The sequence below is a fragment of the Nomia melanderi genome, chromosome 1 (genome assembly GCF_051020985.1).
Source record: "Nomia melanderi isolate GNS246 chromosome 1, iyNomMela1, whole genome shotgun sequence".
NCBI lineage: Eukaryota > Metazoa > Arthropoda > Insecta > Hymenoptera > Halictidae > Nomia > Nomia melanderi.
The window spans coordinates 856,132-992,200 of NC_134999.1; the positions used below are offsets into that span (position 1 = coordinate 856,132).

Sequence of the window (136,069 nt, forward strand, 5' to 3'; positions counted from 1 at the left end):
TAGCTTTTGGCCATGCTTCCCTGCAACGGACGTGTTATCGCGGACATGCGAGTTTCTAAACTGGAATATTATTTCTATGTTTAATAGAATGTCAAGAATGTTTGGATGGCATCGGTACGTTGGTTTTTAAGATATATACCATAGAGAAAAACTGAGTATGCCAATACCCTTTTCGATACATTGCGTGGGAGCGTAGGAACGTAGAGGGCGAGGTTCAGCGGAAATTGAGCGCTGTTATTAAACCTGATCCTATTTATACATTATTCATCAATGGTACTTTCACGATGGGAATTCGAAAGACAATAGAAACTATACGATCTTTCATATGTCGTTGAAAGCATCGCTGCGAAATGCAATAAGAGAGTGCAGCGAAGAAATTTACCTCTGTTCGATGCATTTTTTCCTCCCTTCATCTGTGACCATAACAGAGCAAAACACTACCCCACCCCTCGTGGAACGGTTTGCGAGTAACGTACACCATTGGTGTCCGAGCGTAGCCGAGGAGAGACGACCTTTAACACGACCATGGAGAGTGGATTCTACACGCAATAGTTTGAGCTTGCGCAATGCTTTCGAAAGGCGCGTCCTGGCTCCGTCGCTTTCGAGCTCGGGCTTTTACTCGTCGACGAGCTTTCGTGCTGGAGCGTGTGTGTCTTTCTTCGCGTATCCGAGAAACGAACAAGAAATAATAGGAGAGTAAAGGGGTTTCTCGCGTTCCTTGCGTTCTCCTGGACAAATATTTCCGCATCTTGAACAGAACACGTTACGTTAGTTCCACCCACCGAGTGTAAATCGAGTCGGTTCGCCCGCGAAAATGTAACAACCGAGTGGATAGGTTCCTCAGAAATTGCTTTCGATCGAGAGGTCAAGTTGGAAGATCGGTCCCCGCGCTGTAGATCGCCAGTGAATCATCTCGACGAGAAGCTCCATGGCGTGAGGCATCGGAACGGTGAACCGCCTACCCCTTTGTGAAAGTCTGAAGCTTGACAAAAGTCAGGTATGTCCAGACGCATTTTCTTTTCCTAGAGTCGGTCTTCTTGGACGTTCGCGCAGGCTGGCGAATTTACCCTCGATACGCTTACATAGCTTCCTTGGACCGCTACCGGCTTTGTCTAGTCGCTTTTTCACTCGCTGTTGCAGTCAAGTGGACATGAAATTGTTCATCGAGTCGTATGAGGGTGTGATATCTTTATATGTATATACTGTATTTATATGTCGTATCTTTTGAGGATAATATAATTCGATATCGGCTTTTTACTGTTACTTCACCGGCGAAAATAGACCCGAAGACAAATTAAAATGATTCGCGTTTTCGCGACTTACGTTAAAACACCGTAATGTTACATTAATGTTAAATGTTTTGTGGAAAATTCTAGTCGGCTACGCGCGGCGCAGTACTTCGCCGACCCCTCCTATCACCTTCCATTAACCAGCGAGAACTCGAAGAGAAATTTTGCTACGTTGGAAACCTTTTAGTAGCTTTTTTCACACACTATTTACCTTCCATTCCGTAAAAGTCGAGAACGCGATCAGTGGTAACCCATTTATACGATAGGGCGTGGAGAACCGAAAGTACTTTTAATAACGAATCAATTGATTCTAAGTGGAAGATCTGAAATTACAAGGAGTCCGAGTTGCAGGAATTTTCAGACTCGAACTAGAAATAACGGTTGTTGTGTTCCTTTCCGACAACCGACAGCCCACTGGCGACAGTCGACAACTGAATACAGGTCAATTTGGCCTGTAACTTACCGTTCATATGTAATGACATTCCTGGCTTCTTGCAACAGGTTAGCGAACATTATTTCGGAGTCTGAACGAATATGGAGACGTATTAAAGAATTTTACGTAAACTCGCGATTCCTTTTATTTCTCAGAACAGTGGAAAATTATTGGAGTACACGCAAAAGATATGATTTTCACATACCAAGAAGTGTTCATCTGTACATCGATGCACGGTGCGCGTAAAAAACGTTCGTGTAACCATTAATTTTGAAAGAATGTCGTAGGAAATAAATTCCAATTATTGTTGGATAAAAATAATAAATATGGATAGTTATTATACTATCCTGTGTACTTCTTGCAATCAATACAACGACACCTAAACTCAACATGTTTAACCCCTTCGGACTTGAAATTTGTTCAATCCAATTTAAAATACGAGTATGCTTTCACTATTTTCGTTACATTTTTGTTTTTGTTTTGTTACGGCTGAAGCTTAAATCTCTACAGAGTAAATATACAAGATGAAGCTGCTAGTGTTAACAATCGGTAAAACAGGTATCTATTTGTGTATTTTAAATTTAAAACTTGGGCTAACGTCAGCACTTTGAATTTCTTTACAGCAATGAGAGTAATGCTTATTACAATGAACCACAAGTCTGGAGAGGTTAAGTGCATTCAACGTCATTAATGGATATAGTACATTTTACGTAAAAGTTGCTAAAACTGTGATAGAGGAGTAAACACATTGTCAGTTTGCATAATCGTTACGGCTCTAAATTTCCTCGCGACATTATGAAATTTTGAATGTTGTGAATGGAACGCGGTTCACGATTTACAAGACAATTAACGAGTAGACTTCGCGCAGTATATAGTAATCTGGGTTAGGTGCAAGTCGTATTTTAATTTTTAACTTCTCTATATTCTCCTGAGAAGTTCACGTAAGTAGCGAAATTATATTTTCATAAAGTTAAGACTTGCAATTAGTATTATAAAAAAAAAAATAAGAAGAAAGGTTATTGTTTATTCTGGGAATTCAATTAATTTACGAACATTTTACGTAAAATAATAACTTTAACGGTGGATAATTACTTTCGTATACGTATAATAAAAATTATTTATTTAATATATTATTATTTATTTATTGTAAAATCGTTGATTTGTTAATATGTACTGACGCAACTTCGTTGTCATGACACTTTCTCTATTACGCTTTGCAATTTTTCTGTATTTTTCGGTTTCTGCTCCACATAATATTTCGATGGGGATTAAGGTCGGGACACTTTAGACATTAATATGTATTTCGGTCGTATAAAAATGTTTTAACGATACTTACAGTGCGCTCCGGATCGTTATCTACTCGGTTTACCATAAATATTTCTGCAGATGGTAATAATATCTTATGTCTGTTCTATATTGTGTATAAATTCACCACCTTTCTTTAACATCGCCGTAATACAATTTCATTATTGTTCTTAATATAATTATAATTTAAACGATTTTTCGCGAGAACAATTTTTTTTCTCCAGAATAAATGGCCTTTTCCTTGCAATTTTGCCTTTTATATGAAATACATCCAACTATAGCCGAACAATTCCGACACTTATTTTACAACGGCGTTTTTACATCATTTTCCGAGAAACATTACTCATACGTACATTAATGGCGCTTAATATATCATATAAATAGTTGTTCCGAAATTTTTAGAAATAGAGACAGTTCCTCTCGATGTTGTTATGGGAGGGTGATTTTCATTCCTTCGCATATCTTGATTCTTATATACGTCTATTTTATTATTTCAATTGTTTCATAGATATAAACAAATAGCTGTTGCCAAATCAAAACAAGTATTGTACAATTAACGTACGGAACCCAGGATGTTTACGGTGAAATAATTCTCGTTGGATCTGATTTCTTCGTTTCATTTTCATGTAAAACATTTCTATTAAATCAACTAGAAACTAAGTTATTTACATACTTGATTTTGTGACGGACAAGGTATTGCGAAATTATACGATCGAACAGGTTATTTTATATGGAGAAATAAATTGGAAGAAACGAGTAACACGTTGTCACTTGAGTTTAGTTCTTTAGAACATCAAGTTCGAAAATATCATATGTCATGTTATATGTATACGTGCACATTAATAGTATTTGGCGACAGTAGTAATTAAATTTATCTTCAATATTATGAATTTCCGATAATGTTACAGAATTATCTTTTGCTTGTATTCACTCGACGACATTTTGTGTATCTTTGATATTGATTGTTCCCGGATATGCTAGTGAAAATCGTTAAAGTTTTTCAGAATGTGGAATATCGAAGTGTGATTAAAATCGCTTACTATCGAATCGAGAAATTTGTCTCCGGCTTGCTATTGAAAAACCATGACTCTATTTCAAGGTATGAACGTCAAAAAGAAATTTATGAGCTAAAGGTTTAGAAGTCGACATTGAATTTCTTGTGTGAGGCCATTCTTTGTTACTGCTCTAATTTCCTGAAAGGATGGAAATACTTGTTCACCAACTGTTGGAAGACAAATTACAGTCTCTAGATTTCATATCGTTTATATTTCAACGTATCATATTGTTAGTTTTTTAAATAAATGAACAATTTACCATCAATTTCTAACGAAAAGTTTTGTAGATTAATTTCTTAATGAAACAAATTTAATGAAAATATGGTTCCAGTAGATATGTCGTAATCTTAAGGGAACATGTACAATTTAAGAATTAACCGGTTGAGCGCGGAACGGTTTTCTTCGACATGTGTAAAAAATGCAAATCATATAATTTTCCGTAAGGGAAAATAGGATAGTTTAGACCGGCTTCTAAATTGGAAGTATCATAGTTATATTCCATATGTAGTAAACACATTTATCTAATAGTATAAATTAATTTATAGTTTCTATGCCATTGAAAAAAAGCACTAAAATAAAAAGCTCTACAATAAGTAATAATTTTAGTCTGATGCAGTTTGTAACGTTACCTGTGGTTTAGACAAGCCATAACTTTTTACTGCTAAGTAAATTATTCATTGTGATCGATGTAATGGCAAAGAAAGATGATATTTTTAATGTTATTACATTATTTTTCTGAAACTTGCAATAGTTTTTGTTTATTACACCTGGACGTAGGTTAGTTTTGAAAATTGGACCACCTAATGATTAAATTGGAGCGGTTCGAATTAAGCGAAGCTTTATTTTCTTGAAGCTAAAATTACCTAAATCTAGAAACTATGGGAAGTGGGGTGGGAAAGTATGAGAAGGGCTATGATCGCATACAAAAATAATAGAAATAAAATTCCGAGGGGTATAATGTATCAAAAAGTATGTACCTTAAAATACAAAATTGAGGGATCACTTGTAATGATTCAAGTAAAGTCGGGAATAATTCGAGTTATTTTTATTTTCATATATTGCAGTTTGTTCTTATAGTTTCAAATACAAATTTTATTTAGGTTTCTACAGTATGCTATTCAATCAGAATTTCTATCATCAGAGTTGTTTTTATTCTTTTTATATAGTATGTAAGTATGTTGCTTCTATTTGACCTTGTATATAATAATTATCTGTAGTGTGCATTTTATACATTTCTTAATCAAAATAACTTAGACCGTTGCTGTGTTAAACGCATTTTTTTATAATCAGTCACATTATATTTCAGTCAGTTCTTTAGATTCATGTACCAACCACAGTACTACGATTCTTATTTCTTATTTCTTTCTGTTCAAAGATATCAACACGTATTCACTTTATGGAAGTATTCGCTGAAGTGGTCTAAGATAGGAAACTTTTCCCTACATGTATACTTGTAGGGAATTAATATAAATGTTTGTTTGCCAAAATTGTATTGATAAATAAATAGCGCGTGGTTCCGTATTCAAACGGGTAGAATACAACTTGTATACATATATATGTTCACCGCTCTCTGACTATCTAACTGAAATTTCAATCATTTTTTATGGGAATAAAGTTAGTATAGTGTAATTTCATCTTATTTTGGCAGTTTAATAAATAATAAATAACTCAAATAAATATCTATCTTGATCGTGGAAATATAAACCATATTAGTGGTATAAAATTGCTAAATAGATTACTAACTGTTGATAATTTAATAAATTCATGTATAATGTTATATGATGAGAGAGATCTGTAACGGAGGAATAAACAGAGGAGGAACTGAACAGTACACAGGGTGCAGTTACGAAAATTGTTTATCTTTCTTTTTTAAGTACATGAGAAAACTTACATATCAGTCTAATGCATAAATATGGGATAGAAATGTTCCATGCTTCCTAGCGTATATTAGGAATGTAGGAAAATTGGGAAATGCTCGTTGCAGCAGTGGTATGGCGCTAAAATGATTAGCTAGTTAATGAATTTCAAGATTATTACTTGAAATTCCTTTTACATGATTACGTTTCTAGAATATTAGATAAATATAATATGTAATATTCAATGTTGAAAAGAAGTCTGAATTTCAGCACACTATTTTTTTTTAAATTTTGTTTAGATACCTACATCGACAGTATTTGACGAATAAAGACTAAATTTCAAATTTCAGGTTTGGAAATTCATCGGTTTAGTAGTTTTGCATATATAAAGTTCATTAACAAATATGTATATAAAATGGGATTGGTAGCTCCGATTTTGATGATTTTGAAATATATTGTCAAGATCATCATTTTAAACAACTTTTTCTTTGAAAAAAACCAGCATTTTTCTAGTTTTCGAAATAATTGCAAAAAACTTCTTCCACTACTGCGTGAAAATGTGTCTGGAACGCAGCACGGGTATAGCCGCACGTTCACGACGATTCAGCCGTTAATCTTCTCGAGATAAGTTGCAGTAGTTCGGTACGATGTTTCGATGTTAACGTTACGATGTTAAAAGTAAGATTAACTTAAATAACAGAAATTTGTATGAGTAGGTCTGTATTTTATGGGGTGGAAGTACAGTTCACCGTCCACGTTATCACTTTATAATTCGTAAAAATCCTATATTCTCGTAAAGTCGGTTTAATTGTAATTTCAAGACAATGACTTACAAGAATCTTGAACTCAAAATTCTTAGAGGAATCTTTTAAAATATCGAAGGTACGTTCATGTATACATATTGAATTTAATGTAGTGGTAGAAGAAGTTTTTTGCGATTATTTTGAAAACTAAAAAAAGAAACCGCTGGTTTTCTTCAAGGAAAAATTTGTTTGAAATGATCACCATGAAAACACATTTAAATACAGTCAAAATCGATGCCGCCTATACCATTATATATGCATATTTATTAATTAATTTTATATAAGGATAATTTGTAAACCAATGAATTCCCAAATCTTAATCTTAAAATTTTGTCCTTTTCATCGAGTACCATCGATATATGTAAAAAATGTTAAAAAAAAAATGTTGCCTCAAAGTAAAGTGCAACCGAATAAGATATTAAGAACTATTAATAAAGTTATTAATATATTATAAGTATGTGTTTACATATTTATATTGCTACCAATTTTCCTTGACAATATATTTATTATATATATATATATATATATATATATATATATATATAGCATTTAGTTAGTTGAAAATTGGATACTTATATAAGTCGGAATGTTTATTAAAAGTTGTATACTGTTTAAGAATAGTTTGATGTAAATGTATTCCAAATAACTGTTCTTCTAAACGTAAAAAGTTTTTATGTGTATATTTAATGTGCAGCATAAATGTAGTAGCTTTAGGAGTTAAAATTTTTCAATTACTGAATAAACCAATAGGCTGTACGTGCCTTTATTAATGTGTTATTTTATTTTTCAAAATAATACTTTGCTTTATTTTCCACTGGTACAATTTACTCAAAAGTCTGTAATTGAATTCTCAAAATAATCGTATATTTTTTTAAAGGCAAATCTTTCTATATTTTCTCGAAAGATCATAGTCTTATGATCTTTGTTCAATAATTGTTTATTACAAAGTTATGCACCTTTAAGTGGAATCTCTTTTTTTCATAACTTCCCCTCGATTTTGAATTTTTATTGTAAAGTGATATGAAGATTTGGCTAAAGTGTCATCTGTACAATAAATAGGGACTATAATAAATATTTTAGAATTTTTTTTTCAGATTTTTACAGAACTCACAACAATGATAAATTAGGTCTGACCATTAAAGGTCCATATTACCGACCATGTGAGTGAAAAAGCATTTTGTTGGCGCAGCGAAGGGTTAATATCCATAAAATAGTGAAAATATGCGCATAACAATTATTCGTACATTTACAGTAAAAAAAAAATAATAAGACTGATTTAATCGAACCTTTTCAAGGATATTGGCATATATGTGTACATTTGATTTTAGTTTAACATGAAAGTCCATCGAACAGGGACTTGCTTTATTTTTGTATAATTTACATAACCAACATCCTCCGTCTTTGTATTGCTTAATTTGTATCAATTTGAACAAAATAAACTGCAGTCAACTTTAAAATTATAATCATCTTTGCCGTAAAAAAAACTTCAGCTCTGAAGAGATGAAAGAGCAGAATATCACTAAGTTGTAATATTTTAATATTTAGTGGGATTCCCTTTTGGATTATGAGTTCATTGTTACAAACAACCCCTTTTTAAAACACTTCGTAATTAAATTCGGTTTGACCATATTTTTATTTTAGAAGGTCCCAAATGTACTGAACAATATTTCTATCTGAAAACCGTGGAGGTATGTTCAAATATTTTCGAACATTATTTAAGACTCATGTTTGTGTATCGGTAGTTCAATGCTTTGGTTAGCTTGAATATATTAAGATGAAGTATTTCAATCGAATTGAACAGCATGGTAAAGTAAAGATGTGCCTTTATCATTTATATTCAAATTCATCAAAATTGAAAAAAAAATTCCTCTTAGATAGTTAGTTTAAGATAAGCTGTTTGGTAAAATGTCGCTGTACATATGGCTGTAATCCATAATTGACGAAACTGACAATCGAGTAAAATCATATTAAAATAAAGGGGATTGTTTCTTCTCTAAATTATTAGTTGTCCGATTTTTTCGCCTATTTTCCTTGTGGATCTATCTTTCGTATTATTTTTGTCTATTAATGATTTCTTGTATAGTACATCTTGATTATTATGAAAATTTATAATAATTTGTCGTTCTCCTGGTGCTGTGTTTTCCTCTTTTTGAGTAATTAGTAATTAAAGTTAACAGTAATTTCTAATGGCGAAGTGCAACATTAAATTTTGAACCTAACAATATTATGTGATCGTTTCCAGGCAACTAATACCTCCAATATTTACATTTAATGTTCTCTATTATAAACAAGGTACATATCAAACTACGAATGAAATAGTAAAAGTGTATGAATACTTATTATTACGCACATATTTTTACTATTTTATGAATATTAATTAATACTTCAACACAGTTCAAGGATTCGCGTCAATTCTGTTTTCAAGTTATTCTAAAGACTTCAAAGAATATGAATGTGTATAGTTTTTGTTCTATAACAATTTTCCTAATGAACGATGTTCTACAATATATTTGTTAAAATTATTCACTGTACAAATAGTTTTTACTTTGTGTATTTTGTTTTTTACAGTTGATGAAATGAGGCTCAATACTTCACAATCAACTGTTCAACGCCCATATATTTATACTTTAAAACACGTGAAACAGAATCACATGGGTATTTACCTTAATTAAACATTTGAGGGATTGAGTTCTAGATTCATCCACTGTACGTGTAATGTGTATTTACTTAGAGGCGTATACATCTCTATAAAATAGGAATTTCTCATTCAAGACTAATATCCTTACACATACAGCGTAAATTGATTCATTTTCTCTTTATGAAAACAAAATTCATCCCAACCACTCCCTATCCATAAGGGTTTTTTTGCGATTTTGTAATTTTTACATCGTTATACAGTGTTTATCATTGGATATGTATTCGAAACGCATCAGTAAGCTACATATACGTCTTTTCATTGTGCGATTACTCTCACATAAATACTGTCCATTTGTAATTTATTGATGCAACTGAAATATGGATAAGGTAGGCTTCCCTATAACCTCGTTAAAAAATTCTGCGTTGAACGGAATTCACATTTACAGATTTTCCATTAAGTTCCACCGACGAAGCACAGTGGGCCAGAATTGTAAAAATGCGCGTAAAAGTCAAATGTTCTACTTTGCTAGAAATGAATGAAAGAGCTATTAATACTTCAACGTACAGCGTAACTATTGGTGTAAAAATAAATTGCCATAGTTCACTAAAAACTGTTTAAAAGAGTTTTGATATTGAGAAAAATGTCCGTCTCAAAAAGATCACACGATTTTCGGGAAACACCGTACATTGAAACATATTTTCATATAGGTAACAGTTTTGTCTGATTTAATCATACATTGTTAAAGGACATTTTTTTACCTATAAGTGTATGTAAAATTGATGGAAATATTCTTATTTCTACCTTATGTTAAATACCTTTTCGCAAAGGTCTATTTTCTCCTATTTTCTGATTTATGGATGTCTACAAAGCGCAGTTCACGATGAAATTTGCATGTGTGTATTCGGTGAAGTATACTTCGGATAAACGTGTACAGATTTTTTGCTGATACTTGCTAATTGCGGAGTAGTAACAATAACAGTATATTTAATGCGTAATCTGCTGACGCCACGGCGCGTCGTACGAGGCAAAACATTTGATTGAGATGTTTCAGTGTGCAAAACTAAAACGAAAACGTATATTTGAGAAATACTAAGTGCGCGGTAATCATTTTTTTCATTTAAAATCTTTGCAATTTTACAAGCCTCCTTTCATTAAAAACATGTTCGAAATGCCTTGCTACGTTAAATCAGCAGAAATCGAAACTTTTGTTAACAATAGCTCTTTAGTTATTGAGTTTTAAGGCTATATTTATATAACATTTTTTACTTAAAATTACATTTTGAATCAATTGGCAAAGTTTCTTACGGTGAAACACCTTCATACGGGTAGTGTTATAAGGGCAGTTTCTCATCTTACTAAAAAAACAATATCAGAATCGGACTCTGAAACCCCGAAAATCCCAAAAACATGTTACTTTGTAGCTATTGATATAAAAGTAACAGAAATATGAGTTTTGTGTTAGTTTTTATGATTTTGGCCCACTGTGCAGTGTCGCCTTTTAGATATTGATTCACCTTCTTCCTGTGCTTGTATTATTTTTCCATTTTTTCATTTTTATAGATGCTTTTCAACATCTTTTTAACCGCGGTATAAGGGAGCCTACTGTGCAAAGTTAATTTAGCGATGAAGTCATGAAAATCTGAAGCAAGGAATTTGCGACATAGCAACTATTTTCGGATCTATTAACGTTACCGAAAGTGCGTTGTAATGTCTTGTTTCCAGAAGATTAAGATCGTCAATTTAGTGTCCTTTCTTTATATGTGTAACTTGGAATTTTGAACAACATATAATTGAAAAGTAGTTGGAGTATCTACTACATAAGACAAGAAAATTATATTAATTTGATAAAATACGTCAACAGAAGAATGAACATTATTGATCAAAATTTAAATATGGGCTAGTAGTTTCATTTCAAAAATTACTGTCGAACCTATTGAAGATTTTTAAAATGTGTCACTTCAATGTGAGTATATATCTATAATATATCTATAATATATTTGTTTTATGATATAGAGTTAAAAATGTCGATTAAAAGTGATGTTTGCGTCAAAATTATAATGTTTGAAATAATACGAATGCACGTTTTTAATAATTCAAAATGTTATTTTAGGATTTCACTCATATGATTATGACCTTTCGAAGAAATATGAAGATTTGTCAGCCCTTAAACAAGTATAACTATTTTGTGACTTCAATCTGTGAGATTTTCAAATGGATTATATTAGTGGAAAATAAAATAATAATGTGCTCGCCAATTGAATTTCCTGATCTGTTATCAATCGATTTCTTTCTGTGAGGCATGATTAAAGATATTGTACATAAAGACGTTCCGACAACAGTAGTGGACATGGGAACGCATACATATTTCCATTAACTGTGCAAATATATCTTCTGATACGATACTGAGAAATAGACACATTCGTGTTGCGCGCGATAAGTGTATTGAGCTTGGCAGATAACATTTCGAATACACATTAAAATAACAATTTATTATTAGTATATGAAGCAATGAAGATGTATATTTTATGTTTGCAATTAATTTTTCTTGGATTTTAACCTTTTATCGTTTTACTTGACAAGATTTTCGACCAATGGTCAGTAGAAGGATATTTTAAGGTGCTGATAGTCGGATGTATTTTAATCTTACTTATTTAATGGTAAAAAAACAAGTTACCCTGTTAAAAAAGTACTCCTATTAGTGAAATCTCGGAAGATGTGACTTCGAGATGACTTTCACTCCTGTAGTTTAAACAAATAATGTTATATTGTATTTTCTACGTAAGGAATTTAAATGAAAAGCGTTATCTATGAAAACTATCATTAACACTCGCACGGAATAAAAATTTTATATTTCACTTTTTTTAACAGTTTGAAAGAAAACTAGATTTTTTAGTATTCTTCAAGAATTTTATAACGTCTTATATACCACGATTATTTCCCATTTATTAGTTACGGTATTATTGATGACTCTAGTTCATCTCCGCGTAATGTACACATAGAACGTATTTACATACACACCTGTAGAGTAACGTATCGGTATGTACACTTATATAGTCTTCTTTGTTCGAAACCTATTTAATATTTTATCCTACATCTAACGAAGGAACCGTTTCAATCTCCACATGCTGTTTTTGACGATACTTATGTGAGATGTAGTTCGTATAAAAATATTTGACACGCATTTTTTCTTATTGGCTAATATCCACATTGAGGGAGTGAAAATACCCTCTAAAGTTGAAGGTTGAGAATATACTTTTTAAATTATATGTGACACTAAGGGGTGTAGGAAAGAAATTTTTGTTGTTCGTCTTTGAACAGAGACTTTAATTGCATAAGAAACGTTTTTTAAATGTCATTTGTATGCACTTTTTATTCATTCTTCTTGTTAAATAGTTTTCTATTATCATGTACTTAAATCTGTTTATGAAAACTTGGCATCAAAATAGAGGACACGTGTTTTTGGAGTTTTTCGTTTTTTAACATTTAAATATAATTATTGAACGCATAATTTTGTTCGCTCTCGTGGAAAAAAGTGTTTGTAGATAGTATCGAGAATCTTTTGTAGATAGTATTATGTGTTAAATTTCACAATGATTTTGGTAAACAAAGTTTATTATAAAGGATAATATTGTGTTTCATAGTATTAACTGATTTGTTAATAACTGGATTTGGTGCCGGAGCTATACGTAAAAATAACGAAGATCTATTTTGTATTTTCTATTGACATAGAAAAAAGTTTATTCAACTTATCAACTAACTTTATTAGTTGCAAAGGAACTTATAAATAATACAGAAATATTATATTTGTTTTATATTATTTGACATATCATACGCTCATACTATTTTATATAAGATAATTAGTATGAAATTTTATATGAAATAATTATTCATTTGAATAATTACGCCTTACTATTAATTTTAATAATGGAGGTTTCGCAATAATTTCTTTATTGGGGAGGAACTCTATTCTTTTTTACATGGAGAAAAAATGCATATCAATGACTGGAGCACTTCCTTTTAGTAAACTAAAAACGTCATTAATTTTTGTAAATATAAACATATCTCCATGCAACAAATGCGTAGAAATCTGCAGTTCAGTAATTAATACTTGTGACAAAACGAATGTTCCTTAAAACCCATTCAATTATATGCAAATATCTGCGAAAACATTATACATACCAGCGTAACGAAGGCAATGTTTAACAAAGAATATTTTTCTATTTTTAATATTTTGAAATACAAAGAATAATTGATTGTTTCAAGCTTTGCTGTTAAACACGACACTAAAGGCATGTTATGAAGGAAACACGAACATGTAAATTTGGAAATAAGAATATCTCAGAGAAGGTTAATGTGTTTTTAAATACTCTTTACAAGAAAGAAGGTGAAATTTGAACTCTTTAAGATTAAGAATCTTTTTAATTTTCAGGTTTTACGTAATTGTTACAACTGATATTCTATTATTCACTAACAGAATTGAATGATTTTTTTATATACTTATGTTTCATAACTATTAGAGGGGATTCTCGGTTAACAACTGTAAGCGACTTTTATGAATCTTTTTTAAACTCGGCATTGATAGTGCGGGATTAAACCTTTCTGCGTTGTTAACAGAAGGTTTTGAAGTATTAACATATTTTTATATTAAGTTCTTTGTATCATTAACGAAGTATTGTGCAGGACTTGCGATGCCTTTCGACGATGTAACCGTTGCTGTGCAGTGTAACAGCTGTCACAGTTATTAGAACAGAAAAAATAAGACTAATCTTAAAGTTAGATAATTTATGTTGGCATAGAACCTAGTTTTGAAAAGAAAACATGGAAAGTAAAAAAGCTGTTTTTTTTCGTATATATTTTGGGGCTATATCGTTAAAAAAATATTAAAAACGAAAAATGAAATAATGATTGTTCTGATGCACAGTGAGGTATTTGCACGATCCAGGCTGCCATAAGTCAATTTTACAGATTTTACCCAAACTATATAATTTTTACTGTTTGAAATAGCTGAATATGTAATGAATAATGTCCTAATTATTTTTTTTATCCTTGGAACATGCGAAAAGTGCTGAGTTTTCTCAAAAGTAGTCATTTTTCGACTACGCGTTTTACTTTTGAAATTACTCGTAACACTTTATACATATTTTGGGCACATACGAATTTTTCTTTTCTTTTCTTTAGTATGGAAGAAAGTATCTTCTCAAGTGAGTATATGCTATGCCTTTAATAGTTCATTATCTTTTTACCATGTATTTTTATGTAAATATTCACATTTTAATATAACCAATACATTATCGATGTTTCTTAGCGCTGCACTACTTCGGGATTGATTTTTTTACAAATCTAGGTGCCTCCAAGCATTCCTTCAAGCAAAATTGTATTCATTACGGTTTTGAAATTGCGATCCGAAAATAAAATGTTCCGCATACGTCCGCCATTCGTTCTAAAGTATTTTGTTAATATTTACAGCTATCGGCAATGTTACAGAAATTCATTTTCTAAAATAGTTAAGTTTAATATTTCGAAACTGCTTCTTATACATTTATATCACTTTCAAGTTTAACAATTTTTCAAGGGAAATTTTCTGATTCTTTAATTTTGCTAGCTAGTATAGAAAATTTACAAAAAGTCAATAAATTAAACAATGTATCATGTAAATCATGTAATATATCATATATAAATATATAACTTTTTATATAAATATATGAAATTATATGTAATTTATATTAATACATTTATTGTTATTCGTCATATAATTGTATATTATTATATATTATTATATTACATTTATTATATTTACATTGTTGTAAAAACTCGATATAAACCTGTTTTTCATTTTCGCCGTTCAGACAGAAATCCCGGTTCAACAGTCAACCGGCAACACGTTACGTTACATAAATTCATTTATATCACCAAGTTTATTTACTTTGGTTTTTTACTTCAACATCCTTTGCACGCGTTCCGCCGACATTAAGTTATCGAATGAGTTAAGGAAGGATCGATTGGTAAAAAATGAATTTTTTAGTTATCGTGCACACCAGTTTCAAAACCATAGTTTCGCGATACAGTTTAAAGTTACCTGAAAAGAATTTGGAATGTTTCAAGATGCTTGCAACATAAAAATGAATGTAGGAATTTATTATGCAAAATCTGAGCCGTAGAAAATATTTCTTTCGTTCTGTCCAGATTACGAAGCTCTGTATACGATAAACGTTTCTCGTCACATAAGCTTACGAATGTTGTAGCTTATTTTCCACTTAAAATTTCCAAGAGTTTTATTTTTTCAAGAATGGGATGATAGACTTTATTAAATATTGCAGCCTATTTGCTAAATAGGCCGCAAATTTTAATGGCGTTTAACACGTAAATAAGATGTTTCGGACTCAATTGCAAAATTCTCCCATTTAGTTTTTATTGGAAATCTGTGTAAATCCATGCAAATGTCTTTCTAATAAGCTTAATAACCTGAAAATATTTATTGTCTTTTATGATTCTCTCATACATAACTACTAAACATGTTGTAACTTTTTCATCTTTTAAAGTTTGGCTTTAAAAATTTGAGAAAATATTGCCGAAGTACTATATTAGTGATTTATGTAAAAGTATCGATTCTTTCAACCTGTTACAAGAGAATCCCCTCTTACAGTATTTGGAAAAATCATTTTATCATGTTTCATCAAGAAAATATTGTATATTAAGCATTCAAATTATTTACAGTCTTAAATCTCCAGATAGAACGTAATTGAACCAGTTTAATGTCACTGGAAAATACAGTTTATCATTCTTTTTTGCGAATTTGAAGGTGAATGCGGTTTGTACGTAATGACATTATTATCTTTTCACTTACTAAACGATGATAAGTATTCATTTATTGATTTTGTGTGTGAGGAACGACCAAGTATTAGGAGAGATTTCAAAAATAAGTTTTCTTTTACGTTTCGTGAGTATTTTATATGGTTAAAATCTGTAATTACATTAATTAGTTGTGAATATAATTACAGTGCAATAATAGTGGATTAATAATACTACAAAAGTAAGAATGAAAGATTATTCATTTATCATTGTTATAAATTATGAAAATGTTGGGGGCAATTGCAAGCCTACAACTGAAAATGTTTGCGAAAAATTCTAATTATAAATGTATAAATGTCATTAAACTTTGAAGAGACGAAAGAATTTACATACCTATAGATATACGACCCAGGAGTAGCAGATTAGTTAGTAATTTATTAATATCAATTCACTAGCTGTTACTGAAGATATATCAAAAGTATTATCCCAGAAGAACAAACTTCTAATGTTTTGAAATTGTTTAAAACCTGATTTTTTCGTAGTGTTGAAAGAAAAGAAAAGTAGAGGAAATGAATGTTCAATTTCAAGTTTTGTTGTTTCACCGATAATATGTTTGTTTGTAATTTTTAAAATTTAACCTTTTGCGAACTTTCGTATCTTTTATATAATAATTTACTGTTGGCTTTTATATCTCACAATATCTTCAAGTCAATGGTTTTGTACCTAACTTCTTTGAGGTTCCGAATTCAACAATCTTTCAGTATCATTTGCAATATAAAATTTACATTTAAGTTAGTTACATTACTTAAAACATTACATATGTATATGTATTGTAATATCATATATAATAAATGAAATATACAGATTTATAAAAAAAATTAAAAAATCACAAAAATACCCATTACATTATCTATTGTAATTTTTGTGTTTCTTACTTTTTAAGAATGACCTCAGTACTTTTGACGGATGAAAACGGGAATGCATTTTTGATCTAGAAGATATATCGTCTTCTACGATGTATCCTATACGATTATTGCAGCGAGCGATTGTAAATCTAGCTCTTATTAGGGTAAAACAAAAGGGTTTGCGGTGTCGAAACTCAAGTGTTCGGTACACATGTTCCACTTGTACCTAAAGCTTACCCATGATTTGGTATCTTCGATGCTTTTAACTGCTATGTATACAAGGAAGTGTACATATACATGCATACATATGTGCGTATAAGGCTTCCGCACATGTTTAATTCGTTGCTGTACTCTATGCTAACAGAGATCTACAGTGAGTAACTTTAATATCCGGACATTGTACAATTTTTATTTTGTAGCATTCTAATTTTGTTCATAACGAAAAAAACATATGCTCACGTACTTATACGCAAACGTACGAAGTCCGAAGAACAACAGTATTTACATAGGTATAAGTTTTATCTATATCATTTGCAATATTTCAGTGTTTGAACACTTTTATAAATTAATATACTTTTTGCTCATTGGCATAATTAAAACGTGATCTAGCACCTTGTAGGATAACCTTATTGTCGAATGACTTCTTTAAGCGAATATTCTAGTGCGATAGATGTTTCTTTACGCATCTTTACGAATTATTTATGAAAATTTTGTAAAAGTTATTAACACAAACTTTATGTTACAATATCTAAGTAAGTTTGAAGAAAGATTACAAATGTTTTTGTTGAATAATATTTAAAATATCTGCCATAAAACAGGTCAAAGTTGGGTATGGAAGATAAAGTATGGAAGATAAAGTGCTGATTGCTATGATTTGAGCTGTTCTGCTTATCGCGAACTAAAGAACGAATTAATTCTGAAATAGCCTGAATGTGGCTATCGCAAGTAGTAGAAGGGAGAAATATATTGAAAATTCAAAAAATAACAACACTTTGAATTTAAACTTTTGAAAAAATATATATTGACATGATTCGAGTATCAATGACAACCATACGTGTAACGATAACGCATGCGAAATTTCAGCTGAATCGATACAATAACTTTTGAGATACCAAAACTTAACCAATTCGAAAGATGTAGTTTCAAGAAAAATGCGTTCAAAGTTTTGAAATTCTGTGGTCAGACTATAACAGCGCCATACGAAAGGATTCTTGACTTTATTATTTTTTCGAATATCACTACAAACTTTTAGAAGCACATTTTTAGAGAGTTATACTTTTAATATATTAAATAAAAAAAGGCGATCTTTTTCCCCGGTCACATTAGAATATCCCCTCAAGTGTTAAAACGTATTGTAAATTACTTTTTTCAAATATTTTCTGTTTATACTATTTCATTATTTTTTTAGTCATTTCAACATTTGTTGAAATCGTCGAAATTTGACGATTTACATGGCGGCTATAATAACTTCGAGGAATTATGTGATAAATATTCCTTCACAATAACTGCCCTACGTTTCAAGATCCTTATTTCCAAGAAATATAGAATACATATGTAAAGTATATAGGGTGTGAATTTTATCGGCTCTAACGATTGTTCCTGTACTGCTGGTCATTGTGGAAGAAAATGGTCTAATCAAAAGTTAATCGGTTTCAAATGAGTTATAACTTACAATAAAAAAGATTTCCAAAAAATGGATTTTTCAATAAAATTTCAAAGTGACTTTGTTTCTTTTAAATTACACGGTATATTGTGGATCGTATGTAACTGCTTTTAAGATGAACTTAACGATTTACTATGTTATGATCTTGCGATGACCTTTACTTTCGAAATTTTTAATTAAACAAGGAGACCATTATGTTGAAATATTATTTTATTTCGATGAAATTATATAAAACTGAAAGGAAGGGCACACCACGCATTTAGGTAATCAACTTCACCGTATAATTTGATCGAAATAAAATAATCTTTCAGGTTAATATTTTCCTTGTTTAAGAAAAAATTTTGAAATGGTCATCGCATGAGAAGGTAGGTTGTTGAATTCGTCTTATCCCTCCGCCGACAATATGGTTTTTTTTTTATCAATGTTGTAGGCAATATGGACCATTCATCATCAGACTTGATTATTTATTCCTGTGATTTCTGTAAAGATCTGAAAAAATTCTAAGATATTCACTATCGCCTCTAATTTCATACACAAATGACACTTTAGCCAAATCTTCACATGAGTTTGTAATCAAAATTAGTCAGAGTGGAGTCATGAAAAAATAAGATTTTACTTAAAGGTGCATAACTTTGTAATAAACAAATATTGAAGAAAGATATTGTGGAATTTTGCTTATGAGATTATGGCCTTTCGAAAAAATATGAAAAGTTTGTTAGTCTTTAAAAAAGCATAATTATTTTGGGACTTCGAATTACGAGATTTTCGAGTGGGTTACATTAGTGGAAAATAAAGTAAGACCCTATTTTGGACAATAAAATTCTACAGTAAAAATTATGTATAATTATAAATTATGAACAAATTACGAAATATATATAGTAAAAGGAAGAACAACTTTTTCAATAATCTAGTATTTGGTGGTCCTCGCATACTACTGCTCTGCATTGAATACTTCGAAAACACTAACGCGGACGACTGTATGTACCATTAAAAAGGACAGAAATTATTTTATTCTCTTAGAATTCAGAATTGAACTAATCATGCGAAACAGTATTTGGAGAGTCTAACCGTTATGGGTAAATACAAGTTTCGTTAGGTGGAAGACTTAGGCAATTCTTACCATATTCTTACTATAAGGGGACGTATTTGCCTTATAACGCTGTGTTTTCTTTAATGTTGTTTTATTATAGTATGTATTCTATATGTGAGTTTAGAGCCTAGCTTGACTCTTAAATATTTTATTATAGCAACTGGCACGGTTTGGATTATTATTGACTTTTATTGGTTAGATGTTGCGAGTATCCTTGATTTTTCTTGAATGCACCATCATTCCTGTTTTATTTGCATTCAGTGTGATTTTCCACTTGTTGAAGTATCTTTGCAGTATATCTACATGTATTTGTACTTGTTTTGTTGCTATTATTGCACTGAGCGAGTGAGCATCTATTATAGTGTCATCTGCGGAGAATTTCATTTTAGGGAATTATATAAAATATATATATATATATAAAATATATTTTTTATAATATATAATTAGCGCCATAGCGCCATACAATGACGAGTGAGACTCGTGATGAAGATTTCCAGATTAATTTAACAAAACTCAATGTTGTTCATTGCCCACGGATCAGAGCGAAAAACTATTTTGCTGTTATCAATGTATTATTTTCAAATGACATTTCGACCTAAAGTAAAATAGAACATTTTGTTACATTTCTTTCAAATTGCCGATAGCAAAATGCTACACGAGCTCAGTAGCGAAAGTAAATAATACGGCAAGGGGTTAATTCGTACACGAAGGGGCCTATTGCTAAATGGGTGTATAGTACAGTAATAGTTGTACTTGGATAGTTGTTTTTTTGTTATTTTATATATTAGACCATCAATTTATACTTTATAAATCAAGTTGTTGTCTTCAAGTTGTTTCTGTTGGACTATTGTGTTTTATTTCATGTTTTCTTATACTTTATAATTTCATCCTTTCTGCTATTCTGCTGATGCAGGATAGGGGAGGTTTATCAGCCTGTAGCTGGTTAATTTTGTTGAATCTTCATTTAGTTTTAGCCTGGAAGTACCAAAGCAGTTTTTTAGGATTGTGGGTAGTAGCAGATTTTGATCATCATGTTTATTACATATGTTAATTGTACGAGGGCTTTTCTTGTGATTATTTTAAGTGCTATGTTCTTGATTTTATCCTCCCCAGGAGTTTTTGACGATGACGTGTTTTGTATTATCTTTCTTATTTCAACAGATGAGGTAATCGTACTTTTGTATTCTTCCTTGCGTCTCTCTCTGTTATTGTGTTTCAGATATGATTTGACTGTTCGTATATTTTCTTCTTGTTCGGTAGTGTTGGTGTCCAAATTGATATTATCCATGTTTTTAAAATGTTCAGCTATCATTTCTGTCGTTTTTTCGTTAGCAATAGTTTCCTGCTCCTTTTCTTCAGGTGTTGCCACGAATTGGTTTTTCATTTTGAATACATTTGTGGCTCTTCGCAGTCATTTATTATGAACCTTTAATTTCGTTACCTTTCTTGTTCAATCTGATAAATGAGTATTTATAATCTCCAACGTCCTGTTTTTGTTACAATTACAATACGACCTACAGTTATATAAGTAATCATCTGACCGCTTATATTTGTCACTGCGACATCCGTCGTTGCAGTAACTGAAATTACGTTAATTACATCTTGTGAGCATTTAATTAAGTAAGGCATGGGAAACATTTTTCAGATATATTCTTTTCTAAAACAATATTTTTGAAAAACATTTTCTCAAAATTTCATGAATGATAAAGAATTTGCAAAAATGATGATATTATAAGCGTAAAAGTTGACAACTAATAATTTGGTCGAACCATGTTATTATAATATCAAAACAAAAAGAGATCGTCAGGTTTAAAATAACGAAGTAATCCTTTTACTCGTCCATTTTACAATTATACAAATCTGTGTGTAATTTATAATTTTTTGATCAAATTGAAATGCAAAAGATATGTAGAAAATTAAATTGTTTTTAACAGAGTTATCATATTTGATAAAACTGTAGAAAAACTACCTCCTCTCCAAGCTAAATAATTTTGGAATATATCGCAGAAATCGAAATTTGGAATAACTTTTTTCTATACATGTAAGCGGTGGTCGCGCTTAATTTTCTATATATTTGCTAGAAAACTTTTACAATTAGTAACGCTGAAATGAATTCTGTTTTCGCGTTAATAGGGTATTGGAACCCAGCTGTCTCAGAGCAGCCGCAGAATAAAATGTAAACAAACCCCAACTCGATTCTTGGCTGATGTCACTGTTTATTTCCTTTTACATGTGTTCAGGAAAGTCAGTTCGCTTATTGACAATTGGATAATAGAAATTGGTATGATTAGCCTATATTTATTCTCAAAAAGCCTATTTAATTTTAATATAAACAAATAACTCCCAGAAATCTCAAATTCTTTTAATTTTCATAAAAGACTGTCGGATTAGAACTAAAAGGATGATTAGCAATTATAAAGTAGATATCTTACACTCGTATCAATCTCTATTATCTACTTGTCAGTAAGCAAACTGTAGAAGAAACTAAACAGTGACATAAGGTAAAAATTGATATCAGTATGTATGTTATCATGAACGCATAGACAGAATTCATTGCAAGAACACTGACAACTTTTGCAAAAATCTCGGAAGCTAAATCCGATCGTTGCATTTGTGTATAGGAAAAAGTTGTTCGGGATGTCGATTTCTACAACATATTCAAACATCATCGAAATCGGAGAAGTTCTTACCGTTTGATCTCATACTTTTTTAGTTTAACAAATGAAAATAATAACTACAAACTTTTTAAAAATAGAAATAATTTTAGATCAAATTTCAAAAAGAATGAACTAAGATATTCCAAAATGTTGTTCTTCTTTAGTAAAAGATAATTTATGAAATACTGTAAAAAACACATTTATATCATTTTTTCAAAGTCAAGAGTGGATAGTTTGTATTACCTCTTACTAGGGTTTTCCCCGACAATTATTTAGGTTAAAATTTTATTCGGTTTGTACAGAATACTGAGAGTTCTGATGTTAATGAGACATCTGCAAATACATAATTACTGACAGTCTAATTATTTGCTTGAAATTTATACAGTTTACTTATAATTACCATAAATTGGTTAAAACCACATATTCTATAATCAATTGGGAATACTAAATATAATAAAACTTGATAATTCTTTGGAATAAGAAATTCAATTACATAAAAAGTAATCAATAATTTATTTGAGAATTAATTTGTTCGCAATAGAAATTATTGATGTATGTTTTACGCCTAAAAAATATATGTATTGGATTTATGAGGTTTAGATGCAGAATGGGTAAAGAAAGTACAATACTGGTGCAATAATTACACTACCAATAGTATTGAATCAAAAATTGCATACAAGAATCGTGCATTTCATAAATCGAACGAGCACCTTAATAGCTATAAAATCGGTTATAATCTATATGAAATAATGCACCTACTACTTGATTTGTCACTTTTAAATAATTGTTCCCGGTATAGGAGTTCAGTGGAAATTTTGTACATAGTGTTAATAAGAAAGCGTTGAATTATTTTTAAAATTATTGTGAAAAATCGTTATTAGGCAAACTCTTTAGTACAAAAATGCTTATTTAATCATGATACGAATTGTTTTATTTAAAACAGAAATTGTTTGTAATAGTGTATTTTATATTATCTGTACGGTAAAAAATTTATTTCATTTGCCTATAATATTAAAAAGTAATGTTACATATAAAAGTATTTCTCAAAGTATGCATCATAAATAAGGAGGTCTTGGTTAGGTACAAATAAAGTACTTGGCTTCGTGTTTTATCAAGATTGGGTTACAGTATAAATAAATTACGGTAATTTCAAAAATATTATATGAATTAAATGTAAGTAAAAGTTAGTCTCTTACTCCTAAGGATAAAAGAAAGTTGTTCAAAATATTCTTTTTAAATTAAAATACTACTCACTACTAACAGTGATAGGAACGAACTATGAAATATGATTTTTACGGTTTACATTTTTAGTCAATACATAGTCATATGGACTATTGTGTAACTAGGTATGTATATAGTTACTTCCAAAATTAAAAAATAGGACGAATGCAAAGATTAAAATCACTATTCCATGTTGTGGACAATTATTGGTGATTATGATATGAAGACACTAAATGACTTGTGATACAATAAAAAAAACAATTTAAGGATGTTTCTGGAATATAGACATATTCGTTAAAAAATTGTTACTATTCAATATTGCTAACAAATTTGATGTACGTCATCATAACTTCTAGCTACAAATTGTGTAAATACTTTTAAACTGAAATAAAAAGACTATTAAAAATATACCTCATTAAAGTAATTATAATTGAAAATTTAGAAAAACATTACTCCATTCTAAGAGAACTGCACGAGACTATAAAAATAAATACATATAAAGTTTTATTTGAAAGTATTCAAAAGAAACATATTCATGAAGCCAATGATTATCGTATCATACTTTGAACATTTTTTCGCAGCATAGAATAATATTCTACTTTGTTGAATTATTCCATTTTTTGTTTGTTGAACTGTTAATAAATGAATATAAGTAATTTTTAAAATAAAACATAAATATTATTTATTTACTAGATTTTCTGTTGAAATTATGCGATGTTAAATGAATCTTATCCAAAAGGAATTATAGTGCATCTTTTTATTAAGCGACATATTAGAAAATACAACGAATTGACAGATTGCCAGTCTAGAAATAAACGAAAAACAAATAACTTGGCTAATAAAAGTACTAAAATTTTTTATGACGAACAGAACGTGTTTAAAACAATCATCGTTTTCATAGGTTCATTTGTATCTTCGAGAAATGTGAACAGAAAGCTAAAAGCTACGTGTAGGAAAACACGTAATTCCCGCGAGAAAATAGACAAGTCTGTTTGCGTCAAACGCAAACGATCACGGTTTGTTATCTGCGCTAAAAACGGATTCCCTTCAGCAACTTGTTACATATAGGACTTCCCGTAGAGCTCGATTTTTTACGAGCAACGCACATTTTATAACAATCATGACGAAACGCCCGAAAGAAGAAATCTAATGACTTTGGAGTCATCGAATTTGTGCAGAATTATGTATGCAATTGATTAAAAACAATTTTCACACATCTATCGGTGTTTTACTATGTAGTTTACAAAATTAATGATAATTTATACTCTTATTGATTGAAACTTTAGTGCAATACGAAAAATCTATCGTAGGAAACACTTCCCTCGAAATCCATCAAACCCATTTTAAAATCAACAGAGTTTATCCGATGCAATTTCGGTTTCTGAGTTACAAGAGGTATGACATAAAGTTGTTTATAATTAATACTTGATGAAGGCTCTCCTAAATGATATTTTCTATTTAGAATTTCGTTACCTGTGATTACAAAGTAATACAGTTTGAATGCGAACCATCAGTCGTACATATATTATATTAGGTCTTGTTTATTTAATCAAATCTAAACAGATTTTCTCGTTTCAGGTAAAACTATAAAATGCTTTCTACGGTAAATACTGGATTAATAAAAGAATATATTTCTGCAATTTCCCCAATGAACAGACATTATATTTAGCATTCATTTTTATTTGCCAGAACTTCTTGATTATGAAGAAAGCATAACAAAAAATAACAGAACATGTGTTAAGCTTTATGAAAATTACAGCTTTCAATGATTTTGTAAGAATATGTTATGTAACACACAGTAGATGGTCCATATATTTATACTGCGTTTATGCGTCACTCCTTTATAAAGAAGATGCAAAATTATTTACTTTCTGCACGAGCATACTCGAAAAGCTTGCGCAGTCGCACACCGCAGATGTTCATTGAAACATACACATTTACAGTTATGTAAGTCAGACCAGGTTCATGATACACGCGTGACTTCTTTACTATTCTTGAGATTGAGAGTACAGGAATTTTACACATTCGGTACTTCCAGTTACCGCCATAACCTTCTAACCCTTACCCAGAAATAGAAATTCGTAGCTTTTTCTATGTTTTAATTACTTTTTTCTCTTAATTCTTTGTTACGTGTGAGATAAGTGTATCTAATGAACTTAGAAGATCATCTAATACGGAATATTCATTATTTTGACAAATAAATAACATATCGGTTACCATAGGAAACGCTTTGTTAGTAATTTAAAGCCACTACATTTATAATTAATTAATTATTGAAAATCTGTTATTTAAATGGAAGCATTAGTGTTTTTGGTAGTCTATAAGACTTTTTGAGAAACCCGTTTATTAATTAAATGTTTCAGTAAAGACAATTTAATAAATATTATTTCATATAATTTATCGTTTATTATGTTTCTTTTTAAATATCCAAAAGTAATTTCAAAAAAATTTATGAATTTATACATACGGATATTAAAAAGTGGGAGATTTGTTTATTTATTTTTCTTAATTCAATAAATATTCACGTTTCGTGATAAAAACGAGTTTGTTGAAGATTTCTCTATTTCTTTAAGTTCCTCGGTGTTCTACATTTAGGTACGTACTATTTTCTCAACTTGCTGTTTTTAATTTCTTTTACATTTTTTTATCATGATTTCAAAACATTAAAATGTTTACGTAGTAAATTATTAACAGTCGAATATCGATTTATTTTGACGCGTTTCAATATCAGTTTAAATACCAATACCATAATACAATTCACCAAATTGAGTAACAAGCCCCAGTAAACATGCTTCAAAAACTCAGTAGTTTCAAAGATAAAAATAGGTTTTATTTAAAAATAAATGTATGGGGATTGAATCAAGAACAACAAATTATCTCGAAAAGTATCAGTGATACGAACAAATGTGTCAAACAAAGTTACAGGGTATGAAATACTACATATCAAGGTATTTGACCGTGAAGTGACCTGAAACGTCTTGCTAAACTCACGTTACAATTCTTAAATAGAACCCTAAGGTTTGTATTCCATATTTTTGAAGCCCACATTCAGACCTTTCCAAACCATAGAAATGAAATTTTTCGCTTAAACTGTTACCATGATATTAGCATCCAAAGTTATATAAAAACTTAAAGATATGCAGGATGTTCAGAAAAAGTACTGCAGCATTTACATTGTAAATAGAACAGACTACACTGAGTAAAAAATCCTTAGTGAACATGGATCTAAATCTCAATCGTTTCACAGATATAAACGTTTTTATATGTTAACACGTTTTCAAAAGAATTGTTATTTTCGCATAATCCGCCGGTCGAAAACAATGGAGATATAAGTATCTAAAGGTGTACCACGAACGTTAATAAAGTTGATTGAGCAACCTTTCAGCAATGTGTATACGTCAGGTAACGTCAGTTCTGGTGGCACGTCAACTTCTTATATTACAGTCGTTCGTATCACTCATATATCTCGAGAAAATTAGGCGTTCTTGGTCAACAAAAACGTACTGTACGGTCCATAGCTCAGGAAAAGGTATGGAAAGAGAATGGAGTGGAAAGAGACCCACCCATTGCCGCATCCATTTTCGGCTCTAGCATGCAATTTGTCGAAACGATCAATAATTCCATAATTTCTCTGCTACTTTCATTCGTCAATATGCTCAGTCGTAGCGAGGAGTCATCGAAGCGTATAGCAAAATACCGGATATTACGATTTTCTCGTGGCAAACTGAAAAATGTCCATGTTTATGCAAAATCATTAAAACGATGTATTTATATATTCTAGGATAGTTAGTACTCGCGAAATGCCGTGAAAGAAGTCCCAACGAACATAAATTCGAAATTAATCCCAAAATTATAAACAATTTTCTGCTCCGGTTAAAAACACTGTCATTTTCGCATGGCGAGCTATCGCACTGTTCCCAGAAAGACTGGATTACGTTATTTTTTCTTCCTTTACTGCTTATACTAATGTTATAATTGTCGTAATCCTGTTCTATGATACGAACGTAAAGGAAAAAGTAAATACTATCCATTGCAGAGACCGTGAATACTTTTTAAAAGTAATAATAATAGTAATTTGAAGATGATTAATTTGTTTAATAAATATAATTATTATTCGATTAACATTAAGCACGTACCGTCGTTTCAGTACACGAAACTCTGACGCGACGTGAACATCTACATATATATAGAAGGTGTAAAGTTTGAAGTTTTTTTACTCGTTGTCAATATAGTATGTCCTACTCGCCATATAAATACTACAACGCTTTTTTCGAATATTTTTCGTTTTATTGTATTGGTTTGTTTAACATGTTCAAGATATTCTTTTATTAATATTGTATATCAATATTAGTAAATGATACTTAGTAATGTAAATATTCTGTTCTGTCTCCAAGTTTTAGGATCCATGGACTTCTATTTTATTTATTATAATTCAGTGAGTAAGTTAAATGTTTAAAAAGTTATAATCTGTATTTTCAGAATAGGTTGTGTTTTGAAAACATTGTAGTATCGTTTGCATAGAAATTTATACATGTCATTGATCTCTAACAAACCGTTGAAGTAAATTAAACGGCTACATATCTTTTACGTTTGCGTGCGTTATATTATTGTGGGCTGTTAATATAAAATGAAATAGATTAAAAATAAAAAATAGAGAGTGCTTTATACGATAGCTTGTCTCACTCTGTCGTTTGCGTTTCCTGTCTCTCCATTATCCCTCCCTCTTTTTCCCTGTCTCTCCTTCCCACCGCCCCACTCCCTCACCAACACAACCACTCTTTTTCTATTTCACCCTCTCACCCTCTCGCGCGCCTTCCGCACTCCCTCTCCCTCACGCCGACTCTCTCTATTCTTTCCTTCTTTTTCAAACACACAGTAAAACCTTACGAAGGATGAACGTCGCGTTTCGTCAGCCGAACGCTGCTGAAGAAGACAGTGGACAATTGAACAATAAACTGAGGACAAATTATACTGCCAGTCTGTATAGCCAATCAGATAAGTGTTCGTGTTATATTGTACCCTTTCGTTCGATCGACACTTCTCCTTTGTCATCGATCGTGAGGTAACAGCGAGTAGCTAATGAAAACGAGAATGAAACAGCTTCCAGTACCTAAGCACTACATATCTACCATTCTCGATAGATGTGAAGACGATTCTTCAGCATTGAAGAATTAAAACCATTGGTTTAATGTACTTTATTCATCACACGTACATATTATTTTTTCTAAGATATAAAAGTATTTAAGATCTTACGTCTTTTCAAAATTCTACGAAAGAAAATAGAAAAAGTCCAGGGCTGAGTTATTTTCTCACAGGAAACTGATTGAGAAAAGAAGTTTCCGTTGTTTTTGGCTATTTTATAATTTTTATTATAAGAAACCTATATGTACATATTTCTTCGAGATTTTCAATATTTCTTGTACGCTATAATTAGAATTGTTTGTAGGATTTTTACAAGTGATTAAATTAAAGAAAATAAAACAGAAACGGATATTGTGATTTTTCCTGAAATTATTCATATTGGAAAAATAAACAATCGATACTTGATATACTACGTTCTTTGATAATACGTTATCGAATTATCCATCAGCAGTTTAATTTCGTCCAAAGATAATTTCGACTCTCTTATTCGGTTATATTATTTTTCTTAAAATTTCTAATACTGTGCGCTTTCTATAGTTTTTGTAGTAGTTTTCATATAGCTTTTATGATGTTTCTTAATATTTATAGAAATAGATATATGTATCCATAGTCATTTCCACAGTATTTTATAGCTGACATAACTGGATCCACCGTGATAAGTATGTATCTATGTATTTATCTACTTGTACGATTAAAAATCGCATTGTTTATTTTGATTTTGTATCAATCGTTCATTGATCTTGAAATAAGAAAGCGTCTAACAATTAAAGGAATGAGTTTCATTTTAAATAGCATTCTATAGTTTATTATCATTATTATTATAGTAAGAATAAGATATAAAGATGTACGGTAGGTAGAGTCATAAAAGTGATCGAAACTGTAGAAATGCATATTCAATGAAAAGATTAGTATTTTTAATTTTATAAATGATTGTTTACTCGGTTAGATTAAACTTAAACTATTAATGATTAACGGTATGTTAATCATGCACCCGTGTTTACCGAATTACAAAAAAAACACGAGTGAAAAGAAATGTATTGTTATTTTTCGTTTTTGTTGGATGAAACCTTTGTTAGTAGAATTGTGAAGTCTAATTTAATAAAGAGAAGAAGTTGTTTAAATTGTATGATTCAATTAGTACTGTCTCGTTGACATTTGAATTTAGGTAATACTGCTCTGCTATCGAGTTCTTGGTGTGTCAAAGAGACTCTCCCATCAATGGTGGTAGGGATGGCTAGAGAGAGTATATAAATAAACACTTATAGCTTGATTGGTATCGGATAATTTTCCAACTTTTACTCTAATACCTTTGGCGAAATTGTGTCACAGAAAGTATAAAATACCCGTGAAATACGGTAAGTAGTTAGAGTATGACTGGCGCAATTCTGTGATATTACGTGATAGAAAGTTTTAGCAAGAAAACAAATGGTAGGATAATTTATTGTTACTACGGATCACGGTGATCTTACTTGAGTAAACGTGTATCCCTGAAGTTATTACATTTCTGACACACATGTCATATATAAGGACCATTTCCTTCTAATTAACGACTACTATCCATCTTCAAAGTTCTGGATCTTTTTTTAGTATTGTGCATAGAAGATGTCTATAAATATATAAAAATAGATGATTCAATTTTAACATCAGATTTTAGTGATATTAAAAACGGTAAAAGAACATACGAACAAGTATCACCACTGAGAATGAAACAATCACGTGTGAAAGTGTCCGCAGTAATACGAAATGTTTCTCCCTTTCCGGAGATTATCACTGACAAATAAGCGTATCTACGCCTTCTACCCACAGGCTCGATTTTACGGCGGTATAATGCTGGGCAATCTCTATTCTACAAGTCTGGTTTAATCTTTAATTACATTAGCGAGGCAAACGAGGCCTATTCCACTGGGAACTGAGCGGATGAAGATAACAGTACAATGTGCTTAAACCCATTCATACTGTGAAGATCCTTTCAACTACGTCGTAATGCATTATTTCAATTGAGTAATAACTATATTCATGTTCGACTCAATGTCGGTATTTACCGACGCCCTCATTAAAAGAAAAACTTTGCAAAATCTCAGTTCCCTTCAACATCTATTCTGTTTTGAAAGCATTGTCCTCTAGTTTTCACTGTGCGTGAACATGCGTGTTGTCGAGCATTCAGTTGACTAAATATTAAAATATGCATTCTTGAAGTCAAAATGTTACAGAAGATAATTTGGCTTGGAAAGAAACTCGAAAACAAAATAAAATGTTTTCATACGAATTTTTATTTCGAAGGTAAATAAAATAAAATGTTAGAATTCATAACAAGTACATAGAAGTGGTAAGCCATAATCAGATATGTTGAACGATTCCTATTTAATTGTATTGTATATTAACCCATTGCTGGCCGTATATAATTGCCAAAAGTCTGTAGCTGAATACCATAAAGATCTGCTATTCAAATATGTATGAATATATGTAAAAAAAATATATGATAAAACTACGTTGTCAATACTTAGCTATAAATTTTCAAATGAGTTATGATTAAGTGATCGACATTTGTTTAAAAAATGTAAAATGATGTACGACTAAGTTACCAGCGTTTTTCTAAAAGAATTAAAAATTATATAGGTACTATGTTACAGATATTCACTTAAACTTTACTAACGTTAAAATGATGTTCGTCTACGTTATCGTTCTCGGATGTTACTAATACCCGACTTCTCAAATTTGAGTCTAAGTATTATTAGACTTGCAATTATTGTGCAATTAATTATTGTGTATCGAATATTATTTTTGGTTAAACTTTACTTCGAGACAACATTTTTTGAATACTTTTTATATATAAAGAGTAGGCAATATATGTATATAAAGGTGTAAAAATCGGCAACTTTGGATGTTGATAGTTTGATAATGGCTTACACGAAAGATTTCATGTCTGTGGTTTGGAAACGTCTGAATATCGGCTTCAAAAATATGGAATAGAAAATATGGGGTTCTACTTAAGAATTGTGACGTGACCTTAGCTGGACGTTTCAAAGTCACTTTACGGTCAAATATCCTGTAACTTTTGTTTGACACATTTGTTCGTATCACTGATACTTTTCGAGACAATTCAATGTTTTTGATACGGTTCCCATACATTTTTTAAAAAACTAAGCCTATTTTTATCTCAGAAACTATAGAGTTTTGGATCCATGTTTACGGGGATTTTTTCACTCAGTTTAGTGAGTTGCACATGCCCTACCATTTGTGTGCAATGACTTTGTTACACCCTGTATATGCGTAACTCGTAAACCAATAAATTCTTAAACATAAAATTAAAAATTTAGTCCATTTTCATCGAGTACTATCGATATATACAATAAAAGTTACGAAAAAACTGGTGTCTCGAAGTAAAATTAAATGTCACTTTACTAAATGTAAATTTCACGACTTCCTTTTTTTAGAAGACTTGTTCTTTATTATTCTTTCTCGTCATTTTATTTTATTCGATACCTATCCCTTTACTGTCAACCTAGAAAGTCAGTACTTGAGAGTTATTTTGGATTTTATTATACTTACAAACTATAACTTGTTCGGTTGCACTTTCGAACAACGACGAACGTTTAGTTATAGTTTTATGGATATTCCATTTAGACGGAATTGGGCATATAACTGACTGAACCATAAGCTCGGTTGACGCGACCAAACGGTGGGTCGTGAATACTGACTCCGCTTAGTACTGGATTCGTGAACGGTTTCGTGTTAACCTTCATGGGTGCGGCTTTACTCTAGGTCGACATGGAATTTTTAGTCTTTTTTCTTTTATTTTAATCTGGCGGAAAGTACACGAATACTACATTGAAATTACGCGATCGGACGAACTCAGCACCGAATGAACTGATAAATAATCATTCTAAATCTCAAAAAAATAAACATTCTGTTTTGATACACTGCTCGCGATATTTAACAGATTCGGCGTATGTAATTCGTGTGTCTGTGTTTTTTTTACGAATGTTAACCATCCATTTTATAACACGCTGTTGCTGTCGTCCCATGTTTATCAAATGCTTTCATATAATTCGCATTCTTCGGGTGTAAGTTAATTAAACAAACTGATATATTTGGCTTCGTAGAATTTTCACGAGCGTTGGTAAGCCTTAACGTTGGTAAAACTGCAAGAAACTGAAATAAAAATAAGTAATCGTAACTTTGATGTTTCAAACACCCAATCCATAACATTTACGGAACAATAAATAAATATATTTATTAGTATATTAATACTAATTCAAAATACGGAAATATTACCTAGCAGTATGATTAATCTGTTTCTGCACTGTGTTGTAATTTGTAATACAATATATACATTATAATATATACATTTTTTTGGAAAAGGAACAATAGGCAGTGTTGGATATACCATTAACAGAAAACATTCCCTTAGAATTTTATCAGGCGTATCAACACCACTTTTATAACAGTTTAATTGTGACGTAAATAGATGATTTTGATTGTGTTAAGGGTCACCGTTAACATTTGAATTATCATGTTCGTTTCTCAACCTAGATGATAACATTACATAGATATTCTACTTCCGCGATTTAGAAACGTAATATATTTGCATTTTCAGTAGTTTTAGCAGGTTTACTATATTAGATGTTATACCTTATAAAAATTTTTCTAAATATATAATTCTTCACTTAGACTTATGTATATGTAGGTGCAGCATATGCATAGAAATTGTATGGTTACAGTCCGCGAAAACTTGGTTAATTCTTCGACAAAGTGTAACATTTTGCATCTTTCTATAGTATTTACTATTTTTTCTAAGTCTGTTTGAAAGTTTGTGTATAATATTTCTTTCTTAAATTGTATTAGCTGTCCCTGGATTTGCATAGTAACGTAAATACTGCTAGGTTGCGAATAGTGGTGGTGAGAATATCGTTCGCGTTTAATTCTTTCGCTATACGCTGCTGAAAAATCTATAATAATGAGACAATTTTTTTAAATTGAGTATCACTAGCCGTACCAGTCAAGTGATTGGATTTAAAATTCTGCGTTTCTTTTCGTTCACTGAACTTTATATCAATTTCTTAAATTCCATAGAAATCTGCTTGGCTTTATTCCACTGCAGTATCCCTACTCTTTCCTCACTACTCACTGTTTCAAGCTCAGTGTAACGTGATCCTAGTATACAGGGATAGAAAATAAATACAATAAGGTTAACAGTGACAGACACAGGCCAATGATATGCCGCCCGCGTCAAGTATAAACATGCAATGAAGAAAATTTCAATTGCAATCGTTTTAGCCTTATCTTCTCAATCGTTATACCGACGAAATGCTGAAATTCTTCTCATTAAAATCAATCCGAACACGACGTAAATAGGTCTAGTTTCATCGACTTGGGGGAAATGAACCTTTAATTTCGTCAATTACATTAAGTCCATAAAACCAGTCCGATTTACGTCGTGCTCGGACTCATTTTAATCACCGTCTCAGAAATTCACTGGCACTACATTTGAGAAAGTAAGGTTAAAATTACTGCAATTGAAAGTTTCTTCATTGCATGTTTATATTTGACGCGTGCGGCGTCGCTTTGAAGTTCCGCGTTTCGACACTGATGCTCGAAGGACTGTGCTTATTCTGCTTCCGCTCACTATATCGATCCTCTGCCTTTGTCAGGCTGTGCTCGAGTCGATTCTTGGAAGCAAATAGCTTCCTCCTGTTTTTCTACTCGGATAAATTCCATTGCTAGGACCCAAAATTGTGGAATTTAAGCCAGCATTGCCGTATCGTTCGATTAATTGCTTCTTCAATTTTTGTCTGGTCTTTTATTTTTATTTTCACTAAAACAAATTTCTTACTTAACTTATTCACCTTTACTTTGTAGCCAATCTCATTTGACTGGTTACGTTAGAAAAAGTGCCAGTATCTTTAGTGTTAAAAGGAAGTAATAGTTTCAGAAATGCTTTGAGTTTCGAAGAATCTAGTTGTTTCATTTTATGTTTTTAGTTTGATTGTAACGAATGCAGTAGTGTTCCTACATTTGTTCCGATTCTCAATGCGTCGATTGGGATTTTATTTTACAATTAGCAAGGAAAGGAAATAAATTATAACATTAAAGGTTGAAATAGATGCATACCTAAGTAACGCCGGCGGGAAAGAAATAATTATGCAATAAAGAATGTTTCATTTTCATTTATTTTTATTTTATATTTATGAAGATGGTCCCGATGGGTAGTTGAGATTCTTCAGTTTAAAATTCTTCATTTACAGCGTGTTTGAACTCATTTTAATTGGAAGAATCTCAATAATCCAGTAGTATCATCTTCATAAAGGTAAGATGAGAATGATTAAAAATGACATGTTGTTCGTTTCACAATTATGTACTTCGCTTAAGGCATTCCTTTGAAGCGCCGCATCTTGATTGTCGCTGATTGACGAATTGTGTGTATATATATCTCGCTTCTCCTTGTTATATCCATTCTCTCACTTTATTAAGCTATGTTTGAATCAATTCCTGGAAGAACTTCTACAGTTGAATTAATATAGTATTACTGTACTTGTTTCTTCATCTATATGGCACATAATAATAACGATAATTTTCATACTTCTACAATTTCGTAATTTCGTAATTTCGTAATTTTTAATTCAAGATTTAAAAATCTATCTTTTTAACAGTTAGAATTTCTTTTTTATAGTCAGTAATTTTCTGACGTATGTCCTTCGTAGCAACATACACTCGTTCAGTTACTGTACAGTTTTTCAAATTTGTATTTTCTTCATCATTCCCTTCCAAACCTCAAGCGTATTACTTTTCAGCTCTTTTAATTCTAACTCTTTGTATATACACGGTGAACTTTCATTACTTTATACAATTTTTTAATTCTGCTGTTCGTTATTTAGAAAGACAACACAACAGAAGGATTATTTACTTGTATAGTTCCAATAATTATTGCTAGAAGACTTATCGCCCGCTTGGTACTTCTAATTTTAAATTAACGATTGCATTCTAATTTTGCAACTCTCACATATTTTGAACGAGTCATCGAAGTAGGGTTTCAAGAAACTCTATCGATTTGTCAAAAGTTTTGGTACAACGTCATTTCCTAGAATACAAACGGTAGCTCGCGAACCCAGAATAATAAAAAAACCTTTGGCCATGTCATTCGGAATCTATTTTATTACAAAATAAGTGAAATTATTGGCAAAACAATACAATGTAATTCTTCATTATTTGCAAGTTAATTCTTTATTTATAAAACTATTACTTTATTGCGGATAAAGGACTAAGTGTACCTAATAAAATTTCCCTATTTTAAAATAAAAAAAACTAAAGCAATACGAAGAAAAATTACATGTTTATTTGAAAAATAAGTAATCAATTGTTGAGAAAGTTAGTATTATTTTGGGTTTTAGGATGACGCGTATACTTGTCAAATATAGGTAACTGGTTAAAAATACCCGCGACGAGAAAACTGTGTATGCTGGTAGACTCATTTGTTTCCTACAAAAGTGACAGTTTTTATTTAAAACAGAAATGTGATTTTCTTCGTCGTCCTCTCTGTTCTTTTTAATTTGTGCACCTTTGCTCCATAAATTGAGGAATGAAAATCGATTAAAAGCGGATAACGTAGTTACACTTTTTGCCAATAAATCGATTAAATGGCGCAGTGCCTTTAGATGGTACAGAAATATCGGAGATTTAACACAGGGAAGAAAGTAAGCGAAAAAAGGAATTGAAAAAGTGTAAAAGAAAACTACAGAAACAGATAAACTGTTCATCAAGAATTTTGCTATTGTCGGTAATAGAGTATAAATCTATTGGTAAAGTATGGACAGTAGCGAAAAACTGTAATCATACATCATGACGGACAGTCAATAAAGAGTAATAAGTCAATTATAAAATTCAATTAATTAATTGATATATCTAATGCATCATTGTTTCTTTTGTGTACAATTGATAATTGTAACTTGTGTATCGAATCATAAGTATTGCGTTATTTATTAAATTGAAAAAGTACGGTATAACTGTAAGTTAATACTTTCTGATAAAAATTATGCAGTAAATTGAATTTAAAGAGAACAACATATGTATCTGTTGCCATTTTATTTACTCGCTTTGTCCTTTCCTACATATGTATGTAGGTTTTGCAAATTCGGTCGCTTATGTTGTATTTGTAATTATAATCAATTGTATCATTTTACAACTACTCAGTCTGAGTTGCGTTTTGCTCTAAAATAACTATACTATAACAAGCAGAATACATCAATGTTTTATCGCTTCGTTTCTGGTTAATTACCCTTTCTCTTCCTACAATATTTTTCTCTGTTTCCTGTTTTTCCCCTTTTTCCTGGCGTATGTATATTTATTTTTCTTCAATCCTCCTTGCGAGACTGTTTAATCGTTTATATTCGATTTGACAAAAATGTTGTCATTGTCGATTGATTTATTGTTGCTAATTGCAACACAAACTGCAATCAACGATTAATGGATATTCTTTTCTATTCCATAGAAAATAATCTTAATGTTTCAATTTTATTTTGAATTGAAAGAAGAATATTAATGTCATAATGTGCAATAAGACGGTTTAATTTATATGCAAGCGTGTGTCTCGTATGATACGACATTCACTGTTGACACTCCAACCATTTTCATTTATGTGCCTTAACCATTATTTGCGTGTCATTCATCATTGACACTTTGAAAAAAAGCCTCGATGCAATTTTTTTGCTCATGACATTTTTCAGACTTGACGTTTTTCTTGACTTCCATTTTCTATAGTTCTCTTGTGATCTTCAATGGCTAATAAACGCATTATAAGTCTAAAAACTTCCGGAGAACATTGATATTTAGTTTCCTATTCACGTGGTCTTTCGAACAGAAATTGAAGTCTTATAATAATGATATCTATGCGCACAATGGACTCTCTACACCTCACAGTTTTTTACAAACTTTACTCTTTTCATACTTCTCATAGATAGCACGGAGGATATTTTCATATGTCTATGTTTCATTTTGTATCTTATTCTGTCTCGTTCTTATTCCTCCTGAATTATTCTTTTGTTATTTACGATAACATACAGAACGATAGAAAAATGATATACAACTTTGCGCGTTTAAATGACCTATGGAAGGCATGAATAGTCTAAATTAGCACTTAACCTGCAGATAACGGAATATTGTATACTCTGCTTTCAATCATCCGTGTGGTAACGGCGAGACACTGTCGCCGATTATTGCAAAATGAATGCATGCATTATAAAAAGTTTTTTGAAAACTAAGAAACGTGAGAAAACAAAATTAGAATTAACAATCCAGAAATTTGCTCGCGTTGCACACGACATAGACTCTAAAATCCACTTTTTCTTATTACGTTGAATCTAAATAAGAGAGTTAGTTTAAAAGTAAACATTACTTGCCTTAATATTGTTTAGAACCTTAATGAACATGCTTATCAAATAAATATATCTCGACCTGCAATCTACACTTATTAATTTTGTTAACTTCCTTATTTTCATTACCCGGTCATCCTTCTTTCGTACCTTTTATAATGGATCTGCTACTTATTTATTTTAATAACTACATACAATACTGTGTCTGTTCCGTATATTATTTTCGTTCTATTTCATTCCTATCTATCTGCACTTGTGCATATTCAGTTTCATACTCCGTTTACGTCTTCTTTTGTCTTTTGCTTTTCTATTGGTTTCCCTATTCTCAATTTTCTATTTTCCGCATGTTCTAGCCCCCTTTCTATGTTTTCAAGAGGGAAAAGGTTCCTCTCTACTCTCAATTTTCTTCTTTCTCTATTTTGTCCCTTTCAACTGTTTCCTTGAATAACAACATTACCTTTCGCTTTATGATCTCTCCTTTCTTTCCTCCATTTAATTTTCTTCGTCGTATTCTTCATTCTTCTCTTCAGTAGTATCACCGAGATTATTTCTCTTTCCTGTTAGGGGAATTTATAATTTTTTGTTTTATTCATTTTCCTGTCTCTTCCCTTTTTCTTCCTCTTTCATATTTTTTCTTAGCTTTGTACATTTCATTTTCTTCGTTCTCCCGTATTCTCTAAGTTCGTCTGTTTCCCCTTTTTCCTTTCTCCTGCCTGTCACTGTTATCATATATTTTACTTTATTCTTCTTTTCCTACCTCTGAATGGTTTTATATTCTCACGTTTATTTTTTATTTGCTCTGTTCTGCTCATTAGACATCTTTCTTTCCCATTCTGCCCTTTTCTTTGTTCTATAATGTCTTGCCATTCCGTACCCTTTTCTCTTTGCAACTACCTTCCTTTTATGAATTTCTTACACTTTTTTCCTACCTTTTTTGCCTTCTTGAACACAGTTTAATATACTGTCTTAACATAGTTGAACGAGTATGTACGTTGTGTCATGTATTTACACTGAACGTACATGCATGATTTCTATTCTAAGATTTGATTTGTATTCTTTGGGACAGTTCCGATTGATCTTATAAAAATATTTGATTTTTATTGTTTAGGTCATTTAATGATAGTTCTGCCATAGATGTTGATAAGATAAGTGGAAGTGAAACATGTGTTGTTCATCTGTACATTCTTTGGTACATAAATAATGTCACTAGATGGTTGCTATAATGTATCAACTGATGATTACTTATGCAAGCACACAGTTGACTAGTTGTTTTTAATTGCTAACCTGGTTTTCTGGTTTTACGCTCATTTCTTCGAAAGGTACACTTAAAAAAGAGGTAATAATAAAAACGTAGACAAAAGAACATGAAATTAAGAATTCCATCAATCATTGACTACTTATATTATAATACAACTAAAATAGCAGAGGTTCTTTCGTTTTGGAATGTTACGAAATCTTTCGATTTGTATTTGTGTAAAAAAGGTATATAATCCAGGCACTACCCTATTTCTGGACTATTTCGTATAGAACTGTATTCGTTGAAACGATTTTATACTCAACGTAAAAAAAGTATTTCAATTTATTTGTAAATATATATAAAGTTCGATAAGCCCTAGACGCCACTGTATGTAAGCCACTGCTCGGAAAAGTATTTATAAACTTCCTGAAAAATTGTTAGTATTTTAAACCGTTATAACTTTGTATAAGAGACTCATACAACAATTTACTTCGTCTATTTTAAAACAAGACTTTTAATTATTTACAATTACATACTTTTACAGTTCTGAGTTTGTCTTTTCCAAAGATTATAAAGAAGAGTAGATAAAATTTAGATTATATCCATAGATTAAAAATTTATTGCATAACTATGTAAATCCTTCGTGCTTTTACAGATTAAAGTCTCTTGTTTGTATGCAATGACATCTTAAAATATGTTCTGTGATCCATTTTTCGATAAGTTACTGAATCACGAATTTAGGGTTAAACTACGAAAATTGAAGAAATTCCAAGAATCGTTGTTCTTTCTCTTTTAACAAAATTTTAAATATACGCATTCTTTATAACTTTGGAATATGCTACCAAAATTCTCAATCTCTCACTACTTTCTTTAATAAATGATATTTGATATGTTAACAAATCGTTTAGTACATGTATAATACATATACACTCCTTATATTAGAGTATCTGTAGTATACAGAGTGTTCCTTTTATCTTGTAAAATTGGAAGATTCCGTAAGGGTTTAAAATAAAACAAAATACTTTTGCAAGTGTTTGGTACGAAGGGGCGCGTCATATAGCCCAAACTATTTTTTTACAGATCGAGTCAAGTACTGCGGAGGAAATTCCAAAATTAAATTCATTTTTAAATGAAATCCTATATATTTTTTTCTTTAAAAAATATCGAGAATCTTTACGAAGATTCTTCCATAAAAATTCAATTCATTTGGTTTATCGAAATGTTATTTCTCATATCGAAGAGGATAACTTAATAATGAAGATATTACATAGTAAAAATCAACAAACTTAAAACCACTTGTCAATTTGTTGGAAATTACGTTACAAAGGTGATATCACTTTCTGCATGCTTTTTCACGCACTTATTTCAATCTGTATATTTTATCTTAACGTATTAATTCTCCATTTTTTAATATTTGGATCGCATTGAAGAATACGTTGAATAACCCAACGATTTAGTATATTACCCGCAATTTTAGCACTAAGTAGATTTTGATTGATGCAGTTACATGAATATGTATCCTGATCGTTTATTTTTAAACCTCTACTTTCCAAGATCTAAATGAATGAACTTTTCAAGTTTCTAGGCACAATAGAATATACTGTACAATAAATGTTCGTAAATCTAGTGTTAAGTATTTGGGGTCCGATAAGGAGGAACAGTTGTTTTTTAGACGTCCCCTTCTTATTTTCCTGATGATTGGTAGGGTGATTTTAGCAATTCGAAACACGCTTACGAGAGCGACCGTGTGTACATGAAATTTCTCTAATTTTAACCTATACCTGTCTACTGATTAAAATATACAGCTTCTTCTTTATTACTGACGTATTCACTGCATTTATTAACCCTTTGAACTCTGTAGGCTCAAATATTGCACCAGTTATAATATTGAATATTTCAGTGAATCTTAAAGAAACTACCCTAAAATTATTCGATTTTCCACACATCCAAATGTTGTGCTAACAAGGAAAATAAAAGATCGAAGAAATGTTACAGCATTTCTAATTTTCGCTAGGAATACTATAAAATTAATTGCAGTTGCTGATACATTGCAAAACAACCTGGAGTGCTAAGGGTTAAGATAAGCAGAAAAATATGTGATTATTACCATTTAATAACAATTCTACAACGAAGAATTGAGAAGAGCTTTAAGGAAATGCAAGTACTACTACTATTACCCTTTTCCATTTTTATACTGATCGCAAATTATTACTTTGATTGCATCTCCGCGTACGTATACGCAGCGAATGTATAGTTAAAGATGTAAATGTTGATAGGGTTAAAGTATGTTTCATGTAACCGGCCGATGATACGTGAAAACACTCTGAGGATCTCGCGTTTCACATGAGAAATGAGAATTAAGGCCATCGTAAGGGAACTTGGCCGTTAATTTCCTTCTTCTTTCTCGAATAACGTACCGTCGCGCGTGGTCGCGCGTGGTCGCGCGTGGTCGCGCTTGGTCGCGCGTCGTCGCGGTCGCGTCGTGGCGCCTAGCGTCCTACACACGTTTACGCACCGATATACTATATGTGCATATACTTAATATGACCTCATTGCACGTACCGCACTATCCGACGCCGTCTATTTTGCGTTTGCGTTCCGCAAAGTGGGATGGGGATGGTTTATTGATCGCTTGTGAAGGAAACGATTCTGCGTCCCGCGCATCGTAATCGTGAAACCATCGGGGAGTGTCCGACAATGTTGAAGAAACCCGTCTTCTTTCGTTATTTTCGTTGCCGCTTATTCTGAGGGATCTAAGCCTTTTGGCGCGACCTCATCGATTTTAAACGATTCTAGCAAGAACATATCCGAACCACACGAAAATGTTATCCAGGAAACGGAAGTTTTAATAAAACCTGAACTCTTATCGAATGGAACAATTCGTTGCAATAATAAGGATTAGAGATTTATCTCATAACTTCGAAGCATCTGTTCAAACACGTGACCAACGTTTGAACATTTGACTGGTCAACTTAATATTTGCGGTTGAATAGAGCACTGGAGTATGTTTAGACCAAATGTGTCATTTCAAAGCATTAGTAAGAATCTCAATTATTATGCAAATATTTATCAGGTTTACAAACATTTTTGAGAAAGCTACCAAGAAATACTTTCATAAGGTTTTGTACGTAGTAAGGTTTTGAAATGTAGTAAGTTCTATATTAATTTCGAATGGCATTACTTAACATGCCTAGAAAGCTCGTCGATATTATTAACCAGTTAACTGTGGCGATCTCTTTGCAAACCGCCCACCAGTGTGTGTCGCGATAATCAAGCGATGACGGGTATAGCCGTCAAACACAGAGTAAGTGGCGCTGTTGAAATATTGGGTCAAAAAGACGACTTTATTTTAGAAAATGAACAATTTTATTAGTAATATTTACACAGTCGCTCAACATGAACATATATTTATACATAGTGCTACCCTTGGCAACTTCGTTTACACGAAAGTAAGACCAGTAAAGAAAAAAGAAGTGAGGCAGCACGCACATGAGCTCTTTCCAGGAATCATCGCAGATGGAGAATCTAATATACTTCGTTTTTTTTTTTGCTTTTGATACATCAAGATAAAAATCGAGATAATCAAAGATCCAGTGTTACTGCACTGCTTACAAGTTAGCTCTCAGGAAGTTATGAATCCAACTCAAATTTCGTCTTGACCTTTACACAGTTTAAACATATTAAAATTTACGAATATAATTTAGTTTTCCCCAGAATTACAATTTAAATATTATGTTGGTTATGGTTAATATTGCGTGCACTGTTCTAGCCTTATAGATGTGTTTGATAATGTATTAATATTAATATCAATGCATATAGTAATAAGAATTATTTTGAAGAAGTTTGTCATATACGTAAAATACTCACTGTAAAATGTTTGACGCGTTTCTTTAATAATAATCTATGTTCATACTTACATTTTCAATTTATATAGAATATTGTTTAATGTTGAAACCATACTCGTGGAAAAACTGTTTACCCTTTTATGAGACAATCGCATATATAGTTGACGTTCATAAATTTTCAATGGAAAATATTAGTTTTAATCATTTTAATGGAAACGGTGTCATCGTAATTATGCTAGTATATATCATGCTATTGTATGAATCTTTAAATATCTCCTTAAAACATCTTCATTTGATATAAAATGGCAAACAGTTCTTGTATTTAACATTGTTCGAAGTTTCTATTAATTTTCAAACTCATAATGCGTAGAACTTGTACAATTCTTAATTCAAGTCCGAAGTTTGATTTTGGTTTATCATAAAAAGTAAATATATATTTTTCTTAGTATTGCAAGAAAATGACTGACCGGAAAATAAAAACACACGACTGCGGTCAATTTGCGAAAAATGCGAAGAAGGGCATCTTTCAAACATGCATTCGGTCTATACAACCATTCATATACTATACATTATTCCGATGGTTTCCTTCTTTCCATATTTTTTCCGTCCCAATCTCCCCCCCCCCCCCCCCCCTCTCTTCCTCCCAGAGCCACCATAACAACCGAGTGCAGCAAGTGAACGTCTCCCCTTGCCCCTATCCGTTTTTAAACCTAAGGTCGCTGCTATAAACGTGGGAGCTGCACTGTTATTTTTAGTATTCTTTGGGATTTTTACAGAATTGAAATATCTTCACTAGTGCATCTTCTTCGATTAAGGTTGAAAGGTAGAATCAAACATCAAACTAGAATATTATTGATAAAGGTCGACGAACTCTTTTGTAAAGGATCAGATGTTGCACATGTTTAGAGTTTGCGGAAGGACAGGCAAAATTGAAGTTGTTGTCTACATTACAACATCGTAACTGTATCGATACAGCAGGGTTGGCCAGGTGACAAATTTTCGAGAGTCGCGAGTTTTAGGCCTTGCGCGCAACGAGAGAGGAAAGGACGATGATTTGGTAATACAGAATGTTGGGTATATGGCTTCCTTACGTGATTTCGTAAACAACGGTTATCAGCCGGTGTTCTCATATGAAAATGATATAAAAATTAATATAAAGATAATATACACATCATTCTAGGACGTGAATTTGATGATTGTGGCATATTAATCCCTTACCCGACAATTTATTTCTCAACTATGATCCATACAACTATTTTATTATTAATAATTAATTGAAAATAAAAAAATGTTTGACCTAAAGTATAATAATTGATAACAAAAGAATAATATTTAATTTGAATTCACAATAGTTCGGTAATATTTAAGTTTGTTAAATTTTGTTTAAAATCTTTATTACAAATTTGTCACGTTGTTGTAAAGCGAGGTGGTAACACGTTCACGACTTTATATAATTTTACAAACTGTCGCTGAATCCGCAATTGCAGTCTGTTATTTGATATGACTACGTATTAATATAAAAAATATATACTACAGCTGTGTTATCAATTCTTAGCTACAGATTTCGAAATAACGAAGGATTAAGTGACTGGCATTCTTTTAAAAACTGTAAAATACGTAAAGCGATGTTACCAACATTCTTCTAGAAAAATTAAACATAACGTAAAACTACATCGAGTGCGTGTACCAGTTCTCGAACGTGTTAACACTTTGTAAGTAAGCGGCGAAAAACACTACTCGGAAGGAAACTAAGGTTGAAACTATAGGACTGTAATCTTAACCAATACTTGGATTTGATCCCAACATGTTTTTAAACGCGGTAAGAAGCTCCTCGCAAGCAATCTATTAATATATATCTATCATTTACTTTTATCAGAAATTGTTTTTTCTTACGCTCGTGTTTCACTGATATTAATAAAGATTATTAACCCTAGTATTATATGAATAAACTGTGGTTTGCATTCCTTCAGAGTTGTGACTCTCCAGAGAATTTATTTTCGCTAAGAATATATATATAAAAATGGCTAACGCAGACGAAAAAACGATGCGTGAATTCTTGAATTGTTCTTTTTTCGAATATTTCTTGGAAACTCAATAACTTTTTGCTAGAAAGTTGGCGGCTACTTTCGGAAATATGAAATTTGATTATTGGTGGGTCTCAGAATGAATGTTTGTGATGGGTAAGAATTTTGTTCGCTATATACTAAATCACTTTACGAGACACTGTAGATTTTCAGTTATAACATGAATGAAAGGTAAAAAATAAAAAAAATTGCACTTTCAACTTCATTTTCAAGTTGTTAACCACTAAAAATCTGCCAATAACAGCGCGTCACTTAAATATCAATCTCTGTACCTGTCTCTGTCTCCGTCTCTCTGCCTCTGTTTCTGCCATGATACGTCAATATCCGCGCTCGTACTGACCTGCCTCATGCGCGCCACTACGGGCGGATCGCCATAAGTCAGCGAGATTTTTAATCGGTAGATAATAACTTGAAAGCAAAACTACAATCTTTTTACTTCTGATTTTGTACTCGCTATCAAACGTCTTGTCTACTAGCTGGAAAAATGATTACAGTGTGGTTTTAGGATTGTGAACTCTAAAAAATAGGTGCGACGTTTTACGATGTTGCTGCGTGTTTCGGCTAATCAATAACGAAATTTGTCTTCGTCATGTTCATTTCACTAGAATGTTATCTTTAAATTTCCTGTGCTCCAGTCTCTATGAACGTCTCTTCTTTGTCATTCATGCATTGTTATTCGTCTTGCGGTGGTTCCATTTACAGAACGAAAATTTTTATTTATTTTATATTAGGATTAAATTCCTTTTACACTCCCACATATTTTTGAAATGGCTTTATTAATATTTACGAATGAAGTGAAATAACTGATCTTTATTAACCTGTTTTATAAATAAATTAATGAATGATATTCAACGTTTAGTACCTTTTAATACCCTTTTTTATTAATTTCTTCCATTCATCCTGGATATATCCTCTTCAATCATGAGATCATTGTTTTACAATTGTTTATCATTTCCAGCTTCGTGTACAGCTCTGGAGAGCCTAAATAATTTTTAATAATATTGAGATGAGCTGATTTTGCTGGCCAACTTAAAAGACGAATTTCGTTGAATAAGATAATTCTTTATTATTTTCACAGTGTTTATTGTGGCTTTATTCTGCTGTCAATGTTTTTGGCATTTGTACTTATTTTCTGAACAGTCACTTCCACGTACATTTTGTAATTCATTTTTTCGCTAATGAATTTTACATGCATTTTCTCATGGCGGCAACTCAACTTAGCCGGATGTTGGAGGCCGAGACTCAGGTGAGCTTTGGCAGTTTTATGTAATGAACCGAAAAGAGCTTAAAGTGTTCTTGATTCAGTACAAATGCAATGTGTCGATTTATTTCGAATATAAACTGTCTACATAACTCTATTCGAATATGAGAGATAATTTCATAAATTAAAACTCCCTTACACTGTATTTGTCTTTTTTTTAACAATTTAACAATTAGATTCTTTTAAACTGCAATACAGACTTAACCTACATTACTATTCACCGCAATACAGTTGAAATAAAAATACCTTGCGCCCCTTGATAATTTTTTTACGAAATTACTAGTCCAGAAACTAAATGAATGCTTAGAAAAGAATAGACCATTCGCAATAATCGAGCGCACGATACTTATACTTGAGAAAGCCGGTCATTATACGAGCTACTCACGTTATTATTGCTCAGAGCTTTTCTCGAAAATGGCTGACATTAGGAAAAAGTGGTAAAGGGAAAGGTTTTATTGTTTCTCGTAGTCAACACGTTAGTATATATAGTAATTTGGTGTTTGCATTGTTTTTTACAGATTTACAGAAGAGTCACAATTTTTTTAATCAAATGCTATAAATATGCTTACTTCGTATAAAAGTAGGCTTCGACACAAATTTACGCGTCTGTTAGATACAGTGATTTATAAAGTTATTCCAGGACAAGAATGGTCACAAATAATTCAATTGTTTCGTAATACTGTATTTATTAATTTCTTTTATTGCTAAAACTATATAACGTGTTCAGTATGGTTACCATTATTAATTATGCACACTTAAATTCGAGTAATAATATTTTTGCTAGGTGTAATACTTATAGTATTACGAAATGATAGGCTTATTTAAAATTGTTCCTGATCTTGAATGATCTTGAAGGTCATTATGTGACAGGGGATTGAATTTGTCTCGAAGCACGCTTTTATACTATGCCTATAGCATTCTGTTCAAAAAAAGCTAGGCCACTTTGAAATCACAAAAAAATATGAACACACATTGTTTATAAAAAACAACACAATTTTCCCTTCCATTGCTTTTCCCAATGTCCTCCATTTTCGAGAAAATCACAAGGAAATTATAATGTGAACGTCTTGTATGACAAGTTATTGTTCCATTAATTTTATTATGTATCACGTTTTTAAATTTACATTCAGTAGGCCACGCTTTATAAAAACTGCTTACATTTCATCACTTCATAAGAAAATATATGCAACAAAAGTTTGTTTACCGATATCTTGTACCACGAAATAAAATATTTTTAATCTTATATAATAAACATTACATAAAATTGTGTGTACTTTTTAAATTGATTTGTTTCCACCATATCAAAACAGAATTAATTTTCACTAAATGATTCTATAAAACGTTTAATATTTGGCGTATTTCATATCCCGGAATTACATTGTTTTTTTAGCAATATTAAGTGTTAAGTATACACATCAGTTTACATACAAAAGTAAGTTGTTAGTTTCCAAGATCATTACCAATATCTTGTGCTTCGGGTATTCGCTATTTTTCAGGGCGTAAAGAGTTCTGTTTATTCATTTTCATATTACATAGTTACTTACGACCTCTGTCGTATTCAAGTACTAACTATAAGAGTCTTCAATATTGGATTACTATGAACTTGAAAATAAAATGAAAGGGAAAACAATCGAAGAGGGTTTCATAGTAACGTACATTTATCAATGGTGATTGACGTATCGTAACGTAATAAAGTCTGCGTGGAATTTCTATCTCTTCGCACAACAAGAGTTTGTCATCCAGCACCAACAAATGATAACCATCAATTGGTCACCAAAGTGAATCGAAATTTTATATATGAACGCCGACAAATTTATAAAATCAGTTAATATCAAAAGTCGAAAATAGTCATCCAGATAACCTTAACACAAAGTTTAATATCGATGTACTGTCGAAGGAAGGTAGATGTTTAGTAAAACGTAGTCAACAAAAATGTCACAAAAATCATTGGTAGTACATTGTGAAGTATCAGCAAATAAATCAACAATTACATACATTTGTTAATTGTCATATCACAGGGCACACTACAACAAGTATAAATATGTTTAGATGTTATGATGCCATGAAAATAGATGTAGGTATTTTTAATTACACGTAATTCTACATAATGAAGTCAATGCTGGAGTTTTATTATCTTAAGTGGTAGAAGGTATTTATCTACGGTATACAGCTGAATCTGTGGTGTTTTACTCCTTGTAGACTAGAACGCGTCAATAGAAAAGTCTTTGGCATCAGTTTTCAATGTTGTAAATAATTTTGCAACAGATTATTTTACAAATGTCCATTGAGTAAATTCATCCTCTAAAACCTCGATTATTAATCTTTCTACGTTTAAATCACATATAATAAGGTATCATTCATTTATGTCGGATACATACTAACCCGAGCAAATGTGTTTTCTATTAGAGGCAGATTTCTCTTTACGATAGCACACTATATAAATAAGATGTCTTTAACTTTTAAAATTATGTATTGAATTATTTTTAATATTCATATTATTTAATAAGACTAACAAATTATTTTAATGTATTTAAACAAATTAATTAAAAAAAGAAAAACCTTTATCTCATACTATGTATTGGAAAGTGAAAAGTAAGTGCGTCAAAAAAGAAGCACATTCTTCTTAAATTACTTACTACATAAAAGAAAATATTATTTCAATATTTTGTAGCTCTTCCTTTCGTTAAACAACTTTTCAACAAATTTCTCTTCGCTTACAATTAGCTCTAAAGTATTCTGCACATACTTTGCTTTTTTAACACTCGCATTGCCCGGTTGAAAAATAAAATTTTGCTCTACTACTTTCATTGCATATTTCTTTAATTGTTCGCCTATTAAATTTATATAATCCAAACTTTCTATTTTTCTATTTCTAAACTTGATTTCCGTGTTGTCGTAACAACCAATTCCAGCGCACACCATTATTCTTCCATAGCCTGCTTGTCAGCTACTTAAAATCTGTATTTCGTTATGTAAATCATGAAAATAATATTGATATTCATCTAGTCCATCCAATATAAATCTTTTTTCGTCACTAAAAATCACTTCGCTATTTCTTCTTCCAGTGAATACATTTTTCTACAAATTGTAATCGATCTTATTCGTGCCACTTCGTTAGTGGTGGTTTACGCATAAGTTTCCGGTGTTTTGTGTATTTACAATTTTTTGTAATACGCTGCACATTACGGATAATAGAGCCTGCACCAAATTCTGCAGCAATTTCTCTTACAGTCGGTGCTGAATTTGACGCAGTTCTGAAAATTGTACGTTGTCGACGATCAGTTGTTTTTGGTCGATTTGTACTCTATATTCATTGTCATAATTTTCTATATTTCTTAAAAAATTGTAAATAGCCCTACGACGACTCAATATTTTCGCAATTTTACTAATAAAAAAAATGTTCTTTACGCAGATTCTGAATTGTTATTATTTCACAATCACTCGGTCTTTTTCCGCGACCCATTGTATAATGAACCATATAATTTCATAAGATATCGCTTTTGGAATACGCACAGAATTATATACTACCTGGTGTAAACAGTTTTGCGATTCTGTACAAATGTTTACGTTTGCAGTTTTCTTGTGAGAAACAGAAGTGTTTAGCCTGAATACCTTCAATGTATTGTTAACTAAAAGCGATACAGAGTAAAAAAACTTCAACTATTCAATTGTGTTTACAAAAGTTAACAAAATTATACAATGTACCATCTTTCTGCCGCGGAGTGTAGACGGTATACACTTCATGCGCGTTACTTACTAGAACTCCTTGAAAGTAATTGGCTCATTTCCTTGGAATTTTTCAGCGTTTGTATCAAAAGAAGTATGCCCAAGGAATAGAATATACACAGCTACTAATTTATCCGTTACAGCCAATCAATATGTTTCAATATCGATTAACTGTTGAATATGAAACTAAAGAAACTGATTCGATGAGAGGTACAGAACATCTTTATTGGAAACGTATGAGACAGTTCGAATCGGTAATTGTATATTTATGTAAAGAATACAATGAGGAGCACGATTAATGGTAATTTGGATCGTTTCGCGGCGTTGCTTCTAATTTTCATCGAATGTCCGCAACAGTAAGAAATGCTTGCAAACACATTACTTACGCAGTGTTCCAAATATTTCTTTCATTTCCAACTTCGTATAACTCTGATCGTCATTGTTTAACCCTTGACGGAGCAATGCCGTCATATAAGCGGCATGGCATTTTCACTTACTGAGTCCAATGCCGCGTATCTGGTGGCAAAAATCATTTTATTACTTTTATCACTGTTATTGTTGTAATATTCACAATTAATACGTTAAGTATTGTGCTAGGTCACTTCTCTGAATTTATTTCCGTTTGTTATCTATGTTACGGTACTTTTTGTCGGTAAGTAAACTTGAAATACTTCCGGTCCGTTAAGAGTCGATACATGGATGAATTCGTCATAATACGAACTTTCATGTGATATGAAAAAATGTGTAGCATTTCATATAAAAAATCAATTGAAAAATATGACAAACTCTTGTTTCTTGAAAAATATGACAAACATAAAAACCTGATAAACATTATTATGTTGACCATGAGAAACTGTACAACTTCTTTCTCTTCCATTTTTTTTTGTTATACCCCACAATGATGGCTAGTAATAACGTGAACACTTTTATACACACTTACGTACTTCTGAATTTTTTCCCCTATTGATCTCATTAGACGTAAGAAGAAAAATATGTTTTCAATAAAGGGCAATAGCCGAATAAGGAGGGGTAAAAATGTCCAGAAACCAAATCGACCTTCATTTATACCATTCATACAAAAATTCGAGAAAGTTGTAAATGCTGATTTTTTATTGAAATTATCGGAGTAGCACTTTTATATTTTCATGGAATTATCGTCTTATTATGATTATTAAAGCTCCATTTTTTCATATTTTTTGGATTAGGAGAACGCACTTGAAAAAAATAAAAATCGATGTTATTATACATTACTGGCCGAATTATGCGTATTACCGTATACATATTTTTACAAATATTGAAATTTTATATAGTTATTAATCTATAATTGTTCAGACTTTTTAAAAGGGTGTATTTTACTTAAAAATGTTATAAACCAGTATTTCATTGTTTTTCACAGAAGGGCAGTATCATCATACCACAGCAGTTATTAAATAGCTATTATATGCAGTTTGAAACAGCTTTTTATGTAGTATATGAATTGGAGAGGATCGTTACATCTCACTCCATCGCATTCTGTTTCGTCTGCTTTCTTGGTTATGCAGCTCAGTCAGTAACATCAACCGTTGTTCTATGACTATTGACGCGAGCATTCTGAACAGAAGAGTCCTCTTGCCCTTGTGACTTTTTAGCTTGTGGGGTTGACTCAGAACGCGAGAGTCACACTGTAACTAAGAGTGCACAAATATCAAAAGTAAGATGTAAACGATCTTTTCCAATTCATATACACTCTATATGCATATTGTATGGAAATGTATATACAATATAATTTGCTGTGACCGACCAGAAGAAAATTCAAGTAGGAATAATAACACTTTCTTTAAAAATATATAAGAATATTGTGGGATTGGAGGGTTTTGGCGAGAACAAGCACAGGTGTATTCGTATTTTTATTTAAATGGTCTATAACTGACTAGAATTAAACTAAACTGTGTATCTTAATCTATCCTACGCAATACTACGCTTTCCACGCTGGTCTACTCTGGCCTACTACTCTAGACTCTCCAACTACACTTTTCCACGCTAGGCTACACTGTCCTGCACCACTCAACTCGCGAAAATACACTATCCTAAAAAAGGCCTTACAATCATCTTAAACACTAAACCCGTCAACACGGGGCATGATTCTGGAGGCCATCATCGGCCGCCTGCGAACCATCTGAGTTCAAGTGGCCTGGTCGTAACGGTCCGAGTGTACATACGGTATTCGGCCTTACGCGTCGCACGCCACAATATTGACGTAACTCTTTAACTGCTTTTGAGATTAAAGAAACTTGTGTAATTATACGGTTATGAATAATCGGTGTTGTCTTGAGTTTTTTTCTGGAACTTCAAACCTTTGTGTCGCAGGCGCATTCCTTTAATTTCCGAGGTAAAGACAAGAAACTTTCTTAACTCTACTATTGCAAGAAAATATCACTATAAGCAGGAAGTTTCTTTCTAAACTAAAGTCAATAGTTTCAGTAAGAAACGTAAATAATAACTATGTAACTACATAGATATATTATACATGAGCGTGTCTGTGACATAGCCCCAAGCATAGTGGCACGATGTCAACCGTGTTTTACGTTCTCTCTTTTAAAAATGTTTAAACACTTACAGTCAATTACGGTAGTTTTGTAAGTATTTCGTATAATATACAGAAATAAGTTTCACTTAAATATTAAAAGGGGCGGAGCACCTCTCCCACCCACGCTATTATTTTATAATTCATAAAAGTTCTCTCGGTTCGAATGCGACGGCTTTTTTTACGAAAACTAAAAAGTTTAAGATTTTTGGAAGTTGTTTTTCCAATTTGAAATTAAATGGGTTTTATGAAAGCGTGGGATTTTTGGGAATTATAAAGTAATAGCGTGGGTGGGGGAGAAGCTGATTTCCCTACCCTTACATCCTCACCCCGGGAAGACTAATCCTATTAATATCAGTTTGTATTATCTCAGAGAAACTTGTTTCTACATATACGAAATAAGGTACGAAATGCCTGATACTAAGGATATAAATGGCTAAAGCGTCGCACAGTAGCCGATTTGTCTGTTTTAGCTGCCAATTGAAAACATACACACATTGAATTTTTTCGACGAAATATGGTTATATACTTTATATCTTAAGGTATGATATAAGTTTATAAATATTAACTATACGAGCATATGCGGCTGCGCCTGGAAGTTCAAACGCTTCATGTTGCGCTTTAAAGAAAATTCTCTAAAAATAAAAAAGTCAAACATGAGCAAAATATTTTTTAGGCATAATAAACACAACCTTTGCCGAGTATGATAGTGTTATGACAAAATTATTCGCGAAGTATTACAATTGTAACAAGTCCGATTGATTGCAAATTACGCATAAAAATAAATAATAACACAAAGATACATAATAGATGAATCACGCAGTATAAAAAATATAGTATATATTTACCTGAGAAACTCTCATTCTGGAAAAAACTCCCAACTTTTAACAAAGAACATGAGTTTATGAGTGCACGAATAGAAAAAAAACAATTGGTACCTTATTCCTCACATATGCAACTATATCAGGGAGGAAAAGATTTACAGTTTAGGTGAAATTTTTGAAATTGACTTTTCGCCGCCTAAAACGACCAAATCGGCCACTGTGCCACGTCTGTATATGTAAGTATATAATTCCATGTAGTGGTAACGAAAGCTTTTCAATACACTTTAAGGCGTCAAAATCAGAGCTGCTTCCATATCCTATATATTAAGGGTGGATCGAGGTGAATAGGATCACAGGGCCAATCGGATAGAAATAAGAATATTGGTCATATTTGTTACGATGTTATAGACATAAGTATGCTTCCGTCCATATTATTATTATTTCATACGCCTTCCCTACACTTAATCCAATACATTCTTAATTATTTCAAACCGTTGTTTGCTACCCGCACGTGTTAAAGTCGAAGCGAACACAACGAACTTGTAGTAAATCTAAAATACCTTATTCGGAATTTCACATTTAAAATGGCGAGCTGAACTTGGACATTCAAATGTGTTAATTATTGTTAGTCTCTAAGGTGTCTAAATTCAGTATTTAGTGTACTTTAGATTATTATATTGTATGGTGTTCATTTATTGTATTCACTTTTAAATTCTTAGAAACTTGACTATTTGGATCAAACTGTCAGGTGTGAATTGGATCACTGATTTCCGATATTTTTCTGTTTATCATTATAAGTATCGTGATTATGTGAAAACATTCAAATCAGCGATCACGGAGCCCAAAAATAATGAAAGGCAGAATAATAAGAGTTAACTTCAACGGACTGACCATACGTCGAGCTCCGATTTACTTGTCGAATAATTGGAAAACCAATTTTACATTTGACATCACTTGTCAATAAAATGATATTTCTTGAACAACAATAAAAAAAGTTACAGATTAGGCCAAAGGACACTATAATAGGACACTATAAAATAAAGATGAATTAATAACATAAATACATGGTTTCCAGAGAATAATATTGCATTCATTGCAATGAAAAATTTATCCATCTACCTTCAAAAGATTGAGTTCAATACAATCTTTGCGATTGATCATGCCATGAAGGGTTAACAAGAAATACCAAATTTTTTATGTCATAGAGCAAGGTATATACAAAAACCCCATGTTTTCATTAAATTGGTTTAATATAATGTAAAAATAAAGAAAATAATTAAAATATTTGTGTATTATATAGTAAAAAATAATGAATAATAATATTTAATAATAATTATTATATAATATACAATAATAATAATATTAATAATCAAATAATATTTGCAAGAAATATGTCAATAATTGATTTTATTGTCATTGCATTATACAATTTCGAATTCAACAAAAAATGTTTTAAAAAAATAGAATTTCTTTTTACTTTTCCTGAATTATCGGCGAAAAACTAAAAGTTAGAACTTAGAATTAACATACTTTTTCATATATTTCTCATTAATAGACATTCAGTTTAAATGATATAGTAAATATAATATAACTTAATATTCCTAGGGTGAATCGGGTATTTCTAACTTTTCAGTTTTTTGCTTATAAACCGAAGATGTTTAAGTTTTTCAAAAATTCTGTTTGCTGATATCGAAGCTGAATGTTTATTCATGAAAAATGTAAGAGAAACTGCGTCAATTATAAGTTGTGTTCTTTGTGATCTGAAAATTTATTAAATTATAAGTATTGTAGGGTTAACTCGTGTTTTCAGAATGTTGTTAGGAATAATCAAATGAATTAATACAATATTAATATTTAATAAAACTACAAAATAACTATATGTACAGTCAGATGAAAAGAAGTTTTAAAGTATTTTCGAATGCGTTAAGAATCTCGGCGGACCTTACGGGTCGGTAAAGCTTATGTGTTTACGACAGTACATAGTGCCATTGCTCATCGGCGACGAAATGCTAGCAGATCGTGCCTAATTACGGCTATGATGCATCAATAGGCGAAAATGGCCTCCGCAAATCTACCGCTCGATTTTGCCCCGGTCGTACATAAATAATAACTAACCTCCCAAAAAAAAAAAGAAAAAAATGTCTGCGGCATATTCGAGCATCTGTCGTTTGGGACTAATATTTTTGTGATTTTTCATTAAATGATTTGCTAAATTTTCATAAACAAAGGAAACATTGTACAATACGAAGACATTTTTTTTATTTTTCCTGAATTATGATTCTTAAAATTTGTTTTTTGTAAGCATAGCATTTGTAGTCGGAGGTCGCTAATCAACAGTCAAAGGTGTTCGACTCGGTTGTAAAATCCGTTTAGATTACAGTGAATAATTTGGAGCGGAAGGTTATGTATGTAGTTTGTTATGTTTAATGTCGTTTGAGATGGGATATGAGTCTAGAGAAGATGTTAAAGAGTCTTTGAAGAGAACAGACTGCAAGGAGACCAGTGATAACAGGCCAGAATGTAATTTTTTGGTTAAACGATGTAGACAATTTTTCATACTGTGGTTTTGTATTAGGGGACGAATTTTATCGAGTATACCAATCAAGGTTGTTGGATCAGAAGTGTGCTTCTTAACGATATTATTTGGATTCTCTGTGCCAATCGCAAGACTTTTGAGTTGACTGTAATTCAGGATAGAATTGAATGAATGGTTTTCTAAAACTGATTTAGGTGATTTTAATACGTCCTCCATGTGTTCGATGATTCCACATAACTAATGAGTGGTTACGTGTAGCTTTCTTTCTCGTATTGAAAGTTTTGAATGAGTCGAATATACAATATGTTGTTGTTTAGTTCGATGATTAAAGTATTTTTAATCGACTGGTTCTTTCAGGAAGCCGATAACGGTCTTTTTTTACGAGAATCTGAAAGTTTGGTAGATCTTAAATTGAATTAACCGAAATTGTGAAGTCTTATTATTTAATGAGTTTATTTTAGGTGGCTGTATTAGGGTATTGCATTTGTTTACAATGTGGCAGTCATATTTGCATAGAAATAGAAACTAAGTGACTTTATCAGTACTAACAAATATCTTGTATCGAGTATTGTCGTGCGTGACAACGAATATTTCAGGTATTTTTTGTACATCGTCAAGGTTGGTGTAGATTTGTCTTCGGAAGTTCATTATTACATGCGAAAAGTTGGCATCCTATATTTAGGTCCGGAGAAATGAGAATTTGGAAATCAATTTGATATTGTGGCGGCAGTTCTAGTCCTCCGCCAACAGAGAGCCAATACGCCTAATCCTTTCCCGCTCCTAGTCAATTCCACGTCACAATTTATATACAAGTATCCGTTAAACTTCTTCCACCTGTCCCGGCGTGTAAGACACGGATCTACCAGGTTGCCTTACTGATGAATCCACTGGTAGACCCCGGACGAAACGCCTCAATCGCCCTCTCTCCCAAACTTTCTCGAGTTCCATCCTTTACAGTAAATCGTAGGTCGCTTCAATATTATGATCCATTAAATATTTTTCAATGTAATCGTCGACGATGGCACGAGAAATGTTAGATAGAACAATTCTTTGTGAATGATTCAGTAGTGGTCTGCCTGCAATGTTCAAGTTATCGATGAGCAGAGTTTTATAGTTGGTTACGATGTTTGTGGCAGTGGTTATGCTGTCCTATATATAAAGGAATATTATCTTATGACTTTTTAACGATTTACTCGCTATTACCAATGATTATATTCCTTCATAGTAGTCCCATATATATGGATTCAGTATTATTGCTTGTTCCTTATCCTTGGAAATGCATTGTTGTCTCATAGAGCGTAATATTTCGTAGAATGAGCAACAGACGAATTCGGTAATGTATGGTTCGGTAAGCTGTTTGAATCCATGGTTAGTCTTCTGTGTACAGACATTACACCTGTACGGTCATACACTTGTGGCTAGATTGTTTTAGTAAATCGAAACCGCGATGACCAGTGTACTCGACGACAAATTAATGTCGTGAGGACTAGTGAGGAATTGGTCGTATGATGGTGAAAATAATCACAATACTACAGTAGTTAGTTTGTATATCTTTGAATGTGGTTGGCACGATATTTTCAGAGTAATTGAGATTTCCAGGAAGCTCTAGCTTTCTCAAAGGCATGTAACCGTTCGGAGAAGGATTTGCTACTATAAAAATTTTGATACAGATAGAATAGCACACTTTTGTTGGTGAAATTAGGAGTAACAAAAGTCCGACTCTGCTTGATAGATTTTCTCAGCTACCGATCGCTCTGGTCGTCGCGCGTGGCCGTCGGATAGCCAGCTGTTTTCAAAATCCTAACGGTCGTAGGGAATAAACTTAGAAGACCATCGGACATGTCGAAATTATTCACTTCACCGGATTCTGCAGCGACGTTCAACAGTTGCTTACCAAATTTTTATCGGACACTTTCGGGAAATTTTAGTTTTTTTATTGCAACCTAGTGGGCCTTCCGATTTATTGCTACAATGGTTGTTCGGCGCGTTAGGCGAACGTACAACGTCTGTGACTCACCCAGTTCAAACGAAATATCTTTGAGGTAATATGACACAATATGTACTTTAACACAATGGCAAGATAGACAGAGTAATAATATTATTATGATGACTTCCTGAGAGGTGGTAAACACGTCTGAACGGTTCGACTGTTGGAGTGAGACTGTATCCAATATTAAATAATTTAATGTCAGTGTATGACACGCGTTAAGGTTTTTAGCTACTTAATGGAGTGCCAGAGTAAGTAAATACGTAAACTTACATGTATAGTTACATATCTATATAATACGTAGAAATTATTCTGCAACATCTCGAGAACATAAATTCAATGCTGAATAAAAGTAACAAAAACCTGACTTAAAATCGCTTAATCCAGAATCTTTTCAATATACATTTATGGTTATTTTCTTTTTAATGCTGTAGGATTTTTCCCAGTGTAAAAGTGTGTCAGAGCAAATGTTTAACATGGGTATCATAGATTAAATAATCGGTGCAGGTGATTGCGTGGAAAACCTTGGGCGTGAACGAAGAATGTTCGGGATTAAGCCAACGGTTCTGAACGCATGAATCTCTGCATTGCCAAGGGTTTCAGTGCGATATTGGGTGACGAAGGAAAGCATGCGAGCGAGCGCTCGCGCGTGTTTGCGCGTGTGAGAGCCGAGGGAAGAGAAAAAGAAGAGTGAGACTGATAGAGAGCACGAGGCCTATAAGGGTGGCGCATAAAATTGAGGAAGAGCACTTTGTGCGTGAACATCCTGTGAGAGTCAGCGAGTCGAATTGTTACAGTTTTCACTTCTACTTTTCTTAATAAATTCTATCATTGTTAAATCTGGGAGTTTCGTGTTTGATACCCCTTCATCATGGCACCACTTTGGATTCACCTAAAAATAATCCCTACAATACCTTGTCTAAAATCCTCATAGATACGAAATATATTGATTCTGGCAAATATTGTATCAAAATACATTTCGTATTTGGTTTTATTGGACTGACATTATCACCTTTACTTTACAGGTGTAAATCCAGTGCTATTATACGTGCGATTGTCTCTATTGTTTCATCCTTGTAGCATTTAGACGTAAAATCTTCTGTCTATTATTGTGTGATGTTTGTTTTGACAATCGGTATTGCACTCGTATATTTTCCACTGTATTTAGAAGTTGAATATCACGAAACCATTATTAGTTTATAATACATATTAACAGGAATATTGGTATACATTATGTGTATTTTTGGCATTCGCGGACCACCCAGTTTGTCAAGAAAATTCGGGCGAGGTCGAGCGGGCCTTCGTGGCGCTGTAACACTCCGGCAGCGCGAGGTCGTTCGGGCGGACTATTTACTTATGATGTCATCGGACAGTTGATGGTGGCGGCGTAGCTATTACACAGCGGAGAGAGCATGTGTTATTTGTGTATATATAACATATAGTCATGACATATAATTTACCTGTTGGTCTTGGGCTGCCCGAACGATTTATTTGTAGCGCCACAGGCATTTTCTTATAACACGGTCAAACATTTTACATTATGCAAGTTGAAGTTGTTCTACAGTTTACATTATTCAGTTAAAATTCATGTTGGCAACATTGTTGCATCCGAAAAAATTCAGTTAACTAGAAAACAGAAAAGTTGTGTTTTATTAATTATAATTTAAAATAAAGCAATTTTTCATACATTCCATTTTGAAAGGTCGATTGCTATGTAAAATTTAATATTATCATGTAATTTATCGCTGATAAAGTTAAAGACAATTAAAAAGAGAACTGTAATATAAACAACTTTAATTAACCGGCACCCAAAAATCTTTCGACTAGATAGAAATAAAATCCCAACGCTAACTGCCACTTAAATGTTTATGATTTTGGTCATTTTTAGCATTTCGAAATTTCCTTTTAACTATGTATTTTTTCAACGTTATAGGAAGTGAAAAATCTAAAAACATCATCTACGCTAAGATCATATAATTTCTGTCCTTTCAAACATTTTCTCCGTTTTAAATTTACACTATCCACTAAAGAAATTTTGACTCCTGGCAACCGTGTTTTTAAAAAACCCTGTTCTCAAATGAGTTAAAGTGGCAAACAAAAGTTATTTTCTTGAAATGGTCAACGGTTATGATATTTGAAAACCTCGACCTTATTTAATATCATCATATAAACGATTTAAAGTCACCAAAGTCAGGTTTCATAGTAACCAATAAATATTCCAAGGGATGCATCCAACAACAAATACGCACACTGTAATTATTGTGCGGTTTGTCATAAAGCATCTGTTGGGCAAGCAATGCAGTATTTCAAATTAGGTACATATATGTTTTGACGAATGAGATAGGAGTGCGGCAGATTAGGATATTTTGCATCACTAATGTGTGTACGTTACTATACTTGTAATTGTCCCCTCAGGTACTGCATTCCCATGCAGTATTGGAATCAGCGACCCCGATGTACCCTTGATGGTCCACCCGTACCGCGAGATTACTCGAGTGGAAGTACAGCTGTAGTACATGTACGCGAAGAAGGGAAGTTCTAAAACAATAACACGGATGGCTGGTGAAATGTTCCATGAGAGATTAATTTCCGGCATCTTCAAGGTCTAGAATTGAAGGGCATTTAATTCCCTTCAGTCTGCCCAGTCCGTGATGAAGTTGGATCATCGCGGTAGCAGTTGGTAAGCTTAAATCGCAGAGTAGGGTGCTTGTACACTTACTTGCTTCGTGAATTTGATTATTCAAGTTACACGTCGTTCTGCAGAAAGAAACAGAGTTTTAGAACGTATTCGTATCAATGAGTATAGATACGCAGGGGCTCACGATTTATTGTCGTAGCGATAGTACGAGTGCGTATAAGTATTTAGTATAGCCAGAACAAATATAGTCTATTACGATGTCGAAGCGACGTGAAAATTTTAGAAAGTGTTGCATTTTACTTCTGTAATATTTTGTTGATCTCTTTACAGGATTACAAATTTAACGTTTTTCTATACTTACGTACTTATATACAATGCAAACCGTTTTTCCAGTTTCGCGGTTTTATTTTCTATTCTTTTATCAATATTTTTCTTCTGTTTGTATAATACAACAGGATCTTATTTTTCAATTTGTTGGTAGATGCTCCTCTTATTTTTGTCCAGTACTGTTACATTTGAAAATTTTCGTTCCCTGTATCTCTTTCTTGTTAATTACCCTCTAAATCTTTTCTTTTCACACGCGTCTCTCTAAAAGTCTCCTATTTATTTCGCAACGTAACGAGTTTTCTCTGTTAGGTTAAAATACAGTGAAGAATTGGTCGTGTCTGAAAAGGAGTTCATTGTGGAACATAATGTTCGTGTCGCTTCGTCATATTTCTCCTGTCAAGTAATCAATCTTTAGTGGCATGTAGAAAATGTAGCTGACAAGAGTGTCATTTTCGTCATAGCCAACATTCTGTTATAGAATACTAATTGTAAGACAAAAGAGGACACTTTAGATTACTTCGTTCACTCTCTATTTTAATATCAATTCGTTATGGTTGTTCCTAAAGGATTGTATAATGACTACTGCTTTACATGAGATATACTGGGTGACCCGTAACTGGCGATACAAGCGAGCAGGAGAAAATTCTACGTGAAAAACTGAATCGAGAATGTAGAATAAAATTTGTTCATATAATGCTTTGTTTTAGAGAAAAATAAGTTTGAAAATCTGTCGAGTATGGATGCACTTGATGCAGTTTTAGCTATGAACCACCTGTGGCAACTGTGGACCACTTCCATACTTGTTTGTAAACATTGTCATTTTTTGTATACAAAGAATGTATGCAAAGAATTTATGATCAAGCCCGCGATTTTAACATATTGCTGACTGGTCACGAGTTAACTCATATCTCCACTTGCATCAGCCATTTCAATTTTCAAAACATAGGACAATATAAGATATCGCAAAAACAAAATATTCAAAGTTATATAACAGGCACGTCCAAAGTTTCATTTCAATTCATTATGTATAAGATAAATAAAGTATATTGAAGTTTTATTTAGATCCTTTCACTTTCGTATTTAACGCTAGGTCTACGGAACGCGTCAATTTGACGCACATTGAATTTTATAAACATTATTTAGTAAATGTTTCGACGGGTTTGAATATGTATTCTAATTATCCATTTTTTAATCTATAACTTTTAAAACCTAAATGAACGAATATCAACTTTTTTAGGAACAATAGAATAAACTGCACAATGAATACCCGCAAACCTAGTGTTAATTACGGAATAACCGGTAACATTAAATAGCTTCTGCGTAAAACCGCCGGTCAACAATGTGTTAAAAGTACTCATTTTTCTGCTCATTGTATTCACTTTCTGTCTCTGCCTTCTTGGATCACGTTATATTGAGCTCGAGACAGTGAGTAGCGGGGAAAGAGTAGGGATGATGCAGTGGAATTTAGCCGTGCAGATTTTCTGGTATTAAAGCGAGCATTACTGTATATTTACAACGTGGATATCGCTTTCAATAGTTCATAAATTAGACGAATTCCTAAAAAAGTGAGTATTCTATGTGAGTGACTATTCGGTGTATACAAACAATGATAACGTTTATGAACAAGGATGGAGATGGTCCACAGTGAAACATGTGTACATAGCTAAAACTGGATCAATTGCACGCGTACACGACAAATTTTCAAACTTATTTTTCTCGAAAACAAACCTTCATATAAACAAATTTTATTCTACATTTTCGATTCAATTTTTTTGCGTAGAACCACCTAATCCTCGCCGTTTTAAAAATATCAATAAAAAAGTTGCTGTTTTATAATAGTGTCGTTGATAAATCTTTAAAATGTTGATGAATATGGGGTTTAACGTACTCAGCTCCAATTAGTACATTGACTTTAATGTATGGTCTTAGAGGTACGATTTTGAATAACTTTTTTCCTGTATATATTATCATCGCCCAGCTTCAGTTTAGAGATATGTATACCCATGAATATTTTTAACATTATGTATTTAATGTTTTGCATCTTCTTTACAGTCTGCGTTAAATTTTAATCAAATTAAGGTTACATTTAACTTTTGTTTAGATTTGATGATAAATAAAATAATAATTGCAACGTATAATTGTGAAATTTAAGAGTAACATTCAACCCATACAGAAATAACCCACATCTAACCTAAATTCAGAGTTTCTTAGTCGGTAAGCTTATTGCAATCACCCGTACTATTCTCAGAAGGGAGATTTAAAAATTGATAAAATTACGCGCATTTCAATTTGATATATGGTAATTTTCTAAAGTATACGAATTTTAACATGGAATCATAATTATAGATCTGATAGTTGTCAATGGTACGTAGAGAAACGTATCACAAATTTTAACTAATAAGCTGATTAATGTTTTGTTCGTACCAGCACCAGTTGAAAAAAATATGTATTTTGAGATGAACGCAAATTCTCAGGGTGGTTACGCTTTTACATAAAACATGTATAGGTACAAATAGGCAACGAGACTGAAATAATGCCGAGTCTTTGAAGCAGGTATTCGGCTTGTAACGTCCTGGTTTCGCTCCTTTTGATTCTTTGATACAGGTGGATAGTCGGCACTAATGACGCGCAATGCATTTTGCTTTCACGTGAGCTCTTCAACTTGGAACCCGATAGTTACATTCATGACCCCTATTTCTATCAAAAGATGGTTAAAAGCTTTATCTAATGAACAAGTCGCAATACGACTAGCAATATACAACAGTTCTTTGCAATAAAAAAATATTTTTGCAAGCAAGGTATCAAACGCAGTTTATTCTTTTGTTTCATCTTCTCGCGTTTTGTCACACCGTGTACGTGCAACATTATTTCTGCGAGTGAGTAGCTTATTTATTTTTGTGTGTATAAGTTGATAAAATTATTCGAATATCAACATTCCATTCATGTTGTTTGTAGCAATCAGTAAATAATCTGTAAAAAAAGAAATTTCGGGGATTCGTCATTTAATAATAGCTTGAAAGCTGAAAAATTCAGAGCTCCAATAGAAACTCATATTTATCTCCTTTATTGCTCTAGCAGGCTCAGGTAATTAAAAAATTAAGGATATTGTCAAAACGAAAGTTACCAGGTTTGTTTCTATTTTTTCTAGGTATATTATAGCTATACGCCAGGGTTATAGAGCAATCGAAATTTCCTGATTATTTTTAAAACCAATATTTTATAATACGGATCTTGCGATTTTTTATTCTGTAAGTTTATTATCGCTTATTCCTATCTTTCAGTGGTGTTCAACTTATTATAAACTTACACGAATCTAAAATTTCGTTTTCAGCTTTTTTGTGATTCTTGAAAACATCTGCATCGCTCCAATATTTCATAACTCTATCTTGAAAAATCAGCTTGCGATGGATGTTCGTAACTGTTGTACTGAACTATCTGTTAACGACATAAAGTTCCAGCAAATCAAATATTTGCTATACGAGCATGAGTTTATATTTTATATTTATCTAAGCGAGGGATTTTAAAATTAACTTTTTCAATTTGCATTTAAATGTCTGTGTTTTAAAGATCAGACGATTCGATACAATTTATTTATAGACTTTTGTAGTACAAGACATAAAGTAGCAGAAAGTAATTAAATTTTAGAGAATGTGCATCCAATTTCTGTTTGAAAGTCAAAGGTTTCGGTATTCATCTTTGAAGATTCGAATCACTGTTATCATCAGTTCAAGAGAATAGGCCGTTGTCGCATTGAATAAACAATGCTGGATGTATGAAATGAAAACCTGATCTAGAAATGCCTTGTGTAGTATCATGTAGAACGAATTTACCCTGTTTCTATTAGAACTGAACCTACATTTGGTGTACCAATTTTAATCGTATATCAGCTGCTTTACGAAAAAATGTTTTTGATAATAATTCAACGATATAAAGAATATATGATGTTACTGTACTATTCTTCATAATGATTTATTATTATTAGTAATTTTATTGATAAATTTATAAAATACAATGACAAAGTAAGAGATTTGCCTTATTTAACTTCTGAAAATATTGAAAATTGTTCTAAGGCCTTTTTGAATACGGTATGTGAGAGTATTGTCAATACACCTGACTAATACTTGAAATAAATTATCTCTTATGATATTTCAGTATTAACATCTTGATTGATTATTGTTGAGAATAATTTGGTTATTATTATTCAATAATACTTATTTTTAGATTAAGCATGTTATATGTTTACCTTAGCTGGAAAAGTACAGGCTGAATGAAATAAAATATTAAAGTATTCAAAATGTGCCATGTTATTTTTAATCTTTTTCAGTTTTTAATATACAATGTCGGGAACATCACCGAATAAAGCAGTTTTTGAGATGACCAAGTTTTCATGTAACAACTCATTTCTTAACATTCAGAGGCCAAAAAGCTGACACATTTTGGTTACAGAAATTTAACTTTAATGTACAGGATGTTTCAAAAGATCATGTCAGTACCACCACAGCGTGATTCTATTCTTTCATTTGATAGAGAAGGATGTAAGAAAAAGCTCGCAAAATTTATCCTAATCGATGGGTAATTTTTGAACGAAGAAGTTTCTATGTTATGTAATATAATATAATTTAGTTAATACATTATTTTTCATTTAAACAAACAATTATCTGTCGTTGAAGGTACATTTCTGCGTTTTTACATGATATTTGATTCTATTTACATTTTTTAACGTCACACATAAAAATCTTACCTTACACGAGTATATCATTAAAAGAGTAAGAACTCTATGGTATTTGTCGCACAAAACGAAACGACACGACGTACATATTTAAGGTATTACATTTCTCATCGCCAATAGGAATTTCCTTAACAGAAAGGGAATATTGTTTCATAGTGTAAAAATGCATAAAGGAAAAACTGCTGCTTTCGGAAAGTACTGTTGACGAAGCATAAAAAGTATAATTGAAAAGTGATCATTCTCATTTAAAAAGCGTCTTACTCTTCGGCTATATTCGCAGTGTTCCGGAAACTAAGAGCCCTATTCCATAGATACAAGAAGAAAGTAGGATCGATACAAGGGATATCATCATGTTGACAATATTTGTAAACATTACAAGCGGATATACTTTCTTACTTAGGAAAGTAAAATAGTGAAATTCATAGAGCTGAAATTGGAGCAAGAGCACGCGGATTCCACAAAATTAGATATAGATTATATATAATCTATTTTACACAGAATTTGCTATTTAACGAAACAGTAAAAATTACATGAATTTATGCCAGGTTTCCCATATAGATACAGCTTCTTTATTAAATTTTAGATTAAAATTTTCCAGTTCACGTCTTTCAATTTTTCGTTTATTATATCCGTGTATTGTGAAGAGAGTTTCAATTAATTCATACAGATAAATAAAGTGATGCGAATGCGGGTCTTTCCTCCACCCCTGAAAATATGTAGGTTATTTAAAGAAATTTCCGCTAAATTTCAAGAACGTGCTGCATTTACCAAAACGAACAGAAAAATTTTAATAAAGATCGTAAGATCGGAAAATCGTTAGTTGCGAAGGTACGAGATGTTTTCTGTCTTAAATCTGTAACGAAATAACAGAATCTGTTCCATTGTTATGTAGAACTTATCCAAAGAAACATAAACACAATTGTAATAGTATTAGGTAAATAAATTTATAATTTTATTCGGCAATCACTATTCTAATCACTAGTTTGGATACCTGCAGTTCGAAAAAGCTTCTGAATACAGATGTAATACTTTTATCTAATTGATGGTTACTTTGCCATAAATGAAATGTACACTGTAATACTAACATGACAACATAGGGATTTTTTTTATTACGATTGAGTTTACATTTCCTTCATTTGGTTCCGGATACCGACGGAATAGAATGTATTATGCCATTCTTACAGGTTTAAAGTAAATAGAATCTATTAATTTTGAAATTAATGAATGAAAACCAATAGTTTTTAAGCTCATTCTGTTGTCGTTTAAAATAGATTTTAAGCTCAGTTTATTAAGACCTTTTTGTATTGTATGTTTTGGTGAGTGCTATATGGTTTGGAAGTTTCCCATGAATTGTTTTGAACTCAATTATTAAGGTAGTAAATTGAGTGTAGGCATTGACCAAATCATTACCGACGTTATCTTAAAATTACTATTGATCGTATTTTATTGTTTTGACACTCGGTAAGTTAACAACTAAATTTCAGTATTTAGTTTAGAAGAAGCGTGTAATGAAAAATTATTATCCAATGGATAGATTCAAACAGACACTTAAATAATGTATTCATCTGTGTATTTTTCTTGTAATTATCATTATGATCTAGTATATTTTGGATAAAATTAACTTTTTATAAAATGGTTTTATTAAAAACTTAAATTAAATAAAAATTTTATAATTAACAAACGAAATAAACCCTCAGAGAGTTTGATCGAATTGAAACATATTTCATCGTGAAGCGTTTCTATATTTCACAGTTGAACATAAATCCATGTCAAATTACTGGAATGATGATGTTATTTGACATTGATTCATTTCTTAGAAAGTGTAAAATATGGATTCTTATTAATAAATAGATGTTACGTAACCAAAGTAAAATGGGACAAGGATTGTGTTATTGGCATACTCAGAAAATAGAAGGAAAAATACGCGGACTTATTCTAAAATGTCGTGTCACATTCATTTCAATGAAATGAAAAGATAGGTTGCCGATTAATCATTTTTGTTGCGTTTATTCAAATTATATAAAATAAAACTATATAATGATATTCTTTCAGGGCATTTTTACAGGGTTACCTTTGTCACTCGATGTTACACATGTATAGCCTTCTCGCGTTTAATCGCATAGAATGTGTAATAATCTTGACGAAAAAAATGAGTTCTGTAAAACTGTATTACGCCACCTTAAATGGTTTGCAAAGATATGGAACATTAAGTCTTTTAAAAATCGCCTCGAAGGAAGGGACACATTTTGCTTTCTTCGATGTTTCTGTTACATTTTAAGTAAATAACTCTTATTTATGGTTCTTTTGTAAGTAAAAGAATGATCTTTCCAAATATGCCATAAACTTTTTATATAATATGAATACATATTGGTCATTGTTTTAATTATATTGAAAATAAAAAAAATTTTAATTCGCGGTACGTTTAGTGTTAATTACCTTTGGTTTTTCAATTCCAGGACGATTTATTCGCAACATTTGGGTGATCGATTTCTGTTAATTCTACGCAAAATTCTGTAACTAGGATTACATCTCAACACATTTTGTATTGTGTCCGTTGGTCAATTACGGTGCTCTTTGGAAACACTCAATCCTGCGGCACATGTACCGATCATCGATGTTGAGAATAATTTGTAAAAGAAAAAATAGCAGATGAGACAAAGAGAAAGTTAAGTAACTAAACGATAGAAAACAAATCTAAATGGCCTTCAAAGATGGCCGATTACGTAAACTACTATACGCCTTTCACATTAGTTCCATCGGTCTTAGGTTTAAAAGTGCACAGAGACAAGGGTACTCTTCCACTCACGACGCTCGTGCCTCGGCGGGCGCCAATGATGACAATGCGTCGAAAGCCGAGGCGGTTCGAGCGTTGTGAGTGGAAGAGTCTCCTTACCCCTGTGCACTTTTAAACCTATGAACGATGGAACTAATGTGAAAGGCGTATAATAACTAAATACTCCCCATAAACCCTGCTGGCGACGGTTCCAATAATAGTGATGCTATAAAGAAAATAATTTGTTTATTTTTCATATTTTTGTAATTTCTGTATTTCCAATGTGTCTAATAATATCAATCGAGCTTGTCTTGTCTTGGTTCCTGACCGTTTGTTTAAAAATATTTTGTAATTTCGAATATCATATATTTTTCATGGCAGTTTTCCTTCAATTTGTTTCGAAAGGAAGAGAAAGTCGTCTCTTCGGGGTCTTTCCTGTAAGGTTTCTTAATAATTTTACTATTGACGTAGTAAGTACTTTAAAAACATGATGTAAATAAACATATGCTTAAACTATTACTTCAGCTTCATTTAATCTAGAAGAATAAATTTTTAGAAAACTTATTGCAATGCATTGTGTATCTGTGTGACTATAAATGCAATTCCTGCCGTTTAATTACTTTACGAAAACCAATAAATTATTCTGATTAATTTCTATGTGCTGAACACGAATTTCAAAACTGTTTTCCTCAACCGTCTCCAGTTTTAAAAACTATTATTTTGGGAAAATCAAATTTTCATTTTTGAAGTTATTTGTATAGTAACTGTACAATCCATATTTTTATAAGCTACTGTTATCATCCAGCTTAGAAGTGTTGGCGGCTCTCCGTGATGACGAGAAGTAGGGAGGCAAGGGGACTCTTCCAGTCCCAATGTTCGGGCCTCCCTTGTTTTCGGCGCATAATCGGTGTTGGTAAGATGTAACGATAGAAAACAAAATTCTCCATAGATTCGTCTTACTCCGTCGCGTTCGGTCTCGCTTCTGTCTACTGCTATTACCACACGCCAACACCGACCATGCATCGAAGACGATGGCGGCCCGAGCATTGGAATTGGAAGAGCCCTCTTGCCTCCCTGACTTCTCGTCATCATAGGGAGCCGCCAACACTTCTAAGCTTGATGGTATGCCACAGTTTACCCGGCTGGTACCCGACGATTTCAAATAGCGCAACAATAAGCGAAGAAATAATATTTAATTCTTAATATTTCTCTATATGTATAGAGAAATGGGTAAAATAGGGTACAGAAATACGGTAACTCCATACGGGTCCTTTCATTAAATCGTTTCAGGGAAAGTTTTAGAGGCTTAAATTTGAAAATGGAACAAGGAAGAGTTTATAATAAATAAAATTAGTTCATTAAAAATAAATCCAAGATATATTGTGAATCAAAATAAAAATATTTATTACAAAAAGTCAGGTAATGTATAGATACATTGTCAAATAATATAGTTGATGCACAAAAGTATAATACTATGGATGAATATATACATAGATACAAAAAACGAAGAACGCAGTTTGATACAATCACATAAAATTTAAAACATAAACATATATTACTATTGAACGTTGTGTCTTATAAAATACTATCGAAATTTTACATCGAGTACAAATAACTCCTAGTAAGGGTAATCCCGAAGCCATTAAGATTATTGGAAATTATTTGATTATTGAATGGTATATAGTCAACCTATAGAAATTAGCTCAATAATTTATCATTTGACGGAAATTAATGTATCTGAACTGTCTATACGTTCATAGTAGGCACGCTATGTCTGTGCCGACTACCCACAAGCTGAAAAGTCACCGGAGTAAGATGATTCAGCCACAGATCCACCTCGATCTTTCCAGGAAACATAGTAGTCAAGCTTCCGGGCCCTCGAGATTTAGTAAACATAGACAGCCGCCACCGAGCAGAAACGAAATCCGACGTCAATGTTCATACATCTCACTTCGTTGCATTTTGTTTCGTTTGCCTTCTCTGTTGCACGACTCGGCTAATAACAAAGACGTGCTGAAACTAAGGGGTGACTGCAGCCATAACTACTGGATTTTTAGTTTGGTGGGTTGACTCAGGACGTAAGAGTTGCACTATCTTCCAACGACGTTTGATAACTCATCCATCGAACTGAAGGAGCAAGTACGACACGTCTACTTGCGATGAACGTTGACGCTTCGGTTTCAACCATTTTTGTTATTGGCTGATTCGCCTAAACGAAGATCGCAAATGAAACAGAATACAACAAAGTGAGATACAAATAAGGGTTGAAATATCGAGAGTTGAGACGCGGGATTTCAAAGCGATGCCGCACGCGTCAAATGAAATATCAGTTTCATTAATTTCAATTTCACTTTCTCAAACATTGTGCCAGTGAATTTTTGAGATTGTTGTTATTAAATCCAAACATGATATAAATTGGTCCAGTTACATCGATTTTAAGGAAATGAATCTTTCATCTTGTTAATTACATTAAGTCGGTATGTAATTAGTATGTCAGCATGTCATTATGAATGCATAGGGTGTTTAGTGGGGTAGCGCTGAAATACAGCTTTGACATTACTTACAGTTTTGTATAATTTGAGTAAGTTACTTAAATGCTAATTTGATAAGAACGAATACTACTGCATGCCTGGTTCGTTCCACTTGTTAACTTCTTTAAAATGTAATAGTGGTTATCAAGATGTTTTCAATTAACTCTTCGTAGTAGTAGTAATAATAGTAATAGTGTCATTGGAATTCAGTAGACATACTTAAATGCCACACCCCTATGCCCCGATTAACATTTCTTCTTTCTTATCTGCTTTCTTTCCAGATTGTATGCACGGTGCCCATATTTTATGTTTCCTTATTTTCTTCTCTAAACGCGGAATGTAATACTTGATTTCAATATTTTCTTTCATTTTATCGACCTAAAATGTCCAGTTCCATAAATCTTCCTTGCATCATCATAAAAACGTTGTTATACAATACATAAGCACATCGTTTCGCACATGTTTCTTTTTTTCGAAATCCATCTTATTAGTTTGAGGTGTTTTCTACAGCTATTTCTCCTTTATCATACAAATCAACTGATTTTGTAACAATATCCGGCTAATCATGAGTACGCTACGGAATTTCGGGATATGACGGTAATATGATTAGAACTCATTCGAAAGAGAATGGTATACAGAACAAAGTGTTTGTGTCGATGGTTGACGTCGATGGAAACTTTAATGCTACATAATTTTTAAAGTAATACTCACTGTCAAAACGTTTAAAATACTGGATACACAGAACAATGACCTTAACAGTATATGTGAAAATCAAGGTCATATGAGGGTTACTCTTTTTGTAAATAAGTACAAAAGTTCTCCATTTCCGGACATATTTTTGCGAACATTTGGAAAACTAAGGTCGAATCGTGGTAACATGTGTAATGGTGATCGAAATCAGCGAGGAATTAGTGTTACAAATAATTACCCAATATTCAAATAAAAAAAACTTACTGTATATATACAATTTGAATGAAATGTAATCTTGTTTTAATCATGAAAGATGCATATAAATTAACTGAGGACCATAGTAGAACTAACTGTAAGCTTCTTATAAGGCAGTTGTCGAAACATGTGGATATTATGGCAGAACTCTCTAAAGGAATTTTATTGAATTGTCTTACACGCAAAGGGATATAAACTATGTTTTAATTTATTTAATTTACTATTAATAAGCATTCGTATTCATTACTACATACTCTTTAGCTATCGTTGAAAGTGGTCTGCGTATAAGTATTGATTTACGTACATATTTGTTGTCAACGACTGTGCATCGGGATTATTGTTATATAGAAGCGCATTCCCATAAATATACAATGACGCTAGAATGCAGATACAGAATTGTTTTTAGTATTGAAAGAAGTATGTGGTATGTTAAAAGGCCATTTCTTGGTAGTAATTAAGGTTCAATCACTATTGCGTACCAGATTCGATATTTTTTAAGCACCACTTTCCCGTATTTAGAAACAGAGACTATGTTATTTTTCTTATCTGTATACAACAGATATCACTTGTACGACCACGAGAACCCATACAAATCTATCCATATATTTGTAGATAATAATAGGAGACTTGTTTAACGATTAGAAACATAGAATGCGATGTAATGAGTAGAACGTAAGATCTTCGGGTCACAGATTTAGTTGAAACTTTGAACAGGGGAAGATTTCATTATTCTGTTTACGAGTTATTCGTGATTGAAGTTTCAGTACTGCTTGAAATGCAGTTGAGCTACGTCGGGAATAAGGATCGCTGCTCCGTGGCGCGAAATAGCATATTGAATTACTATGGCGGAGGTCAGAGTCGGGTTCTTGGAATATCGTATAACTCTATCTTTGATTTTTCCAATGATCTGAAAGAAATAAAAGGAAATGAATATTCAAGCAATATAATTGATCGAATTTAAAATGAAACGCTTTTATCATTTCCACGATAAATATTATTCTGGTATGTGAATGTAGTAGGATGTACTATAATGAATGATGTCTGTGAATGAACTTGGAATGCTGTAATATACAAAAATGCTATAACGGATAGAAAGATACATTATTGGATTTCCCCATTTAGATCTGATGGAATGGCTCAGGACACTCGAATATTTTGATAAAACGGTGAGCAGCATTTAAAGTCACGAAGTTACCGAGTGACGATAGATAGTGTTGTGGTCTAGAGAAAGTTTTGTGCTCGCGATTTGAACTATGTATTATTTGGCCTGTTAATTCGGAAATGTCCACTTCCAACGCGATATTAATTGCGATGGACGATATTTTACTTGAACAGGAAGTAAATTATAAATAAAAGTTAACAAGACTTTACTGGTTTGCAACAGTGCGGAGTGTTAATGTTCTCGGACGATGTCTTGAGCTGATCTGCCGGTCTGATTTCTTCGGCGTTTTTCTAATGTGATGCTGGCATGAACGTGAAAAGTTTTTTGGAAAAAGACACAACTTGATGTCCACGTTAACTCTCTGTACCATGGCAGAAGCGTAGCTCTTAGCTCTTAGTCAAATAGCCCTTGACTGCTTGCCATGATGATGAGACCTTGTAAGTGTAAAACTTCAGGTTCGCACAAACTCGGAGTTCTGGACATCGTTTTCAAAAATAAGGAACTTTCTCCACACTTGAAGTGCAGATGCCTAAAAACTCCGGCTTATTGCAGGTTCAGTGTTGAGGGGCTGTCCGTTTTGGGCTTGCTTATACCTACGTTATAACTGGCTTGTGTCGATTGTGTGCCGCAACAGTTAGTTTATTTAATAACAAATGCGGATTAGGTTGCATCCCGAGAAAACATTGCATTTTGATGGAAAGGAAACATTGTTTTAAATCCGACTACAGAGTCGAAGGTTTGGCCACCGCGCGAGCACCGTTCTTGCCGGTGGATAAATTCTCCACCAATAAAAAGAAATTCCTTCAGAATCCACCATTAGGAAAATTATTAATTCTGAAAGTTTCCAACAACCGTGCCACTCACTGTCAAAAAATGAGTGGTAGGTAGCAAAAAATGAGGCAGTTTTGTCTTTCTGCTCATTTTAATTTTTAGTGAAGCCAAATTCGCCGAAAAGTTAAACTCCAAAACTACATAAAAATTCTTCATATCATTGGGGTTAATCATATAAACCTAATTAGGAAATTTTTAACATTTTTTTTGTCTATCCATCATCGTAAAACGTTTTTTTCTGTGTCGTGTGACTGTTTAATCAGTTAATTGCGTTCGACTAGTCTACACGTCATCTTAAAACGCAAAGGGATACTAATTGTTTTAAAAAACAATTACTTATCTTTTCAGGTAAATGTGTAGTTCTTTTTCACTTTACTTTAGTTGTTCGTTAGGATATACATATTACCACCGCATTTGCCGCGACTTTGACGAGTATACACTTCACTGTTAGATTTGATTTTGCACCCCATCAGAGATTTTTCAAACTAAGTTCCACAATTAACAGATTAAAAACGGTAATAATTTTTTGGCCGTGTCTGGTGAAAAATGATATCGTAAGATAACAAATTACTAACTATTTATATAGCAATAGTAATTTCTACGAGCTACTCTTCCATTCGTAAAATACTCGAAACGGTTGGAATAGTCGCTAAACGGTTTTTTAAAAACACAAATAAACATCAAAAGACATGAAAGATATTGGAAGGAATATTAATACATTTTGATCGTATTTTTATTTTTATGTAATATACAGTTGTACATCTTGAAATACATTTTTTATAAAATAATATTTTTGTAAGTGGTTGCCACAACAATTTAAAAATTAATGATCTAATTTACTTAGAATTTAGCAAATATACATATTTAGTATGTGAATGTCCCTTTACCGTTCGAATTAGAATTTTAGAAGTTAATGCTTATAGAATTCGATTTATTTAAAAGAAATACTGCATACTTCTTAGATATACATTAATTAATCAACAAAATTTAACTTGAAAATGTTTGATAGTTTTCTGTAAACAGATTTCCGTAAATTTCCGTACTTTTTACTTTCACAGTACGGAAACCACTGAAGTAATTTCTAAGAGTTTAATTATTAATATAAAACTTAATAAAATGTTATTAAATTTATTGATTGTAGATTCTATACATCCTGCGTGCAATGTGTGTATATAGCTGTATACTTACATATCTGTTTCTCTTGATTCGTAGTAATTGCGCTCCTTTAGCACACACGCGGGCGCGTTACGTACCCCCACACACACATATACATAAACTATTTTTCATCTTGCATAATTACTTGTTTTATAACACTCCATACTAAACACGCGTTTCAATAAGCATACGTAATATTGGATATATAGTGTTAATTATATTAAGTAATTCAGTTTTATATGATTGCCATGAGGTGTAGACATTTTTTGAGACGTTAATAGGTGCAAGTTGTAATTAATGCTGAATCTTTGAGCATTTATGACTTGAATATTCAAACGTCTGAAATTCCAGCCGTCCAAAAGTTTGAACACATTCGTGCACGTGTCGGTATAATGTCTTGCATGTTTGGTCTGAGTGATTTCGAATTGACTTGATCTGGCTCAAAATGGTTCAAACTAGCTCTTGAACAGACTGGAATAGTACATCGAATGCTCTCTCCGATTCCTCCTTCCCCATACTTCACATAACCACAAGAAACTAAGCGAAAGACGACAATGTAAACACAAAACGAATTATATATCAAGGAAGATTTGAACTTACATACATATTCTTTAATACAGAGTATATTAACACATTGTATGCTGAAAATGTTCTAGTACGTTTTTCATGAACTTTTGATAGTCTGCGGGAAACATATTCACTAGTACTCTAGTACTCTACGGTTTCAGGATATCGTTGATCGAAATAAGAAAATCTTTTCTATTGATCCGAATAAAATAGTAGTTTATAAAATTATTTTTGTATGGTAAGAAATTATCGAGGTTTATGGTGAGTGACTAAACAACAAGAAATGAATATTCACAATATATTAATAATTCGGGCGTTGTGTAACATCCTTTTCCAAAGGTGTCGAGTTGCTAAAAATAGCCTGCACCACGTACAGCTGCAACAGGCAAAATAGTCCGCACATAACACGTCAATTATGTAACAGGAATTCGTTGCTACGATTTGCATAAACACGAGTTGAGACACGATGTTATTCGGACCATTTTCGATAGCGTATAACTTCGAACTATTGAAATGGATTATCAATGTATCGCGTATACGCCTTTATTGGAATTTGACCAATTAATTTTCTATTTGGACTGATTCTTATTGAATCAACATAATGTCGCTCGAATTCTTCTAAAACTCGTAATCCAATGAAATATAATTTATAATTAGTTATTATTTTACGTTAGTAGTTGTCAGGCTAAAATTGATATACTATTTTCTTTATTTATTTTATTAGATAAAATTCATTAGGAAATTGAAGTATGCGACCTAATCAGGACCTGTGTTCAATACAAAACGATTATTATATTGCGTTCAGTTTGTTTTTGTCGTGTAATGTTTATTATAGCAAATATATTTACAACCATGTTACAAACTTAACAAAACGGTAGATCTGGGTAAAACGATATATCGTTCGAGTTCGTAAAGTCTGCGTAGATAATGGTTTAAGGGACATCGGTAGGACATTAGCTGTCTAACGTTTAAACTCAGAGTTATATTACTGTAGCGTGCAGCGCAATAAAGGGTAAACGTGGTGGTAGGCTTACAGATTTCTGAAACGTTATGCTATATATTCAGTTCATTGATACTCGGAGACGCGGGAGCGCTGTTTTAAGCGTTCATTCGCAAAGGCGGCAATTCGGCGACTCCTCGAGTCGAGGGAAACGTCTTGAGCCTCGCGCTAAACCAACAAACTCTTTCCTCTATATTTTCCGTTAAGGCCTCCATATACGTTGAAACTTGCGGCGATGCAGGCATCGCGACAAGTGATGAGTTTCAGTCTCCGAAAGTTTGATAATAGATGTTGCACTCAAACGAAAAGTGAAAAAGGCTCAAACCCATCGTTTGTTGCGATGCTTGCGTCTATACATGTTTCAGCGTGCTTGGGACCCTCTGGGCTGCAATAGTTTTTCCTCTATGAAGGTCCTGTGTATGACTAACGTAGCATTCCTCTGTTTTCATGCGTTGACATGCAACAAAATATTTTTATGAACAAAATGAACGTTAGAAATGTATTTCTTTCAATAATAATAACAATGGCAATTATTTTACATCAATGATTCTTCATCGATTTGAATGACTCTGAAATATGTTGTCAAGGCGATCATTCTGAACAACTTTGTGTATTACAGAAAAAGTATTGTGTATTGCACATATTGTAAGAAATAATTTCAATAAATGAAAAACAAGACGAAAATTTTGACCGTGATGCGAAACTTTAATATTTCATTACTTTTTGACCGATACTCACTGCCAAAAAGTTTAATGTGCTGAGTGTATAGAAAAATAACCGCAACAATATATGTCAATGTCAAGAGTATTCAAGGGTTACTCTTTTTTAGATAACTACGGTAACTCCTCATCCATAGTTTTGTAACATATTTTTGTGAATATCTGGGTAACTAATTAAGGTCGAGTGGTGGAAACATGTATAGGGAAAAGTTGTACAAAATAATAACAAAATATTTTAAGCTCATTCGAATCAGTCAGAAATCACCGATGTCAATAATTACCATAGCATTTAAAGATATTACGTAAGATCTAATTTAAAATCAATAATTTATGATATGCAAAAACAAATTTAATTATTCCCCCGTGGGAACTGATAGTTCAGTGTAGAAGAAATGCCTAATGGAAAGCTAAGATTCATTAACGACAATATGGATATTTTAATAAATATATTGAACAAACGAAACCTGAAAATTGATTTGAAAATTGATTTGAAAATTGCAGTCAGGACCAGTAATGCTAATGAACTTCTATTGAAATTGTAAGAATTGAACATATTCCTTAGATTATTATATATTAACTGCTAAATACTATTAAAATGTTAAATTATAGGATGTGCAAACACTTTATACAAAACCGAATACGCGTTAAACTGTGTTCGTGATGGCATAGCAACACTTTAGACATGATGTTCGATATTACCTTATAAGTATAATACATCATCTCACTTTAGAAGTAGAACGTCTGTCGCAGTCAGAATAAATTACTCATTAGAATTAAAACCATGTTACATTTAGAAATTGAAAAATTTAGAAATCTGGAAATTTAAGATGATAAAACTATATAAAGGTGTTTCTAAGTCGTCAAGTAAGCACGAGATTAATAGCAGGTGGTATAATGTCAAGCAGCCATTCTAAAGATAAAAACAACTACTCTTAAAGTGAGAACTCTCGAACGAGTAGCGCATGAGCATTCCCTTGACGGCATCTCAACAGAAGAGCCTACTTGCTGGCCCTAAGCACGTGACAAAGTACCTAAAGTTCCCGACATCGCGGTAACCAAAGGAATATAATCGATAATCGATCATTATAGAATATATGCAAAAACTAATATAATCCAAAAATCCTTCAGTTCATGAAATAGCTTGACTAACTGGGTTATGTTTGACCCTTTGCACTCGATTTATTTTCAATGTTGTTGGGTGTAAACTTGCATTTATTTTTAAGGAAATGAATGAGACTAATTTACAGTGGTAGAATTCAACGTTTTATATTTACTTTGTTTGTTACTAATATAATAAAATTTAATTTTTATAATCTTTTAAAGTGTGCTACTTTTGCAAACAGTTCCCAACGTTCTATAACAAATTTGTATTGTCATCTAAAAATGTATATTTTCAATTATTTCGTTACAACATTTCATTAAAATCATTAGAAAAAGTAAAAACTATAGTAAAATATATATTCTAGTCAAAAGCTACACCTATTGCAGATATTACACGGAGGAGTATCTCACAATTAGCCACGAAATGTTACAAATTAAAGCTTGATTTATGATACAAATATTTTTATTTAAAGTTATCCGTGTTTTCGTACGTGAACATGTATGTTTCACAAATGAATGTTCAAGTAAATGAATTAACACTTGATTTTAAAAATTGAAACGGAAGTATCTCTTTCTCAATGTATCATTTAAAAAAGCGTAATTTTGAAAACATTTTATTATACATTCGTGGGTCACTACTTCACGTTATACTATATAATCTTTTATCGATTCCACCATTCGTATTCGGTTGAGTACACACGTTCTTCGCAGATTTTCAATTTTCATATTTACGAGAAAGACATTTCCAACGATAAAATTTTGTTTTACAATTTTATTTGATCTGTTCATGTGTCTTCACTACAGATATTACGTACAATGCGTACTCAAATTTCACTTCTTTTCAATATTAAAGATGAAAAATCGATCGAAAAAATACCATAGCGCAGTTGTATTTCCAAGCAGCAAGTTCTAAATTTTACACATTCGTACATGACGAGATAAAGCACAATGAGATAATGATCACAACATTATTTTTAGCATTTTGAACTATTAATGATTGAAGAAAATTTTTTTATATATTTCCTATCCGTGAAAAGCACTTTTAAAAGAATTACAATTTGAAGAAGCGTTTCTGGGTTTTCAAAAGATTATTTGCAATTATAGTATCGTATTATGATGTGTAATATGCAAAAAGCATCTAAAGGGTAACAAGATGGGTTCTGTAAAATTGTGTATATGTCGTGCAATGAAAAATGCACTTACATTGTTTTTTTGAAAATGGTGCCCTCGAAAGCTATACCCCGTGGGAGACGGTATTTCCATTCTTGGAAACAGTGCCGAAACTCGTTTACTGAAACTGCTTCGTCAGTCATAACCTTTCGAACATTGTCGATAGTTCTCAAATGATGTCTATTGAAATTATTTCTGACATTTGGAGAAAGAAATCTGGGGAGTATGGAGATCGCGGAAACACAAGAATACGTCCGTTGGTGGAAAATTCACTTACAGAAAGTGAAGGACTTCTAGAACGAGGATCATCTTGTACGGTCTCATAGCCTTTTTATCCAAATTAGTTTGTATCGTATAAAACTTGCACTTTGTATAAAACTTACTTTTCGTAAAGCTGTTTCACTTTATTAAATGTTTCTATTAAGTTGTGTTCAAGTATAATACAAAAGTCACTGGCACAACGCTGCTTAATATGTCAATGTTTCATTTCCATAATGTGTCATTGAGACATGCTTTCATAAAATTCGCTGCGAAATCACTCGTGTTAGCTGAATCGATTTCAAATTAATACAAATGTTAAGGTAGAGATACACGTCTGAAACATCACCGCGGAATTGATACGATATTGACATGTTTCATTACTTTTTAGATATCTCTCCTACGTAACAAAATATTCGGTTTAAGTCTGAATTAAGTATGAGTTGGATCCGAGATATGTTTAAAATGTGATAAACGTATCTTATATCAATTGAACTGAGAAACATTTATGAACGTTCCGAGAATTCATGAAAAGCTTGATAATGATCGAGGAATTGTATGAAGACAAAGGAAAGGTGCTTTTCGTAGCAGGTGGGATTTTGCAAATGAAATTAGAACAAATCCAAATTGTCCTCAAACTTGTAATAGATTTACAGCTGCTGAAACGGCAGGTTTTTAAATCAACTGACTGTACAATTGTTCAATGTGCTGATAGTGGAATTGTCTATATTCGTAGCCCTTAACCATTTTGCTGGTAATCGCCACGTATTGATAGTGATAATAGTGACTCGATGATTAATCATGAAATAAATATTGCTATACCTATAGTAATAACACTGTGGAACACGATTTTTGTTTTGTAATAGCCACTAGGTGGTCCTTATAGAGTGCCTTACCCTAAATACGAATCCGAAAACCAAATTGCCGGGACAAGTCCAGTTATCGAAAAAAATGGGTTTTTGTAAAAACGGTCGAATTTTTCAGAAAACCAAGTGTTACGTGAAAACTAAAAACGACAGGCAGTTAAAATTTGTCGTAGAAAATAGAGGAGACTTGCCCGAATATGTAGCTGTACAAATTCTGAATTTTGCCTGTCATTAAATGTTTATAAATGATGATTAATGTTTAAAAAAGGTTAGATGCGTGTACTTTGTACGCACTTCTGTTACATTTCTATGAAAAGTGAGTTGACTAGCACGAATTTGCTATATAGACCATTGGATTTTGCAGACGTTTCTGAAGAGGAACCCCCTCGCGAGAAGCGTGAGAACGGTTTTTCTTTCGGACAGGTTAAGAAAATCTCCGTGAAAAGCGCGTGCACAGAACTTTGGCGCCACATGGCCATCGCTCGCCGGCCACATCTATTCAAGGCTGAGACTACGCATTGTATAGATCTGGACACCCCGATCACTTTTTATATGTATATATAATGTTTAATTGTTTTATAAATTTTCATAATAATTATGAGAAAGTTTTTCACGATCGTTCTGTTTTAAACAATTTGCTGTTTAATATGTGAATACACATATACGAGTAATATTATTACGATGATTAACACTAAAACTATCAGTAAACTTAATTAATTTTTAAAAACATTTTAGATATCTAATATTTTCAAAATATTAATAATCAAAAGATAATAAAATTCATACCGGCCATCTTGACTGATTCGATAGTTTTAGTGTTAATCATCATAATAATATTACTCGTTCCGGGTACGTTCGCAAAGTTCTGTGCTTGTGCTCTTCACGGAGATTTTCTTAACTTGTCCGAAAGAAAATCCGTTCTTATACTCCTTGCGGGGGAGGAGGGTTCTCCCCTCTTTAGAAATTTCTGTAAAATCCAATGGTGCATAGCAAATTCGTGCTAGTCAACCCACTTTTCGTAGAAATGTAATAGAAATGTAATAGAAATGTGTACAAAGTACGCGCATCTATCCTTTCTTAAACATTAATCATCATTTATAAACATTTAATGACACGCAAAATTCAGAATTTGTACAGCTACATATTCGGGCAAGTCTCCTCTATTTTCTACGACAAATTTTAACTGCCTATCGTTCTTAATTTTTACGTAATACTTGGTTCTCTGAAAAATTCGACCGTTTTTACAAAAACCCATTTTTTTCGATAACTAGACTTGACCTAGCAATTTGGTTTTCGGATTCGCATTTAGGGTAAGGAACTCTATAAGAATCACCTAGTGATTATTGCAAGACCCAAAAAAAATTACACTTGTTCCACAGTGTAATTCATTGTTTGAGCATATACGTTTTTAAATTATTCATTGTTCTATGAAACTAAGGAAAATTCAATTGTCTGCTTACGTAACATCAGTTGCAAGTAACTTGTAATAGGAGAAATTAGTGGCTTTGGGTGATTTTCGCTGATTCTCTTTTCTTCTCTTGAAATTTCTCTCCTTGTAAGAAGTAGAATTTTTTTGGTCGCGTCTTTCCCGCTTTTTCTTTAACAGTCTTGTCTGCAATGTTTTTGGCATCTTACGTTTAGAATAATACCAAAAATTATAAATTTTGTTCCTATTGAAGTGATCATCGCCTAGATCGCTGCGGGCTTATTGAGAATTTTGTTACACAGGGTATTTTCTTTCCTTTTTATTGATGTCTTCAAGTTGGTCTTAGCGAAAAATGTTTTCTTGATTCTTTCACAGGTGTGGTTTTGGTAAACCAATTGCACAGATAAGAGCGGTTCCTGATCCGAAATAACAACGGATATTGCATGAAAAAAATTTATTCAGGTGTGGAATATGCGTTGCAAATTTAGTACCGAAATATGTTTTAATTTAATTGAAAGTGATGCAGTTTAAAAGCGAAGTATTTGCTAGTCATTATTAAATTATCATATAGTAGTGATATTATTAAAAGTCTAGGCCGTCTGTTTTTTCAAAAATGAATAATATTAGCTTTAATGCTTGCACGGCCTGGAGTATTACATTCATGAATGGCTTTCGGGTGAGAGCCGTGTCCAATAGGAATTTCTTCCTAATGTTTCGCCATCATTGAAGCTAGCTTCATCAGGGGTTTAAAGACACACTGGTATGCGTCTAGAAAGACTGTCTTTATATAGGTACCTGGTTCATGTTCCGGATCGATGCTCACCGATAGTTTTTAATTGGTTAATAGTTCAATTTTAATTTTATTTACCAATTAAAAACTATCGATGAGCACTGATCCGGAACATGAATCAGGTACTTACATAAAGACAGTCTTCAATCCCTGATAAAGCCAGCTGCAATGATGGCGTAACGTTGGGAACAAATTTCTATTGGACACGGCTTCCACACGACAGCCAGTTTTGAATGTAGAATAAATATGTTCGAAAACAGAAAATATTGCCAATAAAAAGTCAAATAGATTAGCACGAAAAATTAAATTTCTAATACATAGTTTTCGAATGATAAGAATATTTTGTGTACTTGGGGCATAAATGTAATATATTCTACTTGTATGTAATATTCATCGGAAATAAATCACGTAACTTCACAGAATAGAATTGTCCTGGTTGAAATTTGTTTGATCAACGATCCGTAATGCTGGTATAATTCGCGTCTACATATTTAAATGTATGATACTTCTAGCTGAAAGTAATCATGAAGGTTTTCGATCGAAATCGAAATCAAAATCGAAATAATGATATACTTGGTCCTATTTATAATATCATAATATAGTTGGTCCAATCTCTATGACTGATCGCCTACTGCCTCTTACACTTTATAGTTAAGTATCAAGTCGCTTGCTTTCCAAGTGGCACTGCCATTCGAACGAATAATTAAACGTAATGTGTACGAAGAAATTTCCACAGGTCCAGGGACAGCAATGCGGACACTTTTGGTAATTCATTAGTATGTAGTAAATTAACGCGTGATTCTATCGCAGTGCATCCTGTGAACCCTGTCAGCGAACCTTGTACAGCTTTTAGAATTCGAATGTTTTCAAATCTACGGTTGTTAATCGATCGAGATAACTCGAAGCAAAAACGGGCAGATGTCGACGAAGACGAGCATTATTGATCTCGAATGAGTGAACGGTCACTAAGTAAAAGACTAATAATGTGAAACATTCTCGCTTTGCTAGTAGATTCACTAGATTCAGCTTTTCCAAAAGAGATAATTCACATGGTACCAGTCTAGCCTGATGCATGTAACGGAACGCGTAGAAGTTTTACGTAGGAAATTTAGCGAATGAATAGCGAACGAATATTAGTTTGCATTTGAAATCCATAACCTCGGATTCAAATTCAATTGATACGCAAAAGCGGTCATTAGACGGCGCTCGACTCGGAGTATGGTTTGCTGAGAATAAAATAATCAAATGCGGATGAAATATTTCAAAGGCAAAGATTTGAAAAAGAGCATTGAAAGAGACGGTAGTGCTCGTAGAGAGTTGTAGAAGATTGACTGAGCAAGGGTTGTCTTTCCGGTGTTGCAGGATGCACGCGGTTGGATTGCACTCGGCGCTGGCCATCAAGCGTCAGAGAAAGCGTCGGGACGAGCAGCGTCGTGCCCGCGAACGACGTTATAGCGCACAATCGGGCGACAGTGGCTTGACATCGCCCAGGGCATCGACCGGTTCTTTGGACCATCACCCGAGACACCACAAATCCGGCCATTCGAATCATTCCGCTGGACAAGGGATGTTGGACACAAAGGTTATCACGTCGATTGGAATGCTTCACATTGGCGTCGTCTTTCTGGTCCTCGGCGCGTTTCTCTTGATGAGTGGTTTGCTACCCGGTGACTTGTCTCAGTGGGGTTCCAAAACTTCCAAAGGATGGTGGAACGAACTGGTGGCTATCGGATTGTTCGCCGTTTTCGTCGGAGTGTTGTTGATTATCCTGAATCGAGTGATCGCTAAGAAAGAGGAAAACGACTTGGAGGAGTACGTTCAAAGGCAACTGACTAGATCCAGATCAGGACACAGACTTGAAAGAGATGCGGAGACCGGAGTACTGACCACCAAACACACCAGGAGAGTACGACAGATGCAGCAAGCAGCTTCGAGCGCATCCATCGAGACGGAGAACGAGAAAGATTCGGGGTCTCCTCCTAGGAGTCCTCCACCCGCTTATTCGCCTCCGCCGACGGTGAACGGGGATCACCAGGCTGTGCAATCGGCGCTCTACCTGGAGCAAATTACCGAGGAGGAGATCATCAGCGACCGCGTAGAAACATCGACGACCAATAGCTTGAGCCCTGGCTCGCCCAGCGAGACCAGAGAATTGTTACAGAACCCTCGGCATTCGAAGCAGAATGGAAACCCGCAGCAGGTTCATCGGCCGCTTTACGTATCTAGAATCTAGATAGGTGGAAATCTTTCAAATCGTTTCTAAAGTAGAACGACCGTGGAAATGCCATAGCGAGAGCCAGTTTCTGTTAGGCAATTTATACAATGACAAGTGTTTTTCTAACCTGATATTGTGAAACTATATGTTTCGAACTTGTTCGCATTACTTTCTCGATTTATCTAAATTGGTCGATTACATTCGAGCGACACGAGATGGAAATTTACTTCGAAATTACTTTCTAATTACTTCCAAACATACTTGGTAAAAGGCAAATATATGTTCATCAAACGAAGAACGTACGGAGACTCGATGAGTATCCGACCATTCGGCAAGCAGTTTTCTATATCTTGAGGAAAAGTTAATTGTTCTCGGGCTTACATACTTACTGTTATAATACGCTAAGGTGATACTCCGAGCTTCTGTATCTTTCATATTCTGTCGGTGGAAATTATCGAGAACTCACAAGTCGTTTCTTGAGGCGGTCTTCATAGAATGCTAATACCTCGGTAGATCTCCGCAGTAACCGATTTTAATCAAACTGTCAAATATTTCAAGAATTCCACGTTTCGAACAACTTTTTCCTTTAAAAAAAATGTTGCTGACATTTAGTTTCCGAGACAATCAGGAAAAATTGTTGGTATTGTACATTGAATTTTATATACGTGAGCGCATCTGTGAGACGATTACAGGCATAACCGCGCGGCCGCTGTGGCTTGCATCAATCAATCCTCGATTTTCTCAGGTTACGTGTACTCTTCCCGACAAAAGTTATATTAATATTGAAATGAATTTGCATAGTAAATGCATTCCCCTCCCAAACAGACTAGCCTATATCGATATTTAGTATCAGAGTAAAACTCATTTCTACATTTCCTCATATATATATATATATATATGAGAAAAAGTATGAAATTGTCGCGATCGAGTCAAAACTTTTGTAACAAAGTGTACCCATATGAAATCCGACAAGGCGTCAGCCGGTGCCCAGTCACGCGGTATGCTTGCGGTCGTCTCATGGACACGCTCACCTATACAGAATTCAATATAGTGGTAGCAAAAGTTTCTCGCGATTATCTCGGAAACTAAATATTAGCGACATTCTTTTTTAAACGGAAAAGTTGTTCGAAATGTGCAACCCTTGCAACATTTGACAGTTTTATTAAAATAGGTTACTGCGAGGATCGTAATTCTATCGTGTTTAGTATCATTTCAATCAGAAAAACATAACAAACATGATGGCGAAAGTTTTATTCATTAAAAGTGAGAAATAAAGAAGTTTGATTTTTAAGTTAAACGTATCAAGCTCATCGTGAGCCTTTAAAGTTGCTGAACGCTTTGACTCTCAGTTTTTCATTCTTTTTCCTTTACTCGCGTTGTTTTTTTTTCTACGCCCGCCATGCTAAAATCTTCGTTCCTTGGGCTGGATTCGATTCTATCTTCATAATTGCAACCTTCCGGTCCCGTTGAGTGCTGCAATTATTCAATGTTCATTCAATTAAAAGTGTGGTTACACTATATCTAGCTGTCCCAGTGATCAATCGTAAATGTCGTCGAACGGACAAAGTACTGTGGGACCAATGTTTCACTTTCGAGTCTTTGATGTAATTACCGCAGTAAATTCATTTAAACCGAATTAATAACGAGATCGATGAATCTTTATACTGGGTGAACTTATTTCTTACACAGAAAAACTTGAATACGACTTTATAAAATCTTGTCTAATGAATTAATTACTTATTGCTATTCGTATTTAAGTTGCACAGTTTTGATACTATTTGATTTTCGATTGCAGTAAACAATGTAACCCCCGATTTATATCGACTTACTTTCTTGGAATTCATTTCCTCAAAAATGCAAGATTCTGATACTTTTCTTGACATTTTTTTACTCAAATTCTATGTTTTTCTTTTTTATAACGTGAATTTTGTTTCAAGTAATTTTCGTTTGAAAAGTCCAACCCTTATACTGAATATAAAATCCTGAAATGCAAATGGACATTGCAGTACGACACAAAAGGATGCATATCTCACTTCATGAAACTGTTTCTGATCGTATTGTAAACTTTATGTTTCGTTCAAAACATGAATAGAAACTTTTTCTTTTCCGTTTTTTATACTTCATAAGAAATCATTATTTGTATAATTATTTGCATTGCATTTTGTGTGAAAAGAAGCAAAGAAAATTCTGTTTCTATAGCGAGCATATTGCAATTGAACTTAACGTTGATATTAATGTGAGAAATATACAACGTGTTAATTCAAACATGTAAGCGTATAATACAAAGAGGAATATTATTTTCATGATTTTAGTACTCGGATTTTATACTTTCATCTGAATTCGGTATTACGGAATAGCAGATAGAATAATTACGAATGATACGTCAAACAGTGAAAAATACGTACAATTGATTGACGAATAAATGAATAGGTTTGCATTGACAATCGCTAACGAACAATTTGTTTCTAGTAGAATTGCAGCTGTTCATAAAACAAATTGCGAAGATACAAAAGTATTGAATTAATTAGAATACATATGTTTAGAATGAACCAGTATGTTTTTATGACATTAATGTGATCGAAAGGATTCGAATATAACTAATTAATAGCTATAGCTGTACAAGCCGAAGAAACAATTTCAAATATTTAACGGATTGAAAGAATGTGTTATATACAATTGATATAGGACAAATCAATGATATACTTGCAGACTGTGTATATTTAATTTGAAATGCCTTACTAGGCATTATATATGCGAACGAAATCACAAAAGATATTAAAAATATTATTCATTTTTTCAATGTTGTTGGATACAAACTTGGTATAAATTTACTAACGGAATTAAAATAATTTGTTTTTCTATTATACATTAAACTCGTTAACAGCAAAATGGTATGTTACTTTAAAATTAAGTAAAAATAATATTTATTGGATGTGATATCTTTTTGTCACGTACTGTAGAAATAATAATAATAATGACGACGATGATAGTGATAATAATAATGTAACACAGGAAAACATCTATTAGTGTCAAAGCCATTGATAAATTGATTTCGCTGCACTGGCAAGATTTTTATGTCACGATGCCACTTTATTTAGAAAGTAACGGTTGAGATCTCGATAATTTAAGCCGCGTATAGTGCTACATATATTTGTATCTTGATGCATGCTCTGGACGATATTCAGATCGGAAACAATGCAACGATACATGTACAGTCTTTTAATATCACGACGAATGCAAACTGTACGCACATTTATCGTGCTAGACCGTAAAGGACATGTCTGTCTCGATATATTATATGTAATAACATTAATTGTAAAGCTATTGAAATAAGGAAGGAAATTTGCCTGGATCAATAAGAACCAGATTTGTTTCTTCCGACAGCTAAACAGCGGTACAGATACGTTAAAAAATATGAGAACTGGAGGTGGCTCTTGAACAATTTTTAATATCCTCACAAAAATTTCACGGAATTGTTAAGATTTTACGGATATAGTGACTAGTTAACAGTGGGCAATGACAGGTCACCGTTTCGATGTATGATTCTACGAACGATTTATTTATAAGAATATAACATCACGGGAAGATTCACTGTCTAGCAACTAGTTCACCGTCTGATCAGACTGTGCGAAGAAGTTTCAAGAATGGTCCTGTAGACGCCAGTTGATTTATTCTTTACTTCGATCAACCATTACGCAATTAGCTTGAAATTCATTCGTTGATTCACTGACCTGCCTATACATTAATCAGCGAATGGGAACCAAAATTCGAAAGGTTACGTCGAGTCTAAGGTAAAAGCAAATCGATCGGTTACACTTTTCGTCCATTGAAGCTTTCATACGGTGATGTTTCCGTAAGGAAAATTTAACAACGTTAAGAGTAAATCTAACCAGGTTTTAATCCCTGTTAGGGAAATCATAGGTAATAGATGTAAGGCATTGATTAGGACATATAAAATTGTCCGAGCACTGGCGATAGTTTACTCGAATATTTCGATAAACGAGAGGATTCATATCCTAAGCTAAGAATAAGACTTGAAAATCTAACGAAAGAAAAGGAGAGAGGGAAGACGCGAGGATATACGTATGAAGCGAACTACAAAGACATGATGAGGAATTCAGTGGAATTCGCAATGGCAAATGTTCATAGATTGAAGATCGGCGAGGTTAATTAGAATCAACTTAAGCATCATTTAAGAAATACGCGCTCAAGGACCAAGATTTAATTAATTCGAAAAGGGAAGTTAAGAATTTTAACAGGAATCGAACGTAATAAAGATAAAAGGAAATACAAAACACGAAGATAATGTTTTCAACTGTGAGATATCATTAACTAATTCACTGAATAATCATCTGAATCTAAAACTCGATTAGTAGACGTTTCAAGAAATATGAGGGAAAAGATAGAAGTTTTCAACGCTAATATACCTACTTATCAGAAATAATATTTGTCTGAAATTATTACCATGCGAAAGAAGCATTATTTATTCAAACAAATCTCCTCTAACAATTAAGGAAATCAATCCCGATATTATTGATCTGATATTAGTCGTTGCACTTACGAATGTTCGTTTCACGTATACGTTTCACTAATTTCTCTCGACACAGATACGTCGCCGCTCCAGAAATACATTCGAATCTAGCGATCGACTAATCTGTTACACTTCGATCACAGGTACCAATTTGATCCAGTAATATTACTTTACAGTTAAAACGACATATTGCAGAGCCTCGATTAATCGGTTTAACCGGAAGGCTGATAGCCTGGATAAATTGAGACCTGAAGCGAAGAAACTGAAAATATAGAAATACATTCCGTTTTACGATATGTATGTTTACAAGTAGATACATTCCCTTTTGATTTTATTAAATTTTCACTTAGAAGTGTTTCATCATGTTATTTTGCATCTTTAACGGCATTTATTCCGGTGTGTCGTTACATTGTTCCAAATATAGGAAACGTAAGTTCTATCTCGCACTCTTTGCAAGAATTCCTAACGAAGACGTGAAAAAGATAATAAAGAAAGATGTTATCTATGTGTGCGTCTGTATTTAGCTGGAAATGTCGAAGAACCTATCATGTAATGGACTTTCTCAATGTTAGGAACAACAAGGCGACATATTCAAAGGTGTTACATGCGTGCATAAAGGTGCATCATTCTACATTCTGTAAACTGTAAAAGTAAACTTGGCTATCATGTTTTATGTGATACATACGTTTCTGTTACCGAAAGTGACAAGTTATGCAGTAGTGAATTTTGAATGCCTTATTTTTTACATAATCCTATTATACCAGATAACCGAGACTCTGAGTAATCAAGACTACGGATAATCGAGGTCCCATTGTATCGAATTTTCATCGAATTTTCATCGAATTTTCATCGAATTCCATACAATGACACACCTCGTTCAATGATTCATCAAAGACAGCGATTGTAGACGTTTAAATAAAATTTCTGATTCGAGTAACAGTGAATAACGTATTAGAAATGAATAATGTTAGAGTATATCATGAACGACGTATAATTTCAAGTGATTTCGATCAAAGCTAATGGATGGGTACATAGTTTATTCAAACTGTTTCAACTTAAATAATTGTTAAGTATTTATGTAACTGGAGCATGTATTATTTTGTATTAGCTTAAAAGATAGCCAATCAGTAGACAATCACTGTTTTCTGATTCTGTTCTTGTAGTTTAAGTTATCTTTAAATAATACGTTTTACTGGATGTAATCTATCGGAATATCGTCAATGTGTAACATTCATAATGTTTTAGCGAACTTTGTCCGTGCTGTGAAAATTGATTACCAGATAAGGTCAAATTTGAACTATTTGTTGGTAATTCTTAATAACTAAAGGATTTTTGTCAATCGACAAAGCTGTTCGAATACGATGCAACATGGTGTTTTTTGTTGCAGAACTTAAATGATCCATCGATTTGAGATTATTACTCTTGAATGTTGTTCTTATGGCCGTCTCTAGTCACTACAGACCAGAGAATAGTCCCATGCAGCCCGATAGTTGTGCAGTTTATCCTCTTGAGTAGATAATATTTATAGGCGTCCGGTCTCAAGCGTATACTGTATACAGGTCTGAGAACTACTTTCGAGGGTTGCTCTCGTCTCGACGCGGACTTGTAATTTTATAATTTTATAATTTTATAATTTTATAATCTTAGTTTTAACCTTAGGAAGATCAAGTAACTTATCTCTGTAACGAACCATTTCTTTTCTTTTATTGTTTACTTTCCAGACTAGCGATAACGCGTTTTTAATCTTTTGGTTATGTCTTTAGTCTTCTCTAATTCTTTAGTCTTCCTATGGTTAAACTTCCTTTTGTTCTCTCGTTTTTTTGCGTATGTCCACCGATAATTCTATACCGAATTAAATGTACATAAATGCATTTTCAACGGATGTGTCCGATTTCACATACATTGCATTTCAAATCATCAGATGAGACAGCTTCGATCCGTTTGGTGTTCCAAAGTCACTTGTACGGAACATTTAGTGTCCAGTGACTGATAAAGCAGTACTGTTAAGATAGCTTGTAATTTTAATATTCTATATTCCATTTTATAATGTCTTGGGTATTTAATTATGATACATAAATATATAAATATATATATATATATATACATATACACGCTAGCTTTAGACGGCAGGATTTTCGAAAACGACTTGGTCAAACATCCATTTGCGATTCGATAACGCTTTCACGTAAGTGAAGTGGTTGAATGAATTTTATTAAATGCGCCAGTAGAACACTTAAAACATTTTCAGTTATCGGTCGTTTTCGAATATCTTCAATAAAAAAAAATTGCCACGCTCGGGCGCTACCATTCTGTGATCCAATGAAAAATTAATTAAACTCATACCGAGAATACGTGAATAATGTTCTTTCGAAGAATCTTATTCTGTACATATATATTATTATACATCTCTACCTTTTTTAAATTGGTGCACTGTACATTAATAAGTGACAATTGAATAGGGGAATAGAAGGGGGAGAGAGGGGCGAGAGAGAGGGGGGTGGAGAGAGAGAGAGAGAGAGAGAGAGAGAGAGAGAGAGAGAGAGAGAGAGAGAGAGAGAGAGAGAGAGAGAGAAAATTAAAGTTTAAAAAGAAAGAGAAGAGAGGTAAGACACAGTGTCCAAAGTTTTCGCATTTCACGCATTACCAACTTTTTGTATGCTCTTGCAAAGCTAAAGGGCAGAAATATATTTGCGAGTGATTTCCGCCAGAAATAATTTTAAGCGAAACAAGCTCAAAAAAACAAATGGGATAGAAAATGAATTGATAAGGGATGAGATTTGGTTCGATTGAGTATTGAGTAAAAGTGCCTTTTACGATGTGTTTTATATTTATAGCTTTTCGGTATTGGAGGGAACCAGTTTTCGATTGATCAGTTCACAATATTTTCTCTTCGTCTTTATCATAATATGAAGAATTATATTTGTAATATCTAATAAACATCTAAGAGAAAATCGAAGTATTCAGATATTTCGTTTTTAAATTATTTATACTTCTAAAAACAATTGCCGAAGAAAAATAATATCCCATGCATTAGAATACGTTAAATGAATTTTGATTTTTAATTTTAAATTTATACGAATAATAGAGTAACGATGAGGAACACTTGAACCCTCGAACAGGTGCTAATTTAACAATTGTGTACAGTAATCTGGGGAACACAATATTTACAAGTCATGTTATATCGCATATATTCATATATCCTTATATGTTGTTTCGTTACATAATGCATATATTATATTAATAGATAACATAAATACGTATGTGTTTTAATTAGATGGTGAATTGACTTCTTCCATTTGTTCGAAACTGAAAGGCTGAAACTTGCAAACTGAATTTAATCATTGTTAATTCAATATTTTTCACGTTAATTTAATACTCTATTTATCTTTTTTAATCGTGAACTTACTCTACACTGTAATGATTGTGTAACTTTCGTATTGCGATGTACTACAATAGAATTTTAATGCATGACAAATCTCTTGTTAATGATACAATACAGTGTGTCTACACCTAAACATAACAAATAATTGTCAGTTCTATTATTGATGGTACGAAAAGTATGTTCAACAGAAGTTTTATCTTGTGAGAGGGCACACATTCGGACGGAGGCAAAGTTTCTTTTTAAATTATTAGTTTAAAAGATACTACAGTTCAATTTCACTTTTCAAATAGAATTACACATTTTTTCTTAGTCTGTTTGTTAATGCAATTGAATATAAATTCTGCTACCAATGAAATATAATACATACTTTATTTTGTACCAAAGCGAAATGTCGACAATTCAATGTTCGAATAGCATAATGGTTCCTTACTGGAATAATTTACATAGTATTTGTAATGAGAAAAGAGTTGGCCACAATTTAATATGATATCATTGAAATTCATACTCTGCTGATCTAATGTTGATCCTTTAATGACAATGTTTACACATGGCACTTGGAGACTCATTATCAGGCATACATTTCCTATAATGGAAGTATCATCAATATTTTTCATTCAAACAAGTTTTGTTCCGTATATTTATATAATAAATATTTTGAAAACCGTTAAAAATGAAACGTGTATTTCATATGCTGTTAAATGTGTATTTAACAGCATTGACAAATAAGCTAACAATAAATATATAATCCTGTTTAGAAAGAAAAACCTAGCCGTCGTATCTCTTAAATTAATAATTTTAGAAAAATATATATATATATATATATAGTATCTATATATTATATATATTTATTGTACTAAGTATATATTGTAATACATGTATACCTGTATCTTCTCATGAAAAAGAAGTGCGGCTGTTAAAATGAATGGCTTTCATAGCATATTGATTTTCGTATACACAAATATATTATAATATGAATGTAAATTCTTTCTACTTACGATTGGTATATTGAACACATTTGTAAAGTGAGAAAACTTTAAGCTTTAAAAGGAAGTGATAATTTGTTCAAAGGTTTCTTGAAGAAATCACTACCAAATCAGTAAAGTAATACATGTGAAATAATGACAGAAGTGACAGTCACAATCTGTACTTTTTCGGGATGATTCTTATCTTCTTATCCTTTCGAATTTTTCACAGCTGTTAAATAATACATTGCATGATTTCAGAAGTTTCGAAGGGAATATGTTTGGTTCGCCTATATTTTAAGAAAGTTTATCATAAATGAAATACACGAACGAGGAAGCGTAATATTTATGAAACCAAACATAAATTGTTTACAGTTATGAAATGTAGAGTAAATCACAGGAGCATTTGTCCCATCATAATTATTGAATTCACAGAATTATAACTTACAGTTTTAAAAAAATAAACTCGAAGTCCATTGACGATTAGTAACAACCGTTCGTCCAATGCACTTGAATTTTATAGTATACGGACACCAGGAGTGGGGTAAAAATGTGATCCTTGGTATACTTCGAATATTTTCTTTCAAAAAATTGGTTCTCATATTCTTCGACGATATACATTCTGAAATGTTTATAAATGGGAATAAACACATATTTTTTTCAACGAACAATTCATTGTAATATAAATGAAAATTTAATACATGGCCACACATTCCACATGATAAAGGTATTCTCACAATTTACATACACCTAATAAATGTATTACTGGAATTTGATATTTCCATAGTTGAACTTGATAATACTTTTCGCTTGGCTGGTTATACTTTGAAGTATCATTATTTGTACTATTGCTGTAGTATCCTAAATTTCTTTTACTTTTTCTATTGAATATTCTGTATTTAAAATTTCTGAACCTTTGAATTTTTCTAAAAAAATGTGGCATCGTGAAAAGTTTGTATCGTTTGATAACATGAACTACGTCTTTGGAAACGCTGTCGAATGTAATGAATTTCTAATTAAAGTTTGATAGCATTTAGTGTCGAGTAAATTCTGAATGTATTCAAATACTTCTTAGGAAATATATAAATGAGTGCAGTTACATTCTTACTGAAATATCATTAGCTACATAATAATTCTAAGGCAATGACAGAAGCGGTGGAAAACCGGTTGTGTTGGAAACGTTTCTATCTATAATATTACCAAGTTAACAGATACAAAAAATTAGGCCATATGTTTATCAGTTATGAAAATTAAAATTATTTTATGATTCGTTGATAATACTAGATTGTCGTTTCTTTAACATATATTTACAAACATTTTCACCTCACACAGACACAAATTGTATGAATATGAATATTTTCGTGGATAATATATCTAGCTTATTTATTAAAATTTTCTTTCATTCTTATTAATAAATATTTCAAAATGTACATTAAGTTAATATTTTGAAAAATAGATTTTCGATAAATGTTGTTCAGTATTATTCATGTCGACGACCTGAACAGTTTCTTTTAATATTTTCATGCATAAATCGCATTACACAATTCCACTGATCATATTTCAAGAATTTTTAGATCAGTGTAGAAATTTCTATTTTGAAAACATTTTATTCTATATTTGTTAAAATCTTCGTTCCTTGCTTTTCCCTCTAGTGTCATATTATTTCGTACAACTAATATTTACTAATAAAACTTAAATAATAATTATGACGAACAACGATAATGTTTGTAAAAGTAAAAGTTTACAGACAGTTTTTGATTGTTGCAATTTCCAGTTCTTACAATTTATATCTATTACGTAATTTTTCGAAATTTTAAGTAAAATTCCTATTATTTAACATAGTTTATATGATTTGAAAACATAATCATTTACTTTGTGAAAAATAAACGGAGATACACAAACTGTTAGAGATTACGTATTTCATATCACAATCTTCAAGCACCTACTTATATGAGGTCAAAAAAATATTCGAATGCTCTCAAATGAAATGTTAAAATATAATATTGAAAGAATGTAATAAAAATTATGAGTTTGAAAATGCTTTTATATTACAAGTGATATGTAAGTGTTGCATTTAAATATTCAAAATAACAAGATTTTCCTTAGTAACACGAACTATACGAACGTGACAAAAGAACAGGCACGACCAAATATTAATCAATTATTTAGCACGTAATATTCTTAATATTTCTTTAACATACTGCGAGTACTTATCAGGCCTTTAAAACTAAATTGGATACTGTCTATTAAACTATCAGTAAGATTTTTCGAAAATATTGATGTTTGATAATTAAAAATTTCTGGACCCCGCTTTTTAATGCGTCAAGCGCGTAGCATCTTTTAATTTTTATCTTTATATCACTTGATGTCGTTAACTGTTGATCGTCAATCACTCGTGAACGGCACGGCGCGTAATGCATCAAACGCATAGATAGAATTGAGACTAACTTGATGTCTGGGTCTTCTGAAGGTACTCTCCATGTGTGTGGTATGTTATATACAAGAAAAGTAAAGAAAGGTATTAAATTCAAACAAAAAAGTAAGTCGAACAGACAAAGTTGTATTCCTGTACAAAGAATTATCATGTATATATGTATACCATTCAAACTAGAAATATTGAGCATTTTATTTGAAAATATTTGATTATTTTTGCGGTTTACTGTACCTACACTTTTCTGAAAGTTGGTCAAAAGTATAATTAAAATGTTAAATACGTAGATATTAATTTATTTACATTTTTTATGAATTTCTCTGTACTATCTGTTGAAAAATTGAATATTTCTTATTGTACTTTTTTAAAAGGCAGAATAAAAGCCACTGATGCAATGATGTTCTTCTAAGAAAAATTACAAATACTAATCGTGCTTTTAAAGAATTACGTATAAACTTTTCGAGAACTCTGTACAAAGAGTTCATACATGAGTTCAAATTTATCTATACGTGAATGCCGCTGAACATGATAACTATACACGCTATTATTGCCATTCAAATACTTCTACAAAAAACAACATTCTTATCTACATTTATAAAATCATTTTATTGTCGTTTTAAAACAAAAATTTACAAAATCCTGCTTATACAAAATTTATAAAAATAATATATCTCTTTCCACTGATTACTTCAAGCTTTTCGTGGCATACCACAATGACATACGGTATGAGACGTCTAAAATAAAAACAGATAAATTATTCAAATGTCTTGTTTGAATCTCTTCAGATATTTTTAGCAGATGTTTTAAAAGATGGTAAAGTAAATGCAGCTTAGGTTTCGTATACAAATTATTAACAATTAACGACATTGGTTTCGTGTTATTCTATCTTCAGTAGCATTATTTTCATATCAATATAATAGTTTGACGAGTGTAGATGTCGAAAAGATTTTAATACCTTGGTAATCCAAAATTCAGATAAAATATCATGTCATAAATGAGCATGATAGATATTATTGTATTTAGCGGTATGCACTTATATATATATATACATTTGCAATATAAATCTATAGCCTAAAACAAAAAAGAATAGTACACATTCTTTATCTTTCATTCTCCTTTCATTTTGCAGATATACGAAAGAAAGTCCGTATTGCGTGCGTCTTATTTATTACACATTTTATTACATACTTAATTATGAATAAAAATACGGAAAATCCCTATGATGGAATATGGTTTACGAAAAGTAGGAAAAGAAACCTAAACTTGGTGGGACAAAATGATAACACATTATACGCGCAAGATATCTAATAACACAATTAAATGGTTTATTAATATCCTATAATACCTTCTTCGTTGTGTGACAAAATGTATTAAACATTTTAGTATTTATGTATATAGTTTTTTTAAAATTTTTTCTTGCGGTAAATTACTACCATTGGTCTAGAATTTTGTATTTCTACTTTTCCGCTATTTAGAAATGTCTTGTTTTTGGAAATTTTTCTAATTAAACTTGTTCAATTATTCTCTATATTGTTCTCAATAATCAAGATCCATAACTTTCATATTTTTATAGAAAGAACATCTTGATTGTAGGAATCAACGTATTACCGTGTTGAAAAATCCAGTTTTTCTTTGCATTGGGAACGCATGTTCTGTCAAATGTTCATCTATTAATGTGATGCGTTTTAGTTATTGGTACAATTCGATAAAAATGAATGTCTGTCTTTGTGCTACAATAATTTTCGTTTGTACTTCATTAACTACTTTGTACTTCGTTTCTGCTTCATTAATTTAATAGTTCGTTTTTGTAGTTCTGTCAGCAATAGTATAGCAGATTCCTTCTTTTCATAATTTTTTTCAAACTTCAAATTTGTAAGACAGAATACTTCTCTAAACGGAATGGCAGTGTTTGTGAATTTTACCATTATTTAACAATTTTGCTCGAATCATTTTCATGAAAAATGAAACACTGCAATATTGGATTCGAGCACATCCTATATATCCAGTTTCGCAAGTGTCTTGTTAGTACCTAACAGGAAATTTAAGAAGCATGAACACTTCAAGTATGCAGTCATTTTATTTCTTTGGTCGTAGCTACTATCTATATTCTATGAAAGTGATTTTTTATACGTTTACGTAGAATAAATTATGTATTTTACCTAGGGTGCACCAAATTCTGTCCTGAACTGTAGATTTCGATCGGTTATCGTCTCCATAAGCATTAATCGAGCATTCAAGATCAGATACGTTTCCCGGTATACAATAATAATCCCCTTTCCCTCCCCTAACAATGCATTATGATCGCTAGATTATCATTATATTTGTATATAGTCAATCACAAGCTTTCTAGATTTATAGAATAGATTTGGACAAAAATTATATAAATTAGGTGGAACTGTATGTAACTATTTGCTTACGGCGTAATAATTGTAATATGGACGATGATAATGCTATTTGAAAAACTTGACAAACGTAATACAAAAACAGATTTTTAAAAATTTGTATAATTTCGCTTACCATACTAACTTACATACTTACTTTAGTCTATTTCTTGCACAAATAAGTGGTATACATCTTTCCTCCAGTAAAAAAATTGATCATTTCAGAATTATTTATAACGTATTGATATTTAAGCGAATTTTCTATGAATGTAATTTTATAGCTCACAATAATATTACATTGCATCTTTTATTTGCATTTTTCGAAATTGTTAGTATCTTTGGATTTCTAACTATAATGGTTGCTTTTGTAATGATATATTTATTAATTTGTCATCTTTATATTTAATCATAATATACCAAACAACCGATATATCTAATCTTCAGCATTCCTAATATTTCGTTCCATTTTAAATTAAAGATTATGTAACTTTAAAATGAAAGTAATTATCTTTCAAAACATGTACCTCTGTATATACTGTTTCATTACCTTCATGAAAGTGTGTATAACTGATGCAGTAGTACATAATAAGGGGGAGGGGGTGATTATGACACACCATATCCTTCCATTTTGATGAAAACAATTCATAATCAGATTTACATTTTATTGTTCTACACGCGTTAGAAAGATACAGCATTGGATTTTGCGAGTAAAAGCGATCTTTGTGTTTCACAAATCAAGGCTGTGACAACGAAGTCGTGAGTCGGTATCATAAAACCAATGTCCCTTCCTTTATGGATTATCGCAGTACGGGGTTGTCGTCGCAGATCTTTACAGAGGCAAAATTTCGAAAAGTTCACTTTCTCTAAATTCGAAATTATATATTGCACACTATTTTCGGTTTCTTCGAATTGAATATTCTTCGGAACATGTATATGTATACAATATGCACGCCGCGTCTGTGCCGGCTACCCACAAGCTAAAAGTGCACAGGGGCGGGAGGACACTTCCAGGAAACATAATAGTCGTATCTTTATGTCCTTAAGATTCTATAAATGTAAGAAGCCGTCAAAAGAAAATTTGACGCTAATATTCGTTGCATCTCACTTCATCGCATTCCGTTCCATCTGTTTTCTTTGTTGCGCGGCAAAGTCAATAACAACAATACGTCATACCCAAGGCAAGTCGTCGCTGTTGTTCTATAGTTATTGACACGAGCATTCTAAGAGAAGGGAAGTCCCCTTGCCCCTGTGACTATTCACTATCAGAGTACTTAGTTGACACAGACGTGGCACCACAGTGGGTCAAAATCGTAAAACCCGGAGTAAATTCATATTTCTGTTATATTTATATCAATAATTAGGATTTTTGGCGTCGAAAAATCTGATTTTGGTCTTAGTTTTCTTTTTTAGTACGATGAAAAACTACCCTTATAAAACTACCCTTGCGGTGGGTGTTTTAACCTGAGAAAATGAAACATCGCCAATTGATTCAGAATGTGATTTTAAGTAAAAAATATTACATAAATATAACCTCAAAATTTAATAATTAAAGAGTTATTGTTAACAAAAGATAAAATTCCTGTTGATTTTTACATGTTCGAGCGTCCTGGACTAATTTTGAACGATTACAAGCTCTTAGAATGGGAAATATGTATATCGATTTATAGTATACGGAGTACTAGCATTATTAAAGAAATGTTAGTGAAATGCTTAAGTGTTAGCGATTTTGTAATAGAAACTATTCATAAAGATCATACAAGGCAACGAAGGTATTGGAAACTGAGGAAAGTGAAGGACCGCCTCACACGTTCGCTATCAGCGTCACATATTTGTAACGGCCGTAATCCTATATTTTATATAATGAAAATGAAAGTAGTCCTATAGATACTGCTATTAGGAATTATAAACTACGACATTATATTTAGGAACTCAACGACTCGTTTCAGTTTCATTTTTTTAATATTTTGTTTAGAAGATTTACTGGATTGAAGAAAATATTATAATTGAGGAGACCGCCACCGAAATAAGCGCTGATAGCGAACGCGTTAAACTTTAAAATGACCAAATTTGTATATTTCACATGAAATATTTTCTATTTGCGAGTACATCCACAATTTTAAGTGTATTATGTTCTTAACTAGCACCTGTTTTCGTATTTATTACCATGTGACGTTACTAAATTTTTATACATTCAGTCAAGTATATCGCTATAATTTCTATTGTTACAATTTGTAGCAAATATTTTTTATGCGGATATCTTCAGTAGAGTTTAATAAATGTTTTCATACAAAATTCATGGTGACCCCGCATGACCCAGGTATACATAATATTACACAATACAAACGTATGTACTTAATATGAAAAAAGACGGGATAAAATTGAAGCTCACTAAAGGATAGTTTTTAAAGGGTTATAATAAGTCTATTTCTTTAAAATTACACTTACTTATAGACAAAAGAATGCTTTTTTATAGTACATACTTAGATTTAAGATAATTCTTATCCATAATCAGAATATAGTTGGATGACTTACTGAAAATTTTAAGCACATCACCAGTTATAATATACATTTAAGAGTATGTGCTACTAATTTCATGTTTTTTCGCTTGAAAACCTTGAAACCTGTTTAGGTTGAAAATTTGAATTTAGTCTAGATTTTTACGATTCTGGGCTACTGTGACATGCCTATGTTACCTATAATACCTACAAATTCTGTTCATTTTCTTAAAGATTCGTATACAGATATTGGACAGTGGCACGTAATACATGTTAATAAAAATAAATTTTAAATGTTTTCGAAGTATTTCTTTTCTTGATTTGACACATATCACACGTTAATTGGTAAAACTTTTCATTCTTGTTACTTGTTCAAAGATTTCGATATTAACGAGTAACGACAGTACTACGCGCAAAAATAATACAGAAGGAGCAACGAAAGGTTGACAAGCACAACAGAACAGATGCTCACATTTCAAGTTCGGTGGTACGAAATATAATGCGTTAATTTTTAGAATTCAAAACCATCTGAACAGATGTGTAAGTCATTGAATTTCATGATGTTTACAGTTTTATTTTTTTACCTTGAAAACCTCTATTACTGACAACCCGGAAGCCTTTGTGACGTAATATTTGCACTTTATACAGAGATAAGTTTATAAAAATTTTCAATTATTATGTACCTAATACAGCATAATGTAATTATTTGTAGTAAGTAAATTGACATTTATTAAATTATATACATATGTAAAGAACAATTTTTTTCACTACGTAGTGTCCCTAAATAGAATATCGTTTGGTGGTAAAATGGAAAAGAAATTGTACATATTATGGCACTGTGCGTTGAATATTGCCGCATACAGAACTCTTGCTAACGTTTTCGCTATTTACAGTTACTGCCTCTCATTTTTCTTTCTTCTGCTGCTCAATAGAAACTGATAAAGATAAAGTGAATGAGCCTTTTACCGGCTGTATAAACATGCAATTGTTTTACAATAAGCTTTGTTTACTGAGGCATATAAATGCTTGTATTGAATATTACTTATTGTCAATGTTACGATAATGTTTCCACTTTCTTAATATAATACAATTTATAGTTTAAAGTACATAACTATTTCTAACCAATTTAAAATAACAATTATATTCCAAAGGTCCATTATATTCCGTATTGACTTTCCGATATTTAGTTAATAGTTGAATTTTTTCTGTTAATTAGTGCTTGATATAATAAACCTGGTCATAAAGTTTTTCATACAAAAAATGAATAAACTTTTGTCGTAAAGTAAACGAATTCGGAGATATTTATTCTTGAACCTACTTTAATTTTGTTATCCTAATTGCATGTATTACCGAATATAACAACCAACTAGTGACGTTTACTTATAGGTTTCAGTAAGATGAAAAATTGATTGGTGGAACGTAACCGCGAATAGGGAAATTTACCTTAACTCTGAAGGTTCCATGACATAAAAATTTCTGAAATTTTGCCTCTGTATGGATAAATACAGAGTATTCGATGATCTGTAACATGGTGCCAGACACTTCGTTTCGATGGAATTCCTGTACGATGTTAGTTGTCTCGCGTAAGTTTAGCACCTACGACATATTTGACGAATCCATATTCGAAAAGTGAGAAAGAAAGTGAGAGAGTTTCAGCCAACGATAAGGCTTACTGGAGGAATAAATTTCTCTGTGAACTTGAAATCAGAATTTCTTAGTAGGTAATAAGAAGTCTATTGGTTAAAACGATAAACTGTATAAACTCTATCCTCGTTCTCTCTTTAGCTGCATCTATCTGGTCAAATAATATGAAGATTCATGAGAAAGAGGAATCCTTGTCCGATTACACGACATTTTTGAAATGATGCAGCGTACGGAGGAAGCGACGAATTTCTAGACATTAAGGGATTAACGTAATTCTAAACTTTCTCTTCTTCGCGCTATGCAAATATTCGAAGCATGAAGGTATTCCTTCATTCGAATGGATGTGGATCGAGGAAAAAGTCAGACGAGCCAAATCCTTTAAATAAGTAAAATAAGCCGTAATCTTATCGTATGTACAAATTCTAGAATTAAGATAAAATACAGGAAACGAGAATGGTTTGAGTGAATGACGATTATCTTTATCATTGTTATAATTGAAGCTCTTGCATACATTATTGCAATACGTTTACCAATAATTACTGCAACTACTATGAATAGGAAATTATTAAGCTTTCTTACGCCGTTTCTCTATTGTACCACTTATATACACCTGAGTGCACGACTTTTCGAGAATAAATCTTTATGAAACGCTCCAGTCTTTGTGACTTGATTATTTCATCTAAATTCTGTGTAAAATCCCTATACGCAAATAAGTATATTATAGTAACGCGTGGCAGACTATCTTGAGATCGAGTACGCGTTTCCTTAATTTTAAACGAACTTTCAAGATAATACTTATTTTTTTTATAGACTAATTGTAAGTTCATCATACATAAAAATGAAATGCTTATGAAACTGTTTAAATTCAGGAGCCTCTTGTCTTATTATTGTAATTATATAATGATGTAATGATCTCCTTCGCGTGAAGTGGAGCATCGCAATTATAAAAATAGTATGTGTTTTTAATAAATAAATACAACGGATGAACAATGATAATAAATCATATCTTACATGCTGCATAAAGATTATTAAATGATGTTTTCAATATTTATGTTTATCTTATTACTACATTTGTGTAAGTGTAAAAACATTCAAGTACTCATTTCGACTGGAAATATGACCAATAGTCGCAATTATTTCTTGGAATAAGCTTCATTCAGAATCTTGGATTCTATTCTGCTGTACATATATTCTCCATTCTATCACAAACAAATAATTAGAACATTTGCAACGAAGTATGGAACTGGTGTCACTGTTTTACCAAAAATAGAAACAATAGCGTGATATGATGTGATTAGCAGAATAAGTAAAATCCAGTCACTACAACGCCAAAAAATCTGTTCCTTTTCTATATGTATTCCTATGATTTGATTTGTCTGTTGTATTCTTTTTTCTTTCACATGTGTCCAAAAATATTTCTATATATTGCTACATTTATTATAAATAAATTCTCTTATTAATAGTATAAACATTCGAACAGATTCAACTTCCCTACAATTGATTTATGATGCATTAAAAATCTCTACCTTTAACAGAGGAACATATTGAAACTACGCATGTGGATTTTTATAAAATTTACAAAAAATATTTCTATCGCATCATATTTTCTGAAACTTTATCTATATCGGTGTGCTGTTTTAAACTAAAAGTATGTAATATTTAATGCACTAATCGATGCAGCTTGTTGTTTCCTATAAAAAGATGTTGAGCTATTTATGTCTAGAAGTTTTTAATTTAAAAAATAAATCCTTAAAGTTCATAACTGAAAAATGTTCTTCAATCGGAATGTAGTGATTATACGATATAAAAATGACTGTACCTATAATAAAGTTCTTAAGTTACACTGGCAATAAATAAATTCAACAACATATGCAATATTTACATTGCAGTCCTATGCAAGAAGATACTGCAATCTAAGTATAATTTACTTGCTATTTATTAAATACTATAGATACAATTTTATTTGTCTTGACTTTATGAAATTTTAACGCAGTCATTAGTTTTACTTAAACGAACCGTAACCATTAAAGAAATGCAACAAATAAAGCTAATGATACATTAATTAAACAACATAATGATATTGAGCATTTAATATTATATTTGTAGGAATTTTCTTTACATTTCATGCTTATAAACAACTTTCTTGTAAAAAATTTGTAATCGTATTTAATCTCTTTCTTTCAATTTCTAATAAATATGATGTACTAATTTATTGATGGATAAAAAATATTTATTTAGATACTTCACCTATGTTCAACATCTCTTGAAATATTTCTCAAAGTGTATGTCGTATTTCCAACTTACTATACGAGTCGCTCAGAAGCCAATGCAGTTAAGTCCATTTTCTGATATTTTCTGATTTTTAAAGGATTTACTAGTTTTTTCCTTTTTTTTTAGTCAGAAAGCCCTTGTTTGTACATCTCCTGAGTATGTTGTATAATTATTATGCATGAAAAAACATTAAGTATTTATTTATTCAATTTTTGTTTTCTGGACTTAACATGCTATTGGCTTCTGAACAACTCATATTGTAACAAACTTTCACGAAAATTTGAAATTGTTGCATCGATATTACTGTACCTTTAATTGTAGAAAGATTATCATTTAAACGGTTTTTTAAAATCAGAATGAGCAGCATAAAAGTTTGAATTAATTATGTAGTGTAGAAAAAGAACAACAGAAAGGCAGCATATTTGGAATAGCAGTTTGTTGAAGATGAATAAAAAATTATAGGTAAGGATAGGAGCAAATAACGATGCATTTTCTTATAGAAAAACTAATAAACTTTTATATTTCAAAGTCTACGTCACAAACAACAGGAAATTAGTGAAATTTTGCATGAATCCAAAAGTGACATAAAGTAGTAATTTTGTTACGCTATACGGGTAATTCAGGGTAGCAGTAGTATTTCAATTTATACTGATCCTATAAAATTAAAAATAAGTGAAATAAAATTAAATATAAACAAATCAAATTGTCTTTCTATAATCTAATAAAACAGTTAGACATATTATTTAAAATTAAAGACAAAAATCTTATTTACTTAAAATTATTAAAACTTTTGATTTATTCATCAGCTTAAAAAGATGCGAGTCTTAGGCCGTTAAAAGAAAAATTTGCTATATTGCTACAAACTGCTTACTACGAACTACTTTCAAGTTACATTCACAAGTTACACATTTTGTATACTTCAAATGACAACAAAAATAATACGAAACTATTGAAATAATACACAAACAAGTATATTAGATAATTTTATCTTTAAGCTTTGATATACTTCAAAACATAATTGCAACAATTATAGTTTATAGTCATCTTTTAGATATCTGCTATTCCAAATTAACAACAATATTTGAAATATGTTGTATTTTCTCTACTTAATATGTTTGAGGAAATGATGAACAGTGATCATTATCATTCGAAATCATGAATACGTGCTGAAACATTTTATGCAACAATAGAAAAACCAAAGTAATGTATTGACTTCAGTATGTAAAATTGACAAGCATGTAAATAAGGTATAAATCTAATATGATAAATATGTACGTTAGAAAGAGAAATATCTAGCATTAATTAAAACAATGGGAATATTAATCATGGGTAAAAGAACAGAACTATTTCAATTACAAGCGGTACGTGCCTATACGTACTTTAAAATTCAGAATACTGAAACGACATGTGTCAACACGTGCTTATAATTAAAAACTGAGTTCTTACCCTGGAGTTATGTTTGCTATAATCCACATTCAAATGAAAGTTCTAAAGTTAATAATCGCCTCATGCTTTCTTACATTCATCATAACTATCTTAGAATTGAAACTGCTATAAATTTTTATTTATTTACAAATTAAATGTACACGAATTAAATAATTTGTTCGTATATGTTGGGACATAACTGAATAATTGAAATATATACTTACTCAAAAGCTTATGGTTTTTAGGTGCTCTTTTGAATCTCTTTAGAACGTCGTCAATCATGACTAAATAAAGCATTTAGTATCATTTTCAGCTTTATAATTTCTACAGTGCTTATTTAGCTCATACGAACTATTTGAATATTCTAAGTTTAGAATGGTCGAAGTAAATTTAAACATTCTATTTCATGTTCTTTACAGTACGCACAGGAGCATTCGCTTATGCAGCGCGATGGTTCATCAATTTCTTTGGTGAACTCGTTATTCGCAAAATCAATTTTTTCAAGTAAACTACAAGCTTGTTCGTGGTGCGCCGTTACTACTGAGACTCAGCTGAAGATATCACAGGTTCCAATTTTCTAGACTTGATTCCTTCGTCTTTGAAACCAATAAATATTACAATATTTGAATTATCTATAAAGTATGTAATAAAAATTACACGTCCCTTGTAAAAACAATTTATTATTGACTTTAATAATTATAATTCTTAAAAAACAAACCAGTGTATTAATAGAATTATTGTTTCTAAGAGTTTTTAATTTCTTGTTCTACGGAAAACATAGCCTTTACAAAAATTTCTAATATTCGCCCTTCTTGTCGGCACACATGCAATTAACTCTTTAATTATTGCAATCATCATAATTCGCGAAATGATAAGTATGACGATAATAATTTAATAAATCATTATCACGATGCTGGTGTGTTTTTTTAACCGGTTGATCAAAGAAGAAAGATTTTTATAAGAACAATATTGTGAAGATCTCCGATTGAATTCGAAAATTTTGATTCAGCAATAAGAAGCTTATGCAGCCCATAAACTTATGTAACTTGGAATTTTTATTATTTCCGCAGAATAAATTTATCTATTTTTGATGTTTAAGGAATTCCGTTATTTTGTATAACCTACTATTATAAAACATTATAAGTAATATTATTGATTTCGTAATACAATTAAGTAAATCCATCCATATCTATATCTACTGAAAATTTAATATTCTAACAAGACAACGTGAAAGTACACATAGCGGAGAATACAAAAAAACTAATAGATTAGATTAATCCATAAAATCATTTCAATGTTAGTAAATTATTATTTCATTGTATCAAATTTGTTTTTAGTAAAAATAAATTATGTTCCATCTTCATACGAAAAATCCGCTCAAACATATAGGACAGTGTAATAAAAAATGAAAATTTAGCGATCGTAGAGGATGTTGTGTACAAGTAGAAAAATGTTCAAGATTAAAAACAAGTGGGTTAAAATTCCCCATAAACATATTAAAAGTTCATGTAAATTAGTTTTGAATCATAGAAATGTTTAAACGATGGAAGTTTTGTAAAACAAAAAAAGATAATAATTCTGTATATATTTATAACACTTTTCGAATTAACTTATTTTTTATCACCAAAAGTCGTTAGCCTTTTCCTAAAATATTATACAACCTTATTTAAATTAATAACATTCTACCTATATAATAATAATGCCTATATATTATGAGACACTCAGTTTTAGGAATAATTTCTTTTCAATGTAAATTATATTTCAGAATTTAAAAAATTATGGTAATAATAAGCGTAATGATGATATTCATGATGCTAGCTGCAAGTATAATCTAGTTGTCAAAAGTAAGTTTGCGTAAAGTGTCTTTAAACATTACTATATGAAATATTCGACATGCTCAATGAAGACGTTTTAAACAATTTAATTACAATAAAACTTAGGGAAAATAGAATTAATAAAATTAATTCTAATTGTAGTTTTCTCAAGTTTATTTTATAACAGCGGAAGTTTTGGTAAACAGTATTGTTTATTAATGTAATTTTTGTATCCTTTATGTAATATTTAAACGTATTTCAATAGAAATCGCTGCTACAGTCGATTTTGCATAGAACACATATCAGATATCGTTTATTATCAAAATACTACTGTCAACTCATATTGTAATTTTGATTTCCTACATTATTAGAGCTGATAATCTGTAATTAAACAAGCGATCATGGTGGAGTGCAGGAACGAAGAGCATCGAATCGGATTTTTGCATTAAGAACGTGCAACAGAAATGCATCCGTCGCTTCTCGTTATTGTCGTGTTATTGTTACAGTGCTCGACATTGTATCTTGAGCAAAAATGCTCGCAACAATAGGCCATTTTCTCACATACATATCATCATGTTTCATGAGTTTCCTTCGTATATTATCTCTAGACCCCTAATATTTTTATATATGTTTAGGAATTATTTGAAGTAGTTTATTTTAAATTAATACCGATATCAATGATATGTGAATAAATATGAAAGTACGAGATGCAACAAATTTTTTAGAGTACGAAAAGAATACGGCAACGCGACCTGGGTCGCTGAGAGGTCAGTTGAGTGCACGCGTACTTGACGGATTTTCAAATACATTCTCCTCAAAGCCGAAACCTGCCACAGTGGTTTATAATTCTTGATTTTTGTCTTATTTCGAGCCCTAGAATTTCTCTGACCCGATGTTTACCACCAATTTTGGGTCACTTTTTACAGTTTCAAGAAAGGAAAACAAATAATTTTACTTTTCTATGTTCATTCATTCGACATTTTCGGCAATGTCTTCAATGTTATTTTAATAAATGAGTTAACTCTTTAATGAATATATCAAATTATGCTGAGGCATGACTCAAGTATAACTTAAATTAAATTAATTAATGAAATAGATGAACATTAACTCACAAAATCTTCCATCGATCAGTAAAGACACGGCAACGAAATTGTTGGAGGTATCTATATGGAAAATGATTGAAAATCTGTTTTATAGCTATTTTCAGGTTATTCCTGAATCCAATAGCTATCCTCAATTTTCATATCTAGTTTTATACCTACAACATTTTTTAATTTTGAGAACTTTATCAGCAATATAGAACTTCAGATGCTTATGAATGTGAAGTAAATCAGTATGGCTTCCCAATACACGTACAGATTGTTAAATCAGCTCGAAAATTTCCTACAGGAAAATTGGGAAAAATGCAGAGAGAAAGGTAGCTTTATAAAAATTCATAGAAATTCAATGACAAATCTTTTGGATAATGGTGGTTCCGATACATCGAACTAGCATACGATAGGAAGACGCAACCAGTTCTCACGGTCGGTTTTACCATTGAATACTGCAACCTCATGGAACTCTGGTGCATTCGGGCAGCCCGGCTAGAGGGTGAACAGGGTGGATGTAGTGACGTATCGACCGGCGGGGTCACCTGAGGTCACCAAAGTTCATAGCGTCTCTCGGTTTACGAACTCACTGAAACGATAGCAGCCATTGTGCAATGTTAAACGACGGTTTCGGAAAATCATAATATTTCATGTACTAATGCTACTTGACACAGTTAGCACTAGACCACTGTGTATTGAAAATAATAGATATGTACCTTGCAACAATTGTGAATGTATATCTCTTTCAATTTCTAAATTATGTATACGAAAACAGTAATTTTTTCAGTACTTTTGAACATAAACATCTTCATGGCTTTAATCATTTCAAAAGGATAGTAAAAACCGGTCATTTTATTGTAGTTATACCAATGTAACTTCTCTGTTTTGACTAATTTTTGTTATTGGCCGAATCGCGTAACATAGAGATCAAATGAAACAGAATGCGATGAAGTATGATACAGCGATAGAAAATGAACATGGGCGCCAATGTCTCATTTACATATATTTCACGCTGTCGCATTTTGTTTTGTTTACGCTCTTCGTTTACGTGATTCGACCAATAACGAAAATAAGTCGAAGCCGAGACAGTCATTGAGGCTATAGCTACTAATCGTCAGTAGGGCATCTTGAGTGGCAGTGTCCTCTTGCCACTGTGATTTTTCAATTTGTGGATAGTGTGCCAACACTTCTAAACTGGACAATACCAAAAAATCACTCACACATTGATTATAATAGTTCGTAAATGGAGAGATAACTATTGAAGTGATTAACCATGCGTGTATACAGGATTAATAACGAGGACGTGAAACCTCAATTGGAATTGAACCCCTGTTGGAATTGAAAACGCAAGGAAAAGTAGCCAAAATAAATGCCGTATTACTTGAAGAATTGTATTTCAATATATTTTTATGGAAATATTGTTTACTTAACCTCGAAGCGGCCTAGGATTTACTGTAAAGGATAGATTAAGAAAATTTTGAAAGAGAGGGAGTGAGGCGTTTCATCCGGAGTCTACCAGTGGACTCATTAGTAAGGCAACCTGGTAGACCCGTGTCTTAGACGCCTGTCGAGTGCAAGAGATTTAACTAATACTTGTACACAAATTAACGCGGAACTAACTAGGAGCGGGAAAGAACTGTCGTCACAATCTTATATATTTAAGATCACTTGAAGCTCACCAATATTTGTTTAAACAGTTCCACGTATGTTTTATTCTGTAATCTCGTAGTTGATATCAAGATGAATTTACTGTGGTCTGTTCTATAAAAGAAAGAGTCCTTCGAGGTACCGTCCAGCTTAGAAGTGTTGGCGGCTCACCATGACGACGAGAAGTCAGGGAGGCAAGGGGGCTCTTCCAATCCCGATGTTCGGCTACCATCGTCTTCGGCGCATGGTCGCTGCAGCGTACGACAATAACAACGGACAGAAGTGAGAGCAAATGCGACGGAGTGAGACGAAACTGTATTTTGTTTCCTATCGTTACATCTCACTTCGTCGCATTTAGTCCAGCTTCCGTCCTGTATTATTGCCGCGCGCCAATACCGACCATGCGCCGAAGACGATGGCGGCCAGAGAACATCCAGGCTGGAAAAATCCGATTGTCAACACTTTTGAGTCGGACGATACATAAGACCGCGTACAGCCCCTAATACTTCACTGTTATAGACGTTCAAACTCATGCAACTATTGGTATTTTGTATTTTCGATGCTTATAACATAACAAATAAAATAAAAACTTTTTTTAATAAATTAAGACCTGTCATTTGAGCGTTATGTATTAAATATAAATTATAAATTATCAATTATAATGGAATAAATTAAGAAAATGGGGAAAAGAATTACATTTACATAAGACTCGATTCCAGGCCTACGGGTTATGATTATAGCACGCTATCGCCAAGCTATTCAAGCTTCCAATGATATAATTATTCAGCTAGTAAAATATTGTAAAATGCTAATAGAGTTTTACTTACGATTAACTAAAAAACTATTGAGTATCTGCCCTTGTAATGTTATATTTTCATGAATAGGACACCAATATTTATCAGTGCACAAAATTTCAGTAAAATCGATGACCCGCAAACCTTGCCCTCTCCTCGTAAGCCATCAAATTTCTGTAAAATAAGACAGTTCACCATGTTCGCAATCTAGTTCTTATACAAACGATTTGAACTGCACTCGCTTTAATCCGTGACTTATAACAAAATTTACACTTTTTGCGCGTAAATTGTGTCCGTGTATCATGCAATGTACCGAGATTATGTTGTAAGAAATTGTTAAATTTGTTCATTTCTCTAGCAGTCGACCTAGGAAATTACCCCCCCCCCCCCCCCCCCGCCATTGATGCCGTGCCATTAATAAGTGTGTTCTAAGGTACTGTATGGTCTTTGGACTTTTTCTACGTATAGCATTATATCTGTAGGATAGGACTGTGGATCTTTAAAATAAACCTCACATACCATCTGGTGATTAACAACGTTTATTACGCTTGAAATACGCTGTTCGCTCGTGCACGTGTTTATTTCCCTCGCTCGGCGATATATCGAATGAAAAAAGGGGGAAGGAAGAAGCTAAACGCTCGACGCGTATAGTATAGGCTTGTAGTGGGCAGATGGCGCAACCATATCTTAACAATACCTTCCACGGTGTCCTTCATTTCACAAAAATCTTTCTCTTTAAATCAATATATCTCAAATAAGTTTTTAATCAAAATAAGATCCATTGCAATTTATACATTTTTCCAACAGACAACCAGCGTTTTAATTTTTAGGACGATTCCAATCAATAGCGTAAAATTCTGGTGTCCTAGAATTGATGAATTCTTTGAACGCGTTTGCAGCAGCTGCTTGGTTGGTAAACACATTTCCTTGCGAGTAGTAGTCGAGATGTTTGAGAAAATGGTACATAATCGGTTGGCAACAGGTTCGGGGAATATGGTGGATAAGGTAAAGTTCCGTAATTCAATTCGTTCAACTTTTGTAGCGTTGATTGTGCAACGTGTAGTTGAGCGTTATCGTGTAGGAGAATTAGGCCTTTTCGATTGACCAATGTCAGATTTAATCGAAATTTTTGAACGAACGTTGCACCGAGCGTTCATTTACGATATCTTGTCCAAATGCATCATTGATATTACGAGTCGCTTTCGGAACTTTATGACCCAGTTTATACTCATGCAAGAATATTATACGAATTTACTTCCTATGTATTTTGAAATCGATAACGCGAAGTGAGCATAAATTAACAGTAAAAACAAAAGTATACCTATCAGCATGCAGAGCGATATCTGCACTGTAAAACCATGTTACAAGGTAAACAGAATGAAATGATTTGTTGTTCCCAAACCAAGTATCAAAGTTAGGAAACTGGAAAACCGATATTAATTTCTTACCAACCTACTAACAATTCATCTGATATATACGTTCATTTTCATGTGAACATCGTGAGGAAAAATGATTAGGTGTTCCCATTTAAATGAAACACTCTCTATATTCATTCTGCGTTGTATTGTGTATTATATATTGTATATTGTATATATTAATTTTGTATTTTCTTACTTACGTAACTTTTATTGTATATATTAATTTGACATTGTTTTACTTGCGTTAATTTTTGTTATATATAGTGATTTCATATTGTACATATTAATTGTGCTATTTTTTATTCGTTATTAGTTTTCTTTGTATATATTTATTTTATTTTATAATATAATATTTAATTTTAATTTATATTTTATAATATAAATTATATAGTTTGTTTATCAGTAACATAATGAGTTAAAGTGGGCGATTCGTTATTACATACAAAATAGTACACAAAATAACCACAAGATTGTGCTCGGACAATCCGTGGGCTGCCCGCACGAGTAAGTGACTGGACAGGTGTGCTATAGAATATCCTACGATGTTCCATGCTTTTACACCACAAATCTTTTGTCTTTTCAATGATCTGAGTTACAATAATCGATTCGATCGGCCATCGGTGTTATTCGGAATTACAACTAAAAATCTGTGCATTCAGTTTAGAAAACTTAAAGTAACGATAATGAATATTATGGAAAGTAATAATGGTAGACATCTTAGCATCTGCTTTCTGGATAAACTATTCGAATTGACCGAATCGTTTCTGCCATGTAATTAAATTCATTATTTTTAGGTATACGTATTCATATAGATGGTAAACCAAGTCAAATACCTGAACTTCTCTCTGAATTTCCATCCTCAGTGGCCTCCGTTAGCTTCAGTGTTGGTTTCACTTTCGGTGTCTATTTTGATAGAGTCGTTAACGAGTAAACGTTCATACCTTTTGCCTTTCAAGCACTCGTCATCCTTCTAACAGTGAAAATATAATATCGTCGTTCTCCAAACAAAGTGCTTTTTTATAATAGGTCAAAATGACTGTTTAACGACTTTTCTTATTATTAGAGCATATTTATAGACGAAGTTCGTTTCAAAAATTGAGCGACATTCAACAAGTGATTTGAATTATAATAGAACGTTGCTTACCTTGTCCAACACGATTTTGGATTTGCAATAGCCGCTGGCTAATTCTTCTAGAGTTCTTTGTCCTACATACAAATCTGAAAACCATATTGCTCGATTAGTATCAGTTTTTGAAAAACAAGGGTTTTTATAAAAACGAACGGTTTTTTTAAAAAGAAACGGGTCTTAAGAAAAAAAACTAACAGCGATATGTGGTTCTAATTTGAATATTTTATGCCATTCATACTTAGAAATGATGAACGAAGTTTATAAAAAAGTAGATGCGCATATTTTTACGCACGTATGTTAGATTTTTTTGTAATGTGTGTTGTCCAGGAAGAATTTGTTACACATCTTGGATTCTGCAGGCATTTCTGGAAAGGAAACCACCTGCAGAAAATGCGGGAGCAATTTTCCCTTTGGACAAATTAAGAAAATATCCATCAACAGCGTCTTCGTAGAGTGGTTTGTCGCCATGCAATGACAACTTGTCGGCCTTGACTCTACCATACCGTAACTACGGGGAATCGACGTTTCGAATCCAGTCATTTTTTATATATAGGGAAGGCTTGTGTAAGATAATGTCGGCAAGTAGATGCGGTGAAATTTTCTGAATACGGGGAGTACCGTCCGTTGTATGGAACCTGGCACTCGTGTCGTCATAGGAGCAAGAGCGTCGCTCCTTTGCAGTTCTGAGAAATCGCTCATTTAGGCTTTCAACGTCACACTTCGCAAACGAGTAGAATCATCATATTTTTAGAGAGCCAATGAGTTTCTTGGTTTTCCACGATTATACAAACGTTATTCTCGTTTCCACGAATGTGTAATGTAATATGACATTACATAGAACAATATCAGTGGTATTCTGAAGCGTAAGAAATAAAGAAACTGAGAGTACGCCAATACTCATGAGTTAGAGACCGATTTTCTTCATCTCATTTCGTCTGGATAGGGCTCTTCGCGCTCTTTGTCGCGTCACCCGATTAGTGTGTGTAAGCGCCTTAGCGAATCATGTATCAGAACCGAAAATCCGTATGGACAAAACGTGCGCCTTCGAATCTGACCGCTCAGGCGGGAGTGCCAAGTTCTGTGTAACGGACGGGTATGCGGGATGTTTTAAAAATATACTGCACAGATTATGGGGCGCATACAACTCACTAAACTGAATAAAAAAACTCAATAAACATGGGTTCAAAATTGAATAGTTTCCGAGACAAAAATAGGTTTTGTTTCCACAAAAATGTATGGGGACCGAATCAAGAACACCGAATTATCTCGAGAAATGTCAATGATACGAAAATAAATGTTACAGGGTATGAAATACCGTACTACTGGCGGACCGGCAACTTTACGTAACGCTAATACAGTGCGTTACTCACATGAACCAAGCCGGCCTGTGACTCAAAAGTGAAGAGAGGCAAGGGGATTGGGCCGCACGCTCCATCTCAGCTCGCGGCTCAGCCTGTAATAAAGACGTGCGGAAACTAATTCCACTATTACTACCGGGCCGAGCGCCGCGAGTGAACGTCTTCCCTTGTCCCTCTTCACTTTTGAGCCTCAGGCCAACTTGACTCACGTGAGTAACACACTGTGCATGTGTACTGTGTACATACAAGGTATGAAATGGACCATTTAGGATCGTCGTGTTCAAGGTTTAACGAACTGTTCCTTCCGAGTCTGATTCGAGCCGTCGGATAGTGTGATTGTTGTGGGAGAGTAAAGAAACGGGATATCCAGCGCTCCTGTTTGTCACATAATAGGTTTCCGGTTTGAAAATATGAATGATATTGTTTATTGATCGAGCCATGAATTCACAGCAAAGAATATAGTCATTGCACACGCTACATTCCTTTAATCTGCCAGGCGTTCTTATGAGAGTCTACAGGCATTTCATTCCCTCCACCATACCTCAAGGTTGAGTCACTACGGAGAATCTGTCGAAACTAAAGCGTCACGGTTGCTCGATCAAGCATCCCTCGGTTCTGTAACTTTTTAGCTTTCAGGATTTAATCAGGATGTGATAACTGCGTCTTCTGGAAGACTCTCCGAGCAGTACGACTTACCACTTGTGGATAGAAGGGTCGACCAATAACAAGGACGTGTCGAAACTGGGACGTCACTGTTGCCATAACTACCGGACAAGTGTCGCTTCTCCTTGTCCCTGTGCACTTTTAGCTTTCCGGATTGATTCAGGACGTGAAAGCTGCATAGGTCGTGCGACAGATAGTATGTTTAGTGATCACCCGGCTTTTAACACATTAAGCGCCGGCGACTTAAGAGACATTTAAAGCCTGAGCGTCGGCAACGTATCAGCCGCTTAGTCCAAACGCTGGCTTCATTCGCTTGTATCTGATCAATGAGTAGCCAAAAAAAATATTCAAAACACTATACATTTTCGTAAAATAGTACATTTTAATTGCATATTCGTCATATCCAGAAATGGAAATCCAGGAATCTGCATTATTGCGGGGCTGGCGCTCAAGCGTAGACTCAGAATCCCGCGTTTTCACGGGGCCGGCGCTCAATGTGTTAACAAAGGACTCTGGGCATTCCTCAGTCCCCCGCAACGAATGCCGGCAGCTCTGCCCACGGAAAACTGAGACTACTCTTGCCCGCGAGAAAGCCTACAGAACGGCCCATACTTGACACTATTTCACACATATAGTCCAGGTCAAAAAGATAGCACATTTTAAAATGAGACGTATTTAATTGTCATTTGCTTAATATTACAATTACATTTGTTTTATATACGTTGTTTCAGGATGTCTTCATTAATATTTATAAATAAAAAGAAATTGATGATTATTAGTCTATTTACTTTTATTAACAAAAGTAGTTGTATTGGTAAAATGTAATTGAACAAAATGATAACACATTTAAATATATATTCAAAGTGAAACAAAATAAATAATATTTAACGTTTAATATTTGGTCCGACTTCATTCGCTTTTAATAATAGCGATCGTTCTTTTCGGCAAAGATTTATATAATATTTTAATATGTTTTTGTTCTAATTTTTCCCATTCATCTTTAACACATTGTTTTAAATCATTAATGTTTTGAAATTGTCCACTATTTCCGTGCACAACTCTGATGTTACGAGCCGAGGACTGGCGATGTAATTGCGCGATCGAGAATTGTTGGCAGCAGGAAAAAATCATAGATGGGTCAGTATCCCCTCTCACCGCTGGGTGCTACGATTCGAAATGGGAATGATTTTGCCTCGTAACTCTTTGAAAATGAATGAGGTACACTTCGAGCGGTAAAAGTGTACCGTTGTGGGAATCTGCTAATATTACAATTTCAAACGATGTGATCACTAAATAAGGTTGAACTCAAAAGTAGAGGAAATCATTAAGCATATTCTCAATGAAAGTTCTGTAGTATAATTGTTAATGTGTGTCGTGTCGCGGACTCTAAAGTCGTGTTCTTTCGGTTTTGACGCACTGAGAAATGCGGAAGTGATTCCAGCAGTGATTTATACGTACTGTTAGACTATGTTCGAAAGGGACTAGGTACCTGATCTCGTTATGTATCTCTCGTTTTGCGTAAGCGGATATAAACCCCGATGATGATTTTTTTTTATCAGGCGGGGCCTGATCGATGGTAACCTAAGAAAGTAGGGTAGAGAATTGCTTCGGGTATGATCTCGTAAATGGAGAGGAACCCCGATGACGGGCAAGTCGGTAGCCCTTATATACCACAGAAATGGACTAAAAATGATGGTGGGGGTACGCGTGTGCGCGGGCTAGATTTTCCCGCAGTGGACTCCCGCGAGGTAATTAGGGTTTTGTATATAGGGTGTTCGATAACTGGTGATACAAGCGAAAAGGGGGCGATTTTACATAAAAAAATAAGTCGAAAACATAGAATTTTCGCCAGGTACGCGTGCACTTGATCATGTCCCATTATAACGGATCTCACTGTAGATCATTTTCTTGATTGAAGTTTATGTTGATAAACACTTCCAGTGTCACGGAAACGTTTATTTTACCTATTATATTACTATCTTACCTTTACCGCTAAACACTATCAGTATCTATCAGTCTGCCATCGTGTCTACATACAGCAATCGGGATATGCGGACATGATACTTTCGTTAGGTGCATGTAGTGGAAACACATCAGCTGTAGCTAATTATTACAGACACGGTATCCCAATCGTCGACATCCTGACAGACGAGTTATTCAAAGAGCAGTTATTTTGACCAACTCCGGCGACATGGTGGTCGTAGACGATGCGTTACTGTGAATGTTGAAGAGCAAATTCTAGCGAACATGTTGAAAAATCTTAGAATAAGTACAAGAAATCTTTTTTTACACGAGAACAAGTTACATCCTTACCATATCACCAGAGTACAAGGACCCATGCTTCATGATAAGATTTTGCGAAAAGGCATTTTGTCATTGGTTGCTTCAACAATATGCCAACGATCAAGAATTTCTATTAAAAATTGTATGGACCGATGAAGCGAAATTTACAAGGGACGACATGTCCAATGTTCATAACATATTTCTAGGATATTTCGATTCGTTACAAAGCAAACTATCGGAATTAGAAGATGTACCGCTGAGAATTAGAGGAAATTTAATTTTTCAGCAAGACGGTACACTGCCACATTTTAGTTGTTAAGTGAGAGATTTTTTAAATCAACATTACCAAGGTTGGATTGGTCGTAGTGGAATAATAGCTTGGCCACCACGGTCTCCTGATCTAACTCCGCTTGACTTTTATTTATGTAGTCATATGAAATCAATTGTATATTCTGAAGAAATCACAAGTTGCGAGCAATTAAAAGAAAAGATTATTGCCGCCTTTCATACATCAAAGCAACAGAATACATTAGAAAGCATTCATAGAAATTTAATTAGAAGAACAGAATTATGTATTCAGTAGAATGTGCAATATTTTCTGCAATTTCTGTAATAATAGACTTTATGATTACACCAGCATCTTATTTCATTGTACGTTCCTAATTTTTCGATACGATAAAAAAAAACTTAAATTGTGATAATGATCCATCGAGACAATGACCTACCGTGAGCTCCGTTATAACGGGACATGATCAAGTGCACGCGTACCCGGCGAAAATTTAAAGTCGATTTTCTCGAAAACTAAGCCTCACATGAAAAAATTTAATTCTATATTTGCGACTTATTTTTTTATGTAGAATCACTCCCTTTTCGCTTGTACCACCAGTTACCGAACACTCTGTACATGAACGAGCTCCCCTGGAGCAGCATATAGTTCAAAAAGAAGGAAAAAGTAACACAGGAGAACTACGTACGTAACACTGGCAAGCATTCCCCAAAAATTGTCAATAATATTTAAATCTATCAATTTGGCTGGTCAATTTATAATAGGAATTTTATTTTTTACAAAGTAGTCTTTTACTATCCACGTAGTTTGCACCGCAGCGTTATCATGTAGGAAAACAAAATTATTTCCAGCAATTCTTATAGCATACGTATTTTTCTGCTCATCAATCAATTCCACGCACATTTTGCTATCCATTCCTCTGCTAATAGAGGGTTCTATTCAAAAACCATATGTTTTCGCTCCCACTTCAGTGTTGTTAAAACTTTGCACATTTATAGATCATTATGTGGATCAGTGATTCCTAGTGTCACTTTCTTCTGAACCCTAAGAAAGTGGAGAAGTGTTAGTGTTCAAAGTACGAATGTAACAAAATGTTACGGATGTTATAACTTTTGACTGAAGAAGATATTGAATTTATTCTTACGGTTGAAAATCACAAAAAACTTAAGCTTTCAAATAATGTACAATTTTTTGTTTTTCTACCTTTTGAAAATAATTTTTGCACATTTTTCTGATTTCTGTGCTTATAAAAAATTTAATAAAATTGGAATACTCAAAGGACTATTTACAATGTAACGATAGAAAATAAAATTCATAGTGTCGCCAACATTGTTCTCTATCGTTACATAACACTTGGTTGTATTCGGCCTCGCTTCCATCTTTTATTATTGCCGCGCGCCAATAACGATCATGCGTGGAAGACCAAGGTGGCCTCCCAAAATATTTTTGGAAGGTGCACGAAAGTGGCGCGTTTACAAGAGATCAATGAATTTTCCGAAGTTCTAGTGACCTTTCCTTCATCCTTGAAACCCGAGTTCCGCGGGTGGAGTGTGCTTCCTTGGGGTTGAAAAATCCCAATGACTTAGGCCCATGTGCGGGCCTCGCATCATCCTAAATGTTGGCTGCACGATCCTTTCGAACTTTCTCTTTTTATGACATGGACAATTTTAAAACACTGAAATAACTCATTCGATTGTTTTGTACCGCTTGATGATCGGATTTCATGTTCATATCATAAATTCCTTTTTCGAAGTGACTTTGACAATATATAAATATGAAAACTAACCAGGGTCCAGACGTCAGTTACGCGTAGCTATGGCACTGACTAGTCGAGACCGACGAGCGGTGGCTGCATGGCAGCATACCACGCAGTGCAGACACTCTTGGCGGATATTTTCTTAACCTATCTGAAAGGAAAACTGTTCTCACGTTTTGTGCGAGGTTTCCTTTTCAGAAATGTCCGCAGAATCCAATGCGGTATAGCAAGTTCGTTTCAGCCAACGCACTTTTCGTAAAAATGTAACAACAGTGCGTACAAAGTACGCGTATCTACTCTTTTTTACACTTAAATCATTTTTAAGTATTTAATGACACGAAACATTAAAAAAACTTTATAATTATATATTCAGGCAACTCCCTTCTATTTTTTTTTACAACTAATTAGAACTGTTGCTTTTCGATTGCACACAATACCTGTTTCTTTTCGAAAATCGTCCGTTTTTCGATGACTAAGGTTGATCCAACAATTTGGTTTTCGGTTTCGTATTTAAGGCAATGAACTCTATAAGCAACATTCAGTGAACATTGCAGATTAAAAATCATGGTGAACAGTGTTATAGGTATAGGTGAAAGTTTGAAGAATGGTAATAAAGCGAATCAATGAAAAATATGGAATTCGAAACAACTTGATTTTTGGCAATTATTAAGTAAAACCATGAGTGCATACATTTCTACGTTATAAAATATAGCCCTACTCATACCAGTCTCTATTGTATGTAAGTGAAACTCATTTCTACGTTTTATTCATTCTGCCGAATACATAATTCTGCTCTTCTAATTAAGTTACTATGGATGCTTTCTAACGCATTCTGTTGGTTTAATGTATGAAAAGCTATAATAAGTGGTATGTGTACCAAAAGACTTCAAAGACTTACTGTAGAATAGCAAAGATAGTAGGATAGTAAGTAAAATAAACATTTGCGTGACGCTGGAGCATGGTCAAATGCACACGCATAGGGCGAAAACAAAGCCTTATATGACAAAAATTAATTATATATTTTCAACTTATTTTTTGACATAGAATCAGCCCCTATCCGGTTATATCGTACCATCAGTTATATGACACCCTATATAATGGAATTTGATATGGTGTACTTGATAGGTATGTGGTTAGAAAAAAGGAGGTAGAAGCAAATGAAAGAAATTACCAAAGGAGTACAACTGGAAATGAAGTTTTGCGGAGAAAGTAAGTAAGAAAGGCAGAGCAAGTGGGTGGATCGAAACCGAGGCGCCAACGTTCATTGGGAGTGGTCATATCCTCTTGTTGCACTTGGCCCTTCGATTCATGGCGCAAGTGAACAGACGTCGTCTGTGCAGTATAATAAATAATAATAATATAACAGTAATACTCACTTAAATTCCACAATTTCGAGTCCCAGCAGTGGAATTTAACCGAGCAGAAAAAACAGAAGGAAGCTATCTGCTCCCAGGATTTGACTCGAGCACAGCCTGGCAAAGGCAGATAATCAATATAGTGAGCGGATGGGGATAGACACAGTCGTTCAAGCGTCGATGTTGAGACGCGAAACTTCAGAACATTCATAAACACGCAATAAAGAAAATTTCAATTGCAATCACTGACCTCCTCAAATGTATTCCCAGTGAATTTCTGAGACTGTTGTGATTAAAATGATTAAAAAGTTATTTAGAATGATAACCTTGACAATATATTTTAAGGTCATCCAAATCGGTAAGGAATCAGAGTTGTAAATAATTACTCGAATGCTTTTCACGATTATCTTGTCGGCCGAAAGGGTCGTTCAGAATATCAGTTGCAACGTTTTTCAATTTTATGAAAATTGGTTTCATTGATAGGATTCTGTAGCGTAACCATTTCAATTAATGAACTACATTTTATAATTGTTTTCTGCGCCAAGAAAACATAATATGCGTAAGTTCACAATTATTTGATGTAACTAATTAAAAATGTAAACAATTTCATTCAACCCTTGCTCAGATTTCCTTGTACTCGACCAGAACAACAGAATGCGTGTCTGCGTTTTACGAAGCCAACGGCAATCCTGAAAGGGATAACCCTTCGTACGGAGACAAGTCTGTCCAGAACTCAACAAAGGTTTCGTCTCTTCCGTGCCGTCGACACTCGAGACAGAGCGCGGCTCCGTTTCTCTTGGAGTCAACGGCAACTTCTACAGGTCTGCTTTCTCAGACGGCACGCATCCCAGAAGTTCCTTTACTTTGTGCTTTCACCTAGAAACTAGACTCGTATATGTAAAAGAAGACGTAGAGATCCTCCCTCTCGTTCTCGACCAGGACTCTTCCACTCTCCAATTATATTGACCGCAACCGGGTCGGCAAAAATAGCTAAGGCGGAAACACGGCGGACACGAAAGATAAGCGAACGGGGTAAATAAATAAAGACGAAAATAGGCAGGAAGTGGGGAAAATCAAATCTAGCATTCTCCCATGTGCGTTACGTATTCGGTGTTCGTATCGCAAAGTGCCGCGTGGTGACACGCCAATGTCTCGCTACCTGGTACCGCAGGAAATAGATGCCGCACCATGCCATAACCGCAACGCTAATGTCTGCTTCAATAGAATGATTTCCAAGCGATCCCGATCTGAATATCACAGCGTTTCGCGTATAATGAATTTGTTTACAATGATAATTAGAAAAAAAGTTGCGCGTTTCGATAAATGCATTTACCATTACTCTCACTTGTAGTTTAACACATATCTGGTCGGCATTCTTTGCAGCGAACAACATAACTTATAAGTGATCAAGTATGTATTATCTGTATCTTTTTCCAGAAAAATATCTCCGTTTGGTAAAAATTTTACTTTTTTTTATTAAAAAATTTTATTTACTTATTCAAGACCTAAATGACCAATTTTCGTCATTCGCCTGGATATGAGTTACGACTAATTCTACTTTTTGGGCTTCTCCGTTATTTGTAACTATTAATATCTGCATCCATTAAATCTGTGTTTGTTGCTTTAAAGCTCCCGTTGACTGACGCATTTGTGGCAGTGGTTTTACCAGCATCTGGAATCTAAAATTATCATGTATTAGCTTTCTTTCTTTTTATTGTGCGTTTCTAACGGTATGCTGTTTATATTCATCCCGAAATGCATTTGTCGATCGCGTATCCAGGTTTTAGCAATATTTCTACGCATTTGGTATTAAAGATTAGATTTGATCTTAAGGTTCTTCAGGCAATTATTTAACCCATAACAACGCAGTATCCTTTTCTATCTCGTATTTAATCGGTGGAATACATTTGGGTTGTTATGTTTCTTTCAACACTCGTTAAAGAAATGTAGTCAGTATCAAATTTTACGGAAGCAACTTCAATTACGCTCACCTCAAAATATATCGTTAGTGTCATGATTTTGAGGAATTTTTCTTATAACCAGTATCATCACATGGATTTAGTTTTTATTTTATTTTTAACATTATGTATTAGAATTAATGATTTGAATTTCTATTTAGGATTTCGGCTAAATTTTAGTTGAATTAAGGTTAGCTTTGAATAAAATAACAACTGAAATTCATAATTGTGAAATTTAACAGTAACGGGTAGCCAGTTGTCTTACGACACGTCGACTTTAATTAGCCACCCAGACACAAATGGTACGCACGAAGTAGTTACTGTGCGTAATATTGAATATACTTTTGTATATTTATAAAACATCTTATTGCACTCCTAATAACTTATTTCAAGATCAACGTACTCGAAAGTAGGTTCGCTGAATTTCCCATTTACCGAAAATCTTTGGTAAATTAATTTATAAATTAAAACTGTGGATTAAATTAGATAAAATGGTTTCATAAAAAATTAGACACTTTACATTCCATTAAAGATCGATCGGAACTCTATGATCCGTGATACAGTCATTCCGATGTATTCGCGGACGGACGTCACTATCTCTCGTTTTTTCTACCCGGAGCTCCGCTATAGATTTGTTTTTGAGTCGTCAGCGAACCTCCAACGTGTAAACGTATCTGATTTCTATAGTAAACTATTACATTCCAACAAGTGTTATTTCTGAGTTTGATCCACCTTAACCTCTCACAAATTCTATATGTAAATCAATTGGAAACTATCCATCGGGCATTATTTGGTTATTAAAAATTAAACCTTTAATAATTATGCATTGAAAACAATTACAAAATTACTCTTTCGATTCTTCTTCTTTATTTTATCATTGTATGGTATAGTCAAATAATAATCATCTCGTAGTGTGAAATTTTAAAGTTCTATTGTTTATACAGCTAACAAACTAAAGCTCCTCCGACGAAATATTAAGAGACAATGTGTTTTTAATAATAGTAAATGCAGTAAATACAGTCAAAAGATAATTGAAAAATCTTTAGTCTAATTATGTCATGTTGACAGCATTTTTACTTTTTAAAGTCTAACTTGACAATTATAAATTCAAGGCGAGCTGCTTCCTCCGCTACCCTCGGAGAAAAACAGCCCCATTAATACCAATCGCTATTATCTAAATGAAGTTTTCCTTTTAATAACTATTTAATCAATAAATAACTCGAGCCGAGTTATCCACTTCGAGCTTCCTACTTCTCACCCATATTTACCTCCGTCATTGTGTACGTTATTGTTTTCAAATAACCAGTCGCCAAATAACTTTAACATAATATTTCAAAGGATAACAATATAAATAAAATCTTTATGGATCACTTAAATTTTATGCATATTAAATTGTATTGATATTATTCAATAAATGTTTATGTTGATTTTGATTGATGAAATTACACGGGTATATCTTAACTATCTATTTTTAAACCATGTATTTTCAAAATCTAAATGAACGAATAATTTTTATAGGAACAATTATAAAATTATAAAATTATAAAATTATAAAATAAACTGTACGGTCGAGACCACCGTCATCTTTTAAGAGCAATCGTTCGTGCTTGTAAAAAAGTTTGATCATTCGATAGTTTTACAGCGCTGAATCCAGGTGTCCGATTTTAATTAGGCTGGCAGAAGAACTGCGAGACGTAAACACGTCTACAATTGAACACTCGCCCGTTACCTTGTTGATACAGTGACTAAATAACAATTAATAACGAAAATAGAATGTGACAAGACAGTTTCGTTATTCAAACTTACGCGCCCTCATTAGCAGGCAAAGGAGGTTGATCTCATGTCTCAGGCTGAATGATGTCACCATTTACGTTCATTTTTGGGATCTATAGTTGCTGATCAGATCCTTCGGTGATGCATTAGGTTGTGCCACGTGAACGTTGACCGTGCCTTTTATTATTAAGTTTTTATTAAGTAATCGGTGAATCATGTGCTGGATTTTACATCATATCGTGCTATGCAAAATATTCTTGATACGGTCCCTTTTGTATTTTTATGCGTATCGCTTGATTACTATTACGTTGTCGTAACATACGAAAGGGTTTCCGTGAAAATGGTTCCGTTCTTGTCCAGATCGGAGAATGATACACGGCGAGATATTTGTGGAAAAGAAACTCTATTGTAACTACACGGTTTTGAGGGCTTTTGTATAAAGTTCGGTTTCCCGACGTTTGTGAAAGTTGCGCGTTTGTAAAATCCTGTTCGTCAAGAGGTTTTGTAGCGTTCTGTTTGATTCTTGTATTGCCTTATTTTATGTAAACCTGGTTTTTTAGGATTGGTCAATTGCAGTTTTTGGTAGAGGAAAGTTGTGTTTTGTCATTGGTCGTGGGTGTCTATTTTGTGTCTCAAAGTGGAAAATTGTCAAAAGTCAATTAAAGGTATGAATGCAAATGAAGTGAGGGAGGGGGATTTTACATCATTCCTCTGAATTTGTCTCATAAGAAAAAATAAAATTTGTGAGCGTGATTTGGTTTTTCGGTTACTTTCGATAGATTATTAATAAATATTTGTTACAAGTGATAATAATTAAACATTCAATTTATTTTTAAAGCAGAGAATAGATTCTTTTTATTAATTTTATTACATAAGTTTCTTTGTTTTTAATATTTACAAACGTGCAGCAGAGTACACGAATACAAAGTAGAAGATGTTAACGCTATGGAACCTGCATAAACAGTGCAGTACAGAAATACCAAAGACCCGTCGCAATGCGAAACGATAGACTCCAATCAACTTAAGTGTATAAATACAATATTGCAGAATTGAACTACGACGTCTTTAGTTCTCAGGTAACTCGTGAAGGTGTTTCAATTGGATCCTATATATACGGAGTATTTTGGAATAGGGGAATAAGTACACTGCAGTTCTGACGCCTCGAGTCAATCCACCAAGCTAAAGAGTTACAGGGGCAAGGGGACTCTTCTACTCAGAATGCTCGCGTCAACAGCTATAGAACAACAGTTGATGTTAGCCGCCAAACCGTGTGACGAAGAAAGCAGACGGAACGGAAGACGACGTAATGTAACAAAAATTGCCGTCGAATTTCGTTTCTACGCAGCGGCGACTTTGTATGTTTACCGAATCTCAGGGACGAGGAGCCTTTGTTACCATGTTTTCTGGAAGGACCGAGGTAAGCGTGCGACCGACTCCCTTTGGCCCTTGCCCCAGGGGCCGTGTGGCGATCACGGTTCGGGAAGTGGCGATCCCGGGGTCCTTAGCTAGGGTCTAACCAACCCTTGGTGTGGACGAGACACCTTGATATGGCAGGCACAGCTTATTCATGTATGTAAGAAGCCGGACAGGTCCTACCAATAGACCTGTGATTGGATTGGTACTACGGGCGCTCCGGTTGCCCACGAGGATGTACGAAGGGTACCGAGTCCCCTTGTCACCTCGCAGAGAGCGTACCATGGGTGCTTGTCCCCGGGTCCTCTCGGCCGGTGCAATTGGTGTTGGATTCGTAATGACAGTGGTTGAAACCTACATGCTGGGCAGAGACCTTTCGAGGGTCTCGGCGCGTGAGCAGCGTCCCACCTGCTCCTGGACCAGACAGGAAATCTGGTAGAGTTTTTGGAAAGGTAACTCGGCGCTACCAACAGTCTACTTCCATGGGACTCGTCATCCCTGGGAAGCAACGCTGGTAAGGCTACGGCCTCAGCTGATTGAGCTTAATCTCAATCCCTCGCCCATGGGGGCTCTCCTTGGTAAGCCTTCGCGGCAGGTACTTGGAGAATAATCAGGGTTCCGTCTGTCCCTTTGGCCCTGTGACTTTTTAGCTTGACGGATTGACTCAGGATGTGAGAGCTGCACTGTACGTTTACACGTTGCGACAACATTTTCGGTAGTCTATGCTTAACAGTATCAAATCCACAGACTCTAGATGCAGAGGTACGCAACAGGCGAACACTATCTTTCTGGATTAAAAGGGTATTTACTAAGGTATAAATTTTGGACTATATTTATAATAATAAATTTTCTAATTGAATATAAGAACAAAATTATTGCGGATCTTTATTTAAGACAATCTTCGTAATCTCCTGCATCTGAATTTCTTGATTGCACATATTATATAGTTGTCACAGATGCTGTGAATCTAATATATATGATGGGTTTAACAAGAAATACAAGTAACCTAAGTGCATAGTCTGGATAATATAAATATCTGTGTCTGAGATACCGAGTCTTACACTTTTCATTCCAACAGATTTGATTTAATAAAAAATTCTTGTGTTTTTGGATATTCTATTATTGGATTTTAAAGTACCAAAGAGCGATATACTGATTTATTATTTCGAATGAAAGTCCCACTTCACGTCTGTAAGCTGTTTCTTATATTTTTAATTTTTAGATATTTTATTTGTTATCGAAATATTGATCCAGATATGTTTGGTTCATAACTCAGCTGTAATTCAAAGGTCTTATGTATTGTAGTATGGTTGATAATGTAAGTGTAGTTTATGTCGTTTGTAGTAATTAGATATGTGCCACGGATTCATTGTATTTCTCAGCGTTGTATATATTCTTTCAATATGATATAAATGATTTTTCATTCTTTCTATTAAGATAAAATCCAGATATACTCGAGGGTTTGTCTCGGATTGATAAAGATGAGACATACTAAAGCCTAATGATTTCCATGAAGATATACAATAGGTAGATATAACAATATATAATGCATCTTTAGATTTTTATAAAGTAAAAAGTTCGAATAAAAATTATATTAAAACGAGAAGTTGAATTTCAAACATTAACACGTTAATCACCGATGGACCGACGTTCCTGAATTACTTGAAAACAATCGTAACATGCAAGATGACTGATGTCGAATGAAAATGTTTAATAACGTAACTAAGTTGATAATAGTGAATGCAACAATAATAGCGCCAAATAATATAATTAATAATTGTTCCTGCTTTTTTTGCTCCAAAAGAACAACTCTATGGAAAAACGATCAAAATTTTCATGGCGCTTAACGTATTAAATATTTTATGCAAATCGAATTATACGATAGATTTTTAATTTCCTCAGTATGTCCACTCTTCATTATATCATCGAATTAATTTTTATTATTTAAAGAGCAACTATTCGCTTTTATTATAGTCCATGCGGTCCAAGGTTTATGATTCTCTGAAAAGTCCGCATATTTCAATTTAACTGGTGTTCTAATGTACTTAGAATGATCTTTATTGGTAGTGGAATATCTGGTGAAACCCTGAAGCTAAATGAAATGCGGAGAAGTATTTTGTGACCGTATTTAATATTTCACTTGTATTTAATATAGAATTAGTTTTTGAGTTTCTGTGTTTGTAAATACTATCCAGGGATTGCAATTATAAGGGCTATTTAAAGGTAAGATTCTATTGTATTTCCTGTGATTCATTTAAGTATTAATGATTCGACGTGGAAAAGCGTCTGATTAATAATTTATTTTTCATAAATTAATGATCTGTAGCTGATTGTATCAACTAAGACTTTGTAGTTACGATATCTGAAAGTTGTACGAATAAGTTACCTATGGATCCTGAGAGAGGGATTTCGAAACTAAAGACATTCAGTGTCATCCCGGCGGAAAAGCGTGCGTCACATGTGGGGGAAAAAAGTTTCTTTGTTGTCCTACAGAGTTGAGTTAGCTGCAGGTGATATTTCACTCTCTTATTTTACATTCTTTTTCGAGAGGTTCTCCTTCATTGCAATAGTTTCATCCTTTTTTGTAAGAAACTAGATTACAATTTCCAGCGAATTTATTGAAGATCTATGTCCTCGTCGATTTGGATGATGTTGTAATATGTCGTAAAATTCAACATTTCAAAAAACTATGTCGTATGAATACGTATAAGTAGTGGTCGAACTAGTGGAATGGACATCAATAGTGTCGAGACTATTACTCTAGATTGTTATATGGAAAATGGAGTGCTGCATTTTGTCCTTAGAAATTACTATGGGTACAAGAGGGGAAAAAACCAACACCAGAAGGATGAAAAATTCTTATAACTTGTCATAATAAGTGTAAATCACTCATATTCATAAAATGTCATTCATTGTTGGTAAATCGAGGTCTACCGCATTAGAAGTCATTAATAGATAAAAATAATCCGAAAGAAAGACCTTGAAGAAATATACGGTCAACAGCATAAGTGTTCGTCCACGTATTGTATTCGGCATACGTATAGGGAAAGGTAGGAAAAGATAAAGAGAAAATTTAAGTAAAACATACAGAAATTAATCTTTATTAATACAAAACAAGTCGATATTGTTTAAAGTGCATGATGACTGTACACTGCGAGAGATTAAATGACGTATCGTAATGTATTGACAATTTTTACAAAATTAAATTGTTGTTGTATAAAAGTACAGTTACATAAAACAAATATTTAATACGATATTCTTTAAATGTAATTATACCTTTCAAACGCTTAGGCATTAATTTCATCAATTTTTCTGCGTTTGTGTCAAAATTTTCTTTTTTATTTCTGTCTACATATGTTCACTGGAATCCATGTCTGACAATTGGGGCGACGTTCCCAAATAATGTGGCATATTGTAAAACATCCATTTCCTAACCATTGCGACTTTTTTTGCTTCGGATCGTTACATACCTTGTTGAAGCATGAAGTTATTTTCTATACCTAGTTTTCCAGTACTTGACAGTGAATTATAGCAAAGATGTAAGAATAAATCCTGCTTTCATGTATTGAAGTAGAACCAAGTGATTTATGGTATCTTTTACAATGTAATAATTTATCAATTCCAACCGCTAACATAGACAGACAGCCCCTTACTACGAGCTACGTTTCTTCGTTGATCTTTAATTTTGCCCGCGGCACTCTACGGTCGATTTTTCCGAAAACTCTTTCATTAGAACGTCAAAAACGTAAAATTTTGACTCATTAGTAAAAATTATAAGTTTCCAAACGTCTTCTAACTTGGAAACGTATTTGTATTTGAACTCTTAATTTCTCATTCTGAAATGCAGCGTTAATCAATGGGTTTTCACGACTAACACGGTTTTATAAATTGGCCTATGGGGAACTCATTAGGCAGTATTAAATCTTATAATCTCATTTTTGTTATGTTTCGTTCATTTCCAAGCAATTTATCTAATTTAAACATTCGCCGACGAATACCTTTGTGTTCAAATTTTTCGATATGTTATGATACTTTTATAATGTTTAATTTCTCAACATGTATAACAATTATAGACTTCAAAGAATATTATATATCAGTAAATATATATGTCGATGTTTTTTACTTAAGTTTTACATGTATATTTTCCTACTTTTCCGTATATGTATACTGAGTGCGATAAATGGAGGCTACAAAATTATGTTGCTGATTGTATGTTACCAACTGATTATCCCAATTTAAACCAGACATTGCATTCTATTTTTTAAAGACCCATTTTCAGTAAAATACTATAAGAAAATAACTGTGAAATTATAGAAAGCTAGAAATTCTCAGCTTCTGAGTATTACTTATCAGTGTAAATTAATTATCCAACATTTTTGTCATAAATATATGCGTATTTGATGTACATATGAGCCGTTTTGTTTTTAAAGTGGCATAAGTCCATTTATTCATACATTGAAATATTTAAGGGTTTGCGTTTGAATTAACTTAAAAATGTTGGCAAACATTAATGAATTCGGTTAGTGTTTTTAAAACTATACACAGTGATGTTCGCTTAAATTCTACAGAAATCTGCTCTGTTTAATTCCACTCCACCATCCCTACTCTTCCCCCACTACTCACTGACTTGAGCTCAGTGTAACGTGATCCCAGAAGACAGGGACAAAAAATGAATACAATGAGAAGAAGAGAGACAGACACAGATTTAAAAGATGCCGCATGCGTTAAGTGTAAACATGCAACGAAGAACATTTCAATTGCAATAATTTTAACCTTACCTTCTCAATCGTAGTACCGATGGAATGTTGAGATCTTTTACATAAAAAAGCGTCCAAACACGATGTAAATCGGTTTAGTTTTATCGATTTGGTAAGGAATGAATCTTTAATTTCGTTAATTACATTAAGTTGATAAAAGTAGTCCGATTTCCATTGTGTTATTTTAATCTTCATTTCTCATTTGAACAACAACCTCAGAAATCCACTGGCATTGCATTTGAAACTGCAATTCAAATTTTATTCATTGCATGTTTACATTTGACGCGTGCGGTATCGCTTTGAAGTCCCATGTCTCGATCCACGATGCTTGACAAATTGTTTCTATCTCGCTTCCGCTCATTATATCGATTCTCTCCCTTTGTCAGACTATGCTTGAGTAAATTCTTAGAAGCAAATAGCTTCCTTCTGTTTTTTTCTGCTCGGTTAAATTCTACTGCTAGGACCAAAATTGTGGAATTTGAACGAGCATTGCTGTACTGATTAAATTTTATTACGCAATAATAATTAATGAAACTGTTAAAGAAAGTAAACAGGTTTTCAGCTACAAATGGACTTATTCCACTTTCAAAAAAAAACATTCTTGTGATTACATTTTACAGTTAAATCTCTTTTGACTGGACTATTATTTTTTCAATTTTATTTCTCGCTTACACTTATAGGTGATATGTAAAACAGTAAACTTATCATATCATTATATTTCTTTCTTGTATGGACCTTGCGGTTGTGTAAAGAGGTAATAGAGGAATTTTGCTAAAATTTTATGAGATTCGTTCCCTTTACACCTTATAGAGAATATCTTCAGCCAATTTACAATTTCTTCGTTCGTATTTTTTTTCCTGATTGATATTACCTCTTCCAGGGATTTTGTTGAAACAAAGTTTTCTTGTTTCGTTTCGTGTGAAAGCAACTTATCTTTTCTTTCGGAAATTCTTTATTATATTGTAGTACTCTTGAGAAGTATATATATAGTGATTCTTCCTTAATTCCATTTCTGCAATTCCAAAATCTCTGTCGTTTGGAAAAAATGAATGACCCGACAACATAAATTTGTGGTCAATAATATTTGTTATTGTCAGTTGATTGCACAATTTTCAACCACATCAATGCAGGCTTTATATTTCAATTTTTCACAGGACAGATATCGCTATAAGCTATTATATGATCTTGACTGGTAACATTTTGGATGTGTTTGGGCAATAAGATGCTACCTCTTCTGAATCTCTACATGCTACAATTTCGTCCCATGTATACATACAAATTTTGCACACTTTGCTTTAGGTTTTGTAGGTAAACAACCTGAGTTATAAATAATTTAGGTATTAGTTGAATGTGTGAGTTATTTCCGCGTTTATAAGACCTGCTAATTTTTTTTAATGGTTCTTTGAAAAGACACAATAAGTGAAATACGCATTTGCCATCGACCACGAGACACGTGTCGCGAAGCAAATCGAACACAATTATTAACTTCAATTCATTTCATTTGAGCAACAACACTGTTACCTTATTCATAACGTTATTTATTTTAAACATTGACTACTAGAAATCATGATAATTATAAAGTATTTTCAGTTATTGATTATTAAGACTGGACTTATTAAACTTCTTTTAATTAATTTATGAGTATCGAACACTATTGATTGTATGATTTTAAAAAGAAGGTATCTCACTAAAACCACCATTAACTCATTTTTTTCCAAAAACAGACCTGTACCATTTAAAAAAAAAACAGTTCATATATCCTTGATCCACATATAAAGCCATTAGTAAATGCTACTTTCGAACGTTCCGCGTTCAGTATGCTAAGCGGAACCAGGATTTCGACCCTTTGGTTTATGACGTTGTCTCGGGAAACAATACCGATCGTTGTAAACCTTGTCGTTGCGGGACACTTCGAAATCGGCGTGGCCAAGCACGAACTTGACCATCTTAACTTCGATACGTTTGCTCGAAGAAGAACATCGTCGCAACATTCGTTAAAGAACCCTCGAAACGATAAGTCGAAAGGCTCGTTCGGAACCGTCGACACAATTATTTCGCAAAAGGTTTAACGGTCGAGAAAATCGTCATAATCGAAGTACAAGGGGAAACGTTCGTGCTCACTCAGAGGTTCAGTCCTTCAGAATCTTCATTCCCTTCACAGCAGCTTCGAGAATATAAAATACGCGCGTCGTTAGCTCCATTACGCTGGATCTAGATATTCAAGTTTAATTAGACCGATATCACAGTTATTAATTAGCGCGAGACGAAAATGTACCACCGTTTAAGAAACTAAATGTAACCTTCACGTCTCAATAACAGACGCGTAATAACAATACATCGATTATAGTAATGTATATCTCCCGGAAACTAATTATTTTTTGTTTGAAATCTTCTTTTGTATAGCAAATAATTTACCAGTTATTTGAAGTAATCATGTTACAATTGCATATATCTACGAATACGTGCAACAGGCATCACGCAGAAGCATCATTGGTTCGACAATCAATCACTGGCCATTCAGAATAAACTTAAATTCACACCGCCAAATCACGACTAATTATTGCGTTTTTTTTTCAATATCCTTTCAATTTCCGCGAATACTCCGTCACAATGATGATGCACTCTTTGGAAAGGAATTGAAATTTTTCAGACATACTACATAATTTCGTCGTGTCGCACAAAACACACAGCGAAAGATCCCTCTTGCGTTTGTACCGTCCCGCATGCCGTTTTTCCTGCTACACACGATACATTACCTAAATATTTAAAACTGTGGTGGTTTTTGATTTTCTGGAATATTTGAGTTGCGCAAGAAATCGCACAGGGTGGTAGATGACATCATAGAAATTGTATTAATAACAACATGTATTTCGTACTAACATTAATATAAATAGCGTATTTCGCCTCGATGAGACCAGGTCTGGTCTGCACAGATACAATTTCAGAATGTTGGATCACGTAAATGTATCGTATCAGGATTACTGCAAGACCGTTACAAAATTGTTACAACACTGATCCCGAAATACTAACCCACAACGGGGAGGAGGATCGATTCCTCACATATCAATCTTCACTCTCGCAGGAACATCAGCTTTCTAACCACCTGCAGGCCCTTGACGAGCATCGACGGCGTTGACGAAGAATATTGCGTCTGGACGGTGTCGCAAAATATTGTTTATTGCCTGGGATCTTCTCGATTTCTAGCCAATTTTCCAACGTTCCTTATAGTTGCAAAATTCTTCAGACTCGAATATTTATGACCTTGTAAGACTTCAAGTTATCTGAATATATTCAAGTACAATATTATCAATGTATTATTAACACGCTCGCGACCAGCGCATGTTTCAGTAGTAATCTTCATGGTTACAATATTTCGTTAAATGCAAGAAATCGCCTTCATAAAATCTACATAAAATTTCAGGAAAAAATTTTTTTGAATTTATTATTTTATTTATTTAATCTAACATGAACAACGTACAGTAGCTACTTGCCCATACGGGCAACCCGCGGATTGCCCGAGCATAATCCATCCGGCCTGTTAGCTCATAACGCCGCAGGCAAAAAATGCTGTTTTGTGT

The 136,069-nt window shown here is 32.8% G+C and overlaps 1 protein-coding gene across 1 annotated transcript; it reads left to right on the forward strand.

Moving 5' to 3' along the window:
• Window positions 1-570: 570 nt before the first annotated feature.
• Window positions 571-92,527, forward strand: LOC116430956 (uncharacterized). The gene is made up of 2 exons (XM_031985781.2): window positions 571-997; window positions 84,625-92,527. Exon 2 carries the CDS (start codon window positions 84,626-84,628, stop codon window positions 85,493-85,495), a length of 870 nt encoding a protein of 289 aa, XP_031841641.1. The 5' UTR covers window positions 571-997; window position 84,625; the 3' UTR covers window positions 85,496-92,527.
• Window positions 92,528-136,069: the final 43,542 nt, after the last annotated feature.

Excerpts from the sequence above, each read along its gene's own strand:
- LOC116430956 (XM_031985781.2), top strand. The coding sequence starts at position 84,626 with ATGCACGCGGTTGGATTGCACTCGGCGCTGGCCATCAAGCGTCAGAGA.